At 35.5% G+C, this 144179-nt stretch overlaps 2 protein-coding genes and 1 long non-coding RNA gene across 3 annotated transcripts; 1 reads left to right on the plus strand and 2 right to left on the minus strand.

Annotated features, from left to right (window-relative positions):
- Positions 1 to 2423: 2423 nt before the first annotated feature.
- On the minus strand, positions 2424 to 83216 carry LOC106668166. The gene is made up of 16 exons (XM_014396678.2): positions 83137 to 83216; positions 33574 to 33649; positions 9898 to 10030; positions 9194 to 9330; positions 9014 to 9135; positions 8795 to 8939; positions 8625 to 8737; positions 5222 to 5447; positions 5039 to 5158; positions 4808 to 4983; positions 4614 to 4747; positions 4415 to 4554; positions 4272 to 4353; positions 3941 to 4085; positions 3690 to 3882; positions 2424 to 3471 (listed from the first exon to the last, which is right to left on the minus strand). Exons 2-16 carry the CDS (start codon positions 33647 to 33649, stop codon positions 3320 to 3322), a joined length of 2094 nt encoding a protein of 697 aa, XP_014252164.1. The 5' UTR covers positions 83137 to 83216; the 3' UTR covers positions 2424 to 3319.
- LOC106668167 lies at positions 14138 to 17231 on the plus strand. Its single transcript, XR_001340714.1, has 2 exons — positions 14138 to 14346; positions 16931 to 17231. It is a non-coding gene; the product is annotated as an uncharacterized LOC106668167 (long non-coding RNA).
- Positions 57782 to 59037, minus strand: LOC106668075 (hsp90 co-chaperone Cdc37-like). The gene has a single exon (XM_014396499.2). It carries the CDS (start codon positions 58949 to 58951, stop codon positions 57872 to 57874), a length of 1080 nt encoding a protein of 359 aa, XP_014251985.1. The 5' UTR covers positions 58952 to 59037; the 3' UTR covers positions 57782 to 57871.
- Positions 83217 to 144179: the final 60963 nt, after the last annotated feature.

The following is a 144179-nucleotide window of genomic DNA, read 5'->3' on the forward strand; positions in this document are numbered from 1 at the left end:
TAGCTTGTTTCGTTCTATGACCTCATGTCGATCATCCCGTTTGTACATGACCACATCCAAAACCCACCATATAAATTGCCACTGGGCAACTCCTAGCAGGGATACGGATAGGGATAAAAGAGGCGGCCACAAGTCCTACTACACCTCGAACTCAATAAATCTATTGTGCTCCCCTGTTCTTTATAACTCACTGGCCAGCTTCAAGTTATTAACAAGCCTCCACAGCTTTGCCAGTGGCTCCTTAATGTAGGATATTGTTTGTAGTTTTTGTTGTCCTAATTGCAAGACCCTGCACCTACATAGATCTTCACAGAAAAATAGAATGTGTTCTGCGGTCTCCTCCTCTTCCTGGCAGTATCAGCGCAGTGTTTCTTCTGTCCGTACTCCTATCCAGTGCATATGCTTTCTTAAGTGGCAATGCTCTGTCGGGAATCTCTTGGGAGAACCGGAAACCAGGTTCGGTTGCGATTGCCTTCCAGAAACCTCCGTTGTAAGGATGGTCCTTCTATTAATCTCTTCGGGTACCTGTTCCACCAGGTTATGAACTCATTAAGGATCCATTTTATTTTTTTATAACTCACTGGCCAGCTTCAGGTTGTTAATCAGCCTCCATGTTGGCAGCTCCTTAGTATAGGATCTTGCTTGCGGTTTTTCCTGTTCTAGTTGCAAGACCTGCACCCACATAGACCTTTTCAGATACATAAAATGTGTTCTGCGGTCTTCCTGGTAGTATCTGCACAGTGTTTCTTCTCTCTGTATTCCTATCCGGTGCATGTGCTTTCTTAAGTTATTCAGATATCGTGAGATGCGGTCGGGTGTGATGTAGGTTTCAGAAAAACGTTTTCTTTATCGTGCCAACGTTTCGATCTTTTATTGAGATCATCTTCAGGGCCTTGTGTTGTCTGCATTTCAGCAAAAAAGTTCTCTGATTGATGGCCGATGCGAGTTTCTTCTCATTGTTGGCGATGTCCTTCAGAATACTTTTAGCTGCGTGTCCGTATGTAGCTGCTTTCTTAAGTGTCAGTGCCCTGTCAGGAGTCCAACCAGAATCCTGGTTCGGTTCCGGTTGCCTTGCAGTAATTCTTTTGTAAGTTTTGCGGATGGTCCTTCTAAGAATCTCTTCGCATGCCTCATATCTGAGGTATTGTTCTACGAGGTTTTTGTCTCATTGAGGATCCATTTTAAGATTATCCACTTTTGTGGAAGACTGCTAAGCCGCAGTAGAGTTCTGGGCCCAGAGAGTCCATGTTGGACCCTTTTTGGCAAACATATCAACTTTTTCGTTGCTTTTATGCCCCGAATGTCCAGGGACCCGTTCGAGGGTCAGGTCATTAGTGTCAGACTTCCGCCAGGGCCTCCATGCAGTTTCAAACGCCTCGCATGAGGCTACGGCCTTTAGTGCTGCCTGACTGTCAGAGAAGATGGCTATCTTCTGGGAATGTATTCCTAGTCCTTTTATTTCCCTGGCGAAGTGTTCAATCGCTATGATTTAAGACTGGAAAACTTTAGAATATTTACCTAAGTGTACCGCCAGTTCAGTCTTTGGATTCATCCTGAAGACTCCAGCCCCGTGCTCTTGTCGGTTTTGGAGCCGTCAGTATAGGAGTTTCCTTTTGGCTTTGTTCCTTTGGCCCATTCTTCCCGTTCTGATATCTGTACTTTGTATTTCTTGGTAAAGTTGTGTTTTGGAGTAGTAGCATCAATTGCCATGCCTAGAATAGCATCTGCCTGTATCTCCTCCCTCAGTTTCCATTGTTATTTACCTATCCTAGCAGTTGGTTGTCCATTTATGAGTCTGTGGGCTGCTGCTCTGGCTTCTCCTTGGATTAAGATGCGAAGTGGTGGGAGGTTTAACAAAACTTCCAAGACCGCAGTTGGCGTTGTACTCACGGCACCAGTGACACTTGTCTTTGGGTGTCACTTAATAGCCTTATTGCATTGGTCTGAAGAATTTCGGTCCAACACACCACTGACCGATATGTCAACATTAGCCTTAGGACACAAGTTTATAGCCATAGGGTCATTTTGGAGTTTAGTCCCCAGTTCTTGGCGCAGAGCATTCTGCACCTCCTCCAGGCAACTCCTATAAGAGACTCAAACGAGAAATTCAGTATGGAATTTCTCAGTATGGAAATTATTTAATACAATACTTGGGACTGTAAATATCAAATAAATGTAATGAAAAACCTTATGTAATAAAAGTGGTTTTTATTGAGTTACCAAAAAGAAATGTTTTGCTTATATTTAGGAAACAATTAGGTTGTATAGAAGGCTAAATAGTAATTTTTGACTTTTTCTGAAACAGGAAAGTAAATTTCAGGTAAACAAGTGCTTTACAAATCACAACAACGTATATTATTTTAATATATTTTTTATTTACGAAAAATGTAGATTATAAATAAAAACTACGAGCTAATTATTAATTTATCACTCAGTTTTCTCTTTATTTTATCCAAGATAAAAAGAAAATGTTTATTTACAGGAAAGAAAGACAGACAGTAAACAGTTACAAGCACGTACTCGGTTCAGTTGTATCGGCGAAATGATGAAAAAAAAAAGTCCTGGCTGATCAAAGGCTCGAAGGGACTAGATATACAAAGCATCCGACAGTTCTGGTGGGAGACAAGAGTACCAGTGGTTGTAAAAGTTTTATTTCCCCTTCACCAACCCCTTTTGCAAGGCAGATTAATTCAAATCTAGTTAAATTGTGCCAGCTAGGGAGACCCGTATATGAACCTAGTCATTGCTTAGACATATTTCATTAAAAAATAAAAAAAATAATGGTTGTACAACTAAAGCGTATATGTACAGTAGATTCTTTTTGATGATCATTTTTATTAGAAAGAATATTAAGCTTCTGTGCAGGGTGTAACACCCTTTGCCAAATTCAGGAAAAAATTGAATAACCCTTTTAAAAAATTAATCTCTTTTTTTTGCCAATTTGCCCTTGGCTATCAATTTTCGCACATTCGAGAATTATTAGTTTTAATATAAAATATTTTTTTAAAATATTTTTGTGAGTTGGCTTTTTAATGTATGCAATTGAATATTTCGTTATACAGAAAAAATACCAACTCACAAAATCATAATTTTAATTTTAACAGACCAAGTCTAACACATAACACACTATCAGTTGTTATAACATTACAACGAAGAGGAAACACTTTGAAATAAATAATAAAGAGTATATAAATAAGGCCCTAATTGCTAAAGCAAGTGTCGCATCTTCATTGTAATTTCGTTGTAAAGCTAATGTCCGGTCTTGCGAGTCTGCAAGACGAATTTATATCACTAATCAGGCACCGTTCCTCTTTATGTTTCATGCCATCATCTTCCTCGGCGTCAACCATTTCTTCATGCAGTAGCTGAAGATCGTGGCGATGTAGAGGAGGACGAGCAGTGCGCAGGTGAGCCCGAGGGTGAAAACGGACGCCTTCGTCGGGCAAGGTTCGACGATCGTGACAGTCTTATCTGAAAGAGAAAAACTCAAATTATTCCAATACCCAAGTATCAATTAAGTCCAAATATTAAAATAATAAGGAGATTTTAGCTATTATAATTATGTATTTTAGGAAATATAACAAATTTTTATCTTCCAAAAAATTTGTGGAACGGATGAAATTTTTTATTGGATGTGTTCAACAAAAACAGCCAAACTTAACTGTAGTATAGGTTGGTTTTCTTCTTACCTTTTCCAAATTCAGCGAAATGGGCTTCGTTGTTCCTCAGGAACTGTGATTGTTTCTCATCGCCGAAGTCTAGCACAAGTATCTCCTGGCTGAGGGTCATGTCGTCCTCAGAGGGTTCGCTGTCGTTCGACGGGACAGCTCTCCTCCGCCTTCCCCAGGACTCGACGGATTCCCTGCCCCATTCGCAGACGGCCTGAAACACGGAGGATTTTAATAAATTCGACGTTTCACCTGGAGACATGGGGACTTACGGGCTCGCAGGGGCCGAGGCAGTACTTCACGTTGCACTGGAATATGACACCGTAGGATTCCGTGAACCTGAAAGCCTCGTATACCGAATGGAGGGCGTTTCCGTCGGGGGTGAAGCCTGGGAAAATGTTAGGATCAACTGGACACCTAGAAAAACCACAATAAACATATAGCACTTTTGGTATGATGGAAAAATAAAGAGTTAAATGGCTAGAACATTATATTGACTCTACACTCTATTATGTAATTTAGGTTAGTAATTTAAGGTAAAAAAATATAAATTTTAAATAAATAGAAAAAATCAAAGATATAGTAAAAGTAAAAAAACCTTACCCTTCATCGTCTATGATGTGGAATGTGCTTTTAGAGTCTTTGGCCATTGCGACACAGCTCCTTGCGAAAATTCCATAAGGAGCTGACAATAAAAATCAATTGTAAGTTTTGAATACGAATTATTAAAAAATAAAATGTCTTACTGTCTTCTGGTATTTCGATCCTGAAGGTCAGCTTGTCACCAATTCTGACAGTCTCAACTTCTCTGCTCCTCGTGTCGAGTATTCTGATCCTCGGCGCTGGCGCTTCGGGTGCTGAAGTGATGCTGATCATTTCTGGATCTCTGCAAGACGGATTTAAATTAGTTTTGCGTTTTTGAAAATCATTCAATTGTGAAAATACCTTATGGGCATCATTCCAAAGGTGATGTTCTTTGATGACATGTCGTACGTGCATTTCACCTTGTAAATCTTATCGGCTTTCGTCATGACAACGCTGTGATGTTGAAGTACAACTGTGTTCGTGTAAACCCCAGTCTTTCCAAAAAAAAGAAATCACGGTAGATTGATTTTTTTAAAGGTGAATTAATTACTTACGACAGATTGGGTGTTGCAGTCTTGACCGCTCATCGTCAGGTCGAGTCTGAATAGGTCGCTGTTGAGCACGTCGATGTTGCAAGTCTCAGATCGACCCAGGGCGTAAATCCTTCCATTGAACGGTTTGTTCGTCCTCACTTGTACGGCGATCCTCGTGTCCTTGCAGTTCACGGAAACTAAAATACAAAAAAAATTAGAGCTGGTCTAAATCATTTAAATAAATAATTTTACCATCGTAGCAGGTTCCAGTCTTATCGCAGTTTACATCGGATCGAGTTAAATTGTTCAAAGTCGGATCGTCCGTTGTATCGAAAACAATGGGCAGTGTTGAATCATGAGAAGAAGGCGTTTCTTTAAAAAGAATAAAAAGTATATTAACAAAAATAATCCAAATTAAAGCACAAAGGGACTTACTTTCGCAGTAGTTTTCGAAATAAGTGCCGACTCTTTGTCCGTCGTCGATAAGAGGCCTTTCGGCATTGAGGTAAGTGCTCGGCCCGTCTGGGAGAGTCTTGTGGTCGAGGTGGAACAACTGGCAGTTGTAAGAGTTGCCGATTGGAGGGCCCTTGAAGAGGAAAGACCTGCAGAGGAATTCGTTTTCGATCTCACAAGCCAGCTTGCACTCCGCTTCGTTGGTGACCTGAAGCATTCACAATGACACTATTATGTAAAATAAAGATATAGTAAAACATAAATGACAGGTAAATCTTAAGACTTTTGAAAATATTATTTCATTTCCTACAAAAATTAAGGGTACAGCCTAATGAAAAATCGTGGATAATTTTACAGGTAGTGTGTTTATTATTGTGGTCGATTATCATTAGATTTCTTAAGTTAAAAAGAACTTGTCATATCTGAATTTTTAATAAAAAACGCTGAGCCAGATATACTATCATCTTCTTAGAGTACTTTTGCATATTGATTAGTCAACTTGTCACATCACACCTGGCAAGAATCTGGCAGTTAGAAGACCCATTCAAAGGGTTAACTACAACATCCACATACGACAAGAATAATTAGATATTCTTTGGCTTGATTATTTGTGAAGGTGTCTTTTATTATTCCAGAATTGTTTATTTGTATCTTTTTTCAGGACCATTGGTGTCTGAGAACGTCAGCTGGAGAATACTGTTTTTTATGTGAAATCAATCATTGATTCAAACTCATGTACATGGATTAAGAATTGCATCAATGATGAGATACGATTGAATCCATCTAGGATGCGTATAGAATCGTTATTTGAAAATGGTCAGTATCAAGAGGAAATCTTGCTATATGACTGTCAAATTTGGTAGTCATTTTGAGTATTGTTCACTTGTCGCATCATGTTATTTTACAAGGAACATTTGATGTCTTGGATATCTGTTTATTTTTTGGTTTTGTCGATTTATGTTGAGGTGCTAGGTTGATGTTTTGATTTCTACATCTTTACAATAGGTTCAAAGTGGCTGATCGCGTTTTGTCTTCTGTATGTTCATTTTTATGGACTATTTTCATTAATTTTCTTAACTCCATCAATTTTCTTGTATTTGTAGACTATATCACTTGTTCCATATTCTGCTTTTCATACATCTGTAGTTGATGTTTTCTTGCAATACATCATTTACACTACACTTATGTATTGGTTAAACTAAAACTATCATGTTCTATCTTCTCCTATTTTGTCTTTCTAATTTTGTGTTGTCTAATGTGTTTCTTTTCAATTGTTTTATGTTTTCTTACGTTTTAATAATTTTCTTATGTTATGTATTTTTACCCTTTTTTATGTTCTTTATTCCAATCAATCATTCTTCTGTATTTTTTCGATTATTCTGTTATATTTTATTCTCTTTAGTCTTTCTTTTCTTCGCTGGTTTGCTTTTTCTCTTGCATATTTGTTTTGTGTATATTCATTTTCAATAATTACTTTGTGTTGTGTTATTTTGGATAATTTTCCTGATTTATCTTTTTTTTCATAATCAATCAATTTTGTGCAATTTCTTCTCTTTAATAATTTTCTGTAAAATAATGTTGAAGTTGATCGACCTACATTAGTTAAATCGTTGTTTAAAAAATCTTCTTGAAATCCCTTACTGATGGCCCAATGATAATGTCGATAAAATTGACGAAAGGTTGGTGAAACCCAAAAATGATTCTAAAAAGATTCCTTAAACAACAATTTTCTGTGAGTTCTTATGATTTCTAAGATATGTCTTTTAAATCTTTCTTATGGGTTTCTATCTTTACAATCAATCAATATTTTCTGTTTTCTCTAACCATTCATCCATTCTTTTTTCTCTCTTTTCTGGTGCGTATTTATTTTAAAATATAGTTTTGTCTGTATTTATTTTCGCTTTGTATTCTCTTATTTTGAATCATGCTCTTGTTCTTTTTCAAAATATTCTGAAGTGTTCTTCTATACAATTAATGTTTCTTTTGTGTTTTTCACGTAAATTTTTCTGAGTCCTTATCGTCACTCAATCATTCTGTTATATATTTTTTACTCCTTAGTCATTCTTATGTGGGATTTTTAAGTTTACACTCCGTGCCTTCCTCTCTTCGATCATTATTTTCGGTTTTCATCTCTTTGGTCCTTCTCAAGTATAATTTCTGTTCGATCATAGTTCATTTATCATCATTTATTTATCGTAATTATCTTCTTTTAACTTTGGTGCATTTTTTGTCAATAATTGTTCTGTATCTCTCTTCTTTTATAACAATAATGTCGGTTTTTTACCCCATTCTTTTGGGTGTTCATCTTTACAATAAATTTTTGTGTTTTCTTCAATTTAAAACTTTACAAAATCTGTTGTGCATTGTTATCTTAGATAATTTCTTCTTCTTTTTTCTATTTAGTCCTTCCATTGTGTATATTTCCTTTCAAGCATTGTTTTGTGACCTCTTTTTTGACTAATTCTCTTGTATTCTCATTTTTCTACCATTCTATTAAGTGTTCCTTTTTATAATCAATTTGATCTCTTATGCACTTTAATAATTTTCTGAGTTTAAGTCTTTTGTCTGTCCTATGTTCTGATTAGATTATTAATCATTCCTTTTAGTTTTCTTCTTTACAGAATTTTTGTAGTAATTATTTTCCTTAAATCATTGTTTTGTCTTTTCTTTTGTACAGTTATTCTTTTATACATTCTTACATATTTGAATATATATCTTAATATATGTTATATTATTGAAATTTTTTTGTGTATTTTTTATTAACATACAGTTTTTATGTTTATGCTTTCTTGTCATCTTTTGCGTATTGATATCTCCCATTGCTTTGTGTTCTAATTTTCAATAATTTGTCCTTTCCTTCTCTCTTCATTATTATTTTATGAGCCGTTTCAATCATTTCGTTTGTGTTTTCTTATTTTTAATATTTTTTTATATCCCAATTTTTACAAATTCTGTGCCGCATTCTGTCCCTCCGTTATCCTTATGAGCCTTCTTCTCCTAAATCATTCGCTTGTGTAATTTCTTTCTTTTCCTGGGCTTCCTTCTATTTTTGGATTTTATTATGTTTAATGTTTTGTTATGTGCTTTTTTGTTCCATTCTTGGATTTATATTCTTCTTATTGTACGTTCTTTTCAGTAATCATTCTTTTTTGTTTTATTCTATTCACACAGTCGTTTGTCTTCTTGGCAATCATTCTTGTGTGTTTTTTTGCATGTCTTTATGTTCAATCATTTTCTTATTCTTGTGATTTCTTGACTTCAATAATCCACTTTGGTTTCTTTCTTTAAATATTCTATGACTAATCATTCGTAAGAGTTTTCTTCTTCAATTTCTCAATTCTTTTCTATAAATACTTATGAGTCATTTACTAATTATGAAGCTTACCTGTAAGTCCTTGTCGACGTAGTAATGTAGTGAGACATACTGTGCGACTTTGTCGTCTGCTACCCCTATCCTGGGAAGCTGGTAAATCCTGTTTCCCTTGCAACCCTGGGTCGCTGAAATCCGAAAGAACCATTTCATTCCTCGCAAAATTTTCGTTTCTTTCTACTTACATTTCAGGCAAAGGTTTTCGAAATAGTCGACACCCTGGGCGTCGATGAACTGCACGTACTGCCCTGTCGTACGCCTGTCTGAGTCGCTGAGATGGCACTGGAGAGTCACGTAGTTGTACTCGACCGATCGGCATGTGAAACGGTGCTGAAATTAAGAAAAAATTAAGTTTAAAACAAAGTTTTTAGATTGTTTTTTGGACTTTGCGATTGTTTTTATACCTCATTTAGACATGCAGCTAAACATGCTTCTTTAGTTGATGTGTATATCAGGGCGTTATCTAATCCTCTGATCATTTTGTTCGGCACCCTTTCGAAGGACCATGGTCTCAAGCAGACATTATCTAAAAATCAATCAAAAGTTTTAGAACCATTTATGACTTGAAATATTGAAGGAAGTACCTGATCTTATCTGCAACTTGACCATGTAGTAAAGGTTGACCGAACGCTGTGGTGTCGCTGCTGGGTTCGTTGCTGTAGTTTCATTCTGCAGCTGGCATACCGTTTCTTGCACGGGCGTCAGGGGATTTAAAACAAAACTGCAGAAATAAAAAACTAATGAGTTTTTAAATGACAGATTTTGATCCAGATTGCAAATGAAAATTGTGAAAAAACTGTCCAGGTCAGTGTTAAAACGTGGCGAAAACTAAATTAACTAGGTGTGTCGTTAAACCTTCTGATGAGCCTCAAGGAGCAGAAAAGTGCTGAATTGCCCTCCCAGGAAGTCGCAGGGCGTCGTTCACCTTGCGCTGGGTTTTTTTTTTCAAAAACAGACGGAACAACGTCTGGTGAAAAAATTTCTTTGGCAAATCACGTCGAAGATCACTTGAGCGATGAGTCGATCCACTAGTCGAGTAGAACAGACGATCAGTCCGGCTATGAATCTATTGTACTAGTGCTAAAGTCTGGATAATAACAAGTGACTATATTTTTCAAATGGTCAGTTTTTGGTCAATTGTCTTCCCCCCTGTCAGACTTAAACCTTAAGACGTCTTCATTGAAAGGACCTTGCAAGAAAGTTAAAATTCAAAATCTGACTGGATATTTGACCAGATTTGTCTATATTGTTAAGTTAAATCGTCAGCTATCTATACATGGATATTTACCTGAAGGATGCGGCTTGGCAGTCGGGTTCTTCTCTACACCACCCCTGGCATTCGTAAAGAGATAAATTTTTAATTGTAAAATACGTGTTGCCCCTGTAGTCCAACTCGGAGAGTTTTTCGAAAGCGACTCGTCCTGAAAAACAAAAAATGATCAAAATATTGAAGGGAAAAGTTCAGGGTTGTTGACGTTTCGAATCGTCAGTCAGGGAAATTAATCGGGCCTCTCTCGTTAAAAAAGAAGGACCAGCGGACCAAGACAAACATTAACCTGACCGGAAATCAACAGTAAACGAAAGTGCCCCGGTTGAAGGGTTTTCGGCCCACCCGCGAGATTCGTTGAATGTCGATTAGGTAAATTATGAAAATGTTTGCTTGTAACGGTCCAGTGAACCTCTAGGCATCAGAAATAACTAATGCAATGGAACTAACGCTCCAACGGTATACAAATTAAAAACTTTGAAACACATATCAATCCCACAATTTTCAACAGCTAGGAATATTCTTTGGTACTACTTCCCTGTTTATTATCTTCTTCTAGTTTAACTTGGTTTAAAACATATTGTAAGATGATAGGAGTAAGAGTAAGTGTGGGATTGTGGATTGAATGTTTGTGTTTTGCCTCGATGTTGGTAGGACTTTTGTGTGTGATGACGATGGACTACTATGCACCACTATGCACACTAGCCTTCTGGCTTATTGTACTTTTCCTAGTTCCTTAGTTCAGTTCAATCAACTCGATCCTTCTCTTAAAAAGTATTGGGTCATAGACGGCCATTGTTGCAAATCTTTTTTCTGGGTTTTATTGTTATCCTAAGTTGTCTCCAATGGAAGTTGAATATGACTATGCTATCTAAAGGTTTCATTAGTTGTAAGGGACCGGTATGTATTCCCATCACTAGGATGAGTTTTACCGCTTTAGCTGTAACAAGTATTTGCCAGTTTTGGTGGAGAATATTAAATCATGAGTTAATTATGACTGGAACCTGGGTGACACTTTCTTCCTCCTCAGTGCATAATCTACAAATTGGGTCATCATTGTTCATATCGTGTAGGTATTTTCTCAGATGCCAGTGACTTGTATATAGGCCTATTTCCCGATAATATTTTTACTGTAGCGATATGTTTGTCAGTTTGATGATGGTCTTTAAATCATGGCTTTAATATGTCCGGCTGTTTTAGCGTTATGGGCGGCAGTTTCTTCCTTCTCATTGCCTAACTTACAAACGAGATCATCATTAAATTTGCCTATCTTAAGTATGTGTTTTCCTAGCTGCTTGGGATCGGTATATATCGGTATATATTCGTAAGACTGCAATGTGTATGCAAGTTTTGTTGGGAGTTCTTTAATCATGTGTTTATATTGATTGGTACATCCGGAGTTACGGGTGACTTTTCTGGTGGAACAAAGCTCAACAAAAAGTAGCTATCGAAACATTAGGCAGCATACAAAGACCAGCAAACCTATGTATCACAGGGGCAATGAGAACAACCCGTACAAATCCATTAAAAACTCTGCTAAACCTACTCCACTGGAAAAATTTATACAAGGAGAGGTAAAAGTTCATACGCTCATTTAAACTCTAGAAACAATCAAATCGGATATGAAGTAAACGATCCGGGCATACAACCATAATTAATAAAATCAGACACCCATTTTTAGAAATGGGGAATGATTACATAATCTCGAAAAGATTCTTTACCAAATCCTATAAAGTCTCGATGGACTACAAAGAAGAGGTAGAACACAGGAGAGCATTAGACACAATGCTATGGTATACAGATGTCTGATTTCTGTCCAACCTGAACCATTTAGCAGTCTGATTGCTTTACCTCTCCTAAGGAAAAATGGAACTCTATTAATCTGGATGTTTTTCAATATAGGGTAAAGGCATATAATGAGATACATCTCCTCGCGCTTATTTACATTACATAGAGAGTATTTACTGAAGGAACTTCCTTCATCTTCTTCAACGCCTTTTGGTTTAGAATTAAGATGCAGCAGTTCCCCTCGTATCTTAAAAATTCATCTACCATCCCTACTACACTAAACTAGCGCATTTAATTTCTGGGCCATTATAACGGTCAACGGGGAATTTTTGCGACAATACAGCCCTTCGCCTGAAGTAAGGATACGTTTCATTTTGAAACCTTGAATTATTAACCGTCAATTTTCTGTAGGAGACAACCATCAAGATAATTCAAACGGTTTAGCACTTCCTACTTTTCATACCAGTAAGTTCCCACTTTAATTGCCTCAATTTTTAGTTTAGTTTATATAGTTTTTAGGTAGATGGGAATCCGGTATATCGGATACCTATCTACAAGTACATTAGAAACTCTGCTAAACCTATCTCCACTGGAAATATTTATAAAGGAGAGAAAAGGGAAAGCTCATTTAGGCTCCAGAAACAATTAAATTGGATAGGAACTAAACAATTCGGGCATACATCCATAATTAACAAAATCAGACTGACTATATGATCCAGGAAACATTCTTTACAACATTCTAGAAAGTATCAACGGACCATAAAGGAGAGGAAGAACACAGGAGAGCATCAGATACAATCATATGGTATACAGATGGTCCAAAAACAAACGAAGGAACCGGATCGGGCATTTACTGTACAAGCCCAAAACATTAGCAATCGAACTCATTAGGGAAGGACACTTCGATCATTCAAGCAGAAATACATGCCATGAATGCTTGTGCCCTGGAAAATCTTAAAAGAGGCTACACTGGCAAAAAAAAAATCCTCATAAGATCTGATAGCCAACCAGTCATTAAAGCATTAGCATGTAAAAGAATCATATCAAAATTAATCAGTGAATGCGTCCAAAATGTGCAAAACTTGGGGAAACACAACAACCTGATGATCTCTTTGAGTGCCAGGGCACAGAGAAATTTTGGGTAACGAGAAAGCAAACAGACTGGCCAGAGGAGGATCTGCAAGACCATACATAGGCACCGAACCTATACTCGGGATAACAAAAACAAATATAGAATGGATATCCATCGCATAATGGATCCGAACAAAACAAAAGAAGAAGTGGATAAACTCTAGCGGCGCTAGAAGATCAGAAACTTATCATGAAACAACCCTTACCAAGACTGGCAAAATTACTAGCATCTGTGAAAACATCTACACAACATGGGCATATACAACGATGATACCATCTGCGGATTATGAATGAGGAGGAGGAAACAGCCATCGATCATAACATCATTCTTCGAATGCAACAGCTCAATGGAGATTTAACCTATCATACGAAAATAGCAGTGACAGTCAATGACCTGAGGAGAAGGATTGAGTTTATTACACTGAACCAAGGACCTAGGAAGGAACAATAAGCCAATGCCTTGGGTATGCAGTGCCTGCGGAGCACAAACCCCGCTTCCTAGTATCCTTCTTGCCATACTATACCATATCATAGTTGAACGTTTCATCCTCTTGGGTGAATATTCAAAGTATTTTAGATTATGTTCATTAATTTTGTTCTTTACAGTTTTCTTGAATAAAAATAAACCTTAGATTTTTTGGCTTTTCCAAAGAGGGGAATGTTAAGAGTGGTTAATATGGCCAGATGTTGGCTATCCGAGACGAGCCTGTTCAGAGAATATCCTTGATATTACGTTTCACCGTACATCATCTAAGTTCAACACGTACAAAAACCCTTTCTTTTTATCCACATCAGGCCCAAGAATTTACTACAATGCGTAAATGGCGAGCAAAACCTAAAGTCGGAATGCTACTACATCCTACGTAAATAACCACCAGGATAACGAGTACCGGCAAGATTAAAAGTCTAATCAGTATATTTCTCCATTCCACTTTTTGGAAACTTCTTTCCAGTGGTTATTAACAGTTGAATATAGACAAAATAGTTTCGAAATTTGTAGCCCAGATAACACATTCCCACACGTAGCCTCGACATAACCAAGTGCTAATCAGTAAGAACTGTCATCGTTGAACGTAGCACATTGGTCTTTTTCCGCATCCAGCGAATAAATAAAGAAGGCAGAGCTTTTTCGTCCCATTGCACAGCTTCTTCAAAATTAACTTCCTGTCTCGGGGACCGCGGTAGCCGAGTGGTTAGCATGAGAGACTCTCACGCCGCGGTCGTGGGTTCGATTCCCACCGTTGCCCCTGGCCCTTTTTTCACAATAACCCCCCCCCCAAAATTTGAACACACATATACGAATTGTCACATGGCTAATATGCATAGTTCATAATGCAAAAAAAAAAAAAAAAAAACTTCCTGTCTCAAGACTGAAAGAACGATGGTGCAGATCAGGAATACATAATTGCAAACGGGCAGAACCGACAATGGCACAATTTTTATTGAGACTTTTTTAAAACTCCTAGAAGCTGGAACATTTTTGTAAAGATTACGTGATTTCTAGATTTGAAGATATTATAAGCTCCTTAACCACAGCACGATGGCTAACAGGTATAACCAAAAGCAGTATTTTTATGATCTTTTTCTCTAGCTGCTTTGTTTCTTTTCTAAATTACTTATATAAAATATGAAACTCAAGACATGCCGGATTAAAATTAATGTCTTATGTAAAGATTGTGGAAGCTAAAAAATGTGTGGTCTTCAGGAGAAATAAATCATGTCCTTTTCAATGAGAAAAAGAAAAGTGGAATATATGTGTATGTGCGAGTTGCATACTGATGAAATACGATTTGAATATTGTCCAAGCAAAACGTAAACTGTTATGTTGTTTATGTTTATTAAAAAATATCAATATATTGGCCAAATTAAGTTTCATAGTAATACATGCACTGGTACTTTCAGTTTTAAATTGTTTGCTCATGGTTTGTCTGCCTTATTTTCATTGTACAAATAAATGAACATTGATTTGAACGGTTTTCTTCCAGTTCGGCGACAATTCAAAGAGTCAACAGGAAAGTTCATTCATCATGCCTCTCTTTGAACAAGGGAGAACTTCTTCCAGTAAACCGCCAAACCTCGGACGATCCTCGTCAGTTTTTCCTTAGATTTTTCAACGATTCTCCACGCCTCGTGGAAAACGATTGCCGTTATGAATTTTCCTCGGTGGCCGGCGTCGGTTTTTCAATAACCGCCGACGTTCCGTGGCTATACCCCGACGGGTGAGCGCCTTGCTGCAATTTCCTTTTGTCCACACTCTGATATCAATTTTCCCACTGCTTTGGATGTTGGGTTTTCCACGAAAAAGCAATTTGCCATTTGTTATTTTACCATAGCCGACTGGGGAATCAGTTTGACACCACCTTCCTCTTTGACGCTAGTTCCACATTTCATATAACTGTTGTCACCATTCTTCATCCTATAAAATTCTACACATTATCAAACATAAAGCAATGCCTTATGTAGGGTGGGTCAAGTTAAAAAATAAGGGAATATATTTTGCAAGAAAAAAAAATATTGTAGGAATAACAAACGTTTTCAACGCAAAATTAGACAGAAACGCAATTATTTTAATCTGAGTGTTTACATTTTAGATATTCTATTCAAGTATAGAATTATTATACCAAGGACTATCACATTCCTGCTCTAGTGCAACCATTTTTTTAATTCATTTACCAACTCTTTCCCTTTCTCCCTCATTATCATTTCTTCTCTCCTTCCCACCCTCTCACACTCTCTATTCACCTACATCTATATTTTCTAACTATCATTCTTCCCTCTCTCTCTCTCTTCTTCCTTTCGTTCTCTTTCTCGTTACCTCTCTCAATCACTTTTGCTCTCTCCCTCTCTGTATCTATCTAAGTCTTTTTCTTTCTCCCTCTCACCGTCTTTACTCTCTTTGTCTTTCGTTCTCTTATGGTTAATCTTTCTTTTTCTCTTCCGCACCTTCTCTAACTTTTCCTCTATTTGTCTAACTCTCTTTTTCTCTTTCTCTCTTCATATCAGGTTTGCAGTACTTTTTACATACTATTCAACTGTTTTCTGTTTGATAATATTACTATATTTACACTCACACTCATTCTCTCTCTCTCTCTCTCTCTCTCTCTCTCTCTCTCTCTCTCTATCTATCTATCTATCTCTCTATCTCTCTTTCTCTCTCTCTCATTCTCTCTGCCTATCTATCTGCCTATCTTTCTCTCTCTGTATGTATGTTTGTGTGTGGCGGTAATTTTTTTCTTCTCTCCTCCCTCTCTGTTTAATCAATTAATTCATCCAACTATCGTTCTCATTCTTTGTCTCTTTGTCTGTACGTCGTTTTATCTGTAGGTACAGACCTGTTTGTGCTGGTATTTTTGTATTTCTCTTGCCATCAGTATCTTTTGTCTTCTTCTTTTCCTCTGTTTCTTGTCCAACACTTTTAGGGACTTTCTCTCCGTAGAGTCCATAGATGGTTTTCATTTTTTTAAGATATGCATTCTTAAATTCTTTATTTTAATTCAATTCACTAAGCACAAATATTCAAAACGTACTTGACTTAATCAACAGAAAAGATAAATAAAAGGTCAGAATTTCTTTAAAAGATATATTGTACTCGAATATGTATCATGTTATAGATACATTTATATTATTTATGTAAAATTCCTATCTTCATTTATAAAATCTGAAAATGAATGTCCTTTTTCAGTGAATTTCCAACTTTGTATAGGCAATCAATAAGTTTCCGTAAGTATGGAACTGTGGTTTGACACCTTTAAGGGTCTGAACTGTAATACTGCAGTACTAATCCAGACTGGTTGAAGAGGTTTGCTTGACAATTTTTTTTTAAATTTTTAACCAGATAGTAACTATAAACTTCGATAATTTGACCATAAACAGGAATTTAGACAGACCCCGAGGATGTACTTTACATACAAATCCCATATATTTGCAGTAGTTATGAAATTCACGATGTTTAAGAAATATCTGGCGTGTCCAATATAAAAATGGTGGTTGTTTTAACTCACAAGAAATTAATTGTTCACGATTTGCATTGATTCATAATCTCATCTATGTTTCGTCCGGTTTACTGAACCGCTCGAAATCTCGCCGGATTTCATTTCAAAAAAATCAATAATCAGCTGCTTCGGTTTATTTTCAGTATGTTTCCGAATCGATATATTTCAAGTTGAAAAGTGAAGTAATTTAAAGTTCTGACAATATGAGATCCCGGAGTAATAGGTCTAATTTGGAACAGCCCGAACACGTCAGGCCGATGCCTCAAGTCGTCCGATTCGGTATATTTAAAATACTCCTTGTCGTCGTGCCCGGCCTCCTCATGGGCGGTTATCTCGGAGCTCATATATCGAACCTTCTGGAAGAAGAGGAACTCGTCGATGCGCATGTAGAATCACAATAATTCTTGTTTAAAAAATCCCCAAATACAAATATGACAACGTAAATGGTTTTTTGTAACATTTGTCAATTGTCGGAAGTAGATGTTTTTATTTATATTTCTTCACTATCTAGATAAATAAAAAAATCAATATGGCGGAGTACTAAACGTATCCTGCTTCATTGCAGTGTTTCAGCTCGTTTTAAGGAATGATGGTGGAACTCGGATCGTTTCCGATAAAGAAAAGTCCAAAACATTTGAGAAACATCTCTCCGAGGTATTCAAACCTCATAACTTAATCGATATTGAACACCATAAATTTATATCAGATTCACTTATGACACCTATACCTCTAGATCTGCCACCTAAACCAATAACTCCAAAACAAGTGCCACAAGAATGACGACAGCTTTCTAATAAAAACACCTGGTCGTGATTTGATACCACTGAAGTTCTTCCAGTTTCCAAAAAAGCTGCCGTCTTTCTGACTCCTTTATTTAACGAAATTTTGAGAACCAGAAACTTCCCCATACAATGGAAGCTTTCTTACATAAAATGATAACAAAGCCATATGAAAATGTAAGCTCGTCATCATCAACAAAACAATTGCTACTTCAAACAACGTTTTACCAGACCGTCAATTTGGCTTTCGAACCCACTCCTCATTATCTTCACAGAGTAACATTTCATTACGTCATATCTCGAGCAGAAACTGTGCGCGACTAGATTGTTTCTAGATGTTTCTCGAGCCCTCGACAAAGTATGATATGAGATATTATTATACAAATTAAAATTATTTTTACCCCAGGCCTAATCATACCTTAAGGACAGATTTTTTGCAGTAAATCTGGGATCAGCGATTTCTGAGATTGAAGAAGTACTTGCAAGTGTGCCAAGGGTCAATACTCGCTGCGCTGTTGTGCACAATTTTTACTTCTGACTTGCCTACAAAAGATGTTGCACTTATCGCCACATACGCAGATGAAACCGCCGTATTAAAAAGTCATCCCTCTTCTACACAAGCTTATGTTGCAAAACCACATATCAACTATTGAAAAATGGAGCAATCTTTGAAAAAAAAAAGTTTAACCCCTGAAAGTCACACTTTTACACTCCGGCGTGAGACTTGGCCTAGCATATACTTGTCCAGTGAACATGTTCTTCAGACAAAGTTAACTACTCGGGACTTACATTTGATCGAAGACTAACTTGGAATTCACACACACGATTAAAAAAACAGACATACAACAAACGGTTTAAAATTATTACCTACTCAACCGACACTCAAAATTATAATTAAAATCAAAACTTTCGACATTCTTCCTCAAAGCTATTTTTTGGACGTACGGGTGCCAAGAGTATGGATCGTCCAAATATTTCCATATTCAAAGATTACAAAATTTTCAATCCAAAATTTTAAGCCTTATTGTTTCGGCTCCTTTTTACGTAAACAATAACACACTTCACAGAGATCTTTACATGCCAACAGTTTTTTCATCAATCAAAACATATTACAGACGTTTTAATAGTAAATTACAAAATCACACTAACACAAAATATAATTACTCCATTCCACATAATACCACGTAAACGACTGACACTAAATGACAATTATGGATAAGAGACCTATTAAATGATTAATTTTATTAATCCAGAGAAGCTGCGAGCTCTCTGCTTTATATATAGCTATAGCTATCTCTATAACGCCCGTAATGCCACAATCATAAATCGAAATCCAATCTGCTAATTGTATATAATACATACACAGTAGAGTAGATAAAAATAAATGAAGACAAAATGTATTTTGCTGTGTAAATTGTGACAAAATCTAATTTATATTGCCAGATATATTTTACCGCTGCCCTACTTTTAAAACATTCTATAAACATAGTTAAATTTCATCAGTAACGCATTTTCAAATGGAGTCGTAACATCGGAGACAATTAAAGTGTATATTGTCACTTAATTGTACAAACAGTATTTTAACTAGATAATTAATTTTAAAAGAATAGAAATAGAAATAAAACATAAAACCATGCATCAATGATGCCCACTGAGAAGACCTCTCCGTAATGGGTATTCTACCAGATCCCTTTTGCCGTTTTTGCGAAATAAAAGAAGAAACAGCAAGGCACTACCTCGCTGAGTGTGATATGTACGCTAGGCCTAGATTTGAAACGTTTGAAGGAGCGAACATCACCAAATCACTCCTCGAAATAAAATGGTCCAAAATGTTGGGTTTGTTAACAAGTCCAAGAGATTTATGCAGGACACATGAGCCGGCCAAGTCCCGGACGTTTGAGGGATGGGGTACGAGTCTACCCAGGCATTTAACCCCTCCCAACCTTCATAATACATATATGCATCAATGTTTTTGTTGGAAGTCATATCACGCTAAATGTATTTAGTCTTAGAAAACTCTTCTTGACTGCTTGTTAGTGGCTAGACAAATTACTTTTTTTTATTGCTTCCTATATAAATAATTACTTTTCAATAGTTTGCATTGTAGGTTGTGTCAAAATCTAGACTATATTACCAGATGTATTTCACCACTGTCCTATTTTTTAGATTTTCTATAAACAAAGAAGGGTTACTTTATCAATTATTTAATCATATTTTGATTGGTGTGTGTGTGTGTGTGTGTATGTGTTGTGTGAGATTTAAGCTGTATGTTCATTTTCATCAGTAACACATTTTCAAATGGAGTCGTAAAATCGGAGACAATTAAACTGCACATTTCCTTGAAGTATCTTAACTAGATAATTGATTTAAAAGGATAAAGCTAGAAATAAAACATAAAACCATGCATCAAATTTTATTTAGTCACCTCACACTATATGTATTTAGTGTTGAAAAAGTCTTTTTGACTGCTTGATAAAGTTAGTGGCTAGACAACTTACTTTTTTCCTGATACCTATATAAATGATTATTTTTCAATATTTTGCACTGTAAATTGTGCCAAAATCTAAATTATATTCGATCTCGATCCGTCTAGCCTCGCTGTATTTTTAGGTTTGATATGTTTCACCACTACCCTATTTTTAAGACATTCTCATGACATGGGAATTAGGTTATATATTAATTTTACGAGATCTTGTGGACTAAATTAAACTGTATGTAGTCCTGATGTATTTTAACATGATAATCTGAGCACCCGGTTATGCGCTGTCCAAATTTCTGCAAGCTGTCACGTGTGACTTTACTCGAACCCGGTTTTCTTACCCTGATATCTCTGCCTCCTCATAAGATGGGTTTGTGAAATTTGAAAAATAAATTAAACTTAGGTCGGTAGGCCATTGTAAAAAATTGAGCACTCAATATTAAGCATTTTAGAATGGGGAGAATTTCAAATTTTTTTTTGTTACTGACCGACTTACAGATCATCAATATTATAAGCTACTTTTCGAATAGGTAGAAACGTGAAATTCTGTAAAAATTTAGTTTTTGTATAGGAAGTAAAGAAAAAAATCTGAAAATTGTAATCTTTTCAAAATTAACTTCGCTTAAGAAGGGGAGTAGTATAGTCTGATCATCAAATTTATAATAACTTGCAGTACAGGTAGAAACGAGAAATTTGGTCCAAATGTAGGCATTATATTGTAAAACAGGTAAACGCCAGAAAAATGCGATTTTTTTAAAACTAAGGGTTAGACACATCATCAAAATGGTAAGGCATCGATAGGCTTATAGATTTTTTTTTTTTTGAGAGAGAGAGAGAGAGAGAGAGGGCTGAAACTTGACCCTTTTTTCACGGGTAGGTTTTCGTTGGGTTGATTTTAAAGGATATAGCTGGAAATAAAACAAAAACCAACTATCAAAATTGTTTTCCTTGATGTTTTCTCGTGCTACGTATATTTACTCGTGGAAAACTGTTCTTAACTGCTTGATAAAGAAAATTACTGGAGAAATTACTTCCCTGTAGAAAACCTAAAGATAACATGATAAAACTGTAGCATAATTTATAGAAAAAGACACGCTAAATCTTAGCCTGTCTTCTTCTTTGTAATTAGTACTGTTCTGCTTTTCAGGATAGCCAGAAAGACTACAATAAATAAAAAGCCTGAATTCATGTGGTCTTGTGTTTTTTTTTTTAATTAGTGGGTAAGTAGTTAACTGGCCGACTATGCATCTCCCTCGGGCTCCGTTATAAACCGATAGCCCTAACGGCGTTCTATTTCATGAATATTTACCAGGATTCACATTCTCATACCAGGCACCATTGTTTTCAGAATTTCGTATAGTTTAACGGCATTTTTTTTTCTTCTCATCTGCTATTTTCGGGTCGTATGAACATAAGGGTCGGATCGCCTACAAAGCCCCTTCGAGTCCAACATTATTGTACATAATTTGCATAATAATTTGCATTTTTATCATCATCATGTCAGAAAAAGAAAATATTACGTATTTTCGTTATGTTTAGTGGTCTATTGACCAAATTACTTCTTTCAATTAATTAATTTTTTTTTTAAATGTAAGGTTTTGGTCGAAATGAAAAAGTTAGTGCCTCGAGCGGGATTCAAACGCACGAACTTCGGCTAAATACGCCGCTGCTCTACCACTTGAGATCCCGCTCGTTGCACTAACTTTTTATTATAAGAAGTCACGATAGCTCAAGTGGTAGAGCAGCGGAATATTTAGCCGAAGGTCTTGGGTTCGAATCCCGCTCGTGGCACTAATATTTTCAACCAAAACCTTACATAAAAAAGATTATGTATTTTGTTTATCTGGTTTTATAATTTTACTGCCTATTATAACTAAAATCATACATTACGATTTGTTAATCATTAGTCGTATGTTAAGAGAATCAGATTTTTTCAATTTTTTTTTCATTTTTTACAGTTTACCTTGAATTTTGGGAAATTTAAAATTACAGAATATTAGTGGGCAGAGATAAGGATAAAGAAGTGAGCCATAAGGCATTCTGCACTCGACCTAGTAGATCTATTATGCGACTCTATTTTCAAAACTCACTGGCCATCTTCAGGCCAGCCAATCAACCTCCATAACCTTACCTGAGGTTCCTAAGTAGGACCTTGTTTGAGCCATTTCCTATTCTAGTTGCAGGAATTTACACTTGTAGACCCTCACATACATAAAACTTGTTCCGCGGTCTCCTCTTCTCTTTGACAGTGTTTTTTCTCGGTCGTACTCCTATCCGGTGCATATTCCTTCTTGGACTGTATCAGGAGTCCAACCAAATCCTGGTTAGGTTGCGGTTACTCGTCAATAATATCTTTGTAATTATTGAATCTCTTCACTGGGGTTTTGTACCACAGGTTGACTCATTAAAGATGAATTTTTGGATTTATCATTTTTTTGGAATGGTGCTAGGCTATAGGGTCCGGGTCCTAGAGAATTCATTTTACCTAATTTTGGCACCCATGCCAGGATCAGGTTTTTGGTGTCACTGACTTCTACCAAGGATTCCAATCAATTCGATCCGCTTTTTCCCGTATATCGCATAAAGCTAAGGTCTTAAGTACCGCCTGACTGTAAAGAAAATACCTTTCTTCTCTCCCTCAATATTCCTATAATGTATTCCTAGCCTTTTATTCACTGGCGCAATGTTCAATTTGTCATGAATTCAGGTTGGGCAACTGTATCGTATTTATCAAAATTTTAAAGCCAGTTTTGTCTCCTCCTTACCTCGAGGGCTCCAGTTCCCTCTATCCGTTTTGGAACGTCGGTGTATCAGAAGGAATCGACCTTCAGAGTTATTGGGCCAGTCTTCCCTTTCTGGACAAGTAGCTTATACTTGTTAGTAAAGTTATATTTTGAATAGTGACATCGAATGCCTAGTGTGACATCTGACGGTATCTCATCCCTTAGTTTCCATTGTTCGATGACCAAGCCTAAACTTGCAGAAAATCGTCCATTTATGAGCCTGTGGGCTCCTGCTCTGGTTTCTCCTTGGATTAAAACATGGAGCCGTGGAGGATTTAACAAAACATCCAAGGGCGCAGTTGGCGTTGTAAATTTGTGGGTAGGCATAATGAAACATTAAAAATTTTGCTATTAAGGGAAAAATGCTCAAGAATATGATCATTTTCTAAAAAGTAAGGATTGTATTTTTGAATCGTTTTTCATTTATGTTGTTCAGAGTTTCTCATATTATCATAAAAAATGCAACTAATTTTAAGTACATCGAAATTTTTTTAATGTCTGTATTCAGCCACTTTGTTTTATAAACATTTTGTAATTATTTTCAGAATCTTTCTTTTTCTTTCAAATAAATTAAATTGGTTTTATGTGTCTTTTAGGTTATATCAGTCAATTCTAATGCATTTGCAAACTTTTATTTCTACCGAAAACAGTAACGTCTTTAAATTAACAATGTTAACATTTTAGTGGAATTCCGCTGGATTTGGTACTCTGGAAACGAAGCCTGGCGTCCTCTGTGGGTTTATTTTGTACAATAAATATTTCTGCAACTTACCCGCCCTACAATGAACTTAGACAAGAAAATTTTATTCTCACCTGGTGCCACCGATAATACCTGCATTTTGGAGAGTTTACACAGTTTAAAATAGCCCACGTTAAATTCCAGGCATCTCGATTTTTTAAAAGTGGCAATTTTGACTATATTACCAAAACTTACTTTTCAACAAACGTTTCAGGCCAAACAATACTAAAATTTTTATGTCTTGGTTTAATGGTTTTAGCTAGTTTGAATGTTAGAGAATCTGTAGATTATAAGTGGAAAATGCCTTTATTACAGCAAAAACATTTTTTTTTTTGAGATTGTATGTTGATATTATTTTTCACTATTTTTTGCTATCCACAGTTTTTTATATTTAACAAATTTCTTTGGTTTGGAGATAGTTAATATTTAAAGTACAACAGTATTTAGTATTAAATTCACTAATTTCGTGGTCCGCTAAATCAATTAATATATTACAATTAATTAAGGTTTTTAGTTGAAATAAAAAAGTCATTGGCACGAGCGGGATTCGAACCCATGACCTTCGGCTTGATACAACGCTACTCTACCACTTAAGCTATCGTGACCTCGATCCACTCGGACACTAAATTCCCATCTTTAAAAAATGGCAAAAAGGAGGGAAAATTCAAAAGATGGGGTTGAGATGGGAAGTTAGTGTCCGAGTGGATCGAGGTCACAATAGCTCAAGTGGTAGAGCAGCGGCGTATCTAGCCGAAGATCATGGGTTCGAATCCCGCTCGTGCCAATGACTTTTTTTATTTCAACTAAAAACCTTAATTAATTGTAGTATTTAGTATGTTCTCCTTAACGTAAAACACATTTCTGCCAAATCGCCAAATGTGTCTTACCAACGAAAACAAGTAATGTTTATTTATAAAATATTTATCATGTTAAGATAAAAGAAAATAGGATAAGTCTTTTTATAGCTTGGATTAATAAAAACTAATTTTAGAATTGAATCAGAAGACGTAAGGGCAGAGTGAATTCAATTTTTATAATTTTAGTTTTATTTCAAGTTTTAAAAAATGCTTTTGTTTGCGACTAATGTTTTTTCTCAGGTATAAGAAATTAAAGCATGTTTGAAAATGCTTCAATTTCTCAAGTTTTGAGATTTTTTTAAAATGTTAATATTTATTTTAGCGTTGCCCTTACTTTGATTACCAATTTCTGCCTAGGCTTGACACTATTCTGATCCATGAAAAATATTATTAATTATAGACATATAAAATGACAACAGTAGTTATATTTTTATTCTCTGACTAAATGAGAATACATTTTTTTGAAAGTTGTATTTCACAGTGAATCTGTACATTACAGTCAAGAAATGCTTAATAAAAGCAAAAAAAATCCTTGAAATTTTATTATTTAAAATAAATTTTTTAAGAGTCTTTGGAGTCGGTTGTTGTTTTTAAGCATTTCAAACACTTATCAACTGAATATTTTGGAGCAAAATAATGTTTTTACCTGCTTATCTTAAAACATATTCATATCCAAATATGGAAATTGTTATTACTCTTATTTTTTCAATAATTATGTATTAATAAAGTAGCAGACGACTAGGGTATGTTAAGTTGAAAGCAACTTTAAGTCTTTTTTGTTCATACCTTTCAATAAAACTTTGCCAGATTTTAATTTGCAAACGGCAGAATGTTCTTTTTTATATATGGTTCTGTCTTCGTTTTGTTCTTCAGATCAGCCTGGCCATTGCTTTTATGCTAGAACCTAAATCATTTTGCACGTTTATTTATGCTAATCAGGTCGCTTCGTTATTAGGCCACGGGGTTCATAAATCATAAATGACAACTTTTGTTCCAAGACGACGCATGGAAAAGTTTTAGGAACATTTTTTTTATTGAAGTCATTATTAAATATCGACAACTTTTGTGCAAAATTCGCCATATTGCCTGGTCAAAAATCATTCGGCTAATTTGGCAATGATACATCGGACATTAATACACTGCCATTTCTTCTACATTAGAACCAAAAGTTTTTTTCCTCATAGTTCTCTATTTATTTATTATAGCATACCAATGAAAATATATTATATATTCCATAAGTCGGTGATTTCAAAATTCAATAATGCATATGATACAAATCACACTTTAAGTCCACAGGAACGGAATTCTCGACTGTAACGATAATTTATTTTAATGAACCTAGACAAAGTCCATTGGTTTTTTTTTTTATCTTTAGTACATCAACAAAAGTTGAATCAAGAGGACACTTTTTATATATTTTTCTGTCCGTTCCTTTGCATATATAAATTACTTAGGATTGCAAGGCTTCAATCTTTCGACTATGGAAAGGAATACTTTTATGTGTAATGTAATTTCCATTGTGAGAAAAAAGTAGGTATAACGAGGAAATGCTTAAAGAAAAACAAATGGTTTAATTATAATTTAATGCAAATTTTACTATTTATTATGAATGTGTACGCTCTTTTGCAAACAAGTTTTTGAAGCTTGTGTTTCAACAATTTTTTTGGTCAACTTCAAGTAATATTTGCAGCTTGTTCTATTTGTCTAAAAAACTCATTTTTCCCTAAATATTTATCCTGTTGTTGTATTTGAAATATATTATTTATATTTAAAAACAACTTCAGTTTCTGACAGCATTAGTTGTATTTGTTGGGTCTTGCAGTATGTTTTACTCATTTTCCTATTTTGACTAGTCAAAAATCAGGAGATTTTAAATAAAATGCTTTCATGGGGCAAATTATCAAAGGCAAAGCAAGGTTTTGTCATTTTCTTTTGTCACCAATGTTTTTGTGCCTTTGGGAAACTGCTACAAATTTTTTAAGGGCTAAATAATTTATCTAATTAGAAAGTTGTCTTGTTTTAGCTTTTTCAAACACACATTCCTATCTAATTCTCAAGATTGTTTTTCTCTTTCAAATTATTATTCTTACTCAATTTATTTTCCATTTTAAAAGAATAGTAGTTTTATTTTTAGTATCTTGTATGCAAGGTTTACACTAATTTTACCTATTTTCATTGGCCAAAAATCAGTATATATTAGAAAAACGGTTTTAAGACAGTTATATTAAATTTTCAAGATTTCAGTACAAATTTCTTTTTGGTCAAATAATATTTTCTAGGTTGTTTCTCCATGATGTATAAACGCATTCTTGCCTCATTATTTACATTGTTTTTCTCTTTTAAAACTAGTATACTTATTAAAATTATTTTTCAGATTAAGACAAGAGAAGTTGAATTTTTATGTCTTGGGTGCATATTGACACCAAATTTAACTGTTTTCATTGGCCAAAAATCAGTACAATAAAACATGCTATAAGACAGCACAAAATGATCAAAGTTTTGTCTTTTTATTTTTCCTTTTCTTATTTTTTCAGGTGTTCAAATACAAATCTACAAATTTTTTTAGAGCCAAATAATTTTGTTTACTTGTTCTTCTTAAATTAAAACTGCATTCCTGCCTAAATCTTGCCTAAATATTTTTCAGTTAAGACAACAGTTATTGTGTGTTTGTGTGTTGCATGCACGTGTAACTCATTTAAAATCAGTAAATTGTATTAAAAAAATAATTTTGGATGGCAGCACCAAATTTTTGCTTTTTTCTATTGCCTCCAATATTTTTGGAATTTGTCAAACACAAATCTAAAAATTTCTTCAGAGCCAAATAATATTTCTATTTGGTTTTTCATATCCCACAGACACATTCCTGCCTAAATCTTGATGGATTTTGCAGTGAATAAAACCCATTTAAACCCTACCGAGAATTTTTCTTAAACATTTTTAAAGTACCACGAAAGAGTAAGGTGTAGATCCTAAGCCCTCTGGATCAAGTTAAAAACTCATACTTGATGGTACACCACTATTGGATATTGGCAACATGTCGACCAAGAAAGTCAATCTCACAAATTACATCTTGGTAGTAAATGGGAATATGAAATCGCGCAATATGAAACTGATTTCATTTGCGTTTAGTGCAAGCTCATTTCACTGAATTCAATTCCCTCGAATTAATTACACGACGAATGTCTATTTCTCAATGGTTTCCAATAATTGCCCAGTCCGGGATTTTCTATTTAATCGTAACGAGAAAACACGAGCAACGAAGCTCACGAAGATTTGAAGACATGCACGACTGGTGGTACACCACTGTTATTGTGTACTGTACAGATCATTGGATCATTATTTCTTTAAAAAAAAATGTATTTATTTACGTTTAATTATTTGCCAAGAAGGTATAGTCGGTTTATCCGAGATGCAGTCTTATTGGTCAGCCAATTATTATCGAATACCATCCTTTCTCCAGATTAGCGATTAACTTTTCTGTTCAATCCGTACTGAGATACGATCTTTCGAGTGGCCATAGCGGCGTTCCCGTTTCTTGTAGATCGTTAGCCGTCGTTCCGCTCGGGTGGACTCGATCCCGGAGGACAAAAACAGACTATAATTACCCGATGGCTGTTCTCTTCCTGGTCGTCGTCTTCGTTCATTAGTCGTGGGACGAGAACGGCTTTGCATCTCATTAGCATTACGCGGCCGGAACGCTCGAGTGACGCCTTGTCGCCCCTTTCATTCATATCTGGACATCTCCATGATGGATTGGAAACCGGAACGAAAGAAAACTTTTACAATAGGAGAAAAGGAAGAGAACTTAAACTTAAAGAGCAACGATTTATTTGGAAATATTTTGATCATTGGAAAAGCCAATGAACAATAGACGAACTTAAAACAAAACTTTTATAAAGAACTTATTAAAAGAGAATGTGAGCGCCTAAGGCCTGTTATAAAAGTTAACAGGATTTTTAACCTTTTACCTTTCGTGGGCATTCGCTGACCCGAACGCACTTTCCGTGCCCTATAGTGCGAAAAAAACATAGCCTCTAGGGCGATTTTCAGGCTGCATTCTTCGTACATGACGTAGATAATGGTGCAGGTCATGTACGGCAGATTTATTGGATCAGCTTGAGAAATGGCATCAGAGTATGCAAAACAGAACAGAAAGAAACAAATGGTTTACACCTGACCCCCGTATCGAATTGTTAATTCGGATTTCTCCGGTCCACCCATCTAATAAATCTTTTGCCGATACCTTTTGACCAACGGGCATACTGACATGTCTAGGACTGTTAATCTTTTCAGATAAGATTACGAGGTAGAAATTCTACAATTCACAAAACCATTTTTTTTACAGTGACATGGTTTTTTCCCAAAAAAAAAGAAATAAGTCTTTAAAACTTCTATATAATGACAATAAAAGAACAGGAAGAAAAAACAAGTTACACAAACATTTATCCAACGAACTACTTGCCAAGAAATAGAAGAAAAACAAAGATTTTTAAAAAAAATAATATCTCTTATATCCCTCTCCTAACACGTGTCAAGAAACTTTTTAATGTAATTCTGGTAGATTTTAGGTGGGCGGTATGTTTGGTACGAGACGCGTTGAGTCATTGATCAGTTTGTATAAATAGAATATTAATAAAACTTTTTATTCCCTTTGTTATAATTTATTGTTATGGTTACTGCTTACTGCTTTACTACTAAATTTTATTTGTAATACCAAATTACTTTTGGATTTGGATAAGCACACTTGGTTATGGTAATACTTAGAAAATTGTGATCACCTTCTCGAAATCTACAGAAAGCCACAACAAGAAATAGTTTGAAATGTCAATTAAAGAAAGAATAAAATTATTTTTTAGCTCTTGTGCTTGAATTACATCGGGATGTGCCTTCATGAAAATTGCTTTAATAGGGAAATTTTCTTTCAAATATTACAATTGTCTTGCATCCTTTATAGGCATCAAAAAAGGTTTAAATTTAATTTTGGTAGATTTTAGGTGGGCGGTATGTTTGGTGCGTGACGCGTTAATCCCTTGATCCGTTTATATAAATAGGCTTGTTGATAAAGAATGTTATTACCTTTGTTATTTTTTATTGTTAAGCCATTGCTTAATGCTCTAAATTCTCTACTAAATTTGATTTGTAATATGAAACTACTTTTGGATCTAGGGAAACCCACTTATGGAAACATTTAAAAATTTGTCATAAAGTTTTAGAAAACTATAAAAACTCTAAAGAAAAAATAGATTTTTAATTAAATAGAGAATAAAATTATTTTTCAACAGATCTTTCTCTTGAGATAATTGATATGAACTGCCTACATGAAAAGTTATTTACCAAACATTAAAAAAAAAATGTATTTATTTCCTAATATCCTCATCTAGGGAAATCAAAATTTTGATATTATTTAGGTTAATAAATTTATTATTCAACAGTTCTGTCTGCTTGAGTTACATTGGGCCTTCGTGAAAATTGCTTTACGTGGGATTTTTTTAAAAATAATAAAACTGCTTTGCGTGACTTTACTAATACAGGCGTCAAGAAAGATTTAAATTTAATTCTGGCAGATTTTAGGTGGGCGGTATGTTTTTTTACGAGGGTTTGCAACAGCAATGGTCATATAAACCCTGAGGGTGCGGATGCTTTTGAAAAAAAAGCCCATTTGTCAGTATGTCGGGTTCGAATGCAGGGCAGCTGGATTCGAACCCGGGACCTTTACCTTACAGTGATGAGAGTCGTGTCAACGCCTCAATCGTTGCGGCCTCCGCCGCCTCCTGGTATAATTTATGGTTAAGCCTTTCCTTAATTCTGTCCTACTACTAAATTTTATTGGAGAAATTACATTTGGATATAGGAAGAACACTTAGATATAGAATTATTTAAAAATTTGTGATAATACCATTGAAAATTATAGAAAAAATAGGTTACAAAGCCATATCAAAGTTGCGATAATCATATAATCCATCAAAATAGGATAAAATTATTCTTCAACAGCAACTCAACCAGATTCGTCAGGTCGGAATAATCTGCCTTCACTGGAAATTATTTGCTTAGAAAAATTTCTCAAGGAGTTGCCACTGGCACTCTTCTTTGGATGAGGAAGATAGTTGGACTAGTACTGGATATATCCAAAGCTTTTGACCCTATTCGACATGTAATATTTTTTTTGTATTTTGCCGTAATTTCTATTAAGAAGAGAATAAAATTATTCTCAACAGATCTAGCTTGTCGATTTGTATCGGAATGATGTGCTTCTATGAGAAATTATTTAATAATAGGAAGAATGTTTTTATAATAAAACAGTCTTGTACCAATTTCACAAAATAGGCGTCCAGGAAAATTTATACTAAATCTTAGTAGGTTTTAGGTGGGCGGTATGTTTGGTGCATGATGCGTTGAGAAAACAATAAAGTTTATGCAAATAAGAATATTTATAAAAACTCTTATTAAATCTGATATTGTCAATTGTTCAGTTTGTGTTTACTTCGAAACAATTTGCTGTGCGAAGAACTTCAAGAAGTTCATGACACTGAATCTTTCTTTGGGCGAGGGAGACCATGCAGTCGGAATATTCCTAGATTTATCTAAATCTTTCACGCGGTTCGTCATGATATACTCATCAGAAAGTTGGAGGTATATTATTTAAGTGGTTTGCTACTCAATCGGACAGGCTCATAAATTTTCGGAAGTCTATAGTGGCTATTGATGGCTTCGTTCCTAAAAAAAATAAGAGTGCCCCAAGAGAGCATACTAGGCCCACTGTTTTTTTGGATGGATATTATTGGCCACGCATGTTGAAACTCGTGATGTTCAAATTTACCACAATTCACACTCCCTCAGTCCGTCAATATACATAATACAGGTAACCTCTGTTGGTCATGTACTGTATGTAAACATGTACATATGAAATTGTAATAAAAAAATGATGAAACGAACACCTCTTGAGCAGCAGATCACCCATTGAACTTGGCAGTATTCAAAAACTCTCATCATATCTTTTGTAGAGAGTAGACATAATCTAATAAAAAAATCAAACAAACAAAGTCTTACGATTGATCTATCTACTACATACTAATTAAAGAGGTTAAGAAGGTTAAGGTTATGGTTAAAAAGTGTCAGCCTCTTGACGACCTTACGCACTGTGACCAATATTGTTCTATTGTGCAATCTCCATTACTATCTAGAGCTCTTCGTTAAAGCTGCAGATATTTTGTCAAATCAAGAAGTTTTCTCAAGGATTCTCTTGTAGGCTTTTCCTTTCCCAGGAGTGGGAATCTCAGCCTGCAACCTTCGCACCTCCAGAGGATATGTCCTTTGTTTCTCCTTCCTCCTGGCAATCATCTGCTCCCGGCCTCCGGAATCTAGTGACCATTTATTTTCCTAGTCCTAACATTAAGTTTTTATATGAAATGCTCCACATTGTAATGATAAACCACCGCAACATGCTCAAGAGGAAATAGATCTCCAATACGCAACGTGAGAATGTTTGAAAGAAAACGCCCCGAAGACCCTCTGCAGTATTAATCTCAAAGGAAAGCGTACAATTACTAACTGCTGTTGTCCTTACTCCCAGATCTCTCTTTTACCCCTCATCTAAAAATCAAAGCTTCAGTGGCGAAGGTTGCTTTGAATAGAACATAGTGTGACTTTTTGGCCCAGAAGCTAATCCCTGTTTTTCCCAAATACAAGGTATTTAATACAGTGTGCCGTTCTATTTTACGTTATGCAGGCCAGTCGTGGGGGTTCCAGCGTTATGTAGAGATTGAAAGAGTACGTTTTTTTATTAGGAAGATCTTCTCATTGCTTAACTCCACTCCAAACTACATTCTTTGTATTGAGACGGCAGTGGATACAATTTTCCTTTTTACGCTTACCTTGCCTTTATTTGTTTACGGGTACTCAATGGCCCTGTTGCTAGAATCTCCAAAATTACTGCTCTCGAGGTTATTAAATCTAATGGTTCTTGGTTTCGTCAATGGCATACATTAGTTTTTCAATATGGTTCTTTTTGTTTAGAAAACCTCTCGAGTTGGCCCAATTATCCCGGGGAACTTTTGTGCAGGCTAGGTGATCAACATCGTGACTGTGTGAGCATCGAGTTCTGTGCTCAAACAGGTATCTTCTTTTTAAGGCCGTAGACTTAAGTCAACTTTTGACTTAAACGTTCCAGATAGTAGTTCTATGAAACTCCCGACACTTCGATGGCTACTTAAACTTAGATGCGAGCAAGTATTCCTCACTGCTGTGCCATGGAAGGAAGACGACGGAAATTTTTTGTGTGCGTTCTATAACCTAAGAGGGAAGATATCTTTCATTTTGCGGCCCAGTGTCCCATGCTGACAGAGGTATCCTGTATCTAGGGTATAAAACGCGTTCCGGGTTGCTTTTGGAACAGCCAACTTCCGGCAGACGGATAACCATCCATGCTATAAAATGATTTAAGTATTGTATAATATATAATGCTCCTTTTTAATGTAAATAAAGCATGTTATCTATCTGCTAACTGCTATAAATAAACTGCTACTTTGAAGGTATTTGTATTCTAGTAAAAGATGATAATATTGTGTTGACAATTAACTGTACAACTATGTTAATTAATATCACCTTACATTTTTATAAATAAGAAACTTATCATTTTGCACTATTTTCTCCCATTGGATTGTCGTCAATTCTCCGTTCGTTCTTGTTCCGACCTGATTACGTTTCGTCTACAAATCTGAAACAATAGTCTAAACTAAACTGAAGGAACAGGAGTAAATGGCGTCCTAGTAATTAAAAAGAAAAGAAAGAGAACGACTAACTGTGCCAATATTTATTCCGTGATTGGGAAAACGTTAGATTCCATAGGCCGTAAATCTTTTATATTCTCCATCACGAGGCTATCAAAAGGCGGATTATACTTTATTCCGTTTCTTTGCTGCATACTCTCACATTCAAACGGCCTATTAACCGTTTCGGTTGCACACGGCTGTTTTTCTCACAAGGATAGGACATTGACCGTTATCAATCTCAGAAAGCTTCTCACAGTTTCATTAACTCCTGATGACTATGGGATGAAGCTAGGATTGCGTAACGGGAATATAATAAAACTATTTGTTAATTATGTTTAGCGCTAAGAGTGATTATATTCAGCGGAGGGTTTCGACACTCACCGAAACTCGTGGCAGCACTGCAGACGGCTACGCAGAAAATCAGCCTGTAGAGTGCCCATGCAGCTTTCGTCACCATCTGTAAAAGAAAAGTTTTATAATAATATTTATTTAGAAATAAGATATATTTAGAAATAAAAAAAGATTTTATGTCAGTTTTAGGTTGACAATTCCATATTTGTGGCTGGGAACAGGAAAAACCACTGTTTATTACGTCTCCACGACGCCCTTCCAAAAAAAGATCTTGTGGTTTAAAAATCTCTCTTAAGAATACCGTAACATTCACAGGATCCACCTAATAGAAAAAAATATGGAACGGAACGTTTTTTCCGTTGCTCCTGCGGTCCACAGGAAGAGGAAGACGTAGACCGCAGACCGTGTTTGCCTTACCGACGGTCACGAACCGTCCGGAGAAAAACAATAGAATCGGCAGGCGTTTGTTGAATTGAGGTTTGACGCTAATTGCAGTGCATTACTCCCTAAACTTCAAACCCGAAGTTCATCAATCATCGACGTATCAATATCAATCAATTCGTCTGTCTTCCAAAGCTCGCTCAGTGGGGCGAGCCGTTTGAAAGGTCGAAGAAAGTCTCTAAGTAAAAGGCCTAACTGTAAACGCAAGAACACACAATTCCATTCTATATGCAAATACAGCTTTTCTATGTTTTAACAGGGTTAAACATTTATTCTAAAAGACAGATTCATTCCCTTTGTAACCTCAATACACTTATAAGTCTGATAAATATCCCAGAAGTTGAATTTTTAATGCAATAAAAAAATCAGGTTTGAATAAATTTCGTTGTGTAAACACGTGTTCATCCGCAGGTTGAACGTTCAGGGAACAGGTTGAAATTTTTCTACCTGGATCTCTCCTACGCGTTGAATCAAGGTGACCCAAATCCACCGCGAAAAGGAAACGGTTATGGTTGAGCTGGCCGATAAATCTCGGTCCCATCCGAACGTGTAAACCCGTTTCGAGCTTAAATGTAAAAGCCGCAAGTTCATCGCATATTCAAATTAAAAAGGACAAAAAACATGACTATCTATTTTGTTACAATGGTGAGCAAATAGTCCATTTTCATCCTACACCTTTTCATTTCGTACAAATTGCGACAATCCTCTCGGCTCTGGCGCTATGTCTCTTCTCACAGGGTACCGTTACTTCTTGAATGAGTCGCAACGGTCTGAAGGCTTCTTTACATTATTATAATTCGACCGTTTCTATCTTCCGGCACCACTCAATATAATAAAAACAAGCTCAGAAGCCAAAATACGGACGGCGGAGGTAACAATAAAATCATTAATGAAATTATTTTCCTCCCAAGCGGAACCTATAACTCAATTAAACGATTGCTTCGCTCATACATGATAAACAAAATAAGTCAATAATGTTTTATCGGTTTTACCTAAAAAATGAGAAAAAAAGGGCGTGAGAGAGAAAAGAAAGGTAGTACGAGAGGGATTTATATTTATATTAAAAGTAAATAATTACTTATAATTGTAGTGATTTATATAAGGGAGAGAAAGAGCGAGAAAAAGTAAAGAGAGCGAAAAAAGAAAGAAAGAGAGAGAGAGAGACAGAGAGAGACAGAGAGAGAGAGACAGAGAGAGACAGAGAGAGTGACTGAGTGAGAATGATATGGAGAGAGAGAGAATGGGCGAGAGAAATGGAAAGCGGAGAGAGAGAATGGGAAAGAGAAATGGAAATAAGAGGGAGAGAAAGAGAAGGGGGACTATAAAAAATATAAATTAATCTTTCATTCTCTCTCACTATCGTTCTATTTCTCTCCCCTTCTCTTTCTCTCTCACCCATTCTCTCTCTCTCTCACTCTCTCTCCCCTTCTCTTTATCTGTCTCTCTCTTTATTTCTCTCTCTCTCTCTCTTTCTCTCTCTCCCTTTCTCTCTCTTTCTCTCTCTCTCCCTTTCTCTCTCTCTCTCACTCTCTCACCCCTTCTCTTTCTCTCTCTCTCTCTCTCTCCCTCTCTCTCTCTCTGTCTCTCTCCCTCCCTCCCTTCCTCCCTCTCTCTCTCTCTCTCTCTCTCTCTCTCTCTTCCTTCTCGTTCTCTCTCTAACTATCTATCTATCAATCTATAAATCTATATATCTATCTATTTATCTATACATCAATATAACTTATGTACACATCTTTCACCCTTTCCATTTTTCAAAAGGCTGCGACTAGGAATAATACATAAATCAATCACTCAATCCTTATGTGATGATAAATTTGCAGTTTAGTTTTGAATCATTTTCGTCGACCGCTCAGACGTCCTTCTGGCCATCTTAAGAAGTACACACAAACTTACGATAGAGAAAAAGTTAAAATAGTACTAACAGACAAACCAGCGAGCATAGGTAGACCAAAATGAACCGGAACGGCCAGACTAAAGAGATCAGGGATATTTCTTTATAGTTAGTGGTAGACTTGTAGTTTTGGCTTGGATAATTTTGGTTTGCCACAGTTTGATGGTTCATCTCTCCAACTTCAGACCGACACACAACAATTCTCATACGGCAGAGTTGAAATTTTTTTAACAAACCAAAATTATTAAGAATGACTAAACTAATGGGATAGGTTCAAGATTAACCATTCACAGGTCAAACCACTTGTTCTTAAGTTATTTACTGTTATTATTTACATAGTTGGGAGGATGAGCATTGTTATTTTGCCAAAGAAAGAAGAAATTGAAAAGAGACACGGGGGAATGAATGTATTTCTTTTTATGTATGTATTTTTCTTTAAGGATGTTTGTTTATCTTGTAATCTATTGTGTTTATTGCTAGGTCAGTAATAAATCGATTCGTATTGGTATGTTTAAATCAAATGTTAAAGTGTAAACATAAAATTATGAATGAATTCATTTACGTTTTCGTAGTTAATTGACCAAGTTAGTTCTTCCAATCAATTAATTTAAAATGGCAAAAAGAGGGAAAGTTCTAACTGTTGTAGGTTGAGATGGTGAGTTTGTGCCCGAGGGGATCGAAGTCACGATAGCTCAAAAGGTAGAGCAGCGGCGTATTAAGCCGAAGGTCGTGGGTTCGAATTCCGCTCGTGACACTGACTTTTTTATCTCAACCAAGAACTTAGAAAGAATGATTAATATGAATGAAGTTGATGGATGTTCCAGAATTGTGCTTCGGTACGCTTTTCCTACTTTTTCCTTTATGAAATAGGCTTTTGAAATTGAGATTAAATTAAACAACGTACGTGCGTCTCAAATAGTTAATTTGATTAAGCAGACGAGTGGGGCAGAACGGGTTAACAGTATCGCGCCCCGTCGTCTGCTCCTGGTACACCATAGCGTCGATTATCCCTTGTAATCCTAACACGTAAATGGTCCAATCTGTTTAACCCGGTTTTCCGATGGGGGAAAATCGGCCGTTTTCCTCACGAATTTGCCGTCGGGCCGCTCATTATGAAAGTAAGCTGTTTGAAAGCACTCCTCGAGGCCCGATCATTATCCAAGACCGCTTTTTCGAATTACAACCTGCTAGGATTCCGAGGAGCTTCGAACTGACAAGCATACGGATCGGATTGGCGGCCGTGATGTTATTAACAAGCAACATTATATAATTTCAAGTGATGTTCCTTGAATATGAAAGAGACGAAAGAAAGTTTGATAATTACACTATTATAAGATACTTTTCATTTCAAGGTACTCAAGTACAGTTCACAAAGTTACAGTGTGCTAAAATGGCGTAAAAGTCAATGCACTATCTCTCTATATTTTTCTATTTATCAATCTGCAAATCTCTCTCTCTCCCTCTCTTACTATTATACATATCACAACATATAGCTCCACGTAGACCCAAGAACTAAATATCACTGATCACTATACTTTGGCAGTTACTGATTATTTCTATAGATAGATAGATAGATAATGATAGTTATTCAGATATCGTGAGATGCGGTCGGGTGTGATGTAGGTTTCAGAAAAACATTTTCTTTATCGTGCCAACGTTTCGATCTTTTATTGAGATCATCTTCAGGGCTCAAAGTGTTTGTCTTCTGTGTAATTGTGCCATCCTTGTGTGTCGTGTTGAGAGGCACTCCTGAAGATGATCTCAATAAAAGATCGAAACGTTGGCACGATAAAGAAAATGTTTTTCTGAAACCTACATCACACCCGACCGCATCTCACGATATCTGAATAACTATCGATTAACGGTCACTAATCTCTACACATAGATAATGATGTTTATTTGCAATAAAAATTATTTTACAGAAAATATTCAGTACAAAACATCCTAGACAATAGCCCACAGGCTGTCTGTCGAGTTGCCAAAAGAAAAACAGAATAATATTAATAATGTTAATAATACGAATACTAATACTAACAATACAAATACAAATAGTTATAATTTACACAATACTTTATTAATAATTGAAATTATCGACTAGAAACGCTCTGTATTTTAGAGAGTACAAAACATAATTGTAGAGACTGTGCCAGTTCTGCCAATTCAAAAATGAGATTACTTCATTTTTTTCTAAAAACAATTTGCCAAACCACCTAAGTCTGTATTCCTTCAATATAGGGCACACCGCCAAAAAATGGAACCCATCCTCATACACACTTAAATTACACAAAGCACAACGATACGCTTACTCATTTCTGTGGACCGAGTACCTCTTGCTTTCATTATCACACTTATCATTTTCAAGTTATAATTTTTATTTAAATAATGGTGATTTTCTCCTAATTCTAGATTCAGTTCTTTGTATAAGCCATGAAAGACAGACCGTTGTGTTTTAATTTAATTAAAATTTTAATTTATTTTTAAAATCAGTTCTCAAAACATCTACCAAGCTTTTCACATTATTTTTATTTACGTCAGAGTAACTCAAGGGGGTTAAACCGTGTTGTATACACAAATTGTCAAATTCTTTTGCACAAAATATTTTTTTGTCTAGTATTTTCGAGGCCAAAATTCGAGGAAGTCTAGTAGAAGACAATGATAAAACTTTTTGGATGTATGTCAGATGCAGGCTTAATGTGTTGAAAAACAATGTCTCCAAATATAAGACATAATCCAGTGTATCCTTTCTTAAGGAAAAGAACCTTTTGACAAAATATTTATTCAATTTTTCCATACTGTCATACCATTTATGGTCCCAAACCTGAGCACCATATAACATTCCCGCCTTGGAAACAGAGTTAAATACATTATATTTTGCCGAAATGGGAACATCACTATTCGACAAGAGAGACTTCCCAGTAGTATTAATACCAAATTTGGCTACATTTAATTTTTCTTTAAGATGTCTTTCCATAGCAAGCTGCGGCGTGAGATATATACCCAGATATTTATAATAGTTTACAATCTCAATATTTTGTCCAGCATAGTTCCAAACCTCTTTTCTCCCAAGCCTACCCCCTCTGCGGAATACCATTATTTTCTGCAGTGTACTGGGCTCCTTTGCTAATAATACAATGTCATCTGCATAGAGCAAACAACGAACATTCAACCCAATATGCAATCCACCGCCTACAAAATCACATAGATCATCGATATATAACGAAAATAAAAGTGGAGATAGTAAACAACCTTGCTTTAGCCCTATGTTTGTCTTAAAGGTATTGGAAATTCCCTCCTTCATCCACACAGCAGATTCAGTTTCCTCGTACAGACTTTTTAAAACATTTATAAATTTATTCGATAACCCTATCATGTGCAGTTTATAAAATAAAAGATTTCTATCTGGCGAATCAAATGCAGCTCGAAAATCTACAAAAAAACAGTACACTTTTTTCTATATGTTCCTGCCTTAAGCGTCGGGTGTGAGTCTGAAGGTGGCCAGAGGAACCAGTGAGGATGGGCAGACTACAATTATCCAACCCAAAACTACAGATTTACCACCAACTAAAAAAACATGAAGCACGAAACACTGATTTTTTTGGTTTAGTCATTCCTGATCATTTAGGTCTGCCTATTTGTTCTGCTGGTTTGATCTGTTAAAACAATTTCTTCTTTTTTTCCTTTCATTTGTGTTTGAGAGTAGATCCAAAGATGGCCAGATGACACAGCGTGCGGTAGATCAATATTATTCAAGACTAAACTACTGGTTTGTAACTTCTGAAAACCTATTAACAAATATCACTGTATCCGTCCAGCTGATACCTAGCGAAAATCTACGGACCCAGTAATATGATTAATGTCTAGCAGTTGACAAGCTAAACATGACCTTATGGTTCCAAGAACAACAATGTTCTTGAGATGATGTCATCTACAAAAAACTGTTCCCTTAGCATCGTATATCAATTAATTACAGTTTGCCGTTTTCAATAATTGTTATCATGTCCATAAGTAATTTGTTTCAAAGAGGAATCCTGGATATACAGCCACAGCAGGCAATGGATTCGCAATCAGCTCAAGAAGTTAACCGATTGATCATTGAACGACCAGAGAAGGTAATCATGGTTGTTTAATTAAAATCTTTCCCATAATAAGAAGAAGTATGACTTGGTGTGCAAAGAAATAATTTTTTTGAAACAAAAAACAGTAGAAGTTCATTGTAGCTCAAGAAGGCATTATGAAGAAGTTTTGGTCTCATTAAGGATCGGGGATTAGAAAACAACCAATAACATGATCTCGCCACCATGTGAACCACGTGCAATGAAATTCCAACTAATCATCACTTAAGGAGAACATAGCAAATTTACTTACAATCATGAAATACTGCTAAATTGTCAATGTTTTGCGACAGGCGATTGCGACAAGAATCATCAATCAATGAAGGGTAGTCATGACCTTTGCGATACCAGGTCCTTAAATAATGGTAATTAGAGGAAGATACTATGTAGGAACACTTCTGTCGGTGCACTTTTACCGTTAGTTTTCACTATATTTACGAAATGTGTTTCTCTCCCTATACGCTAATAAAAATGAATATTTAGTTTAAACGATATAAATGCTTAATTAGAAGGGTTTTCACAAAAGCGGCGTTTAAAGTCGGGCTGTTTTTCGGTATTCGAGATTTTACCATGCGTGATGAGGGATCAATTATCGTCTGAGCCGCTGAGACGACCGTTGCTGACGAAAAAGGCGAAAAATCTGGGCCAGACGGGTTTATGAGTGGCCATAACGGGTCAGCTCCACGGAGAGCCGGCCATCTGGGTCAGCCAGGCCTGAACGAGCCTGACATTACAAAAAATTGGCGTAAATCGCTAAGGGGAATAGTGGATAAAGTGCACTCTAGTTATTGCTCAGTTGTTGCAGTACTGTTATAGAAAAAAGTACGCGGTACCATCAGACGATAAATGAAACAATTTGCAGTTAACCGGGCTGAGGTACAAACATCTCTTTTTCCTAAATTGGACGAAATTATTTGGCATTATTATTCCTATCTCAAGACAAATTGGAACCAACGAATCACAGTGTAAAAAAAAAATTATATAATAAACATGTAAAAATAAGCAAGCTAAGATGAACCTATAATATGGTTGTTATCTACGATTTTTGGTTTGCTGGATTCAGATAACGACCGAATTACATCTCTCTCTCTCTCTCTCTCTCTCTCTCTCTCTCTCTCTCTCTCTCTCTCTCNGATTGCGAAAGCAAAGGCCATTAAACGAATCTTTTTAATTTGATATTCAGAAGGAAAATAAAAGCAAACAATTCTGTCCCTTAAATTCAAAAAAGGAATTCTAGAGACTGCCATTAACTAAGCATAGGACCTATGACACAACTGTTCCATGTTCGAACAGAACAACTGTAAAAGTTTACATAATTAATTAGTAATGAATAATAAGGAAACAAACAGGTTCTTAATGATTATTGGCCCGAGCCCTCGAACGAAGAAAAACACAAAGTTATTTTCTGATTTCCACAGTTCAATGGCATTTTCTTAATTGTTTATCACTTTCCTCTGTCAAAATGATTTCAGCGTGACATGATAGGTTATCTTGCCTAAACCTTACGTCAATGGCAATCAAAAAGGTTTGTCTTAATCCGTCTATTTTGGCTGAACTGATTAATGGATCGAACCTTATCTAACAAGTCAACTCGATGAAACGATTTGATGCTCTCTGTTGCTCGATAGCGTCCTGGTCATCCTAGTCCACATATACTCCCTGGTTTCCTTGGTCCATCAATATCCATCAACGACTCCGATATAAAAGACGACAATTTGTCTTTTTTACATACTTATCAAAAGAACAAGGTAGACAAAATAACGCAGCCTCTGAAGAACGAACCTTGTCTCACAGACAAAACCAGTAAATATAAGTAGACCAGTAGATCGATCTGAAACGATAAGGTACACATGGTAGATTGCTCGTTTCGGATCTTTTCGGTCTGCCTTCGCTGCTTTGGTTTACTTTTTAAAATTTTCTAAATTCCATTAAGCAATAAATAATTTTTCAAATCATGTCTAATATCTTGACAATTTGTGAATAGAACGGTAAAAAGACAACTACGCAGTGCGTACCGGTTATGCGCTTAGTATCATGGATTTGCTAAAGTGTTATGCAGTGTCCCCACCTTTCCTTACTCCAAAAGCGTAAAATAAGCGTTACGTTGACGGTTGGCAAACTTTTTCAAAATTAGACAGGACTTTCGCAAATCTAGAAAGTTTTTTAAAAACATGGTAGACAATAGTTTTTATTATTTACAAATTTTGATAATAGAAAAATCCTTCCTGGATTTCAAATAGATAAGGCCAGTTTGTCGATGAGTCGAGTCGCTCTCAGTTGAATTAATTTCTTTTAGCCAAGAAGTCATATGCAAACTTACAAAAAAAAAATTTATTACAAGACTGTATCATAATATTTTAATTAAACGTTAATTTATAACAAAGATTGATGTTTTTTAAATCTAATTTTCAAAACCCTTTACATTTAAACAGTATTTTTTGTATGTTACATCTTGTTATGTATACCGCCCCTCATACGTTCTCACCCTCTCTCTCTCTCTCTCTCTCACACACACACACACGCCCACACACACACACACACACACACACACACACACACACACACACACACACACACACACACACACACACACACACACACACACACATTTGATTAAAAGGAAGAGATCGATGCAAAACAAGAAAGACTGATTAGTGGTGAATAAGAATAATGAAAAGTCACGGGAGTTTGATAAAAAAAAAAGCGACTGATTCATACGAAATTGAATAATAACGAGGGACACTGAATAATTATATGTAAGAAGAATAAATGATTGATTTTGAGGAAAATAAACTGATTGGTAAAAATGATTGACAATTGAGTAATTACGTGGGAATAATTAGATATTAGAAGAATAAGTGATTGATTACGAGAAAGGAAGCCTGACTGATTAAAACATCTAATAATTGGGTAATAACGAGGGACACTACATAATGATTACACACACACACACACACGTATATATATATATATATATATGAGGAGAATAACAGATTGATGACGAGGAATGGAGATTGATTGATAAAAACATTTAATAATTGAGTAATTACTACTGAAACTTTTTAATGATATATGAGGTAATGATGATAATAACTGATTGGTTGCGAGGATAAGAGACTAACTTATAAAAATGTATAATAATTGAGTAATTACGAAGGACACTGAATAACTATACATAAGGAGAATAAGGGATTCATAATGAGAAATAGGTTGTGATTGATAAAAATGTACAATCATTCAATGATTAGGAGAGAAACTAGAGTTTGATAGCTAAATATGTTGACTGATAATGATGGATATTGAAAGAACTGTAAGTAAAGACAAGTGATTGATAACGAAGAAGAAAATGAGATTAGAAATGATGGTTGAGCGTAATTAAAAGGGATTCAAAACGATTTATAAACTATCGAGATTATAATAAAATACTGATTAATATCGAGCAGACTGATTGATCGAGCCATATTTATTCGATAGTTCCAAATGATGCAAGTTGATTTTAAAATTATGACATAAACTGATTAACAAAAAGTGAGAATGAATTTTTAAGAGGGGTACTGGGTGAACTATAAATAATGGAAAATAAATAGAAATTGATATCGAGCTCTGCATACTCATCGCTATAGGTATATTTATTTAAATATTTAATAATACGTTGAATTTTAAATAATGGAATTAAATAATAAAAAGAGATAATGAGTGATTAAGAGGTGAACTTATCGAATTATAAGTAAGGGGGAATAGTGATTGATAACGAGAAATAATAGTTAATTGATAAACAAGTATAAGTGTTAAGTAATAACCAGAAAAAGAGTTTGAATTGAAAATAAGTGGAATAAATAGGTGATAACTAGAAAGTAAGATTGATTGAGGGATTAAGAGCAGCAGGAGGGTGAATGATTTTGGTAGGTGAACTAGAAAGATGAATAATCAATTAATTTATTAGTTCATTATTAAATCTGTATATTTATTATATCTGTATTTAGTTTTTATGATGATGAAGGGTTAGGAAGCAAATGATAATGGACTATCAAAAACTTTGGACGGAGAAGGCGATGGTGATATACATTTATTTATGTATTATTTATAGTCACAGTGATTTGCCGTAGGGAAAGAGATAGATAGAGAGCTAAATAGATAGAAGCGATGGATAGACGTATGATGCATAGAAAGATGGATAGGGATAGAGATAGATAGACAGATAGATATATGATAGTTAGATGGATGGGTGGATGGATAGATAGATATATGATAGATAGATGGATGGATGGATGGATAGGTAGATAGATAGATAGATAGATATATGATAGATAGATGGATGGGTGGATGGATAGATAGATATATGATAGATAGATGGATGGATGGATGGATGGATAGGTAGATAGATAGATAGATAGATAGATAGATAGATATATGATAGATAGATGGATGGGTGGATGGATAGATAGATATATGATAGATAGATGGATGGATGGATGGATAGGTAGATAGATAGATAGATAGATAGATAGATAGATATATGATAGATAGATGGATGGGTGGATGGATAGATAACTGTATATACACATATATATATATATATATATATATATATATAGATATAACTCTATAATATACAATATATGTATTAAAAAAAATTAAATAATCTTTCTCAAAATGTAAAGTAGATATCCATTTACGACATGTTACATTTTTTAGTTTTACTTTTTGGGATTACAATATTTTGTTTAACTTTTTTAGTATTGTGCGTAACAAATCCATTAAATAGTTATCAATTAAATTAAACAAAGAAAGTTGGCGAGAGAGAGAAAGAGTGAGAGAGAGTGAGAGAGAGAGAGAGTGAGAGAATGGGCGAGAAAAATGGAAAGGGGAGAGAGGGGGAGAGAGAATGGGAAAGAGAAATGGAAATGTAAGGGAGAGAGAGAGAGAGAAAGAGAAAGAGAGAGAGAGAGTGAGAGAGAGAGAATGGGAGAGAGAGAGAAAGAGAAGGGGGACTATAAAAAATATAAATTAATCTTTCATTCTCTCTGACTATCGCTCTTTCTCTCTCCCCTTCACTTTCTCTCACTCTCTCTCTCCCTCTCTCTCTCTCTCTCTCTCTCTCTCTCTCTTACACCCCTTCTCGTTTTCCCTCTCTCTCTCTCTATCAATCTATAAATCTATGTATCTATCTATTTATCTACCCATGAATATAACTATCTTATGAACACCTCTTTCTCCCTTTCCATTTTTCAAAAGGCTGCGACTAGGAATAATACATAAATCAATCACTCAATTCTTACATGATGATAAATTTGCAGTTTATTTTTGAATCATTAACGTCTTCCGCTCAGAGGTACTTCCGGCAATACTGAGAGGGGTTGATCGATTGATTAGTGAATTATTTATAGTTGCAGTGATTTGAATATTTGAAAGATAAATAAATAAAAGGCATATAAAAATGGAGACAGGAGAAAACAACTAACAGTAACTTTTCATACTTTTCACACAATTCTTTGTAAAATATACCAAGGTACCCGGCCACTAAAATAAAAAATAGAATCATGTAAGAAAGAGATATAGAAGTGTAATATTTTTTAAAAATCAATTAAAACAGAAATAATTAGGAGACATTTTTGTATTTAATATTTTTTTAAATTAATCTCAGCTGTTTTCTTTTTATTTATCATCGTAGTGTTTTTTCAGCACAAAATACTTAAAAACACTTAACATATAAGACCAAATTTCTAGTTTACCGTTTTGGAAAACCTCATGAATGAAAAAAAAATCTTAATTTTCTTTAAAATGTCCTGTTTCCCTAAGAGTTTATCCTAATAATTTTCTTTGTCGTAGCACGTAAATATCTTCTTGGTAAACTGGAAACTTTCACCGACCCTTCGTACCTTTTTGAAATCCACGATGACAAGCCCGCTTTTTTTTTCAAATCAGGCAGATTATCGTCTTGGATTTATCTGGGCCCAAATTTCACTTTTTTTTGCCGACTGTTCACCCCCTCCCCCGGCATGACCTTAAGGTTCACAGACCGTTGAACCAGACAATGCAATTTGTCTGAATCTTGCCAATTCACGTTTCGTTTTCTCTTAACTTGACTAGTTGAATTGAATTAGTTGATTATTTTGAAATTGAATCTGATGAACTGGGCACCGTGGGACGAACAAGGAGACATAAATTCACAACATATAAGAAACGTGCTCAACTTGGATGATCAAACCAATAAACCTTAAAAGATTCATTTCAAGTCGGACTGAATTTAATTATAAACTGGGCCTCATAACAAGAACCGGCCTCCATCACGAAACGTGAGCTGACGTTTCTGAATCGAGTTCCCATTTAATCGGTTCTATTAAAATCACCCCCGAGAGGAGAAAGAAGAAAAAAAAGAAGAAAAAGAGTCTTTGTGCCGAAGAAGTGTATGTTTATTTCGACGGGTCCGTTACCCGGCCAAATTACAGGCCAGGTTCACGAGGATAGAAGGAAATAGACGTCTATGCGACCTTTGCACCGCAGGGTACCAAATGGCACACCCACCAAGGTAAAAAAAACCTTAAAAAAACAAGCTGGTAACATTAAACCCCTTAGTAGTTATAAGCCGCGAAGCTTGAAAAGTTCACAGATTCTCAAATATATACTCAATATTATAAGGTGTAGACAGAAATTATTCAACGCTTAAGAAACTAGAATACCTATAATTAATTCAGAATTTAATTTAAATCAACTGTAAACAACTTGCCCACCTTTTGAACAGATTTTAATTAAATAATCTTTTTTACATGGCTATCAATCAGGATTAAACGTTAATTTTAATATTAGACAATTTTAACACGACCCGGAATCAAAGGCATGCACAGAAATAGTTGAAAATAAGTCAAATTTTAATTATTCAGAAATCGTGAGATGCGGTCTGGTGTGATGTAGGTTTCAGAAAAACATTTTCTTTATCGTGCCAACGTTTCGATCTTTATTGAGATCATCTTCAGGGCCTGGGATTTACAAACATTGTTTACAATTAACAAATACATTTACGATATGGAAAAGTGAATTTATACAATGCAAAATATATTTTTTATATTCAATCAAAGTATTTCTAAACGCTGGCACGATAAAGAAAATGTTTTTCTGAAACCTACATCACACCAGACTGCATCTCACGATTTCTGAATAATTATCGATTAACGGTCACTAATCACCTCACACTCAAATTTTAATATTTTCTGGGCCGATTTTATAAACTCTGTCCATCAACGTCCACTAGTTTTCGCTATCCTTTCAGCACTACATTTTCCAGGTTGAATAGTCGGATAAAACCATTGTTTGACCTTCGTTATTGATGATTAATAATAACAAATAATTATTTTGAGATCGTGAGATGCGGTCTGATGTGACGTAGGTTTTAGAAAAACATTTTCTTTATCGTGCCAACGTTTTGATCTTTATGGAGATCATCTTCAGGGCTCAAAATGTTTGTTTTTCGTGTAGATGTGTCGTTCTTGTGTGTCGTGTAGAGAGTGCCAGTGAGATATTCATTCCAATATATATATCCAATATCTCACGATATACAAGACACATTTACACAGAAAACTTACACTTTGAGCCCTGAAGATGTTCTCCATAAAGATCGAAAAGTTGGCACGATAAAGAAAATGTTTTTCTAAAACCTACTTCTCACCAGGCCGCATCTCACGATCTCCAAATAATATTTAACTAAGGGTCACTAAACACCACACACAAATAACAAATAATTAAATAAATTGCGAAATAAAGAAACCTCAACAAACCAGCGATATTATACAGGGCAAGATGGCATTCCAGATAATATGCTAGTATTGACTACAAATAAATATTTTATCTATTAAAATATTTTTTAATTCGCTGGTACAGTGGACAAATTAATGAGTAATGACTAATTATTGTACAGTACCAATTTCGCTTTAATAAAATAAATGCTAGGGACACGTGGTGGGACGTGTATTTGGCACGCTAGGAGTCCTGGGTTCGTATACCAGCATATCCCATGGAATTTTAATCAATATGCAAAACGCATTGTACAGTTTCGTAATCTCTTTACGAACTTTTTAATAAAATAAATTAAACAACAATTAAAACACAACAAATAGGTCTGCGTAATTTTTACTTTTACAGGTGTATTTAAGATCTTACGTGTTTATTTGTATATGTTACTTATATTTTTATGCTCTAACGATTATATATTAAAAATATTAATTCAAGAAAAAAGTGAAATTAAACTGTTTTTTGATTGAAAATTTTCAGATATTCCTTTAAAATTTCAATTTTAATTTTTAAAAAATTGTACAAGATTAAAGGCTAATTCGAAAAAAATATTTGTTAACAAAAGGACAAACCAATTTTTAAAACCAGGACCAAATGTGATCAATTTGTTTTGAAAATCTGCAAAAATCTGAATTTTTATTGCCTTATGTGCTTTTCTGAAAGAAAATAAATTGTACCAGATTACAGTCCTAGCTAAAACAAAAAGAATAATCATCAAACAGAAGGAAGAAAGAACATAAAGAAAACCTGTTATCAACAACGAGATTTTGCAGATCTAGATAACAGGATGATGCTGACAACTTTTCAACTATTTTTGTACCCATTAAAGCTTGCTTAAAAAAATATTGGACTGTCCAATATATGTGTTATTTTTCCAAAATAAATCCTTTTACATTAGAAGAAAAAGCCAAGACTTTGTCAAAATAGCAAGAATATGGGGACCATAATAGCTATTGGCGATCTAACATTTTTTGAATTGAAAAAACTCATATATATTTTATGTTCTATATGTCAATAAAAAAATCGCACAAGATAAAGAATCTATGCAAAAAAGATGTTTGTACAGAAGGACACATTTTCTAAAAACCTGACCAAATGTGTTCAATTTCTTTTGAAAATCTAAAAAAACCTGATTTTTTTATTGCCTTCTGATTTTTTCTGAAAAAAATTGTACAGGATTACAGGCTTAACAAAAACAAAATAGAATAGTACATCAATCAACAGAACGAAGAAACCCCTTAAAGAAAACCTGACTCAAATTGAGAGATCCTGAGTTTTCCTCAGGAACTTTTCCTTGTAAATTTTGCCTAAATAAAAGAAATTTAGGTAGGAATACAGACCAGCATATAACACAAGCAAATCGGATCGCTTGATTCCGCTCTCTTTAGTTAGATGTGCGATTTTCTTTTATTTTCATTAATTTCCATTTTTTCTAAAACTTGAAGCTTGTTTTAATAAAAAGAATGAATTTTGTACTACATAGAAAATAGATCCGCTTATCCCTGCTTATCTTAATCATATTTGATCAAATTACTATCAAATGTAAAATCATTTTATTTATTTTTTAAACATTAAGTAGAATTAAAACATATTATTTACTTTTCCTTCTAAATTTTGCCTAGATAAAAGAAATTTAGGCAGGTTTACAGTTCAGCACAAAACACGTAAAAAATATTGGTCCGCTTGACTCAGCTCTCTTTAGTCAGGTGTGTGTTTTCCTTTATTTTCCATATTTTTTTAAACGAGGCCTTCTGATGAAAAGAGCCAGAACAGGCGGACCATTATGACTATAAGTTTGTTAATTTCGTACTAGAAGTGATAAAGTGGCAGACACTAGAATATTTTTTACGAGGGTTCGTAGAGGTATATATATCAACCCTCGGGGTGTCGGTGTTTTTGAAAAAAAAAACCATATGTAAGAATATCGGGTTTGAATGCAAGGCCGCTGGATTCGAACCCGGGACCTTTACCTTACTGTGATGAGCGCCGTGTCAATGCCTAAACCGTTGCGGCCACCGACGCCGCCTACTATAACATTGTTAACGGATAACATAACCACATTAAACTTTGATAGCTGTTTTGGCACTCCCTAATATAAAAAAAACTATAATAGAGCCACTAATTACAAAATTTTTTTTGTAGGATTAGGGGCCAACAGCTATGAGTTAATCATCTCTTTTCATCTTCAGACAATTTGTGTAATTTTTACAACAAATTATAGTGAGAATAAAAGCTAGATGTATTTATTATTGAAAATGGATAATTTGATTATTGAACAAGTTCGTAGACTGGAGAAAATTATCTCGCGCCGAAGGGAAGAATTTCCACAGTAAAGCCAGCGTCACGTCTTTTCGTTATCGACAGCGATAATCAATGCCGGACAGATCGTATTTACGGCTGTCATTAATTCAGACCTGGCCGTCGGATAATTGCATTCAACGAGGTGTTCGCGTCGTGTCCGAACGTACCGAGCTATGCAGAAGAATATCCAGTCATTAAAGGGAGATTTCGCCGGGGCGTAAAGTCAATATTCTTTTTCACAGTTGGGTGTCATCGCCCGGAGCAGTCCGCTACGCCTCGAATCTCTTTTGAGACCTGTTGACCCCCATTGGACACACTTTTACAAGGCGAAAGGTCGGGACGAACTTAAAGAATCGGCTACGGATTAAAAAAAAAACAAAAAAAAAACTGCTTATTCACGGACCCAATTGGTGAAAACAACTTATAAAAAGCCAATTTATTAATAAAATGCCGTAATACTGCCGGATGTCTCAAAGTTTAATTACATATTTAAACTCATATTTAAACACAGTAATATGATAAAATATTTTTATATCTTTTTCCATCAGCTTATACCAATTTCCAAAAGATTACATATTCATACATATACAGTTCTTTTTCAAAACCAAAGCGAAATAAAAACTAAAACATGATTGATAACGCTCAGTTTTTTTCCAGTAGTAAATATATATAGAGAGAAAGGTAAATAGAAAGAGAAATAGTTAAATATACAACGAGATAGACTCGATCTCGGTGACAGGCAGACAGACAGACTGAGAAAGAATATACCTCTCCCTCCCTCCCTCCTACCCTCTCTTACTCTCTCTCTCTCTCTCTCTCTCTCTCTCTCTCTCTCTCTCTCTCTCTCTCTATGTTCTCTATGTATCTATCTATCCAAGTGTCTGGCTGTCTGTCTCCCTATTTCTTTCTCCTTTCTTCTCTCTCACTTTTTCTGATCAAAAAACATAGCACGATAAAAGAAACGAAACTTAAGCTATAGACTAAGAAAGAACACAGTGAAGCTGAAACACAAACAGATATAACACACGTTCTCTCTCTCTCTCTCTCTCTCTCTCTCTCTCTCTCTCTCTCTCTCTCACACACACACACACTCTCTCTCTCTCTATCTATCTATCTATCTATCTATTTCTATCTATCTATCCATGTGGCTGGCTGTCTATATCCCTATCTTTTACTCCTTTCTCCTCCCTCATTTCTTCTTATCAAAAAAACATTGCACGATAAAAGAAACTAAACATAAGCTATAGTCTAAGAAAGAACATACACAGTTAAGCTGAAACACAAACAGATACAACACAGGTTTTCTCTCTCTCTCTCTCTTTCTTTCTGTTTCTCTCTCTTTCTTTCTCTCTCTCTAGCTCTCTCTATAACTTTCTATCTATCTAGATATCTATGTGTAATAAAAACTAAAAAATGATTGATAACGCTCAGTTTTTTTCCAGTAGTAAATATATATAGAGAGAAAGGTAAATAGAAAGACAAATAGTTAAATATACAACGAGATACACTCTATCTCGGTGACAGGCAGACAGACAGACTGAGAAAGAATGTTCTCTTTTGTTTTGGGCCCAACCCTGAATTCGGAGGACCGAAAACAAGGTCCCAGAGGTTTTTCTATGATCGGACCTGACTACAATAATTTAATTTATTGATCAGGCACCTTTTTTTAATATGTTCCATTCAAATATTCAATTCAAACCAAAATAAATACGAGACCAAAATATTAATTAAATTTAAATCTTTTATTACAATTTATTTTTAAATAAGATTACAATTTCTTTTATTAATTATTATTTAAAGAATCTTTTATTCTATAATAAAACCTATTTCAGAATCTACAAAGATTAATTTTAAAATCGAATTTAATTCTCATTTTATAAAGAAAATTAAAAGTAAAGGAAATTATTATTGTTATCATTATTAATTTTTGATCACCAATTAGAAAATACAATTAATATTTTAACATAACTTTTAAAATCAAATGTTATCTCTTTTAGTTTTCTTTATAAAAATATATTTTTTGTTACAACCCTTTTTTAAATTAAAATACAATTATTATTTTTAGTTTCTTTGACGTCAAAATATAAAATTTACTCACTTGATTGTGTGTACACCAAATTTTTATTACAAATTAGCAGCTCTTAACCCATGGAGGACAGAAGGGAATTGTTTGTTTGACTGAAAAAATAGCTCTTTCCTAGTCCCTACTCTTTTCACTGTCAGATGTGTGTGGAGGGGCATGGCGGTACTTTCAAATCGAAACGTGACATATGTATCTCCTTTTCATTAAGAAAAAAGTCTTCATGAAAGAAACTAAAACATGCATAATAGATAATTTTAGGAAGAACCAAAACATAAATAAAAACTGATAAGAGATTCCTTCGCTTTATTTTCTTTCTCTTTTCTCTCTCTCTCTCTCTCTCTCTCTCTCTCTCTCTCTCTCTCTCACACACACACACACACACACACACACTCGTATAAGTGTAGTAATTCTTAATATGATCCCCAAGAAGAATCGAACCAATTGGAGATATTTTAATCTGATTCATGGCCAGAAGTACACCGTTGGTTCTGCTAGAACTTCGATATAAACAAGAAAATCCGCTATGAAAGGAACGGATAACACGGTACCGTTTTTAACCCGGAACCGAGCTCATTAGCCTGCTCATTTGAATAGACACTTATAAACAGTTTTTCTCCAAAGAAATTATTTCGGACAGATCACCTACCAAGATCACCAAAGAATCAAAAGAAACTGGTGAAAGAACGAAGTCTATCTTTCTTCTGTGAAAGCCATTATTCTTCCGACAATCTTCCAATCCTTAAAGTTTGTTATTGAGTTGGATAGCGTGTGAGTTGAAAGAAAGCATATGTCATTGCCGTACCTTTACAAAAAGAACAGACTCTAAGGACAAAAGGACTTTTGTCCAACGGAAGATAAAAAATCACTAACGGTCTTAAAGATTGAACTCATAATCAATTGTCGGACGAGTTGTCGCGTCGACAAATTCCGTTTTGTTGTCGGACAGTCGGAATCCTTCAGATACAATGACCATGCGGATTAATTACATAAAAATCTGACAATGATTGATCATCTTATTAAATACAGCATTGCTTCATTTTCTCATTTCCAAACGGAAAAGTACTATAAAATAAATACTGAATCTTCAGTACATTTAAAATCTTTAACTACATTACAAAACAGAAGTCTGGATGATGAGCCACAAGTTCTGTTGTTCTTACTGTAAAACAATGGCCAATTAATAATTGTATTGTACTTACGTGCCTTATGGGTAGAATAATAACTAGACACAATGGTTGAAAAAAGGCATAAATGTGATACTGGCTAAGAAGACTTCATCAGAGTGCCTTGTGTACATTAGAACCAATAAATTAATGTCTACATGGATGAAAATGAATACCTGCCATTTCGAAATATTAGAAAAGAAGAAACAGCTTTTTCTTGTAAACTTTTATGATCTAAAGTAAATGACATTTCTGGAATTTTCAACAATAACGAAGGTGTCATCAACGATATTTCGTAAAATTTTGAACTAATAATTCATTTAATAACTAAACTTTATTTTTCTGTTTGATAAGAACTGAACAATGTTCTATTTTTTAAATGTAGAATTTAAAATGAAATACAAATCTGCAGTGCTTGAGGGGTCTGTAAGAGTTCCCAATATCCTTTCTTCAATAAAATTGTGCCAAAACTCTTAGTTAATAAACGTCAATATTATATTAAAGGACAATAAAACTAGAGCAAAGACGTTGTGGATTATGAAAATAGTGAATAAGAAAAATATTTTGTAAGACGACCTCGCATCAGAGCTGTACGATAAAAATTCGATCAAGCAGTATATAAAAAACTGCCTAATCATAATCATTTTTACAGTATGTCCGTAACAAAAGACTCCCCTAGGTTTTGAAAAGTCAAAATATTCAGAAAAAATGTAAATAACACATTCTGCACGCACTGGGCCAAGAGGTAGTTTGATCTGTTATTAATTACTGAAATTCTGCCACATTAATGGTGCAAAACACAACTAAAAAAGATAAAATATGTTGAGAAATGTTTGGCGGTTTGTGTTCAAGATTATATTATTATTTTACTAAAAATGTAATATTAAATAAGCTCTGTAGTTTGGGATTTTATGATCGTATCCTTGTTGCTTTAGTCATTCAGACGCGATTTCGCAATCCGCAATCTTTTGAGTTTTGTTTTGTGCTTCTTGATTTATTATTATAAATAGCCATAGATATTCATCCAGATATCCATCTGCCTGTTTATTTACCATTTTTTCTACCGATGTATTTTTATACAACTATCTACTCATCCTGACTAGTTATCCATGTGACACTTTGCCCATCCGCCTATTTATTTGCATATCGATCGTTATATTCTTGTATATATTTATTTATTTATGTATCCATCTTCAAGGTTACAGGAAAACGATTTAACTAAATGTTCATCATACTAAGATTTCAAGAAGATATTTTACAATCATAACAAGGACAACCATTTCGTTGTCCTGTTTTAGATTATTAGATTATGGTAATACCGAAAAGAATATCAATAACAAATTCGTAAATATTGAATCCTTGATTGAACGATGGAAATTATTTGTAAAATGTATGCTGTAACTTTTAGTTTTTTTACTCTTAAGCTACTTAACAAACTTACAGGATTGGAAGATAACTGATTATTTGCTTAAAGAAGGATTTTTTTATATATCGATAGTTGTTCTGAATACTGTTGGTATAGTATAGAGAATTTCATAATAATTAGGTTGCATGCCATGACCTCAAACAGATGGACCGAAACGTCTCTTTATGCCAAATAAAATTAAAGCCTGTATCATAAAACTCTTAATAAGGTGATGTTCTTAGTTTCACAGTTCCCACCGGAAGCTCACCCGCCATGGGAACGAAGACCGTGAAAGTCCGAGTGAGTTTAACGAACGACAAGGTCAGACGGCGTTCGGGTCAAGACTTGAATGCTTCCTGTCTTGCCGGCGTGGAGGGAGCCGGCCTCCGGTTATAAATGCGGGCTCGCATGCCACTAACCTTTGCTCCACATACCGAATCACCCACATGAACCCACATCTCGGAGAGCGCGCAACTTCGCACCGGGGTTCCACGGGTGTTCCACGTCCGAAAACGAAATCTGGCACTTACCTGAAACAGACAATATTTCGTTAGCGGTTTATCATTGAAGCTGAAAGAGATCATAAATCATAAAATAAAATTCTAATCTAGGTTGAAAAATACAGATATAAACGGATGCCTAAACGTAGGTTCAACGTTTTGTATTTATGGTCTGCCAGACGTGTTCAGGTTTCTTGCTATCTTCAATGCAGGGTCAGTAAAAGAGTATCTAGCGGTTTACTAATTGTTTGGTTTTTATTCACTGCAGTTATTATGCCTAATTTGCTAATTAGGTACGTTACTTTGTCGGTTTCTTCCCCTGTATGTTCGTGGTATATTTTCTGTTTGTGTGTCTTTTGTTTTCTAGTGAGTTGGTTCTGTTGTAGCCTTTGTTATATGCTCTTTGATTAGCGGTTCTATTTTTGCCTGACTTTTACTAGTAACTGCCGCTATTTAGTGTTTGAGTTTGATCATAATAAGTTGAGGTTGATATCCATTATAGGGACATGATGGTGTTATTAAAACTATATGACGGTATAAAAATTAAAAAGGAAAATAAGTCAAATACACCTATACACTCCTTGATTGACATATCACTGAAGATAGAGAGTTCAAAAAACATGTCAGACAGACCAGGTAAGGTAGATGTACGAAAATCTTCGTAAAAACTAAACTATTGCTACATCATTCCGAACACCCCAAGAGGAAAGTCATCCCGCGGACCTCAAGATTATTCGTTTGTTTTCTTATGTCTAGTCTTGCTAAAATTGTACTGAATAAAACTAAAACAATTAGTAAACCACTAGACGTCCTTCTCCTTTTCAGGTTCAGGTCTCATATGGTACTTTTGTTGATTTCCACTAGAGGAGAATATCACTAACGCATTTCTAGTAAAGCTACACGACATCATAAAAATTACAAAAGAAAATAAGTCAAATACATCTATAAGCACTTTCTACATATCACTGAAGATGGCGAGATCCAACAAAATGGCTCACAGACTTGCACAGATCAAAAAAAATCTGGTCTATTATGTTATTGGTGTTGTGATTGTGGAGAATGCACCAACAAATCGATATTAAAGATATATTACAATTAATTAAGGTTTTTAGTTGAGATAAAAAAAGTCAATGGCACGAGCGGGATTCGAACCCACGATCTTCGGCTTGATATGCCGCTGCTCTACCACTTGAGCTATCGTGACCTCGATCCACTCGGACACCAACTTCCCATCTCAACCCCACCTTTTGAATTTTCCCTCCTTTTTGCCATTTTTTAATTAATTGCAATATATTAATTGGTCAAGCGGACCACGAAATAAGTGAAATTAAAGATATATGTGACATACAGACCATAAAGGAAAAGAAGTCCAGTAAACCTATATAACCTTTCCTCACTGACACAACTTTGAAGATGCCGAGATGCCAAGACGTACCTGACAGACCAGCGATGATAATGGACCTAAATAATAAAAATAGCCAAAAAATACATCGAAAGCCGTATTTTGTCTTCATCCTCAGCAGAACCCCCCTTCCTAAAAAGTATATACTCATTGGTTTTCCATATGTGGAAAATAGTTTGCCCGTTTTTTGATAGTAAGGTCAACAAATTCTGGTGCAGTATGAAGTTGTTGATATCCACTACATCGTAAAAATTAAAAAATAAAAGAAGTCAATAGACCTTCATATTATTTTTTACACTGGTACATCAATGAAGATGGTGATACGCCAAAACGATTCTGACAGAGAGTGAAGGGATGAACAAAATATTCTGAAGAGAACGAAACTACGGTAATCAATTTGCATACCTCCAGAGGAACATCGTATTTCTTCTGTACGTGTCGATCTATAGTTTGTAGTCAGTCTTTACGATAGATCAAAATGTTCAGGTCTAGTATGGCTGATGTCCACTACGGAAAATGTCACCAACATAACTAGTACTATGTTTGACGTACAAATTAAAGAAAGCTACACACACCAACAGACCAGCGAGAATAGGCGGACCAAAGTATTAAAAATGGCAAACCGACGCGCATCTCACACAGATCTCAGGGGGAAAGATATTGGTTGCCGTTGGTTTTTTTTACATTTGTTGAAATATAGTTTATCGGCTTTTATGATAGATTACAAGGTTAACGTTTAATATGTTGTTGTTGATGTCCAATACGATGTGACATTATTTAAATTAAAAAAGAAAATAGTCCAATTCACCTACACAATCCTTTCTACACTAACGCATCCAAATTACAAGTTCGCCACTCAGTAGAACCCAAGGGGAAATCTATAAATCATGTTTCTATCATTTCTAGCCTGTTCCTAGCAATAGCTATATACATTTTATTGACAACGAGTAGATGAAATTAAAAAAAAAAGTTTATTTAAAAAATATCTTCTTGGTATATTTATTGTAAGAAACGAAAAAATGCCGTTTTCTTCCCTGCTTCTCGCCTTTCGATGTCTATAAGACATAAGGTGACTTGTGTAGAGAACAAGTATTTTTTAGGTGTTGTATGTGTGAGTTTGCTATTTATAGGCCATATGTCCTATTTTTAAATTCATTTCTATAAGCTTGAAGGACAGGATTAGACAAATGACATAAAACAGTACCAGCCCGAAAGGGATGATGACAGTTTTAAACTGGACAGGAACTAGTAGCTCGAAGACGATGTGTTCCCAGTATCTTCCCGACCTAGCTCGCCGTAGCATCTGTTGGGACGTTTGGCACCGGAGGGCAACCAGAGGCCGGAATCGACGCACCTTTTCATGTGATATGCTGCCTCTTCTTCCGGCAACTCGGCAATCATCTTTTGAAGCATCGAGACGTCCTCTCTCTCGAAACACTCTTTCATGAAGTGCGGCAGAGATTCGAAGACTTCGAGCGGATCCAGGCCACCGGGGCCCGCTCTCGCCTCCCGGTCTTCCGCCTCCTGTTCCCGTACGGCTATGTCCATTTTCTCTTTAGCCTTCTTCCTGATCCGGCCGATTAAAGTGTTAAGTTCAGTCTCGAAATTAGTTTTATACTCTTCGTCGCAGATTTGTATCTTGGTGAAAAACGAGATTATGCAGGTTTTGAGGTCGGCATCGAGCCTTTTCGACATTTCTAAAATGAAATGTATAAAAAGACATTGACGGGCTAAATGCTGGGAGAAGAATTGTTTCCCTTCTAATTGTAACGTGATGCCCCAGATGACTAAGTATATTTCAGCGTCTTCGCAAACAAGATGAGGATGCTCTAACAAAAATTCCTTACAGTCGTTGCAGTTTTTCAACGTGGCGAATTCCTTCAGTTGTTTTCTATTATGCTTTACAAATATATGCATGCGTTTTTCTATTTCGTCCTCAACATTTCCGTATTTTTTCGAGCGCGGTTTGTTGATGTACGTTTTTGTAAAACCGAGGTGACTCCCTTTAGCCACAGTCCATGATGTTCTCTTCTTCGTCCTTAGTTTTTTTTCCGCTTGGGCCAATTGTTCCTCCGCCCTCTCTAGTTCTTCGAGTTTGGCTCTTATGACGGCTATATCCACACGTTCCCCTTCTGCCAGTAGATCCTTTATCTCTTTTCTTTTCTTTTGGTTCATTTTCCTGGCCCTCTCGAGATCGTCTTTGTCGAGTATTTCTTCATCCGGCTTGATTTTCTTGTTGCTTATATACGGTGAGTTTGTGACTTTGTGTTCTTCGTCCTCGTCGTCGGTTATGTCTAGGTACTTCCATTTACTGTAGTCGACCATTTTTTATCGCCTAAGCCCTTAAATTTTGAAGGTGAGAATTTAAATAAACAATTCCGCATGTTTTAATTCTCAGATGTTGAACGTAACAATCTAACGTTTTTTTATTTTCCGTCAATAAACATCGGAATGTATAGAACCTGCTGTACGAACTGTCCTCCGACCACCATGAAAATGTTGTTCATTCGAGACTAGTTTCACCGGGTGCCGACATGAGAAACTAATGACGGGAATACCGCTATAAGGAAGGGATCACGTATATCGGAGGGACAATGTCACGGTGGATTACGACCAGGCGGGACCTGTAGAACCCTATGGAATGCACCCAATTCCGATCCTCCTTGCCACTTCAATAACCCTCTAATTCAATCCCAGAGGCTGTAGAAACAAGCGGCTCTAGTTAATCAAAGCAACGGGAAATTTTGGACACCGCCGGTTATAACTACTTTTTACTTACCTACTGGAATTCGGGTACGGAGAAATTGTTTTACCTTTTTTTGTACTCTCATCACCGGCTTAAAAGACGAACGGTTCTTCTTTCAGCTGGAGAATCGTCGTACAAGTAAAGACTCAAGGCTTATCAATTGACAGAACAATTCTATTTATTTCAATTAATTATTACTTTTATCTAAGTTCTTGGTTGAGTTGAAAAAGCTAGTGACATGAGCGGGATTCAAGCCAAGAACTTCGGCTTCCATTTATCTTGATTAACAGAAAAAACATCGAATTACTATAAACTGGTTTGACAACTAAATAGTTTCAACTAAGCACTTAATGTATTTACATATATACGTTTTTTATTGTACTATTTTTAATGTATCTATATTATTTTCCATCTTGTTAGTTTCTTTTTGTTAAATTTAACTGGGGCGTCTTTGGCCGCACGGGTTCACGCGGCGCTCATCACTGTAAGGTAAAGGTCCCAGGTTCGAATCCAGCAGCCCTGTTTTCGAACCCGACTTAGTTATAAATTTTTTTTCCCTAAAACACCGGCACCCCGAGGGTTCGTATAACCTCGTAGATATATGGTGTCCTTTTTAGGTGGCCCGGCTGAATTTCTCTTGAACCAATGACACTATAAAAAAAAAGTTTAATAATTTTATACTGTTCTCTTTCTTTCTATTCATCCCTCCCTCTCTCTATCTGCCTCGCTCTCACTCATTCTCTGTCTTTTTCAATCCCACTCTCTCACTCTCTCATCCTACGTCGCTCACTCTCACTAACACGGCTTTTCTTTGTTTTACCACGATGTCACACATTTCTACCTTAGTCGCTATGATTATCTTACTATCAGTATTTTTAATTCTGAATCCATATCGCCTTAGCTCAGCACCCACTTACAATCGTTATATCTTTTTTTTATATTTTGTAATTATTTTCTCTTTTTCTTATGATCTATCTCTCTCGCTCTTATTTCCTGCCTTTTTCTCTTCTTGTCTCTACTTTTTCCCTTCTTCTGTTTTACTATCAGTCGGTGTTATCTTTCGTTTTTCTCCCTATTTCACGCGCTCTTTTATATTACTCCCTATATCACTCTGAATCTCTTTCATTCCCTTTCTATCTCACGCAGTCTATCCTCTATCCATGTCACCTCCTGAAATACCTCCCCCATCTCTCTTTTCATCATCAACAACCTCTTCTCCACTGTTAAAAACCATCGATCAAAACATTTCCTGAAAACCACAAATTTCCTAAATTGCCCGACGCTGTATCGGATTCCTCATTCAATTCCGCCGGTCCTGGCTCCATCTAATTTTCACCACTAGTAAACTCCTTTTCTCCTCCCTCACCTCTCTTCGGCAACAGCTCTGTTGCTTAATCGCTTATGGTGAACTTTCTGAAGAACAAGAAGAGCGTCTGAAAAACTGATGAATTGTTGTTAGATTTATTTTCGGCATCCCCCGAATGTCTAAAATCTCACACCTGTATTCAAATCTATCCTGGCTTTATACCTCCTTCCGTAGACAGTATTTCTAGGCTCGTTCCTTTACCAATCCATGAACTCTCGTCGGGCTCACTGTATTTTCTAGTCACTTCAGTTCAAAACCTTTAACACCCGCTCGTTTCCCAATGACCTCGTTTTAAAACCTCCATTTTCGAAAGGTCCTTCCTAACTCGGCCCACAAATCTCTGGAATTCTGTCATTTTGCCAATCATACCTTTTACATACCTCGTCTATCAACACCTCATCTATAGAGCCAACAAAGTTTACAATATTATTTGATGCTTTTGCTACATTAGAAATATTGTTACTTTCCTTTTCTCAACTTTTAAGTTTACAGTTTGTGTTTCTGTCCGCAAAACACAGAGTTCTTTATTATTACATTTATCCCTAAATTCTTATTATTGGTAATATTAACCATATTTTTTATATTTTCCATTAAAAGATTTAGTTCAACTTATTTTACTTGACGCTTAACGTCAAAATTTCATTAATTCAAGTGCCAGGTATGAAAAAATTGTGTGACCTTTTTGTGATTCGTAGGGGCTCTAGTCCTGAATAAAGTATTAGATTAGTTTAAAAAATATTAAACACAAAAATGTCTCCTAATTATTTTTTTAAATTGATTTTTAAACAATGTTACATTTCCATATCTCTTTCTTACTTCTTTCTATTTTTGATTTTACTGGGAGGGTACCTTGGTAAATTTGATCATGAAATATGTGAAAAGTAAAAAGTATGAAAAGTTATTGTTAACCGTTTTTTCTGTGTCTCTATTTCTTTACGTCAATGTATTTATCTTTCTCTACTTCAAATCACTGAGACTATAATTAATCCACTAATCAATCAATCAACCCTCTCAAAAAAAGTTTCATGTTTTTATACGATCCTCTTTCTTTCTATTCAACCCTCCCTTTATCACTCTCTCTCTCTCACGGTTTCTCTCTCTCTCTCACGCTTTCTCTCTCTCTCTCTCTCTATCTATCTATCCATTGATCTTTCTTATCTATCTATGTATCTATCTATTTCTATCTGTTTTGAAACTATCTATCTATCTCTATATGCACCTATCTATCTCTATCTGTATGTATATGTATATCTACCTCTATCTCTATCTGTATCTATGTATGTATCTATCTCTATCTATATGTAACTATATATATCCCTCTTTATCTGTATGTACTTATGTATCTACCAATCTCTATCTCTATCTATCTATTGATATTTTCTAACTATCTATGTATCTATGTATTTTTATCTGTATGTAACGATCTATCTCTATCTGTATCTATCTATCTATCTATGCATCTATATATTTCTATCTGTATGTAACTATCTATCTATCTATTGTATCTATGTATCTATTTTTATCTGTATTGAAACTTTCTATCTATCCCTGTCTGCATCTATCTATCTCTATTGTATCTATGTATCTATTTTTATCTGTATTGAAACTATCTATCTATCCCTGTCTGCATCTATCTATCTCTATCTGTGTCTATGTACGTATCTATTTTTATCTGTATGTAACTATCTACCTCTTACATTCTTGTTCATATCCCTGTGCTTTCTTTTAAGTTTACCTTTTAAAGAAGAAAAGACTAAGCATATGCTTTTAAAATTTCGGTTGGTTTGATGTATATAAATAAAAACTGTATCAGTCCGTCGGTTTGCTTCAATAATTCTAACAGTTGAGGGAAGATTTTCTATTTAAAAGTTGAAAATAGTGAACGGTCGAAGCACGAAAACATAACGGTGAAAGAATTTACCATAGTTGTGGGATAGTGGATAACGTGGAGCCTCCTTGCACCAAGTGTGACTAACAACACGACTAATATTTCAATTTAAGAACCTCAAACAGTATAGTTTTTTTGTAGCATAAAACAAAATCAGTTTCATGGGTTAACTTGTAATGGTCACAATTGCGGTTGACGCGAGAGTGTCACATCAATCGTTTTATATATAAAAAACTAGAAGAGAAACTTCACACTCAGCTTTCCAACCACACGTACCTTTTCCAGATCCCTTCGAGATCGTGTTAAACCCGTGTGCCACTAAGGGAAAAAAACGTTCAACAAAAAAAAAGCGGGGGAAAAAGCCAGTGTCTTCCAGTTCTAGCAAGCAGAGCGACTCTGATAACGGCGTACCGTTATATCCGCCAACCACGAAGATAATATAGTCGTTCTGCATGGCGTATTGCCGAGCATCAGGTAAACCTTGTTTTGTTCGGAAACGAGACACTTCCTTGACACATTTATCCGCAAGGTCAAAAGGTTGAAGAACCCTACGATCAAGATTATAATAACACCACGGATATACATACAAAACTACTTATCCTTTTCTAATCTACTAGCTTAACATGATAAAAACCGCTTAACGGCTACTTTTAAAAGATAAACAGCTGTTTGACCCAGTCACACTTTTACTTGTATCTATTTGGTCAGTATTTTTTCAGATTAAAATCGGTTTAAAAAAAAGGATGTTTGTTCAGCCCATTCCCATTTTCTTTGATTTTGAATAATGAGTGACAGGAAGCATTTCCTTATGAAAGTGTCAGAATCGTTCTACATCCCGATTACACCCAATTTCTTAACTGACTGGAAATCTGAATAGCATAGATGACTAGATAGACTTCCAAATTCTCTAATTAATACATGCTTGAAATATGGCTGATCTATTCATTTTTTTCATTTATCAGGGGGAATTTCTTGACGCGTTTACGAATTGATTTTCCTCATCCATCAATAGACTCCCATTGACATCTTGCCATATATTGGGTTGTCCGGAAAATAATGCAGGATTTTGGTATTAAACAAAAAAAAAGAAACTAGTTACTTTAAAGCAATGTTCTTTAATCAAAATAATTTCCCATACTCTCAATACATTTCTCCCAACGTGTTGGTAACTTATTAATTCCGTCTGAGTAGAATTCAGAATTTTTAGAATTGATAAAGTCAATAAATGCATTTTCCAGTTCCATTTGATTTTTGAATATTATGTGTTGTAAGTAGTGGTCCAGGTGTCTAAAAAAATGGTAGTCAGTAGGCGAGAGGTCCGGAGAGTAGGGTGGGTGAGGCAAAGTTTCATAGCCAAGCTCCAATAATTTTTGTGACGTTACACGTGACACATGTGGTCGAGCGTTGTCATGCAACAAAATGGGCCCTTTCCGATTGACCAAAGAGGGCTTCATTACTGCCAATTTCTGATGCATGGTATTAATTTGGTTACAGTATGATTCAGCATTGATGGTTTCGCCAGGATTTAAGAAGCTGTAGTGTATTAAACCAAATGAAGCCCACCATACCGTAACCATTACCTTTTTTTGATGAGTTGGGGGCTTTGGAAAATGTATTGGAGCTTCTCCTTTGTCGAGCCACTGTCCAGAACGTCTAGTGTTATCGTAGAGAATCCACTTTTCGTCACATGTAACAATTCTGGCCAGAAATGGGTCATTTTTGTTTCGACAAAGAAGTGATGCACAAACATCAAAGCGCTGATTTTTTTGGCGATCGTTTAATGAGTGTGGAACCCAATTTTCGAGTTTTTTCACTTTTCCAATCGCCTTGAGGTGGTCAGCGACGGTCGTTTTACTGACTTTGAGTTGCTCTGCAAGTTCTCGAACAGTTGTTTTGGGGTTTTCTTCCACCACTGATCGCAGAACATCATCATTAAGAGAGGAAGGCCTTCCACGACCTTCTTCATCTTCAAGGCTGAAATCTCCCTCCCGAAATTTTTTAAACCACCTTTGCACAGTGCACTCATTAACACAACCCTCGCCCCAGACTTGGTTAATGTTTCTAGCCGTTTGGGCTCCGCTTCGGCCGAGTTTAAACTCGTAAAAGAAAATCGTACGAAATTCTCGCTTTGACATTATAAGGATGACTGAATTATTTCCAAGTAGCGGAATGCTACAGAGGTAAACAAACAATATCATTTGGAAGAGGATTAATAAGTGTTGACATTCATACAAATGAGTAATCCTGTAAACGTAAACAGAATATTTTATATAGATTTTTTTTAATGAAAACTTAAAATCCTGCATTATTATCCGGACAACCCGATAGTAGTTGGTAAAGTGTTAGAGCATAGAAAGCGTGATTGTTTTACCATTTTTTAACTAAACGTTCCATGACCTCAGTTCCCAAGGCCCAACAAGTTTTCCGAAAGGTAGATCAACAAATTTTTTACTTGATAAAATATATGTACTCTGCTATAGATGAGAAAAAACGGAAGAAAGAGAGAGAGAGAGAGACAGATGACAGAGAAAGAGAGACAGAGAGAGAGAGAGATCAATGAAAATTTTGTAAATAGCAAACATAAATTAGATAAATGACGATTCAATAGATAAAAAAATATAGAAATAGGATAGCACAAGGAAACAATAAATAGACTAAAAGTGAGGTTATTAGATTTATTCAAACCTGACGGATTCGTCATGTTGGTCTTCTCGGTATGTTAGATATGTAAGGTGTAAAAGTCAAATAGTCAACTGGTTTGGCTCAATTCTTTAGGAAAGCCATTCAATTTAATTACTTCTGTAAGCTGCACAGTGCCTTAGCTATCTATGATGGTAATTGGATGGTGATGTATATATGCCTTCAGGCTTATTGTAAATTCCTAATTCCTTAGTTCACTCCAATGAATCGACATTTCTATTTAGGAGTACTAGGTCTTCGACTGTCGTTGCTACAGTTCCCTTCCCTGGGATTTCTCTGTATTCCAGGTTGTCTCCTTGAGAGATTTCTTCACAATCGAAGATGATATAAGAATGGATGTTTTTTCGTCCAACATATGGAGTCTTCATTGAACATGTTAAGTAGAAGTTTTCCAGATGCCGGTGACCTGTATATAGTCTTTCACTCCTCTGGGTTTAGGTTTAACCCTCTAACTTAGCAGTGACTTTGCCAGTCTTTGTGAGGTTTGTTTGAACATTAGCTTACTGTGTCTAACACCTATAGAGTTTATCCACATTTCCTTTTTTTGTTCTATGACGGAGGATTCTGTTTATTTTTATCTTAAGAATATATTCACGGCTTACGTATGGTATCTGGCCTATTGGTTACCCAAAATTCCCTTGCGTATGGTATCTAAAGTATCATCCGGTTGTTGTGTTTCCGCAAGTTTTGGAGATTTTGTATGCATTCACTGGCTAGTTTTGATATTTTTTTATTGTTTTAATAGCTGTTTGGCTATCTAAAGTTATTAGAATTGTTTTTATAAGTGCAACCCCTTTTAAGGTACAAACATTGATGGCCAGTATTTTAGATTGAATGGCGAATATTTATTTTCCTAATAAGGTTTTTTTATTAGGTTTCGTAGTCCGCTTGAACAAATGAATTCTTCTTTTCAATTAATTAAGGTTTTGGTTGAGATAAAAAGTCAGTGTCACGAGCGGGATTCGAACTCATGACCTTCGGCTAAATACGCCGCTGCACTACCACTTGAGCTATCGTCACTACGATCCACTCGGACAATAACTTCCCATCACATCTTTTTGAAGAGAATCAAATAGACTACACGACATTTGAAAAATGTCAAAAAGGAAGGAAAAATTGAAAAAGGTGAGGTTGAGATGGGAAGTTAGTGTCCGAGTGGATCGAAGTCAGTATAGGTCAAATGGTAGAGAAGCGGTGTATTTAGCCGAAGGTCGTGGGTTCGAATCCAGTTTGTGACACGTAATTTTTTATTTCCTAATAAGGTTGTTTGCTCGTATTTTGGGCGTGTATCGAAAACGCCTGATCTGGTTTTGGATATTCTTCTGGATTCTCCTTCTGCTTTGTAGTCTGTTGAGACTTTATAGAACGTTGTAAAGTATTTTTGTAGTAACTATTCTTTTTTTTTATTTGCTTGTATGTACTGCTATAAACCTTATATTTCTTTTTGTCTAACTCTCTCTCTCTCTCTCAATCTCTCTAATTAAAAAAAAAAAAAAATGGACAGGTGATCCTGTTTATCAATTAATATGAAAAAAATGTAAATCTATTTTATTAGACATCACAAAAAGTTTGAAACAACGAAATAAAAATTCTAGGCTTAGTAATGGACAAATATTTAACCTCCAAAACACATATTGATAAAGCAGAATACATTCCGTTGAATATTAATTTAAAAGAAACTATTTAATATTAATAAAACATCCATAGAGCTAGAGCTTTTTAATGCACTAATACTTCCAAAAATAGATTATGGTCTTGCAGCAATTTCTTCCATTCTAGTTAAAAATCTTCAAAAGTTATATGATTACTCGGTATATCTGTAATCAACACAATGATTGTAGAATTTATGACAAATAGTATAATTTATCGATTTTAAAATTTGATGGTTTGTTAAAATACAAAATTTTGAATACTTTCCATGAGTTAATACAAAAACCATTATACCTATTTGATATTGTTTCTCATTTTTAAGTTAAAAAATTAATTTTTCACGTTCTAAAAATTCATTTCAATTGTTGTTGTGTCGCACTGTTTTTATAATCCATTCTTTCCTAAATCCATAAAACTTTAGAACAACAATTTAACCAATGCTATCAAATAAGTAAATCTAAAAATCCTTATGAGAAACACGTAAAATCTTTTCTCTAATTAAATTATGTTCAATCATACTATGTACAACATCAATAATATTATAAAATCTTTATAAACATTAAACAAATGTATTTATTATACGTATTTTGAATTTTGTAAACTTTATTATATGTACGAATGCTCGTTAAATGTGAGAAAAGCCCATGAGATGTAATTTTGCGCATTTTATAAATGAAATGTTGAATTCTATTCAATTCTTTCTTTTTCCTCCCTCTCTTACTCTCTCTTTCTCACTCTCTCTCTCTCTCTCTCTCTCTCTCTGTCTTTCTCTCTCCCTCTCTCCCTATATTTCTTAATCTACCTTTGTATTTATAAATAAGTTTTACAGTAATTATCAAATAGTTATCACAGCGGCGCTCAAATTATTTCCGACATTTCTTTGCTTTATATCTGCGTGTGAAATTTTTAAATTTATTTATTTAACTTAATTTTTTCAGTTTTACCTAAATCGTTAACAAAGAAAATAAATACAGTTAGTTTTTAGTCTGCTGACGAAATCTTGGCCAGTGTAGATAACATTGTGAGATAATCTTATTAAGATTTTCCGAGTTTTTGAGCCGTCTGATATCATCTCGAGCCGGATAACCGTGGGAATGCCGTTTAAACGAACAAATAATACAAAAAAATAAAAATACAATAACACTTGTGTCAATCCGCCGAGCACGGTGGTTATTTATAAATTGCATTGTCGCCCGTCGGATCACGTAAGAGAAATGCAGGTCCGGTAGTTTGATGCGCTTTTTTTCCCCTCGTCCGATATTGTTAATGACGGTCCCAGCCGAGCCTCCAGCCGGAATTTTCCAATCCGAGGGTCCCATTGTACTTAACCGTCGAATCGTAATAAAAATCGTTATTGCACACGTGAGTGTGATTATATTCCATGGGTGTCGCATCTCATCACGTACATTCGCCCTTTATTATTTCCTTGAACTTTTTGGAGGATTCGGCAACAACTAGAGGACTACCAGGGCGGACCAGATATTGCTTTCTAATTATGGACAAATTTGGTAGTGTAAAAATATTTTTTAAAAAGGTCTTCTTGAGTTTAAGCCATCAAAAAGATTTAAAAAGGTTTTCCCTCTCACGCTGTAGACAAGCTATGGGATTCGAGAGTAGAGATTAATTTCTACATGGAGGATATATATCTATATACTATCTCTCTCTCTCTCTCTCTCTCTCTCTCTCTCTCTCTCTCTCTCTCTCTCCGAGCGCCTCTCTTTCTTTCTTTTTTATCTCGCTCTGTGTTTGTGTCTCTCTCTCCTCTCCTTCCTCTTCTCTCTCTCTCTCTCTCTCTCTCTCTCTTTCTTTCTCTCTTTCTTTTTATATTGATCTGTGTGTGTGTGTGTGTGTGTGTCTCTCNTCTCTCTCTCTTTCTCTCTCTTTCTCTCTCTTGCTTTTTATCTTGATCTGTGTGTGTGTGTCTCTTTCTCTCCTCTCATTCCTCTTCTCTTTCTCTCTCTTTCTCTCTCTCTCTCTCTCTCTCACTCTTTCTTTTTATCTTGATCTGTGTGTGTGTGTGTGTGTGTGTCTATCTCTCTCTCCTCTCCTTCCTCTTCTCTCTGAGCGCCTCTCTTTCTTTCTTTTTATCTCGCTCTTTGTTTGTGTCTTTCTCTCCTCTCCTTTCTCTTCTCTCTCTCTTTCTTTCTGTTTTTAAAATTCATTCTTTCCTAAATATATAAAACTTTACAATAATTTACCCAATGTTATAAAATCATGTAAATCTAACCATATAAGAAATATCTAAAAGCTTTTCTCTCATTAGAGTTTAATCATAGTCTTTCCAACTTCAATAACATTTATAAATATATGTAGGCAATAAAAAAAAGTTTACTATATGTATTTTGTATTTTGAATCGTGTAAAGTTTATTTGTGTATAGGAATGCTCGTTAAATATTATAAAATTCCATTAGACCTAATTTTGCGAGCTTTTATAAATAAAATATTCGAATCAAATTCAAATTCTCCGTCTCTACTTCACGTAAGGAAGTCGGAAAGAAGAACATACAGCGGGGCATGTCCTCTGATGGTATGAAGGCTTGTGTTGGCTGAAATTCCTATTCATGGGAGAGGAAAAGCCTTTAACAAACATTTGTGATCGAAAAATCCTTAAGTTTGGCGAAAAGCTGTAGATAATGGAAATGCACAATAGACCAATATTGGTAGAGGTGCGCATGGCAAGGTCTTAATGAAGCCGGGTCATATAACCTAAATCCAACCATCTGCCTAACTAAATTATTTATTTTACTCTCTCCCTGTATCATCCTATCTATGTATTGTATCTCTGTCTTCTTTTATCAATCTATCATAAATTTAAGTATCCAAATATCTTACTTTCTCCCTTCCCCATCTGCCTTTATCCACCTATCAATACATCTATTTCTATCTACATCGATCTATCTAACTCTTTACCTACCTTTCTATTCAATCTATTTAAACTTAATAAACCAAAGATAACATCTGAAAATCTAAGTTTGATCTAAGAACTATTCTACCAATATATTTCCAAGTTTTTCCCTCTATGTATTTTTATTTATTTTCTTTATTATGTTGAGACTACATGGCATTTTTTTGAGGTTGAAATAATTAACAGCCATAAAAGTACAGGTTTTATATCTTCTTTTTTTTTTACATGTCTTGAGAACGAGTTTGGTATTTTTATAACCGAAAAGATTGATTTTTTGTCAAGCCCCGTTATCAATACAAGTATGGACTATTGTATCGCACAGTACACGTTCCTCTAGCTTAGGTCGGAGTTGTTTAAAAAAATACACGGGGTCGTTAATCGTCTGGGAAGAGAGTCGGCGTACAGAATCGGCCAACAACACGGAAGCCCGGCCCCGCGATGTCGTGTGTGCGTGGATAATCCGACAAAGCCCCTCCGATGACAAAAGACGACCATCGGATCTTATTTCTGGACCGAAGGGGCGTTCCGTTACGTAATAATTGTCCATTTGTCCTAACGGGAAGGATTAGAACCTCATTGGGGTCAAAGGCTAGGGAAAAAGCTGAACTGGAGGAATAGGAAAGAGATGTTTGCTTTAAATATTTTCTACTTTCTTTCTTATAAATGGGATAAAATACAGTAAAACACAATGTCTCTAGCAACCCCATTTTGCACCGTCATGTAAGAAATAATGCATCTTGTCATGGTAGCAAACCGACAAAGTCATCGTCTATTCATTAAAGAATTTTTTTTAAAAACTGTATGCAGGTCTAGTTGGCAACTTCACGGCATTGACCCATTTAGTTCCCAGGAAGAGGGTCATTGTACTGAATTTGTGACGTTAGAATGTGTCGGGAGAGCAAGACGACAATGCAGTTTAAACGGCACTTGTACATAAAACCAAGAAGGTTATAATTACTTATGAGTGACAAAGTGTATCGTGTATTAAAGGAAGTGTAATAAAGAACATTAATTATGTATTAAAAGTTTATTCTTTGCAAGCTCTTTGACTTCTATACATATACTATATAACAAAATGTATAAATTTATGACGGTTTGACTGATTCGGGAGATTTATACTACATTGCGATCTAGATGGCATTTGCAAATACAACTAAGAAGGTAATAATTACTTTTTGTCAAAGTAAATAACGATATTGGGTTATCTAATGTAACTATGGTGTAATAAAGAACAATAATTATGAATTAAAAGTTTATTCTTTGCAAGCTCTTTGACTTCTATGCATATATTATATTACAAAGTGTATAAATTTCTGACAGTTTGACTGAGTAGGGAGATTTATACCACTTTGCGATCTAGTTGGCACTTGGAAATACTGTGTAACAAAAAATTGTTTGTTAGTGACTCAGTATGTCAAAGTGTAATAATTATTATATTATGTAATAAACAACTTTAATTGAGCCTGTTAAAAAATCTTCATTGAACCTTCATTACGCTGAACAGTGTGTATATTTGAGACGGATAGAGAGTGTTGGGAGAGGAAATTGGAATCTAGATGGCACTTGTAAAAATAACTAACAAGGTTGTATTGTGCGGCACAATATGTTAAAGTGTAGTAAATATTTAGTTCCAGGTGAGTGACAGTGTATCAAAATGTATTAATTAACTACATATATTAGTTTTTAATATAACAACGGTATAAAAAAAACTTAATTGTGTCCATCAAATATTTTTATTTGAACGTTCTTTGATAATTAAATATATATTATAATGTAGATGGCATTGAAATCTTCCTGGCAATTGGAAAAAGAACTAAGAAGATTATAATTGTTTGTAAGTGTGTTATAGTGGCAGGTATATTGAAAACCTTTGTTAGGTGTAATTTTAACAGGATTTAATAAACATCACTCATTACTACTTTTAAGCGTTTTTTCTTTGAACCTACTTTGGTAATAAAACATACCATACTACATGTTGATGGTTATAATGTGTAGGGAAATCTAGATAGCATTGCGATCTTGATGGCACTTGTAAAAATAACTAGGAAGGCTACAATTGTTTGTGAGTGACACAGTGAATTAAATTGACCTGATCTGATTTTTTTGGCGGCTACAATATCTAGAAGGCATTGCAATCTAGATCGCACAAATGTCCATATTTTATGGAATATCTATTAGGTTGGTACTATAGTGAAATTAAAGAACTGTGAAACAATAAATAATTGATAACTACAGTTTCTATCATAATTATGTAATGTCAGGTTTTTCGATATTCTTAAGAAAAACAGACGAGCACAGGTAAATTAAACATAAAAGTAGTCCAATGTAGACTGTCTCTACAACCGATGTCTCGGATCCCTCAAAAACTCAATTACGTGCACTCTTAGTACAGCCGCTCGAGTTTTTCCGGGGTCCGTGTTCGCATAAAAGAGATAAGGATTCCGTTTTGGGCGTCGTTGTTTCGGGTGAGACGTCCTGGAGATGCTTTATGCGATGGAATGCCGGGCGGGTACGTGACTCGCGGACATCCCCATCGGGGAAGCCGTGTCCACGGATTGCGGACCGCCGTGACAGAAAATCACGAAGTTTATTTATACAAAAAATAAATAAATGTCAGTTTTCATCACACACGAAACAACGCTGAAAGTCTTTGGGTCGTCTACCTTAAATTAAATTAACCTAAAACATTATGGTCTTATGAGTACTGCAGAACGGAGCAAAATTTAAAAAATTCTGACGATTTAATTGAATAAATGTATTCTACTTATTCCCACAGAATAGAACTAGAGATGATTTCTATAAAGCATATTTTGGCGTTTGTCTCTCTTCAATGGTTGACTGTATATTTCTCTCAAAATCATCCCTTGGCGAAACCGAAATTGTAATTTCTTTGGATTAACAGCGTCGGAAAATATTCGAAGGGTAACTTAGATAAAAAAATGTTATACTCTATTTAGTACTTTCAGACATTTATCTACTTCGTGACATATCCACATGTTTCACACGCTCTAATTTCATTTATTTAAGCTCCGATTCAATTTAAGTTATATTCTTATATTCTGTAAAGTCATGTCTGGATTTTTCACTCGTGTTAACCTAATTTAGAACTTTTGGTGAAAATCAACTTCGACTGATAAAGAGAGAAAAACCTTATCAGCATGATGAGGACAGATTTACACCGTTCATTCATGTCTGGGGGATGTCTGAGCGTTTTAATCGCAACTATCTCTTTTTATAAAAAATCATTTAGCTAGAAATTTTTTTACAAGGATAATGAAGAATTAACAAAAAAATCTCTTTCGTTCAGATTTCAACATTTTAATATACAATAGATTTCCACATTTTTCTCTCGCACTGATTTTTTTTATAAGGTCCTAGCGGTGAATCAAATGCAATTTGACCGATTCATTCAGGACTGAAACAAAAAAACTGTCAAAAACAAGGCCGATTTTTCCAGAGTTCATGGATCGACAAGGTTTCAAATTTGTGCTTGATTTTTTTTCGCCACCTCTTTCCGCTGTGAAGTTACGTGCCTGACCGAAATACGCTTCGGGATAGCCTCTAATTGAGTGGATGTCGGCATGTTTCTCCCGCACTTATCTTTTATCGGTGAAAGTCAGACGAACGTTGACAGGAAGGATGTGCTCTTCGGATGACACCAGGAACACGTTTTGAACAACTCCGGCTTGATTTCTAAGTAACACTTTCATAAGTTAAACGTGTGAATCACTAGCCTTTCAAGACACACGGTCGTCCTTTGTGCTGTTGAACCTCGTCAACCGGTTGAAAAGAAAGTGCGCTTCTTCAGGATGGGCGAATTATCAACGTTTCCGAGGTCGTGCATGCCCTCCCGACCCGTTACACAACGATTACATGCACAGGGATGATAATGGTTGGGTGTGTATGTTGTTCCAACACTTTAAATATAGTTCATACTCACAGTTTGTTGTTTGCAACGATTTCAAGCATTAAACACTCATCCTGAAGAAGTTACAAATACGTCTCTCGACATGAAAAGTGAACTTGCCGATACCGCGTCAACGCGACATTCCAAAGAAAAGCTAGTTTTTGATGCAGCTCAATTTTGAACGTGCAAAAACGTGAATTACAACACGATTACACATTATCCTAATAAATACTGCAGGAAAATTAGTAATTAATTTGTATGTTAAATAGTTTGTAGGTACATTTTTAAAATAGGAGGTAAATCCAAATATATTATTTTATTTATGCATTTATCACCATGTTTAATTTCACATATTTTATTTCAAATATCACAAAATAAGCTAGTTCTCTCCTTTTGTTGAAACTGTGAAACAATGTTGGGTTTAAATTTAAATTTAAATTGTGATTTAATTCATTTAGATGGTTCTTTAATTCAGAAAATTTGTCCAATTGTTATTCCACTCTTGTTTTAATTTTTATGATTCAATATATAAGAATATATAATTATTATTCAGAAATCGTGAAATGCGGTCTGGTGTGATGTAGGTTTCAGAAAAACATTTTCTTTATCTTGCCAACGTTTCGATCTTTATTGAGATCATCTTCAGGGCCTGGGATTTACAAACATTGTTTACATTTAACAAATACATGTAGAAATACAAATATATATATTTTTTAGAAATACTTTGATTGAATATAAAAAATATATGTATTTTGCATTGTATAAATTCACTTTTTTCCACATCCTACATGTATTTGTTAAATGTAAACAATGTTTGTAAATCCCAGACCCTGAAGATGATCTCAATAAAGATCGAAACGTTGGCAAGATAAAGAAAATGTTTTTCTGAAACCTACATCACACCAGACTGCATTTCATGATCTCTGAATAATTAACGGTCACCAATCACTACACAAATATGTTTATATGATCACCAACCCAGATTTTTGACATGTTATCACCTTGTTTTTTAGATTTTGATAGAATGTTTCTAAGTGAACACGTACCTCTAAAAGCTGCTTTAAAATATTTTCGTTTAAGAATTTTACCTACTTTTTCTGACTGTTCACCAATGTATGCCTATCAACAGAAACCTTTTTTTTATTCAAGTTTATTTGTTATTTATTCAGAAATGGTGAGATGCGGTCTGGTGTGATGTAGGTTTCAGAAAAACATTTTCTTTATCGTGCCAACGTTTCGATCTTTATTAAGATCATATTCAGGGCTCAAAGTGTTTGTCTTCTGTGTAATTGTGCCATTCTTGCGTGTCGTGTTGAGTTTATTTGTTATCTACTCAAAACCGTATACTAGACAAATATGGACACATGATTAATCACACACAGCACAACACTAGCAATAATGTGTGGTGATTAGTGACCGTTAATCGATGATTATTCAGAGATCGTGAGATGCGGTCTGGTGTGAACTAGCATTAATGCCAGCACTGCACCGGTTGAACATATGCTATGAGGAGCCAGCCCTTGCTGGCACTCGATGTGTCAAGGAGGTCTCGAGGCAACAGTCGGTTGATCGGTTTTTGAGAATGGGAATGAGTGGAGCGGTTTCGAGGAGTATGGTGAGAATGGTTCGAAAGGTTGGTGTGGAAGGTTTGGATCTGGACCGGATCAGTTCGTTGACAAAAGGAATGTTTAGGTCTTTGTGCATAGTGAGGTTAGTTGAGGTGCTTTGACAATTTGTCTAAGGACTTTTGTTTGGAAGGATGCGCCGGATATTGGATGGTCTTGCAGTACCCCACAGTCCCACTCCTTATGTCCATATTGGTCTTAGTAAAGTCTTGTACACTGTCAGCTTTGTCTTAGTTGTCAAAGTCGACAAGATGAAAACCTAATGATTCTTTTTTGATGGGGTAGCTGAGTCCGATTATTGCTGTTTTAAAGTTTATTTTCATTATTTTTACTATTTCTTCATATCGTATGTAGCTAAGATTTTGATTGTTTGTAATTCTTGTTTATAATTAGGAGGGGTTAATGGGAGTGGCAACATACAGTCTATAGGTCAAATTAATCCAGAAGCTTTCTGGGTCCATGGCCGAGAAGAATTCTATTTTAATTAGATTATTTATTATAGATAGTAAAATTAAAAAGTAACTTTACTTATTTCCCCACTGAATAAGCAAACTTGAATGGTTGGAAATGCACTAAAGATCGGGTTTAGCTAGACCAGAATGATCAGAAATTATAAAAAATTAGGTTAAGTGGAAGAAGTGAATGATCAGAATGATCGGAACAAGTCAAAACTTAGAAAATAGGCGACTAGAAGGATCGGTAACAATCAAATTTGAGGATAGACAATCCGGAATGACGAAAAACGACCGAATTTGAGGATGAGAAGTCCGAATGATCGGGAGCGTCCAAAAATCGCGGATAAGAAAACCAGAATGATTGGAAATTATAAAAAAATTAGGTTAAGTAGACCAGAATAATCGGAAAAAGATAAAACGAAGAATATAGGCAAAGGATCGGTAACAGTCAAATTTGAGGATAGACAATCCGGAATGACGAAAAACGACCGAATTTGAGGATGAGAGTCCGAACGATCGGAAAAAGTCAAAATAATCGTTGACATGCAGACAAGAATGATGAGAAACTACCAAATATCGAGGATAGACATGATCAAAAACCGGAATATCATGAATAAACAAACAAGAATGCTTGGAAACGATCAAACTAATGTAATTTTAAAAAATTATAGTTTCGTATCAGTTTACGTGTCCGACAAATAACCAATGATCAATCTTACTTAGAACAACGGCGAATATCACACATTCACGATTCTCCGTGAAATTGGCGACGAATTAGGCTCATTTGTGTCAACCCTGCTATCAAACAATAAATTGCTAAGGCATTAAATAAATGCAAAATCGTGCAAAAAACCGCTATATTTCGACGAATCAATAATTTTAAGACTGTTTTAATTTTTAAAGTTTATATGAGAATTTTTATCGAATATACATAATGTTAAGTTATTGAGATGATATGAGTTGAAGTAGAACAATTCGAATGAAGGTGGTTTATTGTAGACTCGAATGCGCATACCGAGTCTCAGGTTGTAAAATGTATGTTAAGTCTCTTTTGGCGTTATTCCAAACACGTTGATAACTGTCAAAGCGCACTTAGAAGGGCAGCAATGAAGAGCATACAGTAACGGTTTGGACGAAAGAAGAAATGGTACTGGGCCATAACTTGTAATCTTGATAACCTTTGCGTGATCCAGCGTGACTCTTAAATCTCTAAAAATAGAATCCAGACCCAAGGGGTATACGATAAACAGCCAGATATTGGAATGTATAACCAGAATATTATGGTAATTAAGCCGTTTATGAATATGTTGGTTTAGTGAACATTTCGTTGGAGTTGTCAGTACATCCATGCCCTACGTTTGAGTTTTGCTATTAATCATAATTAGTATGAAATCTTTTGACGTTATGGCAGGCGTCAGATCCCGTCGTGTCGTTGCCTAGTGTGACCGATTCGGCCGCATTCCGATGCTTGAATCCGAGAGAAGTTTCTCAGAATGGTGGACGCTTAAGAAACGGTTTTTTTTCCACCGGGTCCCGATCGAATTTCGGCGTCCTTCGACGGTCCGCAGGGTGTGATTAGGAAAGTGAGCTGGATCTCTCCTTTCTTTTGTAACGGTGAGCGATGTAGCTCAGTTTATTGACGAATCACTGTCCGGATTGATTATCCCGGCATCGTAATGAGGGCCAGACCGTTACAGACACCGGCAACACACCAACTACATTCAGGAATGTCTGCAGTCATTGTTCCATTGATGTCAATTTCTATCTGAACTATTAACCCTTCAATTAAATAAAAATCATAAACTAGAATGAAAAATAAAAATGGAAGTACCAAGTACAGTTCTGTGTGAACAGTGTAACAGTTCTTTAGTTTTCCCTAGTTTTGAAAGAAAATATTTTTTAACGCGAACTTCTGGTTTCTACTAGATTTCTTGTAGTTATTAAGCTTTTTAGCATGGATATGGGCCATCCTCTTTATTGTCGGGTGGAAACAGTTAGTTGAAATGCAAGAAAGGCAAATTTTGTGGGAAGTCATTAAAAAAACAGAAACAGTTGAGACCCATTTATGAAAATAATGAGCTAAACACGACTCTGTCTTGCTGCGTGGGAAGATTTCTTTTTTATTTCTTCCTCTTCCCCTATTTTCCGATGTTCTGGCTATCAGAAAATCCGTTGATTCGGGCTAGTTTCGTGGTCAGTTACCATTTGGTGGAGGGGTGCGTTCTCTTTTCCTTAATCGGTTTGATCCCAGGACCTCTTTTGCTCCAGAAATCTTCCGGATTTATTGAACGGCGAAAGCAGTATAACCGGATGACTTTCTGTCCCGTTGGTAATTTTAATTGGTCTCGCGACATGCCGTGGTCTTTCATTATCCACGGCGTTTTCAAGGGAAATCAGGATAATCTTTCCGTCTGTATCAGGTAATATTAGCAGGATCGGGGATGTCGTCCAATGAATGTTCTGGTGTTTTCGCCATGTTTTCGGTGTTTTTCACCTTCCTCAGAATGGTTTTATTTCACCTTCAACGGATAAAACATATATTTTATAATTGCTCACCTGTGTAAGTGAAAATCAAAAATCAACTTGTTTTTACAACTTACAGATTCTCTGTCCTTATTTAAAATTGTTCTCTCTTATCAACATATATAAACATTTTTTCTCTCTTTTTATCATTTCTCATACTAAATACAATGTTTTTTTAATAAATAAATAAATGGTACTTTTTACGTAAACAAGGAGTTTAGCGTTTGGGACTTGTCATTAAAATCCTTATTTTAAATTTGTAATGAATAAATAATTAAAACTATAACCTATGATTTCTCTAATCTACTAAAACAATTATATTATTCCAGAACATTCATTGGACCACATCCCCGATCCTGCCAATATTATTGTTGAATAACAGCTGGACGATCACCTTTACGTCCGGATTATGTTAAAAAGAAAAAGCTTGCGTTTATTAATTGCTATAATCACCCCTTGTAATGAGTTGCTTGTAATCATTATCTGAGGAAGACCCTGGGTGTATTTTTTCTTCATCACAATTTACAGGTTATTTTTTTTAAACGAGGAAACAGCAGAGATGATATACACCATCAGGATGCCGGTGTTTTTGAAAAATTTGTACATTTGTAAATATGCCGTGTTCGAATGCAAGGCCGCTGGATTCGAACCCGGGACCTTCATCTTACAGCGATGAGCGCCGAGTCAACGCCTAAATCGTTGCGGCCACCGACGCCTCCCTTTCCAGGTATACTTTCTATTATCCGGACTGTAATGTACTCTCGTGTAAATAAAGTATTTATACAATAATATTTTTAAAAAATCAAAAAGCGAAATACGACTACTTCTTTTAAGCGTTGAAATCACTTCATTTCCTTTGCTTTGGAAGTAAGCCCAAACCATCATTTTTCCAAAATCCGGCAAACCCTCTCTAAGTTGCTTCCTACATCCAATCGGTCTAAATCCTCCCTTCAATCTTCTCCCAGATCCCCAATACGGCAGTCTGCATACAGCCAACATATCCTTATCACTTGACTGTAAACAATACCGTATGGCGTCCTTCCTTCCTACCTGATCAATCGGACTAATGCGAATATTGATCTCATAGAGAGAGATTGCCATAGGGCAGTGTGCTGCATCCAATACTACACTTCATTTATACCTAAGAAATTCTTTCAGAGAAGCTCAGACAAAGAGGCAAATGAACGCAGATTCTTCCTTTTAACTATTACTTTTCACAACTATACCGTCATACTTTTCAATACTAGTCTCATACTTAAAAACAACTGTGTACATTACCCTAAGTTCTATCTGAGCTCACGATTGGCATTGAAAAACTCTAACAAATGGACCGAAAAAAAATTTGGACATACGATAGAACTATGGCGCATTGCTAAAACTTCTAACATCGAAAAATACTATCCTTCCAGTATTCAGGATCATTGTCATAGTTCTCTTCTATAATAAACACCACCCTTAATAATGACCGCCAAATACCCTTCGTTAAAACCTAAACCCCTAAAAGGTAGATACGTTTCATGTCCTAAAAACCTACCCCGACACCCCAGACGACTGGACTACAGCATATTGGTGATTACCCTTAAAGCGTTTTAAAACTGCTTTTCCTTAAAAAAAAGGATTAAAATTTGTAAAAATAGATGATTTTCATATCAAAATTAAATTGATGACCCAGAAGTTACAGTTGTAAGACCTGTTCTCTTCCTCAATGGCTTATTTAAAATGCCACACCTTTGCCCTTCTTCCTTCCTTTACAGACGTCAAAACTGTTCTATCCTCTGACCCTGATCTGCTTTGAAAGAGCTCCAGATATTCTGCCAAACGATAACCCATGTTATTTTTACTTTCTAGAACAAAACCCATCATACAATCCTTCTTAATAGTACCTCCTACTCATGACACCGTCCATGTAAGCTAGCTTGGGTGTACCTAAACTCAAGTACAGCCTGGAACCAAAACACAAGAATAGACCGGAAAACCCAGATTTCTTGAAAAAGTGTTTAACCCTAATCCTTAAGGCAAAAGTAAAGATAATTATTTAGAAAAGCTTGTAGAGCAAAATGGTTACTGGCTCTCATGATACGCCAAATTTTTAATGAAGAAATATTTTATTTTATTTTTAAAAAATCATGAAATTTTAAACGCCCTTTTTCAACGACATACTCTTATAACGGATTGATATGTATTATCTTTTTTTCAAGAGATTATTTTAAATTGCAAATACAAGACAAAATATTTTGTAGATGAGAAAGAAAATTGGGCTTACCGGGCCCGAGGACACACTGGAATTATAATGAACGGAATGCACGCGAGGAGGGAAGCACAAGAAAGAAAAAACCTCCTGGGGCAAGAAGATTTATTACTTAAACGCTATAAACTGAAGGAAAAATCCAATATTTTATCCAGGAAAAAACTCCAGGACGAATAAAAGCCACATTCATGCAGGTTGCAACTTCAATGGCCGCTTGAAGAAGCTCGAAACCAAACGGTACAGGTGGATTCTGCAAAAAGACTGAAGAAAGTGTACAGACTGGTAGGCACAATTTCTTCTGGTTCGTGATTTATAGACCGTGGACGAAATCATGTCGCCCCAGCCGGAAAAAGTGTTCAAATTCATAAAAATAGTTCCGTCTCAGTGGCGTTCAATGAAAACAAAATCGGCGTGTAACATCGAGGACCAAGAAGATCATTCTGGTCTGTTTATGTTTCTCTCAAGAACCAGCGAGAACAGCAAGTTGTCAGAATTGTTCGGTTATTATTCTGATCAACTTAAGATAATTAAATTGTTGAAATGTAAATCCGCATTTTTAGGGATTGAAAATGATGTGCAATTATTTTTTTAATAAATTGTTTTGAAGGTCAAATAAGTAGTTAAATATTTTAATACAGATATAAGGAATCGTAGTTGGTTTGCTGAGGGCAATCAAAGTTATTGTACTTTTTTCTTCGATGAAGAGACCGACCCGAAGTTGCCGAATGGTAATTGCTTCCGCTCCTTACCAATGAATGGACCCTCTATTGTTCACTTTTTCAAAAACGGTTAGGACCTGTTGTATGTTTTTTCAAATAATTGGCCAATTTGATGCATTCGCCGTGTCATTTTGCTTTTCCGGTCGCTCTTTACCGCCATCCCCTTTTCTGTATTTTCAGAGTGTTTGGGGTTTTCGCCCATTAGGACAGATCGTTTGACCCCTGAGAAAATTTGCCAGTTTGTACCTGATTGGTAATTTTTCTCCCATTAGTTCCTTAGATAATTTCACTTCTGCAAAATTGACCCTTCGCCTGGACATTTCCACTCAGTCAAACCGTTAAAACAAACAGGCAACGTGCCGGCGTTGACTGATTATCCGGAAGGTCGAACTGTGAACAAACCCACTAAGAGTCGAGAACAAGCGGACCCAAGAGTAATTAGAAAGATTGCCGGCAAGCCTTCGCCTATTGAACGACTGCCTAAGCCACAATTTGACAACAGAGAAAACAGCCAATTACGACTTATTAAATCGAATAATAACGAAAATTTAGTCAAGAATTTTTTTGCTGTACTTTTGTTAATTATTGTCCTTATTCGCCCAGGACTTGATCAAGTCTACTGTAGTTCCTAAAAATCGCTCCTACAATATGAAAAGTAATTAATCTTTAAAATATATATTATAGCTTTATGAAGATTTAGATAGTAGATAGAAAACAATATTTTTATGCTTCAGATTTTTTTTAACCTATGAATGTTCTATAAAAGTTTTTGTTTATCTGAGTACCAATATTAGACTATATGCACAAAAAGCCACGCATATTTTTTTAGTAGTTTCCGAAATATGTGCCCTTATGTTCATAAACACATCATTTTTCGGAATGTACCACCGGTTTATCGTTATTTATTTATGTCGTTTCCCTTTACGAATAACTTCCACTTTTATTGCTATATTTTGTTCTGAATTCTGAATAGTTTATTTTCATAAAATATATATAGTATATTTTTCCATTTTTTTTTTTTTTACAACGAGTGTTAATTTTTAATTTTAAGTTGTTAAACGTAGTTGAAATTCGTAAATAAATACTTATATATGAAAAAAATTAATTATTTTTCATGAAAGAAAATTTATAAATGAGATAGTTGACTATGAGAGTTCATGACTCTCAGCCCCATAATATCTCCTTTTTAAAATAAAATAAATATACTTCCAGTTGTCAGAATGATTTGCTTCTAAAACCAAAATGTCCAGGAAGGGTTGCAATATTTTTGAACCTCAACAACGAAAGTTTTAACTGCTCAAAATCATGGGATTCTGTTAATTTCAAAACTTATTCTTCATATTTTTGTAGATGTTTTTTAGGGCTATACAGAAAATAGGCTAGGTATGAATGTTTGTATTTCCAAAGATTTACATTCCAACAGTTTTTATGTCCTTTATATTATCGATAAATCAATAATGATCACAGCTGATACAGCTTGATTACTGATATAATTATTTCATGGAAAAACAAGACTTCTTGCTTATCGCATTAAAGTCACCGACTTCTGTCCTGAAGCATTGAACTCACTCGATTAAAACGATTTAATATTAACTTTCAGTGTTGTAAGTGGTTTATTTAGAAAAAAATGTGAAGTTTTGTCATAAAAGGTTTTGTTATGCTTAATTTTGGCCGTCCAAATTGTAAAAAACTGAGAAGAAATTCTAGAGCTGTTTGTTTCTGTAAGCTTTGAGTCTGTTTGTTAAAATAAAGTGAAAAATTATCATATTGTACTTACTTTTGTTTGATTTCGTTATGGTGATAACCTCTTGCAGGTGGACACTGTTACACTCACCACGGACTACTGTTGTTGGTGGGGGGTCTTGAGTCTTTATATGTAACCCCGCTGCTTGTTCTCCCACCTTTCGACACTCATGAGTAGGGCGAAGGGGCACTGCTCTCGCCCCTCTCCGGCAGAAGAGTCTCGCGTTTAATTAAGGGCAGTGTCAAGGCTTTTTCCGATATTTCTGGACGTTGTTACAAACCGGGGATGACCGTGAATCCAAGGTTCAAGGGTAAGGCGTGACCAGACGGAACTGTGTCTTACTGGGTCCGCGTCGTTTTGCTGTAACACAGACATAACAGTTTCAGTATATATTCGTTAAAGACGATAAGATTTATTGTAATGGAAACCCTTTGTAAAAATACGGCCGTCTGTCGAGGCTAAATGAAATTATACTGAGAAAGAGATTTAAAATCTGTTTTCTGCCTTCGTATATTCTCGATGGTTCATGTTGTAAATTTTTGCTAAATAAACCAATAAGAATAGAGTTTCAACATGACATACGTACATTACTTTTTATCATTTTTTAACCAGAACAAGCTATTTCTGGAAGTAGTCTGGACCAGATTTCTGGAATTAGGTTTTATGATTTGACCATTCTCACCTGTATCTTCTGTAGTCAAACAGGTGGATTTGCCTAAAGATGGGAATTATTTATGCTCCCACAATTATTTTCGGACCGGTCGATTTTCTTTATCTACGTTATTTTTTCCAACTTCTTAGGTTGACCGATGACTTTCACACTCGGCAAATCTTATCAATAGAGGAAAAACTTTTTATAGCCGCTTTTCCCACGCGGAAAGGGAAAGGGGTTTTCTATTACGCAGGGCCAGGCCGGACGCAGGGTGAAGAGCCTCGATCGACACGCCGCCAGGGATTTCGAGTGGAAAAAACGCCTTTTCAATCCGCACAAGGGATTTTCCCATAGTTTTGAAAACAGAACCTTTTCAGCGGCACGTCTATTCGATCCTTCTCCGACTTTGCCGAGAGCCCGTTGAATAAAATCCGGGCACACACGTAAAAACCAAAATCAAGCGAATCATCTGATGTTAAAGGTGAAACGGAGAACATAACTTGTTAAACTGTTCAAGAAAAACCTTTAAACAATTAATTTTTAACTGTTTCAACTACAAAATGGAGAAAATTGTGAGACATTTGACACAGTTACAATGAACGTATAAAACGAATTGCAGCGGGTAAAATTAATGCAAGAAATTCCAAAAAATTACCCAAGGAAACAAAAGAGCACACATTCACATAAAAAATGTTACATGAAACAAATGATGCGTTTTGAAAAAGTAAAGGTTTTGAATCTGAACTTTAGACAATTTACACTCTTTCTTTTTATTAAAAAACTTAAAATTTTTACTTTGTCACAAGAAGAGTTAGGAAGTACCGTAGGAGTTAATTAGACGCCCCCGTAAGATTTGTCAACAGATAACTTGGTTGTTAAACAGACGTACATCTCCTCTGGTTAGCCGTGATTCCGTTTTTTAGTACAATTACGACAATACGTCGACTGCGAAGAAGACATCAGAGAAAATAGCGGGTTTTCCGCACTCAAAATGACATAATTAACCGTTCGATAACTGGCGCGTTGTAAAAAAGCCACGGCTCGACAAACATTTGGGTCGAGCCGTGCTTTTATTTTATGTTGGAACGGTAAATTTTGCGCAATATTTATAATTACAGATCAGACATCTGTTTCGCGCACAATTATCGATACATTAATTATATTGTTTGTAAATTTGATTTGCGACATGCAGGACGTGCCCGTCAATGTCCCGTTCAATGATGGTTGACGTGAAATCCAATCTTCATCCTTGGTGACACTACGGGCCCAATAGATGTTCGTCAATTGGGACATGTAAGGATATACGTGTCACGTTTGTACAAGAGGGAATCATGTTCACGCGATGACATATTGCCACTTTTTTCACACTTGCCCATTTTTAAGACATACCACAAAACCATGAACCAAAGTCGAATATTTTTCACTGTCATAGGATTGGTTCTTCATTGTCGTACTATTTTCGTATAAAAATCGTCTGCATCTTAAAGTTACAAAATCATAATGTTGAATGTACCAACTTGAGAAATGACAAACAACTGACCTAAATCATAACAGAGATTTTGTGGAAAAAATATATGCTGTAAAAAATGTAAACAAATACATGCGTATATGTTTTTTTTCTCCCGGCCACATCACTGACACTATGGTTAGAATATAGAAACAGACTTGCGACAATGGAATATTTTTAGTCCAATTTGACATTTAAGTATTGACGTCTGTTTACGTGACACCCTACAATTTATTTAAATAATTTATTTATAGCTTGTACTGTTGATACATATTATAAATACGCGTTTTCCTCCGGTCAAAACTAATCTATGGCCATTACCATGAGAGTCCAGCTTACAGTGGCACACAACATGAGGCATTCAGTGAAGAAGTCCCGAGGCTATCGTTGATTAAGGCGACATGGCCGGTTTTCGGGATGGGAAAGTGTAGAAAGGGCTTAGGCTGAAGGGTTAAGGTTTGTTGAAAATTTTTCCTTTTTTCCGCCATCTGTTTGTATGTTGAGTTCTTATTGCAACCCCCCTGTAATTACCTAAGCAAAGCGTCTAACTACGACTACGATCAGGTTATCTGCGTATCCCTGGCAACTAAAGCTCTCGTCAGATGGAATTTCCAAGTGATCCAGGAACACACATATCGTGTCAGTAATTGTCCTTTTTATACGGTCACCTTCTTCCTCCCATTGATAGTATAGGAGTGGCAAAATTGCCTATTGGCCCTAGGGTGGCAGAAGTTTATCTTGATTTCGGTTCCGTGAAAGAAGGTTATAAGAAGAAACAAGCTGATTAACCCAACAAAGAAAGGGCAGAATCTCACTCATGGGGCGTGTATCACAACTACTTACGCAAAAACCGGGATAAAGATGGAGCTGAAAATATGACTTGAGAGAGAATACCTCAAGCACTGAACGAAAGCACCAGATTTGATACGAGGTAAAAGATTCGTAAATAATTCAAGAAGAAAGATATATCTGCGATAATACTCACTCTTTCTCCCTCTCCCTCCCACCCTCTCACTCTCTCCCTCCATCTCTCTCTCACTCTCTCTCTCTCTCTCTCTCTCTTTCTATATTTACATACTTATATATCTATCTCTATATCAATATTTCTCCCTCTCTCCCTTTCTTTCTCTATGTACCTTTATCTCAATCTTTGTATCTCTCCCCTTCTCTTTCATATCTATCTTTATCTCAATCTTTGTCACTCTTTCCCTCCCTTTCTCTATCTATATGTATCTCAAACTTTGTCTCTCTATCTCTATCTCCAACAATCTATCTCCATACCAATCTTTGTCTCTCTCTCTTTCACGTTTTCTATCTACCATTACCTCAATCTTTGTTTCTCTCTTTTTCTCTTACTCTATATAATTTTATCTCATTCTTTGTCTCTCTATCTCTACCTCCAATAATCTATCTATTTTTACCTCAATCTTTGATTCTCTCTCTCCTTCTCTTTCGCTATCTATCTTTACCTCAATCTTTGTCATTTTCTACCTCTCTTGTTCTATATATCTTTATCTCAATCTTTGTCACTCTTTCCCTCTCTTTGTCTAACTATATTTATCTCAAATTTTGTCTCTCTATCTCTATCTCCAACAATCAATCTATCTATATATCTTTATCTCAATCTTTGTCACTCTCTCCCTCTCTTTCTCTATCTGTATCTCAATTTTGTCTCTCTATCTCCAATAATCTATCTATCTTTACTTCAATCTTTGATTCTCCCTCCCCTTCTTTTCGCTATGTATCTTTATCTCAAACTTTGTCTCTCTATCTCTATCTCGAATAATCTATCTATGTTTACCTCAATCTGCTTCTCTCTCGTTCTCTTTCTCTATCTATTTTTATCTCATTCTTTGGGTCTCCCTCCTCTCTTTTTCTATCTGTCTCCCTCTCTCTCTCTCTCTCTCTCTCTCTCTCTCTCTCTCTCTCACACACACACACACACACACACACACACACACACACACACACATACATACACAGACAGACACACACGCACTCTATCTCTATATATATGAACGATTAAATCAATTCAATTATATAAAAAGTATGTTGTTTAAGTTTGATCCCATTTTGTATGGGAATTTTTAATGAATTATTCAACGAATTATGGATATTTTTGTTTTCCGTTATAATTTTTATTAGTAAGCATTGTTCTTTTGTTAAAATATTCATTCTCGATCCCTAATTTTTATCCATTCGGCATCAAAGCGGTATTCCGCCCACTCAGCAAGCTCAAAGCACTCGTGCCCACTTCGACCAAGTCCGTAGCCGAATGTCATCAGTCATTGTCGAACACCGTCTGCCCACGAAAGGGTACTCGGAACCGGGCTGCGTGACAAATAAGCCCGCTGTTAATTTCAAAAGGAACCATGAACTCCTCGTCTTTCTTGTAACTTTATCTCTTCCCTTACATCATTTTGAACAATCAGAGGTGAATAGAAGTTGGACTCGAAGTCCAAGACAATGACTGTCTGATTCTTTGTCAAGCTAGCGAATTTGGTTAAATATGTTAAGTAAAGTTAATAAAGTGTTATTGCACAAAATTGAGTGGAACTAACCGCATGAACAGTAAAATAATCTGTGATGTCCGTACAATCAATCAAAAACACTAAAGGACATCTTCCGAAGCATGTACAATATATACAATATATGGTCGACAATTGACCTTGACGAAATATACAAAATCGAGGGCTTTATTTATTTTAAGTGGAGAAGTAATTAATTATTTACAGTCCTAACACAACACTCTTCACCGGGTTAGGAAGATCTACCGACTTGTTGCGGTTTCGAGAACAAATTGGATTAGAAAGATCTGAGTACATAGTACTGCCAAGCAAAACAGATATCTGTGGAAATGGGACGAAGATTTTCAGTGAAGCGGCCGGATTCTTTGGAAGTTTGAAGCTAGGTCAAGTAGTCTTTTATCGATTTAATGTCTCAAATAGCGGACGCATTGATTGTTGAAAGAGGAACTGAGCTGTAGTAGATTAGATCAGAGGTGAAACTCCAAAGGGTAAAGGTTCTGATTCTAAATTTCTTGAGCCATTCATCTAAACGGAAGTCTTAGAAGATTCTGGTCACACTCTGTGCCATCGGACTGATGAATTAATGACTTACCTACTTGAGATTCCAAAACAAGACTCGAGATGTAAATTGGAAGAAAAGTGACAGTCAAAGGTTATTTGCTGCGAATTTTTTGTTTTGATCTTTTTTGGAACCATCCTTCCAAATAGTTGAATGGTCCCTAAAGGTATCTGGTCAATACTGTATCTGGATTTGCTAGGTAGGGGTATCTTCTGTATAAGTAAGGAGTACTGTAGGTAGATGCAGATAGTGAATAAAGAATAGGACGAAAAAGCTGCCTTGCGGAACATCCTCTTCCACCTAGAGGATATTCCGATTTGTCCTTCAATTTACCTATGAGATATATAAAATTTTAGGGCTTGCTTTATAAAAAAACATTAGGGCAATTCTTCCGCTCAAAGGAGTATACAATTACAAGGACTTATTGGCACAGATGAATGGTAGAGTGATGCTGCCTGGACCCAATTCGATGGAATAATATTGGATGTTTCAAAGAAAACAAAAGATATAGGTCAAGATGAGAGAAATTAAAATAATATATCTACAGTAATAAAATTGACTTAACGGGATGCAATTATGTATATTAGAAAAATAATGAATGACTAAACTTTGTAGAAAATTTTGACTAATATTGAAAATTAGGCATAAGTAATGAGAGCGTTGGACAAATTGTATAGACATTTAATTTTGAACTCATTGACACTTTACTGGTTCCGTCTAGTTTCGCTGTTTGTTCCACTCGTTTAGAAAGAGAAACTGATCAACTTTTCACACATAAAGACTCTCTTGAGTTTTTCCTCTTGAATAAAATAGGAGGCAAATCGTGTGTGGATAATTTAATTTCTGTCGTTGATAAATGGAAACTTTGCAAGTAGGGTAAACGCACTTTAGGTTTAACAACCTTTTTTCCCCTGGGATGTTTGAGTACGACGGGGTTTTTCACCGTATGCCCTGGTGAAAAGGTTTTTTTTCGTTTCGAGGGCGGCGAGGTGTTCGACAGTCATTACTGATTATAAAACCCACGCTTCAACGACTACCCCGGGCGACGCTCCGACAAAGAAGGCTCGCGTTCTATTCAAGACGGCGGAATAGACGACCTAAAGTAATTTCAACCCGGCCAATGTGTGAAATTTAAGATAAGACGTGGTCAAAAGATCAGTCGATTTCGATTCGGAAGGCTTTAACCGTGAAAGGTTCTTGAGCCAACTCGGAGCGACAGGATCTTCCATGTTCAAATCTTTAACATCACATAACTTTAAGGTGAAACTGTGAAAATCTACAACGATTCGGAAAATTTACAAATTACCTTTTAGTCGTGAGTGAAGAGAGGCAACGACAATCCGTAATTATTTAATAAAGTTGCAAAAAACCACAAGTTTTTAAGATAATAACTGAATCGCCTGGGCATTAGCGGAACATAAAATGGCTCCGGTAATATGACTCTAAGGTCCTCTGGGTGTAATTCGAGCCTGTTTTTTTACTAACCTGGCCTCCTGACAATCTTCACAGGTTGAACTGTAGCAGGTCATCATTGATGCCATAAATCAAAGAAGTTGGCGGAAAAGATGATTTCGCACTTTTTGCCTTCTAACATCTCACTATAAGTTATTACATAGCCGACCAGATAAATAAATGAACAGATAAATGATCAATAATTCAACAAAATTATTCAGACAGACTAAAACAGCGATGACAGGCTGACCAAAATGATAAGAAAGATCCAAAAAGGAAATCTCATGGAAAAATTCCATCTTTGCTGTTTGATTATTAAAGACTTTTAAAGATAGGTCTTGATAAGATCTTAAGATAGCTTGTGGTTCATATTATTTTCCTTATGTTATAAAAAGTCAAATAGTAAAACGGGTATTTTAATTAATTATTCTTTACATTTGTCTTGGTTGAGATGAAAAAATTAGTGTCGCGGGGTTTCGAACCCCGGACCATTTTGCCGGAAGGTCGTGGATTCGAATCCCGCTCGTGACACTAACTTTTTCATCTCAACAAAGACCTTACATAAAAAGAATAATTAATTGAAATAATTAATATGGTCAATTATGGCCGTTAAACATACATGAGGTTAATCTATGAAATTGAGCCTGTATTGCATTGACACCATCTGATGATATGAAAAGTTGATTAATGAAATAGAAAGAATAAGTTTTAATCCATTTACGTTTTAGTGGTCAATTGACTTGACCAATTGAATTAGTGGTTCTTTTTCCGTAAGTTTTGATTAAGATAAAAAACTTATCGGTTTTGTCTGGTTTGTCAGTGTCACGAGCGGGATTCGAACCCACGACCTTCGGCTAAATACGCAGCTACTCTACCACTTAAGTTATCGTGACTTCGATCCTCTCAAACACTCTCCATCTCAACCTACAACCGTTCGAATTTTCCCTCTTTTTGCCATTTTCAAATGTCGTGTAATCACGATTCGATTCTGAGATGTTGAGATGGAGAGTTGGTGTCCCAGAGGATCGAAGTCTAGATAGCTCAAGTGGCAGAGGAGCGGCGTATTTAGCCGAAGGTCGTGGGTTCGAATCCGGTTCATGACACTGACTTTTTTCTCAACCAAGACCTTAGGTAAAAAGAATAATTAATTGAAAGAAAGAATAAGGTTTGAAAAACACCAGAGAAGTTAATTTTATGCTAGTTAATAGTTTAAAATTAGAATTTACAATGTGAACAACGTTAATTGTTTTCGAAGTTATTTGATTTTCCCTAAGATTAATGATCGAAGTCGAACTTTTTCTGTGGAGTTTATAGCTCATAAAAATTGACGGGCAATGAAAGTAGTAACGAGCCAGCCAATGCCAATCCGAAATATTGATATCGCCGATTCCCGCATGCACCCACATGGCCATTATACACTTTCGCCGACCGGTTTCTAATCGATTTCCGACCTGTGAGCTAACATTAGTGACAAATTGTTATCGGGGCTCCTCCCTCGTCATCGTAATTAATAAGCGCATTCACCCTAAAAAAACATATCATTATTATGAGCCGAAGTCATCCCGACCGGTTGGGCTTATTAGAGGATACGGCGGCCAGGAGTGTTTTGCAAATGGGTTATTTAAACATGAGTCAAGGTGTACCGCTGCAACTGATAATTGCTGACTCCTAAATCTCTAAATCCCGAAGGCATAAACGGTAATCAAATTGTAAATATTTTCCTTTAGTAAATAAGTAATAATCGCTTAAAGTCGTAAATTTATGAGTTGGCAATATTCGCAGGTTATTGTGGTTACTGAATCTGCATCGCTAGAGAACATATTGTTAACTTTACGCCGCTCAAGACTATTCTCATAAATACATTTGCGTCGTACACAGCCGATCAAGAAATCCGTTTGTGTTCCACGAGACAATTTTCATATATGTATTTACTTTGCTCACATTCATACTCGTAAATACATTTTTGTGGTTCGTGACCATTCTCATAAATGTATTGCTGTCTTTCGAGACAGTTCTTATAAATTATTTGAGGCAACTATTTTCATAAAAGGAATTCTGTTGTACAGGACCGGTCTCTTAACTTTTTACGCGTCCAACAAAACCATTCTCATAAATGGATTTGTGTCGTTCAAGACAATTCTTATAAATCCATTTGTGTCTTATACGACGTTACCTCATAAATGGATTTGTGTTTTACACGACCAGTCTCTTAAATCAATATGCGTTCCACGAGACCATTCTCATAAATGGATTTGTGTCGTTCAAGACAATTTTAATAAATCCATTTGTGTCTTATACAACCGTCCTCATAAATGGATTTGTGTTTTACACGACCAGTCTCTTAAATCCTTATGCGTTCCACGAGACCATTCTCATAAATGCATTTGTGTCGTTCAAGACAATTTTAATAAATCCATTTGTGTCTTATACAACCGTCCTCATAAATGGATTTGTGTTTTACACGACCAGTCTCTTAAATCCTTATGCGTTTCACGAGACCATTCTCATAAATGCATTTGTGTCTTATGCAACCAGTGTCATAAACGGATGTGTGTTTTACTCGACCAGTCTCTTTACCCCATTTGCGTTCCACGAGATCATTCTCATAAATGGATTTTTGTCGTTCAAGACAATTCTTATAAATCTATTTGTCGTATATAACCATTCTCATAAATGGATTTTTGTTTTACACGACCAGTCCTTAAATCCATATGCGTTCCACGAGACCATTCTCATAAATGCATTTGTGTCTTATGCAACCAGTTTCATAAACGGATTTGTGTTTTACACGACCAGTCTCTTTACCCCATTTGCGTTCCACGAGATCATTCTCATAAATGGATTTTTGTCGTTCAAGACAATTCTTATAAATCCATTTGTGTCTTATACAACCGTTCTCATAAATGGATTTGTTTCGTTCAAGACAATTCTAATAAATCCATTTGTGTCTTATACAACCATTCTCATAAATGGATTTGTGTCGTTTAAGACAATTCTAATAAATCCATTTGTGTCTTAAACAACCATTTTCATAAATGGATTTGTTTCGTTCAAGACAATTCTTACAAATCCATTTGTGTCGTATCTAACTTTTCATAAATGGATTTGTGTCGTTCAAGACAATTCTTACAAATCCATTTGTGTCGTATCTAACCATTTTCATAAATGGATTTGTGTCGTTCAAGACAATTCTTACAAATTCATTTGTGTCTTATACAACCATTCTCATAAATGGATTTGTGTTTTACACGACCAGTCTCTTAAATCCTTATGCGTTCCACGAGACCAGTGACATAAATGGGTTTGTGTTTTAGACGACCAGTCTCTTAACCCCATTTGCGTTCCACGAGACCATTCTCATAAATGCATTTGTGTCTTATGCAACCAGTGTCATAAACGGATATGTGTTTTACAAGACCAGTCTCTTTACCCAATTTGCGTTCCACGAGAATTTTATGAGAAAATGCATTTGTATCCTATGCAACCAGTGTCATAAATAGATTGATGTTTTACACGACCACTCTCTTAAATCCATTTTGCATCCCACAAAACGATTTTCATATTTTATTGGTTTCCTTCTAGACAATTCCCATAATTGCTTTTCTGTTGCTTAAGACTATTCACATGCATATACGTCGTACTCAACTTATCCAGACATCTGTTTATGACGCTCGTGACAACATTGCCCACATTCATTCTCAGAAATATATTTTTGTCATACGATGCATTGGTTTGTTTCAAACACGATCACTCATAAATCCAATTGTGGCATACGAGACCATTGTCGTAAAATCATTTCACGATCGAGACAATTCTAATAAATCCATTTGCGTCGTACACAGCAAGTATCATAAATGCTGATAAATATAAGTACTAGACCATTCCCTCATATATATATAATCTTTCTTTAGCTTCTCTTAAATAAATTACAGTTACACACCGCCATTACTATACATAAATTAATTTCTACAACTCAATATTTTTATTATTATTTGGAGATCGTGAGGCGCGGTATTGTGTGAAGTAGGTTTTAGAAAAACGTTTTCTTTATCATGCCAACGTTTCGAGCTTTATTGAGATCAACCTCAGGGCTCAAAGTGCACTCTCAACAAGACTCACAAGAATGACACATCTACACGGAAAACAAACACTTTGAGCCCTGAAGATGATCTAAATAAAGATCGAAACGTTGGCACGGTAAAGAAAATGTTTTTCTAAAACCCACGTCACACCAGACCGCATCTCACGATATCCAAGTAATCATTGGCTAACGGTTACTAAACACCACACATTTTTATTATTGTTCTTCCTCTTAAAGAGTATGTAATCTTTTTTTTCCAATTTTTTGGTACATAAAAGGTGTCAGACGCGATACTGTAATATTTTGATTAGCCCCCTCGCTATTTGTTTATAATTGCATCCTACAAATCCGTTTCCCCCTGATGTGTGAACGTTTTAATTCCTCTCCGGTTGGACGGGCTTGTTCATAACTTAAAAGGCAGGAGGTGAAAAAATGATCTAAACCCATTATAATAGCCTATTAATTTAAACGCCTCGAGTTCTTTCACCTTGGCCAAGGTCCCTTTCCTACTGTCAAACGTAGAAATGTCCTTAGAAAATGGTGGCGTCCACTAATGCCGACCATTATTTCCGCTTCAATAATACCGGCGATGGCTAATGTCCCTCGCTTCTCCACGGGTCATTTTAACGAGAGGCTTAACGTCGGAGGTGGGAGCCATCTTTAATATCTTTATCTCTTTTCTATAATCCATCGAGTGATTTTATGCCTTGAGGTGTATAAAGTTTTTCAAGGGGCTGTTTGGTAAAAACGATCCGGCGAAAGGCACTTAAAGTTGTTTAAGTGCAGTTAAACTTTTGGTAAATTTCTAACTCACCTGCAGTTCGAAAGCCTTGAAAATTCAATAAAGAAGTATATTGTCTATCTTCAAGCATGACTGCAGATTTTTGAGATAAATGCTGGCATCCATACTAAAAAAAGGGTTAGGGTGTTTCAAGACAGTATGTATGTTGTTCATTTAATAAGAAAATGGAATATAAAATTTGGATCTACATCTTTCCTTGCAGATAAAATAAAATAGAGGTCTGCGTCTCCGTTAGTCTCCCACTTAATAAAACAACAACCGACCGTCTGCGGCGACATTGCTAACTGTCTCCGTCACAGAGGCTGCATTGATCTGCGGTTTAGACTTCCCAAGAGAGCCATACGTGCATACTGTTCCGTTAAAATTTTCTAAAAAGTCCAGAACAAAAAATATGCAAGAGGAAGAAACAACGATTCTTTATTCGCCGTCTTTCCCACAAGAGTTTCCTTGTTTTACGATTCTAACTTTACCGCAGGCTTCGAGCCAATAGACTTTAAGAAATGGTGTTGTTTTATCTTATCAAGTAAAAATAAGTTAGCCAATATACTGGGAATAATATTTTATTAATAGTTATAGCAGTGCCTGATAAATAAATAAGGGCACAAACGGTCTTGCAGCGAGATTTTCAGACCTCTCCAAGAGTAATGGATGTTGCATGCCGTCTTCAACCATATCCAGCACAGGTTAATTAGGAAGCTGGAGATTAATTTCGCAGATTAGAGACTAATTAAAAGGAGGATTCCACACTTCTTCCACGTACTATCTTATTTACCGTTCGAACTCGGAACGTGCCGGCATCCGAATAGTATTGATGTTTCAAAATTTCGATTGATCAATTATAAATGAATGTGAAAATTGTAAGCTCTCTCTCTCACTCTCTCTCTCTCTCTCTCTCTCACACACACACACACACACACACACACACACACACACACACATAGGGGGGGGGGAAGGACATAGTATACAGATAGCCGCAATTAAACTCTTAGATTATATTAGAGAAAATGAATCTATGAAAATAAATAAATAAATCTATGATGCAAATTATAAATTTCTCCGAAACGGTATCTAACAAATCCATAAAAACCATAAATGAAAATAAAACTGATTGAAGAGTAATAGAAAGAGGAGTCTCTGAAGTTTCTACAATATATGCATTATTTTTTTCACTATATGTAAACATGATATCAAAATGGATAAAACTCTGTAATTACTCAATGTACGCTAGATAATTTTAGATTATTAATTAATTTAGCCGAAGGTCGTGGGTTCGAATCCCGCTCGTGACACTGACTTTTTTATCTCAACCAAAACCTTAATTAATTGAAAATAATTTATTTGATCAAGTGGATCACGAAACATACTAAAATGTTTTAGGTTAGCTGCATCAAAATTGAAATTAAAAATAATAGTACTACAAGTACTAAAATTAATAATGAATTAAATAGTTTATCCAATTGAGGAGTTTTATTTACACGGTCGAAAAATTAACTCTCTCAAAATTTAAAGCTGTTATAGTTGGTCACTCTCAGCTCATTAAAAGAATAATATACCCTTAACATAAACTATAATTCTAGAATCAATGGTAAATTTTTGATATTAAAAATGTTAAAAGCTAAAGACGTTCATTTCGATTCCATTGAAATTTTTTATACGAAATACTACAAACTAAAAATCATACATGCTTGATAATTGATAATATTTATACAACAGAATAAAAACACTTCGCAATTAAATTAAATTTATAGCTTCAATATCATTAAATCAACACCTAATCATAAGAACAAAAAGAATAAAATCATTCAAAGTAAAACGTAAAGAAAAATAACATAATATTACAAAATTAGCATTTACTTTATTTAATATTTGGGTAATTTCACATTATATGCTTTTACATTAAAAGTTAATTTTGAAAACGTTACTACCCATTTTATTAGTATTTTATATCATTCTTAAATCGCAAATTTATGTTCCAGATCTAGAAGTTTCCTAATCTAGTTTTTAAGAATCTTACGAAAAATGTATATTTAATTTTGTTTACATAAGCAGCATTAAACTTACTTATTTAGCTTTAACAGTACTTACCAAAGTCTATTCTTACGACATTATTCAATAATAATATGCTTTGTATAAAAATATAACTTACTTTCACCCTAATCAATTCCTTTATTGTTGATTTTATAATAATTTTTTATTTTCATATTAAGGGTGATTCGACTATAAACATAAATTATAATGCAAATCACACGTTACACATAAGAAAGATCCAAGACACGTAAATTTTGAGTCTTTTGATAAATAAATCGTTAATCAGTCAATCAATCTCTCTCACTCCCTTTCTTTATCATCTCTTTCTCTCTCTTTCTCTCTTTTTCTTTCACTTCATTGTCTCTCTTTCTCTCTTTCCCTCTCTCTCTTTCTTTTTCATCTGTCCATATATTTCTCTTTTTCTCTATCTCTTCTTTCTTTCTTTTTCTCTTTATCTCTCTCCCTCTCTCTCTTTCTTTCCCATATTTATCTCTATTTCTTTTTCTCTCTCTCCCTCTTTTTTCTCTCTTTCTCTCTTTCCCTCTCTCCCCTTCTATTTCATCTTTCTATATATTTCTCTTTTTCGCTTTCTCTTCTTTCTTTTTCTCTTTATATCTCTCCTTCTCTCTCTATTTCTTTTGCTCTCTCCATCTCTTTTTCGCCCTTTCTCTCATCTTTCTCTCTCTTTCTCTCTCACTCCCTTTCTTTATCATTTTCTCTCTCTTTTTCTCTTACTCTCTCTTTCTCTTTTTTTCTTTCTCTTTTTTTCTTTCCCTTCATTGTCTCTTTTTCTCTTTGTCTTCTTTTTTCTTTTTCTCTTTCTCTCTCGCCCTCTCTGTCTCTCTTTCTTTCTCATCTTTCTCTCTATTTCTTTTTCTCTCTCCCTCTCTCTCTCTCTCTCCCTCTTTTATGCTTATTTATTAATCTATTTATTTAAGTAATATCGATCTATTGTACCAACCCAATTATAGATACTTAATGGAATGATACATCAATTATTCAATTATTCTATTCCACTTTTTTCATTGAATAATTTTTTAATATAAATTTTACTTAATCAGAATAACTATCATTTACCAATTTAATCATTCTATCACCTAAGGTGATTCATTACGTAACCCCAGTTAAATTCGTTCTACCCTTTTCTAAATACATCAATGAATGCTCCATCTTTTATCACAAAGTAAATATCATTTGTAAAATAAATTACTAGGCTATTAAATTATACTTACCTTCATTGTCTCTTTGGTTTTACAATCATTCACTAACTTGTATCAAAATCATTCTTTCATTAAACCGTATACTGAATAACAGACTCCTTTAATCACTCATTACAGATTACACGCATATCATTATAAATTTAGGGTTCAAATTGTGTTTAGAAGAATATAAAATAATTAATCGGGACGATGGCTTCTCCGATAATATGTGAATGATAGTTTCAAATATTTAATTCTCTAATTGATAATTGACCTCTTTGCTCAATTTTTACTATCGGCAATTCCATCTGGTTTGTTTTACCACACATTTTGCCATCTTTAGTTGAAGATTTTGTATTATTGAACTTACACGAGTGACTTATTCCTTTTAAGTAAAGGTTCGTTACTCTCAGACCTCAACCATCTCACAAAAACATCCTCTCTCACCCAGGTTAATATGGTTTAATTTTAATATATTTCGCCCTCAACCCAATGAAGCGATACGCATTTAGGACTAGGTTTATGAAATCTTGACATACAGGATGGGCAAAAAATAACTTTTGCGTTCCGTTTACTTTATGAGACGGAACGGCGGCTGGAGCAAAGCCGCAAATATTCGGCTAAAAAACGCAAAAAGCTATTTTTTGGGTATGTAATAGCACTTCGTTCCTTTATTCTGCGACAAATAAAATTAAAACGTTACATGCCTTAAAGAAGGGTAGTGTCTTGTTGGCCTAGGATAGCGAGCAGGTCCGTAGAGTCTCGCCGTTATCAGAAAGTTAAACGCTCGGTATAGTACAATAGGAATAATAGCAGCAAAGCAACGAGACCGTGAAAATCAAGTGCAATTTTGAGTAAATTAAATTCTTTTGGCTAGGTTCCGTACTAGCTAAAATCATTTCCATAGTTTTGACTATTGTTTTTATTAAACGTTCTTAAAATATGCGCATCCCTTCCTTCGTTCACAAGATGGACAATTAGTCGACTTGAAATTGAACCGCTATTGCAAATGGCACTGGAGCAATTATCGTTTCCTTTAGGTAATTCTTCCACAGTCTCCCGGGGATGATAAGGGTGGGAAATTAATAAAAAAGACTTTGTGTGGGAACACTGATATTCTATTAAATACAGTTATAAAGTTCCATGTTTCCGTCTGCCGGCAGTCAAGTCTTACAACTAATTTCCCTTTGTGTCACTGGACACAACGGTCGACAAACGTTTCCCTCGCTTAGGAACAAGGATTCCCTTTTTAAATAAATGTTCCAACACGGTGTATGCCTCTTGGAGAGAATTTTTGGCACAGGGAAAAATAGCCGAATATAAGTGATAATGACTCCTTTATTTACAAAATATACTTAAATGCATAATAAAACGTTTTTTTTTGGGGAAGGATAATTGAACCTTACAATCTGATCCTTCCTGATTAACAAGACCAACCTATTTACCTCTGGTTTGCCATTTAGGACGTTCACTTCGCTAAAAGGTCTAAAAAGCGATTTTGGATTTATCCGCGAGGTTGTTAAGATGATTAGCCAATTTGTCAAACCATCTCGGTCCCGCCTGGGAGAAACGTCTGTGCCGGCGTTTTTTAAGGATAACTGAAGATCAACGCGGATTTATGATAGTCCGGTATATTTTAATTACTAATCCAACTATAAGACTGGTTATTTTCCTTTTTAAACTTTTATAAATGAATTTGTTGTCTGAATGAAACTCAATTTTACCATTAGTGCCGTCTCGGCATAGGAAAGTTGTGGGAAAGGACACTGCCCGGACCCGGGGCTAACTGTCTAATGTCGCGATGGTCTCCTTTATCGTGGCTCTGAGATTAACCCTCGTTATAACTGCAATTTTCCTTTTCTAAGGCCCGCTACATTTATTGGCTAATGACGAGCACAATGAAAAATCCTACAGAGGACAAACACGCGGAACAAAGCCACAGGCTGAAAAATACCGCTGAGGTCGGGTTAAAAAATTGTCAACTTTAACCGGAGGTGTATTGAACCCTTTGCTAGACTTCAAAAACAGCTTTTTTTTAATCTTTGTGTGTTAGTTGAGAAACGCGGTAAAAACTATTGACAACGTGAGCAATCTTAAATGAAAAGAACCAGTTGTCATTTTCGTTCAATACTTTTACTTAGACTTTCTAAACTGAATGAGAAAAAAGAGACGAGTTTAAAAGAACTTGGTTTTACATCAAATATTTAGTTACCAAGAATTAGCGGTTATTTAACAATCATCAAGTTTAGATTGTATTAATATTTAGTCAGGATTTTTGACAAACTATTTTTAGATTTTAAGGTTTTAATTTAGATCATTTTCTTAAATTTTCAATTCTGCTTATCTACATTTTATTCTATTAAAAAAGCTGCCAATCATCTAATTATCAACATGAAATGATAGTATTACGAAAAATAAATATATTACAAATGGCTTAGGAAAAAATGCAGATCAAGATGTAATCCTTTGATAGAATCTGACTGATTTTTGAAAGTGTGTGTGTTTGTGTGTGTGTGTGTTTGAGAGAGAGAGTCTGTGTGAGAGAGAGAGAAAGAATGAGCGAGGGAAAGGAAGAAAGAAAGAAAGAGGGAGAGAAATAGAGTGGGAGAGAGTTTGCAATAAAGGGAGTGAGTGAATGAGTGAAATATCCAAGTGTAATGTTTGTATTGTAATATACCTTTGCATATAAAGACAAAAAAATTAATAAATGAAGGAGTACAATTAATAAATTAATAAATGGAAGAGAACAGGGAGAGATAAACAGTTAGAGATGTCCAATTGAGGTAAAAATAAGATATACGTAGAAATATTTAAAGCCCGAAAAATTGTAGAATAAGAAATAGAGAATGAGAAAGGATGAGCGAGGGAAAGGGAGAAAGAGTATTATTTCTGCATTTACAAATACTTTGATTCAATATAAAATTTCTAGCGTATAAATTCACTTTTTTCACATCCTACATATATTTGTAAAATTTAAACAATGTTTATAAATCCCAGGCGCTGAAGATGAGCTCAATAAAGATCGAACGTTGGCATTATAAAGAAAATGTTTAAAATAAAGATAATAGAAATATTAATTTTATTAATATTACAATTATTTAATAGATCATAAGAAATAAATAGAGAAAATGCCCTCTGGCACTCTCGACACGACACGAAAGAANAATAGCGAGAAAAAACGTATCCTCAAGCGGTCGGGGATATAAATGTTACTACTTTAAAATTTCATACTGAACGGAATTGTTTAAATACATAGACAGAGAGAGAGAGAGAGAGAGAGAGAGAGAGAGAGAGAGAGAGAAAGAGAGAGAGAAAGAGAGAGACAGAGACAGAGACAGAGAGAGAGTGAGATTGACAGCGAGAGGAAGAAAGAAGTCAGAGAAAAAATTAAATAAACGAAGGGAAATGACAGAAATAAAGTGATAAAGTGTAAGACTAAAATATACTGATAATGAGATAAATAAATTTTAATAAATTATTCTTTTTATCTAAGGTTTCGATTGAGATAAAAAAGCTAGTGTCACGAGTGAGATTCGAACCCATGACCTTCAGCGAAATGGGGGGGGGTTCAAATCCTGCTCATGACATTGGCTTTTCTATCTCAACCAAAACCTTAGAGAAAATGTATAATTAATTAAAATAATTAATACGGTCAATTATAATTACTAAAAAATATCGATTAAAATAAATGAAATAGATAAAGAGCTAAATGAAAGAGATAAAATAAATTAGAGAGAGGAGGGAGATTGGATGAGAGAGAGATAGAGAGATTGAGAGTGAGAGAGGGCGAAAGAAGACAGAGAGAAAATTAAGTAAACAAATGGTAATGACAGAAATAAACTGATAAAGAGTAAGACTAAAATATACTGATAGTGAGATAAATAAATAAATAAATTTTAATAAATTATTCTTTTTATCTAAGATTTTGATTGAGATAAAAAAGCTAGTGTCACGAGCGGGATTCGAACCCTTGACCGTCAGCTAAATGAGTGGGGGGCGTTTAAATCCTGCTCATGACACTGGCTTTTTCATCTCAACCATAACATTAGAAAAAAGTATAATTAATTAAAATAATTAATACGGCCAATTATAATTTCTAAATATATATCGATTAAAATAAATAAAATAGATAAAGAGTTAAATGAAAGAGATAAAATAAATTAGAGAGAGAAGGAAGATTGGATGAGAGAGAAAAAGAGAGAGAGTAAGTAGTATCTCTGTCGTTATACATTGATAGATGTATATAAGACAAGAGAAGAGATTGAGCGTGAATAGATGTGAAATGATTAAAGATAAAAATGAGCGAGAGTGAAGGGATAAGGAAGGACAGAATGAAATTTTACCTGCTTGACTAACTTTATTATGTCAGATGCATCAATGGATAAAACCCGCTTATATCTAACAACTACGCAGGGTTGGTGAATTTTCTGACTGGCAAACAGCGAGAAAAAACTAGCCACAAGCGATAGGGATATAAATTCAACAAATTAAAAATTCCAACTAAACAGTTTTACAAATACATATATGCATGACTTATGCAATAGAGACAGAGACAGAAAGACACACAAAGAAAGAATGGGGTGATAGAGGGCAAAGGACAAAGTACAAACAAAGTAAAAACGCGAGAAAAAACAGATATACAGAAAGTAGAAATTGACAAAGAAAGAATGAATACGAGAAAATATAAATCGGTCATGGTGAACCGGTTAGGGTCACATTGGAGCAATGGTTTGAATTATCCAACAAATGCCTGTAACTATGCCGGTTCAGCATACCTAATACATAGATAAACAGACTTACAGAAAGGCCACATAAATCGAATCAGAAATGTAAGAATGGAGACGGATTGGGTGAGAGTAACTGTGGAATATAGTCAGTGTGTGGAGACGATTAAGAGAGTATTTGTGAAAGAGAAAAAGAGGGTGAATGAGATAGATACCTATAAAGTTGCAACTTTGATATTAAATTGTGAGGTGTCTTCTTGGAATCTGCTGGTTGATGAACTTGCAAGTTACAGGGAAGGCCTAACAAAAAAATCTGTCTAGTAATGGGTCAAGAAAAGTTCAATTCAACAAATATAATCGAAAAGAAACAATCAAGAGTAATGAGGCTAATCAACAGCCGGAAATTTGGTCATTATTGATCGTTTTGCCTGCCCATGTACTCTCTGACTATATGGCCTGTCAGTCGGGTTTCAACCCGACTCTGAAGATTGCGAGAAGGATGCTATCGATGATAGGCAGATCAAAATGATCGGAAAGGACAAACTACAAGTTTTAAATAAATATAAAGAAAGATTAAGTTGAAATATATTCAATTTACCTATTTTTCCTTATTACTTTTTTAAAAATTAAAACTTGTTTAATGTTGAGGTATTATCTAATAATTCATGGAATTATTGACGGATAATTAAGTTTGTGATCATTAAGTTTTTACTGTAACACGATGGTCTTTTACACAGTGCCTTTAAGAAAGAGTGGAGATACATCTAAAGAAAATATCCTTTTGAAGAAGAAGAAACTGTATATGTTAGTCCAGTTATACAGAATAATATTTCTTAGAGTTGGATAAATCGGACGTTTCATATGGGCATAGAGTGCATGAAAAGAGGCTTTTCCTTTACAACTTTGTTGAAATCTTTAGAGGAGATGGTAAACCATCGAATGCGGGAATCGGCACGGACTTGTCCGAAGGTCGGCCGATCACGTAGCCAAGCACCGTGAAAACGGTGCAGAGACCGCAGTCGATGGCACGGAGCAGGCATGGCAGCCGGTCCTCGCCCTCCTTGGGGCCCTTTCTGCCTTCGTTCGGCGGAAAAGAGCAAAAACAAATGGGTCACCGGCAAATTAACTGTGGGAACTTCCTCAGAGCCGAACCGCACTCGGGGCACCGTTGCCGCTTCTCGTTACTCGCGTTAAAATCCTTTTTCTTCCTCATGTCTACTCTTTCACGGCACAGTTTTACCAGTTTCTCATTTCCATATTTCTTAACAGACACATTCGTTATCATGCATTACGACTCATTTCTCAAGTTTAAATAATGCAAACATTCATGAAGTTTTTAAAATATAGCTGAGTTTATATTTTAGTCGTGTAAAAGAAAAATGTTTATGCTGCTTGATTCACCATTTCATCTTAGTTTGTCAGACGTATTTAGACGTATTTCAATAAAAAAAGCCATATGTTCCCTTAGTTCTCTCTAGTTTTTTTTCTTTTATCTCCATATCTACCCATCATATATGTTTGTTTTCATTTTATTATACCCACCGAACCTTTTCAGTTTTGTTTTTTCCATCAACCAACATAAGCCAACGTTTATCAATCAACGAAAGGAATGATACTTTTCTACATTCGCTCTCTTTCTCACATTCTCTCACTCTTTCTCTTTCTCGCTCTCTCCATCCCTGCCTCTCATTTTCTCTCTCGTTCTAACTCTTTCATTCCTTACTCTCTATTTATTACTCATTTTGTCTTTTCTACTCTCTTTTCGTTCTTTCTACTCTATATATTTTCTTCCGAACTACCGAAGGTAGAGACGCGATGTGGGAAGTCGAAAAAATATTTGACATCCAGAATAAAAATTTTCACTCGTATTTTGCCAAGACCTCAAACTTTCTGAACAAATTTGGCTACGCGTCTGTCTATCAATTTATTATAGCCGGAAAAACTCTGAAGCTGTGAGATCTTTTTTTATGAAATTGTGCGAGTTCGTTTTTAGCTGGTCGTCTATGAATTTCATCTCAATCGGAACAACGTGGAAACGTACAATTCCCTCCATACCATTACACGCATTTTGATGAAATTTGCAGGACATGTAGTTATATACATATATTTATAGTTCTATCCTATCTCGATATATCTATCTATTTATCTAATCTTCTAATCTTTCTCTCTCTGTTTTTTATGTAGTGTCGGTTATTTGTAAGTCTGTTTTCTTGTATACATGTCTCTTTCGGAATCTTCATCGGTTTAGCACTGACTACCTTATTGTCATTTTCTTGTTTACTGTGTACCTTCTCACTTTTGGTTTTGTCTCTCAGGTTGTCTCTCTCTGTCTCTGTTATCTACCTCTTTTGATCTGATCTCATTATCCATACCCACTCATTTCTGTCTTCTTCTCTAGATTCATCAATCTGCAAAAAGGAAAACAATTTTTCTTACTCTCATTATCACATTCTCTCTTTCTTCTAAGCCTTTCCCTTTTTTCCATCTCTTTTCCTCTCTCTCTCACTCTCTCTCTATCTATCTATCTCTTTTGTTCTCATCTCATTATCCATATCCACTCATTTCTGTCTTCTTCTCTAGATTCATCAATCTGCAAAATGAGAAATATATTTTCTTGCTCTCATTATCACATTCTCTATTTCTTTCTCAGTCTCTCCCTTTCTTTCCACCGCTTCCCCCCTCTCTCTATCTATCCATCTCTTTTGTTTTCATCTCATTATCCATACTCATTCATTTCTGTTTTCTTCTCTAAATTCATCAATCTGCAAAAAGACAAATACTTTTTCTCGCTCTCATTATCACATTCTCTCTTTCTGTCTCAGTCTTTCCCTTTCTTTCCATCTCTTCCCCCTCTCACTCTCTCTCTCTCTCTCTCTCTCTCTCTCTCTCTCTCTCTCTCTCTCTCTCTCCAATATTAGGTTTGAGTCGTATATCAATGTTTTGCAGTCAAAATTAAATTTCACTTGCTTTGTAGACTTGCATTTTTGTTTTTAAGTGGAACAAATATTATAAAAATTTATTTAGAAATCGTGAGATGCTGTCTGGTGTGATGTAGGTTTCCGAAAAACATTTTCTTTGTCGTGCCCACGTTTCGATCTTTATTGAGATCATCTTCAGGGCTCAAAGTGTTTGTCTTCTGTGTAATTGTGCCATTCTTGCGTGTCGTGTCGAGAGTGCCCTGGGCCTTGGGCATCTCACGATTTCTAAATAAATATCGATTAACGGTCACTAATCACCACACATGATAAAAATTATTTCACTCGCTCGCAATGCTTGCGGGTAGGTTCAAATTTTTATAAAGTATTTCCGACGCAAGAACTAAATTTATTTTACTTTGTTTCATTTTATTTTTTCACCTATTTCGTTGTTCGTTAGTTATATATTGTTTTTGTTTAAAATATTATGTTGAATGCTAATGTACTAATTCATCATTTTTATATTTTTATTGTACATATCCATACTAGTTACACACGGTTTGTCGAAATGAAAAATCTGTCTAACAGGCAGGATTCGAACCAACGATCTTCGGATCAATACTCCTCTCTCTTTCTCTCTCTCTCTCTCTCTCTCTCTCTCTCCCTCTTTCTTTCTCTCTTTCTTTCTCTCTCTGCTTCTCTCACTTTCCCCATCCTTCTATATTTTCTCAATTTCTCTATTTTAATATTTTTGTTTCTTTCACTTTTTTATTCTTGATCCTTTCATTACCACGGACACATTGCAAATGTACAAGTTTTCCAGGGAAAGGCATATATCACTTTTATATTATATTTATTCTTTTTATCTATTTAATTAAATTCAGATTTCTGTCTCATATTCGCAGGGAGGTCTCGCCGGATGAAAACGCATGAACCATCAATTTAACATGTTTAGTTAAAAGTCTTCCTCTATTATGTTTTCCCTGAGTTTTGTACAGTTTTATGTTCTTTTACGTATAAATATTTTTTTCTAATTTATGTGTATGAATGTCTCTTTAATATAGTTATTATCCTGTATAGAAAAATTTCTTATGGCGTTCTTCGGCAGACAGTTTTCAACCATCTTGTTATAATGTGTGCAATATGTACATCCAACTAATGGATGTAACCGTTTTACTAAATAAATATTGTAAAAATAACAATGTAACATTTTTATATTATTTATTATCACTTTTATATTATATTTATTTTTTTGTCTATTTAATCATCCGTCGGATAAAGCTGCCAAAATTAGTGGCATTTTAAATAAACTGCCATTTTCAGGAAGGTGTTTCTCCCGTCAGATTTGACGCGCCTTCACCAGCGTAGCTTTACACAGGATGCACTTTCGTTAGGAGAAAAATAATTTCCAGACTGCATAGCGGTAATTTTCCTGTGTAACGTCCCGTTTTTATGCAATTAGCGCCAGCCGAAACGGTGGTTTTACGTCCTCCAGCATGAGACCTTTCGTGAATTTTCACCATGATCATGCACTATCAAACTGTAATTTTGCGACAGGGTTTCGATCTTATGATAGATTTAATCAAAAAATCAGTGATCTACATTGCTGAGGCAATATTTTTTTTTTAAATCAGGTTTAATCTGTTTCTTTATCAAATTTGAAAAAATTTTACGTATGAAGTATGTCCCTTTATATGAACGATAATTGCAGTATTGTTCTTATGGTTTCTTTCCTTTCTAGTATAATTTACTAGACATATACAATTTTTTTCACAATAAATAAGATACGGTATGGTGGATTTGGAAGTTGCTTCGATCTGCTGATAACACCAATCTTTACACTCTCGGCCATGTTTTCCTGAACAAAAAAAACTTGTCTTATAAAATAACATTACCAAATGGTACCAATTATTTACTAAAAATTACTTTTCAATTAACCCTTTATTGTTTTTTACTTTAAACGATGAAAAAAGCTTGGACGTCTCCCCTAGCTGTTTGAGGTTGCATTCAGCCGAGTGAGTTTCCGTTTTAAACACGGTTAAAAAATCCAATTTATGGGAAGAAAGGAAAAACGAATGTTACAAAAGATAGTAATAAATTTTTTTTTACAAACAGATAGACAAGCAGTTATTTTATTTTCCTGGGAACCGTTTTATGAACTATCATCCGGCAGTTCCAGCCGTCTTCAGCTATGCCGTCAATAAACCAGAAGCCGAGAATTTCACAACAAATAAACCAGGTGATGATATACTTTAAAAAAGTGCAAAAGACAGATTCGCGCATAAACATTTATCGTATATAAATTTATGAACGACACCAGTCTTGGAAATTCTGTAAAAGCAAAGCGAAGTAAAAACAAATTTCTAATATATAAAAACGCCATAAATAAATCAATATTGCGGCCGTAACATTTACAAACCGCTTTGTAGTACTATTTAGTTTAATAGAAAGAAATGATTTGTTAAATGTATTCATGATGATGATGAGGGTACGAAGAAGTCGGGGTTTAGTATTCTCTACCCACTGCAGTTTTTTGGCTTAGTTCTGTAGGTTATTGACAATCATCGCTGGTTTTACCTGAGTCTTACTGGCACTTTACGATATGCCTCCGTTGCTTTGTATTCAAAGAAAATACAGGTGGCAGTTTTTGTCTTCTCATCGCATATCCTACTAATATTGGTAACATAGAATATGCCCATGTTGTGGTGTTTTTTCAAGTGACAACTAAATAACCCCATCCGTCTTCCGACTGTCTAACTGATCCAATGATCCGTTTTGCTTTTATGATGCGTTAATCATGGGCTCACTATTTCACGCACCTGTAAAATAATGGACAAACGGTTTTTCTCCCTGCTTAATTTATAAATGTGGTCATCGTTGAATTTACCAAACTTGTTTATTTGTTTCCTCAGCCAGTGGCCTGTATACAAGGTATCATTTTTAGAAGGCCCAGTTGAGTATCTGTTAAACCAATGACGCTATAAAAAATACGTTTTAATATTTTTTAGTATAGTTTGAAATTTTTACCTTTTTTAGAGAAAAAGTATACAGGGTACGATAGGCCAAGTTCAACTTCAAAATTTCAAATAGGTCTCTATGCATCCTATACTATGGTGAGCGCCGTTTCAATGCCTCAACTCTTGCGACCACTGACACTCCCGCAATTTTTGTTAAAGAACAGAGACAATTCAACAAAATTCAGCCTGGTTTTGATTTTTAAAGGTGTTGCCTCATTTCGTGCAAATGTGTTTTTTTCCCTGTTCATTGGCCAGTTTGATATTTATGATGCTGTCTTTTAGTTAATGGAATATTTGTGTGTGTGTGTGTGTTTATTTATTTATTTATATCGCTAGCCCTTTTCACGTTAAAGCTTGGTATTCTATTATTATTTGTGTCTTGAGGCTTCTGCAGCCTTGTGAAAATGTTCCACCTGTTCTTTAATATCTTATCAGCTCCTCATTAAAAGTAAAATAATATAGATTGATATATTTGTCTAGTATTCCACCACAGAACAAGAATAAAAGAAACCCATGCCCATTTAAAAAAAAAAATTATCCTTTAATATTACAATAACATTTTTTTAAATATTTCCTAGTATATGATTCATATATAGTTTGAAAGATCTTTTTACGCGAAAAAAGGTGTAATCGGATTTTAAATTGATCAAGAAATGACAAAGTTATGGCAAAAAGAAACAGGCAGTGTAATTTCGACGAGGAGCTGTGTTTTACCATATATTCGCGAAAATCCGAATTTTCTCTCCAAAATGTTGGAAGGATTTTAGGTTAAAAAAAATAAAATTAGAGATTTATTCCGGAGTTACAGTTTTAAGCCGTATCGCTCTCATCTTGTCCAGGGACTTCGGGACTTTGATGATGACAGGCGTTCCTTGCACAAATGTCGATTTGGGAGGCTAAAGTAAACGTTCTTCCGTACATCCTATGGACTGATGAATCCAATCTAATGGCATACTAAGCCGTTGGAATTTTTGAAAGTGCGCAGTGGAAAATCCGACAATTTCTTAATCTTGTCATCATCAGGTGGTTCACAATATCAATGTTCGGAGTGGACTTCTATGAAATAAATTAATTGGGCCTTATTTCTATGAAAATAATTTAAACGGTGCTCAATACTTCAATTTTTAAGGGAGGATTTACCAACACTATTAGATAGATGATGTTCCTCTGCAACAACGACAAAGAATGATTCCCCAGCTTGATGGATGCCTCGCACACAATTCTTCGGAGGTGAGAAGTTAGTTGAATTGTCACTTCCGGGATAGGTGGATAGGACCTCATGGCCCGATCTGTTGGCCTCCTCGGTCATCCGATTTAACTTCACTTGACTATTTCCTGTGGGCACATTTAAAAAACAGTGGCTGCGCCAATCACCCACTCACAGAAACTTCAGTTGAAAAACTGCGGCAAAGGGTAGAAAATGCTTGTTAATCCATCTCCTTACTTAAATGGTAAGTTTACTATATCTGGCACCTATAAAGTTATGGGATGGCAGTTTCTTCCCCCTCGTTGCATAACTTACAAATCGAGACATCATTGAATACACACATGTTGTGTAGGTATTTTCTCAGATACAATTGGTACATAGTCCTATCATTCCTGAGAGATCCTGTAGCGATATGTTTGTCAGTTTTCTGATGGCCCTTAAATCATGAAATCATGAGGTTACTATCTGGAAGCTTATATGGCATAGAAATGATAAATGATGGAGTGAGTGTGGTGTTCAATACTCTTTAAAAGGATAGTTCCTACTCACACTAAGTTGTTTTGCAACGATTCGGATTTCGAGCCTTTTAGCTCATCATCAAGATGAAGGACTTCTACAACCACGTCTCTCGACATGAATTGCCAAAGTGAACCGCTGATACCTACACTTGCTTATATGGCAGTTCTTTAACGCCTATCCTACAAAGGAGGTCATCATTGAATACACCCATGTGGTGTAGGAATTTTCTCAGATACAAGTGATTGGTATATAGTCCTATCATTCCTGAGAGATTTATACTGTAGCGATATGTTTTTCAGTTTTCTGATGGCCCTTAAATCATGAGGTTACTACCTGGAAGCTTGTGTGGCAGTTCTTCATCGCATAACCTACAAATGAGGTCATCATTGAATACACCCATGTTCTGTAGGTATTTTCTCAGAATCAATGTTGTGGAGGTGTGTTTGTAAGATGGCAGTAACCGGTGTAGTCTTGTAATTTACATGGCGTTTACGCTTTCTAATCGCCGCAATGTGACTGCTAGTAAGTACATATTCTAAAAAAGAAGATAATAAGTTCTGGACTTAGAGATTCAGATCTTTTCCTCCCCACTTAGCCTTGGTTCATTACCAAAAGTTATTTGGCACTTAAGATACGCAAGGCGGAAGAATCTGTAGGTTGGTCGTTACCGATCAGTTCGGTCTGCCTATCGGAATAAATAAACATTTCAAGCAGCAGACCTTTATAATTACATAGTATTCGACTCAAAGACCAATAGTGTTTTTGATTTTCACATACGACAGCAGTTTCTGGAAAATTCGGAAAATCTATGTTTATGTTGTACTGAATTGATCGAAACTGATACCTTTATTGGGCCTGTCAACATTCGCCAGTTACTAATTAACTTACTTTACTCAGTAAAGTGATGGGTAACATTTTATTTCATGAGATGAATCCATAGTTTTGTCATTACCTATGGTTTCTGTCTGTTTTTTCTGGCTTTCCTGAACCAACTGTGAAGCGAAAAGACGAAACCTGTCTGTCAGGCAAGAAAAGCTTGATTAGCCATATCAAAATGATTGAAAACGACCAAACATCAAGCTTTTTATTGATCTACATGTTCTTGATAACGGTTCGTAGGTATAATTTTTATATTAGGGGTTTCTTTCACTTTATCCCTTGTTAGGACCTCCCAATACTCCTACTATCTATTTCTACTTTTCTTTTGTGTGGACCTATTGTGAGATGGAAGAAATTCGATCTTGATATCCCAATTATAGATACTGGGCCCATAGATTTGGCTAATGGCCAGTTTGTCTGGTGGTTCATTACCCAGACTCTTTTTGTCTGACACCCAAGATATCCGGTTGTTACGTTTTCCTAGGTTGTTTTAGATTTTTGATGCATTCACTAACTATTCGTAAGACCTTTCCCAAACTAATGGCTTCTGCTTTACCGGCTGCTTGGCTGTCTGATCTAATGATGATTTTTTTATCAGTGTAACCTCTTTTAAGATTTTATATGTCGGAAGAATTGCTAGTATATGTTGCAGCATGTTACCGCTCATGGGTTTGACTGTTTATATGAGTTGCATAGAATATACCTGACCTGGTTGATTCAGTGGTTTGGAGGCGGCTTTATACAAAATGATTGTTTTGATTTTCTTTTGGTTTCTTCATCTCATTTGTAATCGGTTAAATAAGTTATGGATTCTGTAAGAGCTTTTCCTAGGTTTTCCATGTCCCCTAAAGGAGGTAGGTTTAATAGTGTTTCTATCGCAGCTGGTGGGATTGTGGCATAGATGCCAATCTGCCTATGAAGTTTTTTTTGATCAAAGATCGTTTTTTTTTTGACAATAGAATAGGACTTCAACTCATCAACTTGCCAGCCCTAGAGGTTATATGAAGATATGACATTACGTCTGGCGTGTTTTCCCTATCGAAAAAACATTAGAACCGATGCCTTTGTTTCAAGATTGTCACCTTCCTTGAAGAAAATCGGTAAAAAGGTGAAAAAGAGGCGGCGCGCATTTTTGCAAAGTCGTGAACAAAAGAGGCCGAAGATTCCGTTAAAATGACACAAAGTCAAAAGGGATAAGTCACCGTCCGGCGATATAATTCGGCTGTGATTGGGGATCAGTCCGTTAGTCGGTGAACACGAGTCGGTCTTTTCTTCAATTCCGACTCTCGAGCCACCCCGGATCACGATCACGATCTCGCTCGCATCTACATGTATAAACCGTATGGTTTGAAGAGTTCACCTTTTACCACTTCGAACCGGTCTCAATTCCTTCCGGATTGCTTAAGTTACCTTAACAACCTCCCTCTTATCTCTCGGCACCTGGAATCCAGAAGAAGAAAACTATTAAGATGTCTTTTGTAAAATGTAGCGTGGTTGCCTCCGATCATCCTGATGTGCGTGTTTTTTGAAAAAACAATATTATCAGATATGATAATATTGTTGTTCTTATTTTTATTCAATAGGTTGATATTAAAATTTATATTTTATCTTAATCCACTTTATTCCACAGGCGCGTTTTTTCTGCCTTGCTGCTGTTAGATGCGATTGAGCTTTTGGTGGGTTTGTAATATAAAATGTACAAATTGAAGATCGCAAAAATCTACGAATTTCTCATCCCGCAGACTTGGTGAAAAGTAACTTATACTGTTTATAAATATGTTTCTAATTTTTTTATAAATCCCAGGCCCTGAAGATGATCTCAATAAAGATCGAAACGTTGTCATGACAAAGAAAATATTTTTCTACAACCTACGTCCCACCAGACCGCACCTCAAGATCTCCAAATAATCATTGGCTAACGATAACTAAACACCACACATATCTGAGGAAATAATAATTAATAGCAAATAACAAATCTAAGTGAAAGATTATTCGGAGATCGTCAGATGCGGTTTGGTGTTACGTAGGTTTCTGAAAAACATTTTCTTTGTCATGCCAACGTTTCGATCTTTACTGAGATCATCTTCAGGGCTCAAAGTGTTTTCCGTGTAGATGTGTCATTATTGTGGTCGTGTTGAGGGGCACTCATTAATTTTGCACCAACCCAATGTATGACCAACTTTGATGTGCCCAATGCAGGCAGCCTCAACATGACACACAAGAATGACACAATTAAGCAGAAAACAAACACTTTGATCCCTTCAGATGATCTCAATAAAGATCGAAACGTTGGCACGATAAAGAAAATGTTTTTCTAAAACCTACGTCACACCCGACCGCATCTCACAATCTCCAAATAATCATTGGCTAACGTCACTAAACACCACACACCACGAGGAACTCTCTAGCAAAAGAAAAAAGAGATTTCTTCTTGAGGTCTGATAGGTAATGAATTTGATGTTTGTTTTGGTCTGTAAAACGCATTTCAGCTTCTCGCCATCTTCCGTGATGGGTTTGAAAACGATGCAGGCGAACAAGAAACAAACATACCACAGAAAACCGCGAAACGAACACCGAAAAGCGCCCGACCATTCAGAACAGTGAGGGAATCTAACGCAAATCTTCGGGAAGGACCAAACTACTTCATCACCCCGCAAACTTCACGAAAAAATAATAAATTTACTAGGATTTTATTTCCGTTCAGTCCAGACGTTTTGTAAGTTTCTGAAAGAGTATGCCGGTATTGTAATTTTGATGCCTATATGTCAGATTTTATATATATATATTATAAGGACCAACCTTAATAATAAAAAAAAGAGAGCCGACACCGAAATGACAAAGACCGTACCACTGAAGGTGGCGGGCACACGAAAAAAGTTTTACTGTCCAAAACCGCGAGGGCAGCCAGGCCAGAATATCCGGAAACGTCCATCGACATAAGAAAAACTACATAAAACTATCTAAATGCTTCATAAAACCTAAGAAAAAAACGGATATTTTTAAAAATTTAAAGGATGTTTTAGGTACTAAATTACAAACGATTAAACAAATAGAAAAAGTAACTAGTACCCACTTTTATCGTCGGTATATTAATAAAAAACGACATTTTATAGTTACAAAATTGCACTCGGCTTTATTTCACGCTTGGATGAGATGGGTTCTCACACTCTCTGAATGGAATTGATATTCTTAACGATAATAATAAAATAATAATATCTCCTTTATCATAGAATGTAATATGTAATTAATCTTTATGTAAAGTATTGGTTCAGATAAAAAAGCCAATGTCACGAGCTGGATTCGAACCCAGGACCTTCAGCTAAATACGCCGCTGCTCTACCACTTGAGCTATCGTGACTTCGATCCACAAAATCTAAGGAATTTAAGAAGTTAAACTTTGCCGAAGGTCTTGGGTTCGAATCCCGCTCGTGACACTGAATTTTTTATTTCAATCTATATCTGACATAAGGATTAATTAATTGAAAGATGTTATTTGGTCAATCGGACCACGAAATCTAATGAATTTAATAAGTTAAATGATGTGTATCTTCAGTAAAGCTCTCCGTGGCAATACTGATAATGCCAGGAAGAGGAGGAGACAGCAGAACACATTTTATGTTTCTGTGAAGGTCTATGTAGGTGCAGGTTCTTGCAACTTGGACAAGAAAAACCACAAGCAAGATCCTGCATTAAGGAGGCGCTGGCAAAGCTGTGAAAGCTGATTAATAACCTAAAGCTGGCCAGTGAGATAAATAACAGGGGAGCAGAATAGATCTATTCAGGTCGTGGCGCAGTACGCCTTGTTACCGTCTCTCTTATCCCTATCCCTATCCCTATGAAGGTGCAAATTCTTGCAGCTATGAAAGGAAAAACCACAAGCAAGATGCACTAAAGAACCGCTGGCAAAGATGTGGAGGCTAGTTAATAACCTGAAGATGGCCAGTGAGTTATAAATAACAATGGAGCATAATAGATCTACTTAGGTCGAGGTGCAGTAGGCCTTGTGGCTGTCTCTTTTATCCCTACCTGCTATGAGAGAGTGAGTAAAAGAGTTGGCTACAGGTAAAGTAAATTTTATACGGTTAGCAGATGAGTCTGTTTCTTAGGTGACATTTTAACATCGGTTTTATGCGCCTTCTTATAAGAGCCGTTCGATCCGTTTTCGCATGTAATTTGTGTGCATGAAGTCGTTGGCGTGGAAATAGTTTGGCCCAGGACGTGTTTTCGGCCCTACGCTCGTCTGATAACGGCCTGTTTTATTACACGCGAGACGCCATGCGGTTAAATAATTGCCCTCTTAATAAAATCCACCCGGTCCGGCTTTATTTGTAAATGTCATCGGCGGACATCAAAACGTATTTTACGATCCTCTTCGTCCCGTGGATTCCCGCCGGGATACACAAGCCTTATTTGAAAATCGGCAAGAAGAAAGTTCGGAATGTTATTTGTCCTTTTTCTAATTCTTTTTTAACAAGAGCAATAAAATATTTTGATTGAATATTTTTAGAAAATATATTTTCTTATCGTTGCAAAAAATCTTTATAAATACTACTCTGTCGTAGTAACTTTCTCACCCAATCCCTTACTCATACAGTGAACCAAGTTACATTGGATTTTCTGTATAATTATTGAAACTGCATTAATTTCTTTATGGAAAAAATAGTAAATATATTATAAAAAGATATTTCTTTTTCTTGGCGATGTAAAAACTACAAAAGGCCTATACAAAAAGGTTAATTAAGGTGTGTTATATATGATGAATTATTCTTCCTAAAATTAGACAGGTAGGGTTTTGCTTTAGAAAAAAAGATCTAGGTGTGCAGGAAAATAGGAAGGGCTTTTTCGTAATGCCTACCATTCGAAACGCCCTGTAATTAAGAAGATCCAGCCCGAAAGAGCGAAACGTTTCATCATTCTTCAGAACAAAGGAGAGGCGGGTCTCGTTTTCGGGCCAAGTGAACGGTCGCTTCGTCATCCCGAGTCTTCAACCTTCGCCTCCGTGTCACCAAGGGCGAAGTTATGTCTTCATGATTTCAAAAACGAGCCAGCCGCGTTCACACGTAGCTTCCGGGCTCGCTGCCAGCCAGGTTGAATTATGGAAAAACGCCGTTTATGTATGCGACACGGAAATCCAATCCGATAAATAATAAACCGTTTTGCCCGAAGGGCCATACATTTTTCCACATCTGACACCCAACGGTCTTCAGAAGTGATTACAATTCATTCGGATTACAACGGCTCGTTACACAAAAATTCCAATGAACTGCCCCGTCAAAAAATTAAATGGACTTTAAATACGGTAGTAAAAAAAGAAACAAAATTCGTGTCCGCCTAGCCACGGCACTGAAATCTTGGGCGGTCTCTAGAAAAGGTCCTTAATGATTAGGAATCCGTTAGACGACTCATAAATAATAGTGATGGAGACTTTTTATTAAAAAACAAATGTGTCTATTAACTGGATATTATTACCCTATGAATGCAATATTTACATATGCATTACACGTTGTACGATGCAATAGTATAAATCAAAATTACATATTCAAATTTTTTTTGTAAATATTTTATATTTATTATTTTACATTTACGTGCATATTCCGGTAGACTGTATGCTGAAAACAACATGGTATCTAAAGATTTTTCATTCTCTCTCTCTCTCTCTCTCTCTCTCTCTCTCTCTCTCCTTTCTTTCTCCCTCATTCTTCATTTTTTGCTAATGTAATTACTCTAATTACCACTATCATCAATCTATTAATTTAAATCTCTGTGCATTTTTGTTTGTCTTTTTTCTGAACTTTCAATTTTCTTTCATCTCTCTGTCTCTCTCTCTCCCATTCTCTTTTCTGGCGTTATAGTTTTCTATCTTTTAATCATTCAAGAATAAATATAATCAAATTTTGACATCTCTCTCTCTTTTTGCTTTTTACTCTCTCTCTCCCTCCCTCTTTCTTTCCTTTCTTTTTTCCTCATTCTTAATTTTTTGACTAACCTAATTAGTTCAATTATCACTATCATCAGTCTATTCATCTAAAAGTCCGTGCATCTTTTTTGTTTGGCTTTTTTAGAACTTACCATTTTTTTTCATCTTCCTCTTCTTTTTCTTTCTAATTTTCAAACTTCCAATCTGTCAAGAACAATTATAATCAAATGTTGAAATTCCGCTCTCATTTTGTTTTTGTTTTATTTTTTCCTTTTTTTCCTTTCCTTTCATTCTCTCTCATTTTTCATTTTTCTTCTAACTTAATTACTTTAATTATGACTATCATCAGTCTAGTCATCTAAATTTCCGCGCATTTTTGTTGGGCTTTTTTTGAACTTAGAATTTTCTTTAATCTTTCTATCATTCTCTTTCTCTTTTCAATCTTTCTAATCCTCTCTGTTTCAATCGGTCAAAAATTACTACAATCAAATTTTGATCTCTCTGTTTCTCTCTCCCTCTCTCTTTCCTTTTATTCTCCCTCATTTTTAATTTTTTTGCTAACTTAATTAGTCTAATTATCACTACCATCAGTCTATTCATATAAATCTCCCGTGTATTTTTTTTTGCTTTTTTTTGAACTTCGAATTTTCTTTCATTTTTCTCTCATTCTCTTTCCCATTTCCGTCTTGCTAGTTTTCTCTGTTTCAATCTGTCAAAAATGATTATAATCAAGTTTTGAACTTCCTCTCTCACTCTCTCTCTCTCTCTCTCTCTCTCTCTCTTTCTCTCTCTCTCTTTCTCAAATTAATGTCAACAATGTTTAAAATTATTCACTCTGAGCAACCGAACTATCTATTTGTTATATATAAAAGAAAAATTAAAACATAAAAATTACGACAAAACAGTATATGCGAAATTCCGATTCAAAGAATTCATGTATAAATACATGTTGTCTTATAAATTTATAAACCAAAAATTGTTATATTGTTAAATGTTTAGTAAAAAATGTGTAAAACTTTGTTTTTTCTTCTATTCTATTTGTAAAATAAATTGTAAAAACCAAAAGAGTTTGCACGAATTGTATGTGTAATGTAAAACGTACAACTCACGTTAAGTGAAAGAAAGTTCTAAGAGACCTTACTTTGCTCGGTTAAACAAAAGGTTTAATCAATCAATCAATATATCTAATCTCTCTTCAAGTATTATACATTATATATAATAGCACTATATTACCAAACTTTGTTTTATTTGGCACCGTCTTTTCTCGCTCTTTTCCGTATCGACCGATCATCAACCCATGGATGATTGATAGAAATAAACGCTTTTCTACCGCGGTTTTGTTTCCTTTTACGGTCATATCGGGAAGGTAGTCCGGAATGGTCAAGCGATCATTGAATCTACATTAAATGATGCGAAGAAAATGAGCTCCCTGGAATTTCACGGTTTCGCTCCTCGGGTGTCCGATGATCTCATGATGACGAGCCGGCGCTCACACCTAAAGATGCTATTAAAATTAAATCAACCCTGACGCCAACTAAAACCAACATAGGAGGGTAAATTTACACTTATCTTGACACCAAACGAGCCGTTCAATTTATCACCGGAGGGATGTAGGATTTTGGAAAATTTGCGGAGCTTGAACCTGAAAACGAAGAAAACGTTTTATTTCAATTTTAGTTTCATTCAGTTTGACATAGAAAAAGAAAGAAAATGCCTTTCGTATGTAATCAACTTTAGGTAAACTCGTTAATTTTGCTACTGATATTTATATTTTAAGCTTGTTCTTTACAAAAAGCATTTCTTATTCCATATTTTGCTAACCCAACAAAATTTGATTAAATTTGTAAGGATCTTCTATTTATATTTATATTTTTAGGAAGAAATATCTTCGGACTTATTTCATTCTTTCTATACTTTACAAGATAAACCTATTCACACAACCTACCGAAAAACAGCTTATTTCTAACAATCAAACATGGCAGAGAATTTACTCCCTGGAAAATTGTGAGAATGGATATAAATACTACTAATTGATAATTCCATAGTAAATCGTACAAATACATATTATTTAAGGCACGATGTTTACAATAGAGCAATAGAGAGGCAGAGAGAGAAAAAAGAAAGAAAGAGAGAGAATGATAGTGTGTGAGAGAAAGAACTAGGCACGGAGATAGAGAGAGTTAGTGAATGAGTGAAATATCCAAGTGTAATGATTCTATTGTAATACACCTTTATATTTAAAGACAGAAAAATTCAAAAATAAAAAGAAGAGAACATGGAGAGATAAAGTGGTAGAGATGTCCGATTACGATGATACCTATAGATAGAAAGATTTAAAAGCCGAAAAATTGTAAAATAAGAATAAAAGAGAGAAAGAATGAGCGACGGAATGAGAAAAAAGAGAGGGAGAGAAATCGAGAGAGAGAAATACAAAAAAAAAGAGAGTGTGTGAAAAAAAGAAATAGGGACGGAGAGATATAGCGTTAGAGAGAGAGTGAAACATCCAAATTTAATGATTATGTTGTAATGTACCTTTATACTTAAAGATAGAAAAAATTGAATAATAAAATAGAGAACAGGGAGAGATTAAAAGATAGTGGTGGCCAATTATCATGTATAGTAGAAAGATTTAAAGACCGAAAAAATGTACAATAAGAATGAAAAGAAAAGAATGAGATAAAGAGCGACGGAATGAGAAAGAGAAAGGGTCGGAGACACAGGGAGAGAAATCCATAGAGCGAATGTGAGTGAGAGAGTCGGTGCGGAAAAGAGAGAGAGAGAGAGAGAGAGAGAGAGTTAGAGTAAGTGGGAGGGAGAAAGAGAGAGAGTGAGAGAGAGAGAGAGAGTAAATATTCTTTCTTCATTGAGAAAAAGAGATAGCTTGCGATATAACGAAGGAGAACGAAGGGAAATAGAATGGGAACGAGAGAAAAGTGGAAAAGTAAAAGAAGAAGAAGAAGAAGAAAAAGAAACAGAGAGCGAGAGAGTGAGAGAGAGAGAGAGAGAGAGAGAGAGAGAGAGAGAGTTAGAGTAAGTGGGAGGGAGAAAGAGAGAGAGAGAGAGGGAGAGGGAGAGAGAGAGTAAATATTCTTTCTTCATTGAGAAAAAGAGATAGCTTGCGATATAACGAAGGAGAATGAAGGGAAATAGAATGGGAACGAGAGAAAAGTGGAAAAGTAAAAGAAGAAGAAGAAGAAAAAGAAACAGAGAGCGAGAGAGTGAGAGAGAGAGAGAGAGAGAGTTAGAGTAAGTGGGAGGGAGAAAGAGAGAGAGAGAGAGAGTGAGAGGGAGAGAGAGAGTAAATATTCTTTCTTCATTGAGAAAAAGAGATAGCTTGCGATATAACGAAGGAGAATGAAGTGAAATAGAATGGGAGCGAGAGAAAAAGTGGAAAAGTAAAAGAAGAAGAAGAAGAAAAAGAAACAGAGAGCGAGAGAGTGAGAGAGAGAGAGAAAGAAAGAGAGAGAGTGCGTGCTTGTGAGAAAGAGTGAGAGAGAGTTAACTAGAAGAAAGAGAGAAGACAAACTCCTAGTCGGACAAATATAAGTATAAGATAAAATGTTATGCATTAGGACAACAATAGAGGTTGGGAAGTATAAGGATGAAAAGAGAGAGAAATAGGGTAGGAGAGAGATTGCGATAGAGAGAGTAAGTGAATAAGTGAAATATCCAAGTGTAATATACCTTAAAAAATTCAATAATAAAAAGTAGAGAACAGGGAAGATAAAGAGATAGAGATATCCAATTATGATGATACCTATAGGTAGAAAGATTTAAAGACCGATAAATTGTAGAATAGGAATGAAAAGAAAGGAGAGAAAGAATGAGCGACGGAATGAGAAAAAAAGAGAGAGAGAGAGAAAGAGAGAGCGACAGTGTGTGAAAGAAAGAAATAGGGCGGAGAGATGAAAAATCCAAAGTTAATGATTATGTTGCAATATACCTTTATATTTAAAGACAGAAAAAATTCAATAATAAAACTTAGAGAACAGGGAAGATAAAGAGATAGAGATGTCCAATTATGATGATACCTATAGGTAGAAAGATTTAAAAAACGAAAAATTGTACATTAAAAATGAAAAGAAAGGAGAGAAAGAATGAGCGACGGAATGAGAAAAGAGAGAGAAAGAGAGAGGGAGAGAAAGCGAGAGAGAGCGAGAGAGAGGGAGAGAGGGAGAGAGAGAGAGAGAGAGGAAAGAAATTTAATATCCCTGAAAATCTTCATACCACTTATTTATCCTTTTCTAGGAAATGTTCCACATGGAACCGTCCTCAGCCCCTTGCTTTACACACTTTATACTTCCGTCCCACCCAAACAACCTAACAATATCACACTTAACTTCGCTAATATGAAAATCACCTGCTTATCTCCGAATGCGGATTCCGACATTGGGAAATAAAGGTCATTAAAACCAATTTAAATACATTATTGAAATACAATACATTGTGAATACAATATTCACATTATATAAAAAATTTGTGGCGGAGCTTGTATAGATTACACATTACTATAAAGATCCCATCATCCAGTATAATTACAAATGGTTTTCCAGGTTTCCAATGTGTTGATATGACCAATGCTGTAAATCTGTTAACCAGTTTCGCTGATAATCCTTGCAACAAAATCGTTGGCCTCGTGTCAAATTCACTGCTTGACGTCGGTTTCCTAGGTTGGAGTCTATATATATGTACTAACAGCTTCCATTACTGGATGGATGTCAGTGCGGTGGATGTTTAGATGCTACATCATAAAGGATTTTATCAGAAAGTCATTGCAGTTGCTTGTTTTTTGCAGACCATTCGAAATAATTACATTATTTCACTGACTAGTGATCGATAATATTTACCAGCTGTATTTTGAGCCAATTCAGACATTATTTTACAAAATATTCTGTTGAATTTTCATAACATAATCCACTCTTATTGTCGTGTCACGACCCAACCCAGTTATTTTTTATTTCATTTGATAAATAATTGATCAATGAAAATTGATAAAACGGTAGTATTTAACGGTTTAACTTTAATCTATCATCAGAAGTTTTTAATCTTGTGGAATGAATCTGCCCCAGGGTAAAAATGCGCATTGCGTTAACCTTAGGTCAATGTGAGATACTAAAGATAGAGCAAAATATCAGATTTAAAAATTTAAAACTGCAATAAAAAAAATCAAATGTTTGTTGACCCAAGTTTTATGATGTAAACAGGCTAGACACGTCAGTCAGGTTAATATGTTTGAACCATTCGGTTGTTTCAATTGCCAACATGCAAGTATGTGCTGATCGTGGATTTTTGATTGAAAATTGCCGATGTATGCCACATTTGGTGAGAGGTCGTTTACAGCCGAAACAAGCGAGGTAACGGCATGCCAATTGACACAGATGTCGGCCCTCCTGACTCACCCCGGGACTTGTTATGCAGAACTCACTCTGAGGCTGTGCCCATATGGTAGCTTAAAGTCGTTACCAGGCCGTTTCCCTCATTTTGTGCTTTATCGCACTTATACAGTTCTCCAAGCATCCTGAGTTTTAGGGGATAAGTTTTGAAACTTTTTTACTTATGTTGGATAGAAGAGCTTATGGGAAATAAAGTTGCTCTATTAGGAGAGATTTTAAAGCAAATAATTTAAACGAAGTAAATCCATGAGATAAATTTCTTCCGGTTTCCTCCATAAATTTTCAATAGTTTGTATTCACGTGTACTTGATTCAAGAACAAACAAAATAGACAATAGTCCATTGTCGAGTTAAGACAAAAGGATTCGGTTTTCCTTCCAAAATAAATATATTTAATGATACCAAAAGGCGTTGAAAGCTCGGGTCAAATCATTCACCAATTAACGCGACTTTCTATCCTCTAATAAGTCTGTAAATATTTGAGGAAGCGAGTTCAACCAACTTTGCCGCCCTTGTCGAACATTGACCGATTATTTCATGTTCATGTTTATGTACAAGAGTTCAATTCATACACATTGCACACACACACACACACACACACACACACACACACACACACACACACACACACACACACACACACACANATATATATAATATTGAACCAAAAGTCTTGATTATGGTCCAAATCTCAGCAGTTTCGGAGTTATTCCACTTTTGACTTTGCTTCAAACAAACAACGATAACTCCACAACTAAAAGGTTTTGGACAAATCCGTTTATACCATTGAAAACTGCTTTAAATTTCCAATAAGATGCAATCAATATTAAACTTTTAAACCTTCGTGAAATAAGGGTTTTAGTAGCGAGAACATTGAATTTTTTTTAAGTTGAAAAACATACTATGACGATTCTAAACCATTGTTTTCAAACCTAGCGACCAGCAAATTCCAAAAAACGTACTCCATTTGTCAATGGTGTAATTTTTTATTTTTTATTACCTTTTTCAAAGGTAAAGAAATTGATGGAGGAAATAAAAAACCGTGGCTGACGGATTGGTAAGGTGGAAAATTTAAAAAAAACAACGAAATTTTGAATGAATTTACTACACATGTTTTTTAAATTTGGGGTCGAAACCGAAATGGTGCAAGTATTAACTTAATTACCAACACGACTGTAATTTTGATTAATGGATTATTGCATTATTATTCTAAGGAATAAAAATGTTTTAAGATTGAAGATGTTTTTAGTTATCTCTATGTGATATCTTGTTAACACTATGGCCGCTTTTTCTGATGAAGAATACACTGATATACATCTTATGTGCGGGTTTAATGAGACGGCAGCGCGTCAAAAATACATTGCGGAGGGTGGAGAGCATTTCGAATCAAAATTAAAAAACGTTTAATAAATTCGTTCAAAATTTCCTTATTTTTTTTTTTTTTTAATTTTCCACCTTACGATCCTTCAACTACGGTTGTTTCTTCTTTTCCTTCATCGATTTCTTCATCTTTGAAAAAAGATTACACCACTAAAAAGGATATTAAATGGAGTATGTTTTCTGAAATTTGCTGGTCAATAGATTTGGAAATAGTAGTTTAGAATCACCATAGTAAGTTTTTCAACTTTTAGAAAAATATTTTCTATGTTTTCGCTACTAAACACTTATTTCACGAAGGTGGACAAGTTGAGCATTTATCACATCTTATTGGTAATTTAACGCAGTTGTCAATTGAACCAACGGATTCGTCCAAAACCTTTGAGTTTACGAGTTATCATTGTTTATTTGAAGCAAGGTCGTGAAATTTTAAAAAATCAGAAAAAGTGAAATAACTCTGAAATTGTTGAGATTTGGATCATAGTTAATTAGGACTTTTTGGTTCCTTTTTTAATGTAGAATCTACTGGCAAAGTTTGTAACACGAGTAGCCGAATACCCTGTATATACAATATATGTATACATAATCCATATAATATAAATACATATATATATTTTATAGAGCGAAAGAGAGAGAGAGAGAGAGAGAGAGAGAGATACATAGATAGATTGATTAATTGGTTTCCGTCTAAAGTGAAATACAATGGTTGATTTCAATGATTACTCTAATCCTAACCAAACAATTTCTTTTTCATACATCAGTAATAATTAAAAACCATGTTTATAAGATTAATTTGACAAAAACCACATAAAAATAGAAAAAGTTAATTTCTCCTTACTTAGAGAATTATTTTTAAAAAAATTTACAAGTGTGATTGAGCAAGACGGGATCAAACACTTCTGAAAAAAAAATGCTGTACGAGGTATCATTATCATATCAAACAAACAATTTCTTTTTCATACATCAGTAATAATTAAAAACCATGTTTATAAGATTAACTTGACAAAAGCCACTTAAAAATAGAAAAAGTTAATTTCCCCTTACTTAGAGAATTATTTTTTAAAAAAATTTAGAATTGTGATTGAGCAAGACTGGATCAAATAGTTCTGGAAAAAAATGCTGTACGAGGTATCATTTTACATGTAAACAATTAGTTTGATTTACATACAAGGACAAATTTTGCAGAAAATTAAAATAAGATATTTTTAAACATAAACTATATATATAATACATTCATATAATGAGACTTTTTGTATTTTTAATGTTTTATTTATTGAATTTAATTTATAACTTTTAAACTTTTTAATCTGTCATTTTTATACACATCTAGAAAGTAGATTAAATTTTTACAGATTTAAAAAAACTCTAGATAGATACAGAGAGAGAGAGAGAGAGAGAGAGAGAGAGAGAGAGAGAGAGAGAGAGAGAGTGAGAGAGAACGCAAGTTGATTTTGTCTAGGAACATAGCATTATCAACTAGCTGGGAAATGACACTAACATGGTTATTTTAAAAGATAACCCCATATTTATATTGTACTTTTCGATTCTAAAGCTTGTTTTATGCCGCTTTTCCTGAAAGGGAAATTTTGATAGGATCGACCATTTCTGACTTATGCCCGACGGAAGACTCGCGACGGGGGCATGCTTTTTGTAACAACAAGCTGGCATAAAATAAGCTTTATAATTGATTTGGTCAATAAAGATATCTCTTGTCATTTAAAATAACAAAGTTAGTGTCATTTCCCAGCTAGATGAGAAATCTATGTTAAGTCTGTTACCACCAGGCAATTCCTAGCCAAAATTAATTTGGGGTTTGTCTAAGACTTATTTTTGATAAAGTTAATCGTTTCCAAATTGAATGGGTGGCTATAGAAGTTATATATATATATATATATATATATATATATATTTAAAATGGTGTCTTCGAACCCGAGTTGACGGTATAGAATGACATTTGAGTTATTAAGAATGAGATGTTAGGGTTGTAGGAGTTTAAGGAATTTTCCCAATTAATGGCAGCAAAATAACAGAAGACTAAGGAGGTGTGATTGAATTGGAACGTGGGAAGAAAAGGAAGTAAAGACAGAGTCTTAAAATGTGGTAAGGAATTTTTTGTGTTTTATGGACGATTTTGGGAGATGGTTGTGGTGAAAAAATGGAATTTTTACTGGGTGGTGGATAGTGTTAAAAATGACTCTGGAGGGTTAATGGAAGGAATATAGTTGAGGGTTTAAAGAAAATGAGAGTTTAACAAATAATCAAATTAATAGTGCAAATATGTCATGGTTGCGTTTATTTCAGGTATGATTTTTGTTAAGAAGTACGTTGAACGTTCACGGTAAAAGTTAAGGACGTTTCCATGTGTTCTTCATTCCGTTATTTCCCTTTCAAGACGTCCTCCGCTTGAAGAGAGAATTCTTCGCGAACCGTTTTACAACCGTTTGTTAAAATTCGAACGTGTTGGTCCTCCGGGCCGGACAAAGCTCACTTCGCGCATTACATTTTTTAAATATAACCCCCCCCCAACCAAAAGTTACCAAGAATGCAGAAGGCTTTTCTATAGAAGCCGGCCTACTTTGAACTCGATCACAGAGAGATTAGGGGAAATGAATCGCCTGAGAGATATTCATCGGCAAATAGGAGCATCTTTTAAAGGCTGAAATTATATACATAAAGGAAAAGTAAATATTATTGATGGGAAGGTCGGCGGGGTGGGTGAAAAAGAGGAAATGATACAATCTGAAATTCCCGCTTGCATAACTTCCCCAGGAGACGTATAATAGCCGGATCGAGACCAGTTTATCGGCCTTCTCCTCATTATCATACGGCCTCTAACGGACGGCGAACAATAACAGTTCATCTCGACGAGACGGTCTCTATGAGGAAGACGGTTTTGCAAAAAAGCTCCGTGGTCAACGACAGTGTTCCGCTTCACTAGACACGAGAGAGTAGGGAATTTAATAAAAATCTAAAAAAGCACGAGCACACCCGTTAACCGACGAGGCGAGCTTCGTATCCAGGGGCAATTATTTTTCACAGGAATTTCCATCTTGTCGGTTAAAAAACATCGCCAGGTGCAGTCGCGCTGAAAACTGGAAGGGAATTTGCTCTGGTTAACTTAAACAGCAGAAATCGGCGAGAAGGAACGTTTTGACTCGTCGCCGGGAAGAAGAAAGATAAAATGTACTTTTTAAAGGATAATAATTCTGTGTACTTTGAAGCTACAGCCTGCCATTTATTGTACTTTTCCTAGTGTCTTGATTCAGTTCAATTGACTCCATTCTTCTCAACGGGGTCATTGACTGTCGTTACTACAACTCGTTTTCCCGGGCCTTTTTCGTATCCTAGGTTATGTCTCAATTGAGCGGTTAGTAATTTCTTATTCCTCGTTCTATAACCTATCAATCGGATGGGTGCGTAATATGGTTCATGTAGTTTATGTTACTCTTTAGTTAGTGACTCATGTAGAGCCGTATCACCCTCTGAGTTTTTTAACTGTAGGAATGTTTTTGTAAGTTTTCGTAAAGGTCCTTTAATCATGTGTTTGCTATAACTAAAAATAGGCGGTGGTAAATATACATAAAAACAAATGACGAAAACTTTTTAAAAGGATAGTTCCTACTCACAGTAAGTTGTTTTGCAACGATTCGGATTTCGAGCCTTTTAGCTCATCATCAGGTTGAAGGACTTCTACAACCACGTCTCTCGACATGAATTGCCAAAGTGAACCGCTGATACCTCCGCCAACGCGACGTTCCAATTATCAGCTGATTTTTTTAATGACGCTCAATTTGACGTCCTCCACGTCCTCCAAATTATAACACAAATAAATATTAGAATAATAAATACTTAATATTACTATAAATTACTATAAAAATAATAACAATTAAAATAATTAGATTAATTATTTGGATGTTTGATATTATTTATGTACATATTTAAAATGGGAGGCAGATCAAAATCTGTTATATTATTAATGCATTTATCACCATGTTCAATTTTACATTTTACATGTTTAATTTCCGCGTTTCGCACGTTCAAATTGAGCGTCATTAAAAAAATCAGCTGATAATTGGAACGTCGCGTTGGCGGAGGTATCAGCGGTGCACTTTGGCAATTCATGTCAAGAGACGTGGTTGTAGAAGTCTTTCAACCTGATGATGAGCTAAAAGGCTCGAAATCCGGATTGTTGCAAAACAGCTTACTGTGAGTAGGAACTATCCTTTTAAAAAGTATTGAACACCACACCAATCCATCATTTATCATTTCTAATGACGAAAACCATAATTTTCAGTTAGTGAGATGACTATATCTGGCAGCCCTATACGTATCGGCGGAAGTTTCTTTTTCCACCATAACCTACAAATTGGGTTATCATGCTCATGTTGTGTTGGGTATTCTCCAATGACAGTGACCAGTGTAGAGTCTTATTACACCCTTGAGTTTTACTGTCTCATATACACTATTATTAGTACAAAAAACTATTGGCACGGTATCCCTCACTCACTCACTCAAAAAAAAAAAAAAAATCTTTCAATCATTCTCTAGTGATCTCATTCGACATCATTTACTCGGTAAATTTCTCTCACTCTCTGTCTCTCTCTCTCTCTCTTTTTCTCTCTACCTATCTCTTTCTCTCTGCTTTTCTTTTTTTATCCTGCATCTCACACTTTTTGAAACTTTGTCACTCTCTCACTTTCTTTCTACCTACCTATCTTCTTATATATATCTTCTTCCCTGCATCGTTCTTTTTTTCTCTCCCCATCTCTTTCCATCTGCATTTCTTTTTTCATAACTTATCTCACACTTTCTGACTCTCTCTCTTCTCTCTCTCTCTTTCGCTCTATCTCTCTCTCTCTCTTTCTCTCTCTTTCTTTCTGTCTTTCTTTCTTTCTCTCTCTCTCTCTCTCTCTCTCTCTCTCTCTCTCTCTCTCTCTCTCTCGGCACTGCAAAATCTTGAGGCATATGTGTAAACCTGAAGAAACCGATACGTGCTCGCAATTGACGGAGAGAAGAATTTTCCCCTGTACGAAGGGACTAGTAGAAAGAAGAACATTCAAAACTAATTATTAAGAAATCGTGAAGATGCGGTCTGGTTTGATCCCAGGCCCTCAAGATGATCTCAATAAAGATCGAAATGTTGGCACGATAAAGAAAAGGTTTTTCTGAAACCTACACCACACCAGACCGCACCTCATGATTTCTAAATAATCATCAACTAAGGTCACTAATCACCACACGTTCAAAATTAACTTCTTCCTTTTTACCACCCGCACAAACCGTCCTGAAGATTGAGGGCGTAAGTTTGCCTGAGTCTGTGCAGACATTGCCAGGAAAAAGATGAACCAACAGACCCTGTCCTTTGTTTGGTGCCTCTGTTGGATGAGATTCTTGACACTGGGAGATTAAATGCTTAGGCCTGATGTATACACTAGTTCTTGATTTGGAATTTGATAAAAAGTCTTAAGTTGTTAAACAAAGAGCTTTCGATTATAATGGCGACTGCACAATAACCAAGTTTGCTGTGCGCAAGGTCGTAAAGAAGTCGACTTCTTTTAATCTTCTAATTGGGTCAGGTAAAATGATGAGTGAGATTTCTTCATGGAATTTGCGTGATGATAGTCATTTTGGTCTGCCTATCCTTCCTGTTTTGTCTGATAAACGTGTTTCCACATTGCACCAATTTCAGTCGTGGCACTGGGTCTGTCAGCTGGTCAGGTTATAAAGCAAGGTGAGTTCAGCTCCAAAATATCTTTAATGATCCAAGAAAATATTTTTTTACATTTTTGTATACTTTTGGCGCGTTCTTACGCTAATTTGAAGGTTATATAAGAATTCACTATTTTTTCGTGACCCGCTTGACCAATTAATAGCATTCAATTAATTAAGGTTTTAAGTTGAGATAAAAAAGTCAGAGTCACGAGCGGGATTCGAACCCATGAACTTCGGCTTAATACGCCGCTACTCTACCACTTGAGCTATCGTGTATTCGATCTACTCGGGCACTAACTTCCCATTTCAACCCCACCTTTTGAATTTTCCCTTCTTTTTTATTTATTTTTGGTATTGAAAAGCTCATTTTTTTCTCTCTTTTTCCAAATTGGTAAAATATACTTTTTAGTGCTGTAGGAGTTTATACTTGCTGAAATACCAATTAATGTACGTTGGTGAATGCTTTTCCCCAGACGATTTGCGAATGGTCGTCATGCACTTGTAAGGTCTGGGTTCAAATTAAACCCAAGGACTGTTGGTCGAGTTTTACTGTTAATTTTCTACGCCGTTTATAAGTCGGAGGCCGTAAACGATCCTGGAGGCCTGACTCGTAATAGCCGCTATAGTTGCATGAGTTATGCCCCCTGTCTGTATTCTATATAGATTCTCACGGCTCCGCTAACTCACCTTCCTTATCAGATCGCAGAAGTCGGTTAAGTCGGGACGAACAATTAAAATCATTTCGACTTCAAACCCGAGGGTCTGACGAGCTTTTCAAAAGGGTCGATTCATTCCGGGCGCATTGTTTCAATTCAAGCCGCGTTATTATCGAATTGACTTGATTGATCCACTTTCGCTGAATAATAATGTCAAAGTACAATAGTAGCCTTTTGATGAAGTAGGGTTTCTAGGACACTATAATCTCGTTTAACAGTGCAGATACTCCAAACTGCAAATTAAGACTTGTGTTTAAACCGAAAACTCCATTCACTCAGGTACTTATAAGCACTTTTGCATACCGACCTTGACTAAATGAATTTGAACAGACAGACAAATCATTTATACCATCCGCGGTTCATTAAAGGCTGGATTTATCGGCAGGTTCAAAAAAGGAAGAAGGCCGTTACGTGCGTTTATTTTAAGAAAGCTATTTTAATTAGTTCCCTCGAGCTTTACGAGTGTACACCAGGTAATTGCCAGCTCTAAAGAAGATATATTTCAATTAGATTATTAGATTACCTGGAGAAATACAAAAAACGAACAAAAATATAACTAATTCAATTGTTCTGAACATGCAAATGATAAGATTTTCTTCCATAGAGTTAATCCTGATTGGGCAGATACGGTCGATCCTTTATTTTTACATTCCTGAGAGTCTTCCTATACTGAATTTGCAGTGAGGAAAGTATGCAAAAACCATATTAACATTAATACGTGGTAATTTTTTTCAATAAATTCTTCACGCAACATTAATCAATTTTATTTATTTAATGATATGATCAGTGTTTTCTAGATGATAGTAGTTGTATTGCTGCTACGGTTTTATCAGTCATATGAAGTATCCCTGATGATGGCAAAATTCTGTTAAACTATACTTTCAATGACCAAATTATTGCTGTAGAATAGAGAATATAAATGAGATACCTGTTTATTAATGATATTCACCTTCAATTTATTCTGCCTTAGAGTGCATTAATTTACAAAACGCTCTCAATAATCTATCCGACTGGTTTCGAACCTATACTATCGAAACTATTCCTAAATAATTATAAATGTTTTACTATCAATTTTTCTTTTAAAACATCTCCGATTTTCCACTCTTGTACTATTAATCACAGCTTGTTAACTAAAGTAACTAGTATTAGAGATCTTGACGTCTTCATTGATAGTAATTCATTAGAATTCGTGGTCCGATATACCAAATGACATTTTCCAATTAATTAATCTTTATGTAAGGTATTGGTTGAGATAAAAAAAGTCAGAGTCACGAGCGGGATTCGAACCCACGATCTTCGGCTTGATACGCCGCTCCTCTACCACTTGAGCTACCGTGACTTAGATCCACTCGGACACCAATTTCCCATCCCAACCCCACCTTTTGAATTTTCCCTATTTTTTGACATTTTTCAAATGTCGTGTAATTTATTTGATTATCGGCGACAAATGAAATGTCCACGGAGAGCTTTGGTAAAGATACACTTCATTTAACTTTTATATTCGTTAGATTTCGTGGTCGATTGACGAAATAGCATCTTTCAATTAATTAATCTTTATGTAAGGGGTTGGTTGAGATAAAAAAGTCACTGTCACGAGCGGGCTTCGAACCCACGACCTTCGGCTAAATACGCCGCTGCTCTACCACTTCACTTATCGTGACTTCGATCAAGCGTATTTAGCCGAAGGTCGTAGGTTCAAATCTCGCTCGTGACACTGACTTTTTTATCTCAACCTACCTTACATATTGATAGTTATTACATTTAATTAAGGTTTTTTGTTGAGATGAAAAAAAGTTAATGGCAAGAGCGGGATTCGAACCCACGATCTTCGACTTGATACGCCGCTGCTTACCACTTGAGCTATCGTGACCTCGATCCACTCGGACACCAACTTCCCATCTCAACCCCACCTTTTGAATTTTCCCTCCTTTTTGCCATTTTTCAAATGGCGTGTTATCGGATTGGATTCTCGACGACAAATGAAATGGCCACGGAGAGCTTTAGTGAAGTGTACTTCCTTTTAATCATTAAATTCACTAATTTCGTGGTCTGCTTGACCAATTATTACATTACAATTAATTAAGGTTTTTAGTTGAACTAAAAATGGAGTGGATGAGGTCACGATAGCTCAAGTGGTAGAGCAGCGGCGTATCTAGCCGAACATCGTGGGTTCGAATCCCGCTCATGCCATTGACTTTTTTATCTCAACTAAAAACCTTAATTAACTGTAATTAAGTTGAAGTTAAACTTACTTATTTCGTGGTCCGCTTGACCAATTAATTGTAATATATTAATTGGTCAAGCGGACCACGAAATTAATGAATTTAATGATTAAAAATGAAGTATACTTCACTAAAGCTCTCGGTGGCCATTTCATTTGTCGTCGAGAATCCAATCCGATTACACGACATTTGAAAAATGGCAAAAAGGAGGGAAAATTCAAAAGGTGAGGTTGAGATGGGAAGTTAGTGCCCGAGAGGATCGAAGTCATGATAGCTCAAGTGGTAGAGTAGCGGCGTATCAAGCCGAAGGTCGTGGGTTCGGATCCCGCTCGTGCCATTAACTCTTTTTCATCTCAACTAAAAACCTTAATTAATTGTAATGTATTAATTGGTCAAGCGGACCACGAAACTAGTGAATGAATTGATAGTAATGTTTAAGCTACATTTACAAGAAATCAAAAATCCCTCCTATAAAATACTTGGCTTCATCATCCGACGTACTCATCAGTTCAAAAATCCTTCTTATCTCTATAATTCTATATAATTTTCTCCTTTCTCTATATTCTATATAATCATTTATATAATTGAATTATTCGACCAATTCTTGAATATGCCCCTATAATCCGGAATCCACACTACTACACTGATATAAAACTTCTTCAAACTGTTCAAAATAAATTCCTTCATACATTATATTTCAAATCAAACCGTCACAATGATAAATCCTCTCATGCTCAATATTTCTGATCTTAGCAACGTTTTCTGATATATTATTATTTTCAAATTAATTCATAATTGCATAGTTTGCCCAGAAATCCTTGGTAAACTTCAATTTTATGTACCTCCTTGCCACCACAGAAATCAGAAATAAAGACATAAAAATGTCGTTTTTATTCATGAATCTCCTTTTATGAAAGAATACTTATGTGTGAACTGCAATTTGCATTCGCGTCTAACATTGAGGCGCAATTGCGTGGGCGAAAAAGTCGTGCGAAGCCGGACGGCTCAGTGGCTACCCATCATATAAATTTATGATACATTCAATGTAAAACATCTCCGTTGAATAATCTTCCTTAAATAAAATATATAGAATGGAATAACAGACAGGCAATTTTCGTTTCCTCTGTTGCTTTCTACAAGCTCTCAACGGTGCTTTGTTTTTTGAAAAGTTTTAATGAACCTTTAGTATTATTATTATTGTATCTTAATAAATAACAATCAAGAAGATGCTTCATAGTAGTTATCCTGCAATCCTACCTGACCGGTCCGTCGGGCACATTTTATATTCAATTAAAATTTGGACACTCCGATTCTTGTTATATTCCAGTAAGATCTGTCTTGTCCAAAGAGGTATCCTTATCCCGACTCTCTTTTCAATATACACAGTAGTACAGAGCAGTAATTCTCGGGTGTCCTGCACGCAACCAAGGTTTTCGATCGAGAATGGCAGTCAGGTGGAAACTCAAGAAGGCACTTCTCAGTACTTGTTCTTCAATCCTACCTAAAATTCGGTCAGAGCACATCCACTTTATTATATTTTAGTAAAATTTGGAATCTCCACAAGCAATTATCTTTGGTCCAATCATTCGTACGTTATTCACAGCAGTATAGAGCACTATGGCTTGGGTTTCTTTCCGGACACAGCCAAGGCTTTCGAACCGGTATGGCACCCAGGTTTTGTGTGGGAACTCACGAAATTATTTCCCGTAATTATACCTGGTGGGCCAGAACACATCGCTTTTTTTCTCTTAAATTTCATTTAATACCGGACTCTCTTTAGGAAGTCTCCTTAGTCCAATCCTTCTTACACTAAACGCAGCAGTACAGCTTCAACAGGGTATGGCACCATGGATTTTAATAGAAACTCAAGAAGATTCTTCCCAGTATATACCCTATCTGACCAGACTGTCAAGTCAAATAAAGCCCTTTCTTCTTATATTCGAGAAAAATCTTGAGTGTCCCAAAAAAGTATGTTTAGATGTTTAGCCTAATCCCTTTTTACAATATACACTGCACAACAGAGCAGTATAGAAATGATAAATGATGAAGTGAGTGTGGTGTTCAATCCTTTTTAAAAAGATAGTTCCTACTCACAGTAAGTTGTTTGGCAACGATCCGGATTTCAAGCCTTTTAGCTCATCATCAGGTTGAAGGACTTCTACAACCTGATGATGAGCTAAAAGGATCGAAATCTGGATCGTTGCAAAACAACTTACTGTGAGTAGGAACTATCTTTTTAAAAATGACAGATCAGTATTGCTGGGTATCTTTCTGGATACCGTAGGTATCCTACAATCATACAAGACCGACTGTCATGGTACATCCATTCTATTTTATATTCCCTTAAACTGTGGAGACTCCGATCTTATTATATTCTTAGCCTGATCCGTTTACTGTATACATAGAAGTACAAAACAGTATTGCTTGGATGTCTTTTTGGATGTACTGTGCCTTTCGATCGAGTATGAAACCTGAGTTGGTTTCTATGTCGAAACTCAACAAGACACCATCGAAGCACATCCCTTTCTTCTTATATTCCAGTAAATTTTGAATCTCCCAAAAAAGTATTTTTTTCTCGATCCTGTTAAACAACGTATATAGCAGTGCAGAGCAGTATTGTCTGAATGGCTTTCTAGATGCAGCCAATGCTGTTAATCGGACACACTTGTTTAATATAGAAAGTTAAGAAGAGACATGTCGGGTACAAACCTTTTTTATTATAATCTAGTAAAATCTGGACTTCCCAAGGAAGCATTCATGGCACGATCTTTTTTACAATATACACTACTGACGTTCCTAATATCAAGAAAAGTGTCATATCGACTAACATATTAACCTCTAGAAAATACTCATTAGTCCGATAATTCATTTATGACTACACCAAACATTCCAATTCATTCCGTCTCTCCAATCACTGTACTAAGAAATATCCTAATTAATCATCATAAATCCTAAATCCAATCCACTCTGATGTACAAATCCTATCACTTAGCACATCTAAACGTTCTGTTCTAACAACTTTACTCAATAACATACATAAAAATTCTCATTGGTTAAAAAGGTCACAGCTTCAGTGATGTTCGTCTGAAATCTGAATGTGTCCTATCAGTGGGTAGTTTCTCCCGTCATGTGTATGAAATAAAATTAATATTAATTACAGAGAATTATTCAGGATTTTTGGAACAGGATTAATATAGCTATAGCTATATTAAGATAGCTTTTGTAAGGGAACAAGAATGTGCTGTATTGATTATTTTCATATTTAAATCTTTGGCTGAAGATGTTAACTTTGTTTCTAAATAAAAAAAGCAGCTGGCTCCTGCATGCCGTGTTTTAAAATCGAAGAAGAACGGTAAGGCATACAGGAGTGCATACCTCGGCCGGGACGGGACTCCCCGGCCCGTACCATAACGCCCGATCTGTTCCGGATCGCGTTTTTTTCCACGTGTAACGTTTACATCCGATAGCTCAGGTCGAATTTTCCTGTCGCCCGGGAAAAGTAATATCAAAGGAGACTCGCGTGCGTGGAATTAGTTCCATGATCGGTTTCTTTATGCAAGTGGGGTCGTGTGTATTGACCTGAAGTATCTAAAAAAAAACAATGACCTCCTCGTGTTATTAATTCAATATTTTAGATACATCTAATTTAAGAGGAACTTTAATGATGATGTTTTGCTATGTTTCAACAGGATGCGGGAAAGGATCATCTCATCCGTGTGCAACAGGCATGTCGGTAGCATTAGCCGAATTCACTCTCCTCTCGCCTACAAAGCGTAAAATAAGCGATATCTTTCTAGATAAGTAAGATCTCCTTTTGTTTTCTCACGTATGAGCCGGATCCAGGCGAAAGCGTTATCTTCATATTAATATTCATACACTAAACACAACAAATGTTAAATCACGCTGTTAGGTCTGATCTGAACTTCCTTTCTGGCACCGCTACCAATCGAAGAAACTAAAAGAATTATGAGATATTTGATAAGTGAGACTCATTTAAAGCAATTCAAACACTAACGAAAAATAAGACGGATTTCATAGTTTATTAATCTAATAATTACACATACAAAATACCAACCAGTGGTTTCGTGAAGCTTAAGACTCAAACTGTACTTCTACCATGGTTATCTAAAGGAATAAGCCAATTAGCACTAAAAATTGCTAAAATTTGGCCAATAAGGAGAGTGCTCTTTTTTTTAATCTTATCTTTTTTTGACATACCAAATTGCAAAACACATAGATCCACCAAACGTTGGTTAAGAATAAAGTCAAAACGTCAAACGTCAAGTAACAATCCCTGGATCAAATAGCAGAACTAGTAAACCTAGGAAGTGTTAGGACTAGTAGGAATGCACACTGTACACTAGAGATCTAGAAGCATATATGTAAATTCTGAGCAGTAGAGACAAGTAGGCTGAGGTCAATTGCCAGGAATAAGAAGGAACATTACTTTGTTGTTGCGAAGGCTCTATAGGCCGAGATAGTTCAGAAATTATCCATGAAAGCAAATTAGTATTTTAGAAAAGTTCCTTTTGAAAAGAATTCTTCTTATTCTAAATTCTCAAAAATATAACAACAAGTTGGTTTAAGCAACCGTCTCCCAACTGTCCAACATTACCATCGTAAGGAAGACATTATCTTCTTCTCCCTTGAGATGGGACAGTACTGTTCTGGGACCTTGGTTAACGTAGGCCAAGCTTTTGATCGAGTTTGGCACTTGGGTTTGCTGTTCATGCTCAAGAACATCCTTCCATGCTGGTGTACCTCAGGGTAGCGTTCTGGCCCCCATACTATACGAGGTGTTCACAGCTGACATGCCATCACATCCCGAAACCACCACATTCACATTTGCAGACGATACAGCAATTCTCTCTAGCAACTCCGACCTTGTCATTTTCATTCGAAACTTCCAACAACACCTCACACTACTAGAGTCTTGGTGTAAAAACAAAAGGATAAAATTTAATACAGACAAATCCACCCACATTGCCTTCACTCTCCTAAAAAGTTCTCCACCCCCTATTTTCTTAAATTATATTCCCATCCCAACTGCGGATAAGGTGCGGTACCTCGGACTGTACAACGACAAACGCCTGACGTGGAATCCTCACACTCGACTGAAACGTCAGGAGGTATGACACCTACATTGAACTCTTGGACGACTTCCTGACGTACATTATAATTTACCTCTCAAAAATAAAAGGCTGGTTTGCAACACCATAGTTAAGCCGATATCGAGTTGCGGACTGCAAGTGTGGGGTTCTGCCAAACATTCCAACATCCACACCATTCGAACTGCCCAGTCCTTAATACTACGAAAAATACTAGACGCTCCATTTTATGTATCGAACCAACTACACATACAGACTTACATATCCCTTTCGTTCAAGATGGAATCCGCACATCAAAAACCTCGCATCCCGACGAACTCGAACCTTTCCGACTGAAGAGTCAATCTCCTAGGAAGTGATGGTGAAAGTGATAATACAAGCTCCGGAGGACTGTAGCGTCGGAACTGTACCAATTCAGCGTAGAAGCAAATTAAACCGTAATAAGTTGGATCCTGTTTGATTTTGGCGTTTTTCAATCATCAGAGTACACAGACAGATTTGTTCAGAAAGCTTTTCCTTTTGAACACTGTGATAAGCCGTCTTCAAGAAGATCGGATATGTTGGTAGCATTGTTACCAAGCCACTATACTGGTTGCATATTGTAAAGACAGCTAAAAAAAATTGGTATAGATTCTCCTAGAAGTAGAAGTAACGCAATATGTTCTATTCTCGCTGGTTACTAACCAAACCCAGTAAAGTGAGATTTCTTCATGACCTATACGGTGATCTGTAGTTGGGTAGTTAATTTACTGTAACTATCCTTGTTAGTTTGATTTGTTAGATATGTTTCGGCATTTCGTCAGCTTCAGTAGTGGTCTTGGTTTGTCGGTGCAACAGGATAAAAACAGGGTGAGGTGATCTGCACAAACAAGGAGAAACGCTTTTGACAAAAGAAAAATCAAGGGTAGTCAGGCTAATATGAGAATTCCTTGGTTCGATAGGACTTTATCCCGAGTCAGATTCTGGCGAATAGGTTCTTCAAAAGTCCATAGCAGAAACTAAAGGCAGAACTATTAAGCCTAGAACTTGTTACGACTAGAATATAAGGATACCGCAGACTCTGGAAATACGTTAGAACAGCAGAAGCTAGACTGTCACTTTCCAGGAAGAAAAAGAAACAGCAGAACATGTCTACGATATTCTCGCTGTTTCGGCCTGGTCAAACTACAATTTTAAACATGCATCTATTGTTGAGGGTTTTATACTTTTTATACCGTTGTACCACTCTCTTCATTCATAAATTACTGTTTTCACACAGTTGTTTTTTTAATGGGTTAACGCTGCGTATAATTGTCACTGTTTTCAAAAGGCATTTCTTTGGTTTTTATCTTTATCTTTTTGTTAAGTTTTATTAATTTGTTGTTATGTTTGCCTGTGTTTTCTAGTGGTTCGTGGCTTTAATTGTATTAAATACGTTATCATCACAACCATTTTTGCTCTTAACACTATTTCAAGATTGGAAATGCAAAATCTGGAAATTAAATCGCTGAAAACAAGTAGGAAAATGCCAGGAATTTAAGGCAAGGACGTACTTAACTTCGAAGATTCTTGTTGAAAAGGGAATCCGCGGTTGTTCAGGCCGGCAATCTCACCATCCGGCCCATTATACTTTCAATAAACCGCGAGAAAAAGGAAGGCTAACATTAGGATAGATCCGCATTGCACTTCCTGGTCGTCGGCCGGGCCCAGGCAATCTCGGGGCAACAATGCTCTGAGATCCTTGCGACCAATTACAGCCCTCCGAAGAAAGTAATTCCTACCTAATCGCTGGGAACGGATGTGATCCATGGTTTCACACATCGGCCAAGGTTTTCAAAAACGCTCGTGATAGCATACATTTTCTTCATTTATCCTACAAACAATAAACATTTTGGTTGAACTTACAAATTCCTAAAACGTTTACATTAAATGAGACCAAGAGAAATAACTTGAGACTCACCTAGAACCAATGTCTCCTCTATATTTTATTCTAACCTTTAATATAAATCCACATATTTTATTGTTAGCTGTGTTCCTAGAAAGCATTCCTAGAAATATTTACAATAAACACACCAGTATATCGCAGTATTTCTCTGGTGTTGTGGAAAGAAGAAAAAGTGCTAAAAATTAAACTATTCCTGCTTTTTTTATGAATTGCGCAAATAAGAAGGACACCCGTTCTAACTTCATACCTAAAAGACATACACACGAGAAAATCAGTTCAAACCCGTGGAGATAAGTAAACCAAGATGTGTGATAAACGACCGAGTAACTTTGAAACGAAAGCTTATAGCTAGACAAGCAGTTATCTAGGACTACGTTCATGATGAAAGCATAATTATTTTACATGTACATGAAGAGACCACTACCCATTTATTCGTAGTCCTTGTGAAACATCAACCATCATCCCAACCTCCGGATTTAACCATTACACCCAGCATCACGAAGAAAAAAAACACGGACATACGGACGCTGGTGTGAAGCTGTAGGCATGCTGGGTTTGCTATTCATGGGAGAGGAAAAGTCTAGCCCTGAAGGTCTCAATGCTCTTGACAAAGCTTTGAGAATTAAAAAAAAGCCTTAAGCTTAACAAGAGTTAATTATTCAGAAATCTGAGAGACCACACCGCATCTCACGATTTCTGAATAATTTTCGATTAACGGTCACTAATCACCACACATACTTAACCAAGAGTTTTAGATAAAATTGATGATCTTAAAGCAGACCTATATTACCGTGCTCGAGACGGTAAAGGGACTGACTCCTGTTATCCTTTCAACCTCAGTTTAGAACTGGATTAGAGTCGGCTACAATGAATATGTCAAAATCTCCTTCGAGAGAAACCCTATTAACATTTGCAGTAACCTTTCTACAGCTTCTTCTAAAGGTTTAATGTAGTACATTAAAGATAAGAAAATTACATTAAACTTGAATCAATAAACGGACGCAGTTTAGAGTGTATCTGCGACATGAGGACTGTAAACTATCTAAGTTTAGCAATGTCCAAAGTTGTACTTTACCAACGAAAAATTTGTTGATTGTGTTATAACAGTTATTTTTGTGACAATTGTTCATGTGGCCTGGGGTAACAAACCTGTAATTTGATTTCCCTATTTTGGTGTGTTAGTTTGTCTACAGAGTTTCTTCCATCAAGACAAAACTACCCTCAGCGTCTGAGATTAATAGGTGAAGAAGCAAACCCTGTCTTTATTTTTCCTACTATTACTCTATGCGACGGGTGGCGAAAGGTGGAAGAAAGAAACATCGTCCGGGTCGCGAAAGTCAGCCTAATAACAATTTGGAAAGTTAGGGGATGACCAACTGCTAATGTCAATACCGGCACTCTGCGTGGTTTTACTTATTTTTTTTAGTGTTTCACGCATATTTTTCAGCCTATAGCCAATTGGGCGTCTCAATCTGTTACTGCCTTGCTGCTTTTATAGGAATACTAAGTCGCATCCTGTAATACTACTTTCTCATTTGTACCTCAGGTTGTCAACTGCAGGATAGATATAAAACATACAATATATATATATAAATACAGAAGTCTGGTCATATTCATTCCACTACAGTACTCGATATTCCTCAGAGCGGGGTTGAACCCACTCCATTCTCTCAAATGACGTACATTTACTCTCTAGATATCATGCCCTCACCCAATAGTACTCGATATTCCTTGGGGCAGAGTTAAGCACCCCTTTCTTTCACGCTAATAAATTACATATTTTCCAATAAAGTTAGCCTAAAAGGGACGGTTTATAAAAAAACCAAACACGAATGGGTGAGCGAATTAGGTGTAGAATTTCGCCACTATCTGTGCGGATCTGTTGGTTGGTCGGGTTATAAGCATTATTTGCGACCAAATGAGTCCATATGAGTTAAGTTGTGACTTAACAATTAATCAGATTTATAACTGGAATAAATATTTTTTCGCTTAATTACTCTTCCATTTTCTCATTTTTGTCCTTTTTCTGCTTCAAAGCTGGAGCATTTGTATGAGTGATAGGAATTTCACGAGAAGGATTCTCCTTGAAGATCTGAAAACATGAATAATATGTTGTAGTAATTTCATTCTTTACGTTTAAAATTGTTTAGATTTTAAACAAGAAATTTACCAACTTGGGTGCATGGAGTGAAAGGACACCATCGGAGGAAAGATTCGATTTTAGAGCGTTGCCATCATCTTTTGCAATACTGTATTTTCTCGTGAACTGCCTGAATATATAAGGAAAGCTTAATTGTCTAATGTTTCAGCAATTCAGCTTTCCTTTTCCTATTTATCCCGTCTATATAATCCTGAAAGGATAATCTGGCTGAATCATTACGTTTTTTTCCCTTCGTCGGCTCTTTTCACCTCAAAGAAGCCGACTGACTCCTTATACAAAAATGTCTTTTCTATACCGACATTCTTCCCCACCCCTTCAAAATCCAACGTATATAAACATAAAACAGCAATATTTCACTGGCACTCTCAACACGACAAGAATGGCACAATTACACCGAAGAAGAAAAACACTTTGAGTGAGTAGAAATACTTTGAATATAAAAAATATATTTTTTGCATTGTATAAATTCACTTTTTTCCACATTACACATGTATTTGTTAAATTTAAACAATGTTTTTAAATCCCAGGCCCTAAAGATGATCTCAATAAAGATCGAAACGTTGGCACGATAAAGAAAATGTTTTTCTAAAACCTACATCACACCAGAGCGCATCTCACCATTTCTGAATAATCATACTACTATTGTTTGGGTAATATGATATTGAAATACATAATTTGTGACCGAACATCGTCACAAAGCAAACTGTAATATATATTTATATTTTTTTATAGAGAAACAAAGTTGAAAGTCGTTTTTTGCACCCCCAAAACCCTTGAACACTGCCAAATTTGTCCTTTGTAAATATATTAAAACCGGAGATATAAAATAAAACGTGAAGAGTTTTGATGTATTTTATCCCCTTTTTTTTATACTTATAATTATAGAAACTTTAATCTTTGTGGACATAGGCTGGAAGAAGATAAATTCAGCTTTCGAGTTTTGTTTTATCAACAAATCCAGAGGAATTATTAATTTTCAAGTGAAACACGGGAACATAATAAAATTAATAAATGTTTTAATGGAAAGATTACATAAGAACATTACTGTTATTAACACTTATATGTTTTTCTATTCCAAAACGTTTGCACACCCAAAAAATTATATCACCAATATATAAAAGAAATATCAAATACGACTTTTATGATTTATTTTTCGCTAAAGGATATTTTGTGAAGAAATTCAAACTGAAAATCAGTGAACTGAAAGTTACTTAAAATATGTATATGTATAGCCAGACATGTTAGGAGTTAGGGTAAAAAAAATCCAAGACTGATGAGAGAACATTGAAGAACAAAGAAAAATTAAGGGGCTTAGGACATCTTGCCTCACACCGCCATAATAACTCTTTTTTATAATCTTTCTTCATGGAGAAATAATCCCTCCAGTACGGTTCAGAGTTACAATGCAGGGCTTTTTTGTGTAATGACATAGGTCATTGCAAATCAGGGTCTCACTAACCAGGTGCCTGACACCCGTCTTCGCCGATATCATCCCCAAATATATATATATATATATATATANAAATAAATATATAAAACCTAATAATTTGATATAGAGAAATGCACATGTGATGATTGCCATGGTGATGAAAATTCATTTTAAAATATAACAAGATAATTTGTGAAATTTCTCCGTGTTTTCTGTTTGACTTGACAAAACCTGAAGCTCCCGAACTGAGACCGAGAGTTGGCTGGAAAAACATCCATTATAAAAGCTCGAGGATAATTTCAGTAAGAATTAATAACAGTTTAAGGGAAGGTTAAAGACACAGAGGCAAAGACCTCTACCCTCTGGAAAAAAAGGGAGATTGAGAAAGGGAAACAGCACGTCACTATTGCTAACAAGTTCTTCAACCTAATCTCTCGGGAAACTGAGGATTTTCCATTTTGTTTTCTTCTTTATTTTCTAGATAAAACCCAATATAAAATATCTATGAAAGTCATTAAAGAGAATTTATAGTATTTAAACCGTAGCTACTTTTGAAATTCTCCGTGTGAGACTCTTTCGATCCGTCGAAGCAATCGTACCGTTATGTTAATGAGCCTTCACATAAATCATCCGTTGCGTCATTTCACCGCTATTTTTACACACGGCCAATTTTGACCGAATGACAAATCCATTTTTGCCTTTTCACCCGGCGTTGTTCCAACGGAACTGGAGGAAAATCGTGACAATGGGTTCTCGTTACCGTCTCCGGTAAGAATGTACAATTTATTAAAGAGCAACTCAAGCTAAGGTACAGATAAATAATTCCCCCGAGCCACTATTTGCTTATTCATTGCTTATAACAGTATCACCAACTGTGGTGATGCAAGAACCAAAACTCTTTAATATTAAAACAAAAACTAACTGCATAAATGGTTTGGTTCGTTTTTCTTTTATTGGACGAAATAAGTCTATCTTGAGCAAATAAATAGTTCAGAACCGTTAACCCCCCGAGGTGATTAACATCTCTAATTGAGCCGGATCTCACTGCA

The sequence above is a fragment of the Cimex lectularius genome, unplaced genomic scaffold (genome assembly GCF_000648675.2).
Source record: "Cimex lectularius strain Harlan isolate CLEC.00 unplaced genomic scaffold, Clec_2.1 scaffold55, whole genome shotgun sequence".
NCBI lineage: Eukaryota > Metazoa > Arthropoda > Insecta > Hemiptera > Cimicidae > Cimex > Cimex lectularius.

Coding starts and splice junctions, on each gene's coding strand:
- LOC106668166 (XM_014396678.2), bottom strand. CDS start 33,649: ATGGTGACGAAAGCTGCATGGGCACTCTACAGGCTGATTTTCTGCGTA. Junction 5,448..8,624: donor ACGTCGACAAGGACTTACAG/GTAAGCTTCATA, acceptor TGAATGCTTCAG/GTCACCAACGAAGCGGAGTG. Junction 5,159..5,221: donor TTTCGAAAACTACTGCGAAA/GTAAGTCCCTTT, acceptor TTCTTTTTAAAG/AAACGCCTTCTTCTCATGAT.
- LOC106668075 (XM_014396499.2), bottom strand. CDS start 58,951: ATGGTCGACTACAGTAAATGGAAGTACCTAGACATAACCGACGACGAG.